Genomic DNA, 121,896 nt, shown 5'->3' with positions numbered 1-121,896 from the left:
TTAAAAGAGGATGTAGTGTTAGTCAAAGCAGGGCAGTGTGTGTTTGCTTATTTCACTTACTCAGCAAGTAGAGGTCCAGAGGTTGGGCAGTCATTATTATGCCCAAACCCAGACATTTTATTTGAGGTAAAATGAGATAAAAAAAACTGAAGACACTATTTTTAATCATTGAATACTTTGTTGTATCTTATATACTTTGTGGAAAATGCTGAAGGGAAAATGTATGATTAAATTTAATTCTGAGATGCAGAACAGGATTGTGCAAACTCATCTGGTCACTGTGATTTTTCTGCGTGCAGTGGCCTCTCATTTTCCTGTGATAGATTTGCTTCTCGAAAAACCAAAGTAACAGCACACTTTTTATTTCTAGCATGCCCACGCAGACTGTCAGAACGGAGGCAGACACACGCAGCAGTAAAGGCAAAGGTTAAGTGGAAAACCTGGTGAAAATGAGAGGACAAACTCCTGTCTAATATCTCCTCTAAGTGCTTTATAATCTAAATGACCTTCAATAAGGCTGCTACTGTGAAAGTACCTCTATTCTAGTTGAATAGTTGAAGTTTTTGGTACAGCAGCAGAGGAGGTGGTTGTTTCCTCTCTCACATAATTTGAACAAGAGTCTGCAGCCCTTCCAGCAGCTCTGAGATGCTGGACTAAGGCACAGCAGTGCTTTCAGCTGAATGTTAACATCAGCAAGACAACACGCACAAAATGCAATACTTACATTCCCATGTTAACCACAAGCTGCAACCTCCGGGGCTGGAAAATGAACCCAAAGTGGAAGTGCCAATACTTGGCTGCAGTTCCTCAAATGGCCACTTGAGGCTGGCTCCAAATGCAAGCCAATCCCCATGGTCCCTGAGGAACGCCACAGAATGGCAGCAAAAAATCCCCTGCAGCTCATAAAGCATTTTCCCCTTAAAACCAGTGTAAAAGACACATCTGTAAAACTGTTGACAAGACACCTCCAACTGCAAACAAGGTCAGTTATGTCTTTCTGTTCTGGGGTTTTTAATCAGTTCATAGAAATCTGCTCTTTTTTTTTTTTTTTTTTTTACATCTTTTCTTTAAAAAAACAACTATTAAATCAATCAAGTCTTTCACCTCTTTGCGCGGCGAGCTCTGTGATTGGCTGTTAATGACTATGATGTCACCGCTAAAATAAAAAACTTCTCTCGCTGTCATAGCTACACATGAATTAAACTGACACAGTAAAAGTGGACTAGAACGTTCTCTAGAAATCTGATTGTTGCAGTCGAGCCCTTAAGCTGACAAAAGGGATTTAAAAATCTGTGACGTCTTAGCAATTTAAAGTCTATGAGCCGAGCATGGGCGGGGCCAGTGGGAGAAACACTACTGCACATTTTTAGTGGGCCACATGTTGCAGAAGTAATCCCAGAGGCTAAAAGGCCAGGCAAGCGGTCCTAACTGGACTGAATAGGTGCCATCTCTGGGTTTGGTGTCTAGTTATTATTATACAGCAATGGTCTTTCAGTATCAAAACTAACTCACTGCTCAGTGAACAAAAATCACAAATTTAATTGTGTTTGATGACGGATTACAGCAGTTAACAATTGTACTGAAAATAGGAATATTTACCCTTACATAAAATGCAGTTTATCACAGTTATGTTATATAATGGAGTGCCCACTGGCCAATTTGACCTCTCCCGACTTTGGCCATCTTGTTTCTGCCAAGCCCCTGACTTAGAGGTTGTAGCGCACTTCTTTGGCAAGTACGGCATCCTTACCAGCTTTGAGCATGGTTTGAATATTTGGTGTCCCCATATGGATGGATTTCCTTGGCATCAGAAGGTGTGTCAGCTTCCCAGCTCCCTTACAGGTTTGGCTGTGAAGAGTCATAATCCCCATCGCTGGGGCACCTTCTTGAACCAGAATTGTGAATTGGTTTTCATTTGTCAACGTTTTCATAACTCACTCTTTTTTTACAGGGTGGGGTAGTTGTGGCCCCACGCCCAACCCCCAACCTGGGGGACCAGGGACTGCATTTGTGTGCCTCCTCCCCCTCGACCTATCCAGTTTGGTTGAACCTGCCAGGGGTATAGAGCCCCCTCTGGCAGAGCTCTCAGGGTCACTGGAGTACACAAGCCTCTCCAGCACGGCAAGGTTGCAGTCCAAGAGAGGTAAGTCACATTGTGCTCTTCTGCAAATGTAATGATATGTTAACAGCTGAGTAATAATATATAATAAATTTACAAAAAACTCAACTCAAATCTAAATAATAAAATTTGTGACTTGTGTCTGACTCTAGTCCAAGTCACGTGATTCGAGTCCACACCTCTGCCCCTTGGGTTACTTGTACACATTCAAGAAACACTGCTCAAGGAAACATTGTTTTATAAGTGCCTCAAACATTTTTGAAATATTTAATAGATATTCAATTAGTGCAAAGTCATGTTTCGGTTCTTTTGTTTACATCACACACAGCATTTGTTGGTTTCTGCTTCCCCCACATAATGATATTAACTCAGGAACTACTTCAATAAGGAAATATTTTTTATTGCAGCGGTGTGGAGATTAAAGGCAAACACGTTGATATTATCAAAATAGATTTTATTCTAGACCTTGAAATCTGAATGATATTACAACAGTCAGATCAGGAGGCTGCGGACTGCAACCATGTGAGTGAGAGAGAAAGAGAGTACGATGTAGGTGAGGGCAAAGACAACACAACAAAAAGAAATCTGCAAATTGGTATTTACATGTTCTGTGTTATAATACGACAATTAAATCCAGATTTTTTCTTATTTTTGTTCATTTTGTGTATGTAGCTACAAATAAATCAGAATTACAAAAGTTTTGACAAGTACAAAACCTTCGAGGGCTCTCCGACATAGCAAAGATAGAATTAACGTTAGTACTTTCGGTAGGAACAAAAGATAGCAAACACACTTAAATGCAGTGTAAAAAGCTTATCATCTAAAAACAAAACATTATAAAATACCATTCCACTGTCATAGACATCATTTGAAATAGTGTCTTTGTGGTACAGTCCAATCGCTGTATTAAAAGCAAACTTTAAAATAGTCTTTAGCTTCAGTACAAAATTTTTCAAAACAAGTAACATTCTGAGCAAAACCTCTGAAATGTCCTGATTATGTATGTGCGTGTGTGTGTGTGTGTGTGTGTGTCTATCAAGCCGTTAGCTGTTAGTTATGGCTGCGAGATGAGACCTGGAATGCCATGAAGTTGGCTTGGTTCGACTTTGACGTACCCCAAGGAGTCGTATAGGACACTGTTAACCCTTATTCACCCACTGCACACTTTCCATAACGATTCATCTTTAAGAGCATTCTGATTAGATGTGTTTACAACGGCTTCAATAAACACACCTCCCTGTTTCTCCATTTTTAGTCTAAAGTGCAGGAAAAAAAAACCCTTCAAAGGGCCGCTTTTTTTTTTCTTTCTATGACTGTTTAATGGTATTTTATAAAAAACCATTCCTCATGGTTACGACCCCTTGTGATGTGCAACATCACATACTGTATTTCAAGCGTTTTCAAAGAGTAACTTTAAAATCCACTCTTAGCATACGAGTGGCATACAAAAGAGTTCCCTGTGATAGCACAGATATATATTTATATATATATATATTATATGCAGATACCATGTTACATCAAGTCATGTTACAAGCACAGACTTGCCTCAAAATGCCAACTCTGAACACTACAAACAAAAGCGCTGTCTATCCATGCATAGGCCTGAACGCAGCCCGTCTCCATAGTGTGTGTGTGTGTGTGTGTGTGTGTGTGTGTGTGTTAACACTGGGTAATGACAAACCAAAGCAGAGGGACTGTAGTGTGTACTTTCTGAACATGAAAGCTGCACACATTACAGAATAAGAGTCAGGACGTTTTGTGTATAAGATTTAGGGGGATTTAGTGACATCTAGTGGGGAGGACTACAGATTGCAACCAGATGAAACTTTTCCCGGTCTGAATTATTTCAGTGTTCATTTTTCAGGTTTTTACCGGGAGCAAAATTATTCCCAGAGGTCTCTTCCTCTCCAAAACAAACAGATCGGGTTATTTATTAGGGTAAAAAAAAACAAACACACTGAATAAAGCAGTTTCTCGTAACAAACCAGGGTTTCTCTGAGGCTGTTTGGCTCATCAGAGCCAGGTCGCTGGTCTTGCGCCTGCTGTATGCACATTTTTTATCTCTCATAATGTAAGATTCAGATGTTCTGGAGGTTTCCTCTCCAAAACAAACTGATCCAGTTTTATATTTTTGTTAAAAAAAAAAACAAACCACACTGAATAAAGCAGTTTCGTGTAGAAAAAAAAATCTTCCTTTTCCGACACCCTGGTCGCAGAGGGGCTGCTAACAAAAAATGCAATTGGCTCTATCTAGAGCCACTGTTATGTTTGTTACTGTAGAAACATGGAGGTGCAACATGGGCGTCTCCGTGGATGAGGACCCACTCCCCATGTAGATCTAAACGGCTCATTTTAAAAGAACAAAAATACAACACTTCTTATTTCCAGGTTATAAAACAATTGAGAAAACATACTTATTATATTTAATTTCTGCCAATATTGCCCCCTAAATCCTACACAGTTAGCCTTAAAGACGCTTCTAACGACTGCTCGACATGACAAACTGTGATATGAATTCCAGCCAGGAAATGATACTCAAGATGATGTCCTGATTTTTAATGACCCGAGCAGGGGAAACAGGACATAATTAGAACGACTTAGTCTGATTATCATTCAGCATTAGTAAGCAACAAACCATTTATTGAGGAAACAGAACAATTACGACTATTTATCATCAGATGGATGCAAGCAGCTATAGGCCTGTTTTTCTGTATCTCTCTTTCTCCCACAGAAGCTTTAACAGCACCAGAAAGCGAGCTATCCCCTCGCCGCGTAACCTCACTGAGGACACAAAAGCACAGCTGCAGTCTGAGCTGAAGACATAAATCGGGGATGAGATCAGCGATGGAAAACCTGAAGCCGACTGCACATCAGCACTGATGTCTTTAGAACATGGGATCGACATAACGTTAAACAGATACGAAGATTATCTCTCAGCCTGGAGGTTTTGAATTCTTTAGAGCTCTATATGTTAACCTGATGAATTGTGAACACCTGAAAACCATTTCTGAGGATAAAAGTTGCAAAAACAAAGGACAGTTCGGTCTTTGATAACTGCTTTATACTTTGTTAAAAAACAAAATGGATCAAACCTATTGGATAAAAATAGAGTAAACAACATTATAAACCATTTTTATCTTCTAAGCTAGTATACATCTGCATTTCTGAACCTTAAAGACTGCCAAGAGGTGGATGACTGGATCTCCCAATAAACACCCATTGTAAAAGACCCCCCCCTCCCCTTCTCTCCCAGCCCACATGGAATATAAAACCCGCGGATATCAGTAAAATCCAAAGTCAAAACAACAATGTCCACAGGACACCAAATGCTGACATATGCAATATGCACACACCAACAGAAGACAAAAAAATCTTTCTGGTACAAAGGATAAAAAGAGGAAAGCGAGAAGAATCCTGGTGTTTTGGTTTACATGTGACGGGTCCGGCAAGTTTGTACTGCGTGATGACAGAGAAATGTTTCTACCTGCAGATCTGTGAGAGCACCGCAGGCGTCCATACAGACCTGATATACGACTTAAGAACTGCCTGTGGCAAAGGTGTGGTCCTTGTGTGTACATATATGACGGGGTGGGGGGGGGCTCCGTTTGGCTGTAATGGCGGGCCATGGCATCTGATGGGACTACAGCAGTGTGGCGGACAGGCAGGGACAGTCAGTCATTTTGGCTATGTACACATTCGTAGTCGGTCCATGGCTCCCCCAGACGAGTGTCATTTTCTCAGGTCTAATACGCAAACCTGGAAAAAGAGGAAGGAAGACAGTCAGGCACAATGCTACTTCCTCCGCTGCGAGTTTCAGTCTCGGCCACATCAGGACTCTTACTGGCACCAGAAGGAAAGATGCGTCATTTCTCATCAGTAACGTCAGGTTTTTGTCCCTTTCACACAAAAAGCTTCATATTTTGCAAATGAGAGTGTGAGTCACGTGTTTTAACTGTCATTAAAAGTCGATCTTGTGATTTCCCTCCTCTAGACCAGGTGAAATTCTTATGATAGCTCTGTGTAACATTATAGACTAATTCACAGTGTTTATTTACAAAACCCTCCAGATACAACCCCCCCCGTGTCACATCCAGAAAATGGGATGGCGCTGAGCTAACACACAGAAAAAGAAAAAGTTAAATTATTGTGTTTAGTCCGACTTTAACTGGACTTTCAAAATACAGGTTAACATGTTAGTCCAACTGAAACAGTACCAAGTCCAATATCTTGAACTAACACACCTGGATAATGCGGCTGGCTGTCTTAACTGGACTTTAACTGGCCTTCAGGCATTCAGCTGGACAGTATAAATTTGTATAAGAAAGCCAGGAAAAACAAAAGAAGAAGGAAAGAAAGAGAGCTTGAGACAGAGCCCAGAAGCATGAGACTCATGCCAGATGAGTGAGAGTTGATAACTTCGGTGGGTAAAGGATTAACAGAATTTAAAAAAAAAACAAAAAAACAAAAACAGAAATAACCGACACGGGCAAGATTACGTCGGTTAGAGGTTCTGAATGTCGGTTTTGATTAAATTTCGATTAATTGCCCAGCCCTACTTCAATGTTACATTTAAGCCTGAAAATGACTACAGAAATAAATTTTAAAAACTTCAAAACTTCAAATCAATTGCCAGTTGCTGTTAGTGCAACGCTACAGTGATTCAGACTGTTGAGAACAAAAGCCAGAGGACTGCTGCGTCAAACTTAAACACTACAGCCTTCTTATGGAACATGTTTTGTAGCAGAGCAGACAAAACAAAAATAAAGGATAGTCAGGATTCCCATACCTCCTTAAACATTAAATTCAAGCACTTTTCAAGGACACCCCACGCCCATTTCCTTCAAACTGCACAACAAAGTTTGAGACAAGAAGATGATTAATTATGTTTCCAACACTTGGGTGGACACACAATTATTCAGACGCCACCAATAATTAGATCCAAGTAGCACCCGAACATTGTTCTAAATTACTCTGCATCGGGCTTAACTAGAATTTTTAAAATGAGATCTAGCAGGCTTTACAGGAGCTCAAAGAAAACAATTCAAAAGACATCAAAGACTGAATGAGTGAATACTTCTCAACTGTGCTGTGTTGCAGTGATGAGTTAAGAAATATAACCTCTTTACCACTTCCCAAAAAACCTTGCTAAAATCTGTCTGTTGTGCTCAGTGGTAAAGATAACAATCTGCGTTCTGGGTATTATTATGCCCCAGCTCGGATCGGCAATGATGGAATATCCATAGGACACCTGAGTGGATGCAGTTGTTTTTGCCACTTTTCCAGCGAGATGCATTGAGACACTGCCACAAGTTTCTTTCAACAGTGAGTAAACAGTGTTCCAGATGAGTTAGCACTGAGTTATAGGGAGAGGCTGGATAAGTAATACATATAAAAACATGACGTCGAGCATCATACACATAAATGGAAAAAAAAATGGCAGAGGCTTCTGCATCCTTTCGCTTAGCTTTACTGGCAATGGGAAGGAAGTCCATCACCTATTTTTGCTGCGTGTGCAAACATAGAGTTATAGGCATGAAAACACCCTGAGAAGCACCAGTATTCTCAAAGGAATTAGATTAACCACTGATGAGTAATGCTTGGTTGTCTTTGAGAAAAGGACATTTTTAGGCACATCAGATAAAAATAAGTCAAACCCCCATGTCTGCTTCGTGTGTAACTTGTCAAAAATCCAGATGGGCTGTTACAGCCTTTTTGCTCTGCAGTGGCTTCCGTCTGGTTAATCAACCATAAACGGCTGACTGGTGGAGCATTGCAGTCGCCTCCCTGATCTCATATCTTCTTGTCTGCTTGCTGCGTTTGGCCAAACAGTCCTCAGGTTAACGCTACAAACTTTTACATCTCAAAGGTTTTATGGAGCATTCTTGGGTGTTTGGCACCAGCTTGGAAACCTTTCTAAGAGTTTAATCTTTTATAATTATGTCGCATGAAAACCTTGTATTAAAGGAATACTTCACCGACAAACTGACTATTTGTTTTTCAACAAGTCATGCTGTTACGTCAAATTGTTAAAGAAAACTGCTTTTCTCATATGACTCCACAAAACACTGTGAACTTAGTGATTTATTGGAGACCACACTTTACAACAGCAAAATTACATCAAAACATCTGTTACAAACTCACCGTTATAATGCAAGTGTCATTTATCCTGTGGTATGGCCACTACTTCCCAAAGGTGTACATTTTTACAACAAACCCTTGGTATTTAAATCTGAACTGGGAGGGGAAACTCATCTGTGTTCTCCAGAATCAAAAAGTAAGGGGTTTGATTTTCAGTAAAAAATGCATTTGTTCGAGAAGCACTGAGCAAATGACTGGATAAATGAGACTTGGATTATATTGAACAAGTGGTGGGGAATCTGTAAACAGATGCTTTTAAACAGAATTGCGTTAGTGGCCCCCCACTGATAAATACAGTAAATCAAGATGTTTGCCGTTTTCTGTGGAGGTATGTGAGAATAACAGTTTTGTTCACAAATTCCAGGTATCATGAGATTGCTTATTGATACATAAATTGTCATTTTGAAGGTGAAGTATTCCTTAAACATGTAAAAAGATAACCCAAAAAATATGAGTACATTTGATTATCAGTATAAATGTCATAAAAGTCATATCTTATTTTTAGAATATGACTTGACTTAAAAAATGTGAAAAAATATTTTCCAGAGCAACTGTTAGTGGTGTTAATCACAAGCTTGTAGTTATTAACAACCTATAGATGGCTCGTTTTGTGAACAGTGACACATTTTTCAGATACTAATGGCTCTATCTAGTGTTTACTAATGGCACTACAACCAACCGTTATATTTTCATTTAGTTTTTGAGGCTGCGTTTGAAACTGTCTAATGTTAAAGTTCCCACTGTTACCTAGGGTTATTATAGTTCACTAATGCTGAACACAAACTAGCAGTAGGTGTGAAAGAACATTTTAGTTATCTGAAATGAAGATTAAAAACTAGACATGAGAAAAAAAGAAAACTAATGAATGATATTGTGGACTTATTGTGGACTTACAAAACTGAAAATTATACAAATACACATCTTTAGCTTCAATCTTTGACAATTTGGTCAAATTTGCCAACAAAAGAAGCATGAGGAGCCTTTGGCGTTTATTGAGACTGGGATGTTTGCATCGGTAATTCCCGACCTTTTTTTTAAAGGGAACCCTTTTCTATCATTGAGTAAACTGATGACCCCTAACAAAGTGACATATTTAATGGATTATTATATTCAATGTATGACAATCACAGTACAGAACAACCAGCAGACTGTACAATTAGAATATCACATAATATTATATCTTATAATAGAATAGAATATATCTATATTTATATATATATTTATATATATATATATATAAATATATATATATCTATATTTATATATATATTTATATATATATATATATATATATATATATATATATATATATATATATATATATATATATATATCTTTATTGTTCACCAGGGTGGAAATTTGTCAGTTAACACAATATCTGCAGGAAACTTGTGTAAAACAAGTGATTTGGATTCATTTTAAGCAGATTATTTCCTGAGAATATTGCATCAGAATGAGTTTGAACAAGCTTTTTATACAACTATCTGTCTGTATTATGTATTTTTATACCTTAAATTTAAAAAAACAACAAAAAACTTTTAAAATAACAATTTCATTTTGTTTTCTTCACATAAATGAATGAAATGCTACGCTATAGGCCAATAGTGTATGGATATATATTCTGAGAATGTTGTATGCCACTTAAAATTAAGCAGGCCTTGTGGCCACCTTTGAAACTTTGGCGAGCCATAGTGGGGGTCTGGACCCTCAGTTAGGGAAACAGTGGTCTACATTACTGTGAGTCATTGCTTTCACCAAGGGGTGTCCCCATACTACAGCAGAAAAACTAAAAGTGAACTGAAACTAATAAAAGATAAACGAAATCTAAAAAATGTAAACAAAAAAACTAAACTGAAAAGAGATAATCCACTCTGGAAACTAACTGAAACTAAAATTTACCAAAAATAAGAATTAAAAATAAAAACTGATGAAAAAAACAAAAAACAATCTATAATAAGTCTGCTCACTCCACAGCTGTGTTGAAATGCTAGAAATGTTAGAATTTCTGTACAACCTTGTTTCCCACCCTAAAACACACCACTGCCTGCATTAGTCAACAATATTATGTGACACACACGTCATAAGCCAAGCACTTAACTTTTATCCACCAGCATTTTATGGTGTCAGCTCACAAAGGTCAAACCTTAAATACACGCAGCTGACCCACAAACTCACTGGGTCAGTGGACTGGTTGTACATAAAGGCTGAAGTGTGTGCGAGTGGCTGCTAATATCAGCAGTGATTATGATGTGTGTGACAGCGCGCTTGCTCTGATCAACTCACCGATCCATCTGACGCACTGGCTCCTACTTTGTCCCCTGTTGCGTTCCAGCACACCTCAAAGATCCCTCCTGTCCCTCTGTAACTGTGGACTAAAGCACCCGTCTGAGGAAACACACACAAACACACACACACATAAGAAACTGTTGGCAACATTATGTGTTTATGCTACTTTTGTGTACGTATGATGTAGATCAGTGTGTCTGTGGTTAGAGTTTGAGAGTAATATTCCAGACCTGAGTGTTCCAGATGTGGACACACTTGTCGAAGGAGCCGCTGGCAAGGTGCCTGCCGTCCGGACTGAAGGCCACGCTGTACACGGGCTCCTGGTGGCGGGTCAGTGTGTGGATACACACCCCACGCTCCACATCCCACAGACGCACCGTGGAGTCAAATGATGCGCTGGAGAGAGAGAATGAAAAAAGGAGCTGGCTCAGTGTCCAAGAATCATGTTGCAATAAAATGACCTGCCATGTACGACACCCGTGAAATAGAGCATGTCAACTGGACATGGCGGCTTTAATTAAAGAAAACAACAAGGAAAGCCACAGAGAGGATGTTTTTTTCTACTGGTTAATAAACTTGTGAAAACACAGGTGTTACCCAGTACAAGACATTACATGAAATTACTGCTAATGCAACAATTTCTACCACTGCAGTTTCACATTAAAAGCATTTAACTGGCAAAAAACGAATTGATTTGACATTGAATCCTCCCCCATTATCTTATTGATCTACTTTTCTCTTACAAGAGTGTGAGTGAAATCTGGGTTTTTTTATTACTCAAAGCTTCAAATGTTAAATGACGTTTATTACAGTCCTTAAGTGTTGTTCAGGTGGTAAGCCTGCTCTGATCTGCTTGACCCACTGTTTTTTGTTCGGGGTCAGTTGAGTGACTGCGGCATCCTTTACGGGTGTCACAGTCAGCCAACAGCTATAAAACAAATATGACTAACTGAGGCACCAGCATTGATTTTGTAGATATTTTTATCAGAGTCCAAGTCAAACTTAAATATTATATGAGCTGAAGCAGTGGAGTCAGAGTCAAATATTTTATTAATGAGGTTCTATCAAGGAATGAGAGTGCCACCAAAATTTGATCAGAGCAGCAGACTTGTTCAAGTTATTAAAACTTCAGCAATACCGATTTATCGGGATAGTCTTACTATCCTTATTTATCTGTACATAATGAAAAGATTTTTCATCAATTAAAAAGAAACTGCTTTTTTAGGAATGCAAGCTTCCATGCCCACCGTCTTACCTATAAATACAAAACTACACTGAAGCATATAATGTTCAGGTGCTGCTCTGTGGTCTCACCTGGCCAGCATGAGGTTGGCGCTGGGGTTGTTGGTCCCGGGGCCTGTTGGGCTCCACTTGATGGTGTAGATTTCTTTACTGTGGGCCTGGAGGTCATGGACACACGAGTCCTGCTTCATACTCCAGATCTATGCCAGAGAAGAAGAAATCAGCTGTTAGTGTGGCTTTTATCACAATGTTTATCGACAACTGCAATCAGGAATCTGTCTGATGATAAAAGTTCATTTTTTGTGCTTATTTGTGCTATAATGACATGTGCTACATCTGCGTGTTGTGTGGACTGACCTTCAGTGTCATGTCATCTGAACAGGAAGCCAGTAAGCTGCCAGTGGGATCCCACTTGATTGCATTCACCTCATTCTACAGTGAGTAAGATGAGATAGAAAACAAGACAAACACACAACATGTTTGCCTGATATACTTATATTTACATAAGGATATACATATTGATACTTTTATGACAGTTTATCTCAAGCATCACAATGACTGATGTTCTAGTTTCTCACATTTGTGAGGAAGATTTTCTACTGAACATCTAAATTGTTTAAATTGTGAACGAATGCACCTTGAAGCTAGGGGAGGGAGTTTAATTTTGATATCATTGGGCAAAAATTCTAAAATGACCTTTGAGCATAATGTAATTAAGCAGTCTGAGAGAAAAGTATTCTTCTGCACCCCGTCTTGGCTCTGACTTAAGAAAATCTAGCCCGTGAGGGGAGACTTTGGCTAATCCCAGCTTATTTCAGAGAGGGCGTTTCTATTGGCTAATGCAGCTGCATGTCCCTTTAGCGAAAGCCTGATTCAATGGCGGAGAATCCTGCAGAGAAAGTTGCTATTCCAACATTGGCAACAACTAAAAAAAAAGGAAGATGGACTTAACAAAAAGAGAGTCTGAAAATTAATGAGAATAAAATGTGTCAATATTGGGGAATTGTGTTACTAATTTCTTGCTATTTTCTGGGTCATTTCTTCATATACGTTACTAATTTCCTTCTCCCCATTTTTGAAAGAAATCAAGCCAATTTGCTTAGGTTTAGGAGGGCTAATAATTCAATTACTTTTCCAAAATGTTCAATTATTTTCCAGGACAGGAAAATGTGGAAAATGACTTTTCCAGGTTTTCCATGACCATGGGAGTCCTGAGAAACTGAGAGGAAATGCTGCTAAAAGTTTAGCCTTCTGCTAACCAAAGGCTCAGGGCTGCAGCTTCAAGTTGTTGAAGCTGTTGTAAGCTACAGCCTTGACTCACAGTGTGTCGTCCGCCTCACTCCCTGCTGCCACAGATTAGCCGGGAGGAGAACGGGCGGCAGCTCCAGAGACAGAGCCTGAGTCACTGATAACATTGAGCTGAATCCAGCCAGCCCAAACCCCAGTCTAGGGGGACCAGACAACCCCGACTACCTGCCAGATCAAAACTTTCTGTTGCTTCAATTACTCAAGTAACACCTGACCTGATGCAGAGGGTTTGCACTGACCAAATTCAAGCCTCTATGACCGCCTAGAAAAGGTATATCCAGTGCTGCTGCCTGCTCTTATATCAGTAAAGCAGTGAACAGCGACAGGGAGCAAGACAGACAGAGCGTAGGATGGTTAGCTAGCTAATTCTTGTCTCATTTGTGGTTTGATAAATAGAGAGGGAGAGGCTCAGGACAGAGAGCTGCAGGAAGAAGGTGACTTTTGGCTGTCTTTTCTATATTCCTGCGTACTCCAGCTTTAATGTCAGGAAATAACTTTTTTCAAAAGCTACAGTGTCAGAATTCATATTAACCATCCTACTATGCTTTAAGAACAGGAGTAAGTTTGGTCAGTGGAGTGTGTCCATTTCCCTTCCTGTGAGAAAGTATAACATACACACAGGAGTCCTGTCTCACCGTGTGTCCCTGGAAGGTTTTGACAGGTCTGTCCTGACCCAGCTTACACACATGGATGCACATGTCTGTGCTGCAGGAGGCAAACGTGTTGTTGCTCTGCCAGTCTACGTCCAGAGCAGGTGCTGTTGGGAGGCAGAGATAGAGCTTAGAGCTGCTGCAGCAGTGAGGCGTGTAGAGAGAGCATGAGGAGAAAAGGTGACGCAAATACAGTAGATTTCTTATTGCAACACTGGATCTGATGACTCACCACAATAAAGAGTGCAGATAGTTGTTTCAGAACATTAATTTAAGGGTCGATGTTATTCTCAAACAATCCAAACTGCTTTTGAGCAGAATGTGTAAAGACAAGTTGTGTTGAACTGGGCAGTCAAACATATCTGTTACAATGTGTGAAAGGACTTTATTAGGATGAATTTTTTTATCACAATGGTCTCACTATAGTTCACCAAAAGGTAACATCCCTCTAAAAACAGAAAGACTCTTGTGCATGCAAAGCCATGTGGGACAATGCAGCTGACCCCTGTCACTCACCGGAGTGGAAAGGAAATTGTTGTTTTGCCTCTCCTGTATGAGCGTCCCAAATAATCGTGGTCTGTGTGAAGGAGGACATTTTCATTATTTATACTAAACTAGTTTCATCTAAGTGAGGCAATCAAAAGAACATCACATAAAATATCAAAATGTGTTGTTATTGTAAAAATGTTGCAAGTCATACTCAGTTGACCTGAATAATGTGGAGGAGGATATACAGAGAAATTCATATCTCTCTCTCTCTCACACACACACACACACACACGCCTTTATATGACTCCTATACAGCGGTAGGGCATTAAAATGTAAACTGAAGGTGACACTGTGTGTCATTATACTTCTGCACACTAGGTGGTAATGTTGAACAATACCCAACAGGACCTGAGCCTGTCTGTTTGACTTTTGGTGGAGATGCATCTCTCACCTGCCAATACTTAACATTTAACAGTTGTAAGTGGACTCTGATATGCAGGAACATACGGTGGAAAGCACACAATACCTGCACAGACCTGTCTGTGGTCTGCATGCATGCCATTCAATTTATTTTCCCTTCTTTAGAAAAGCTAACAAATGAGGACTGATTTCATCCTTCATACATACTATCTTTTTTCTCTTTTTTTTTTGATTATTTGTCAATTTTTGCCCTTTTAAAGGCAAAATGCTTTGAAATAGGGTTGTCCGAATCGAGTGTTTTTGCCCCTGATCCTGATCTGATATTGAGTATCTGCTAATACTGAGTCCCAATCCGATACTGTTTTTTCTTTGAATATTACAGCTGCATAATGCACACTTCAAGTAGATTAAATGTATTAAAATCTATACAGTGTCTATGTTTGACAGTTTAAATAACAAAATAACAATGTAGGCAGTTAAATGTTTTTAGAAATAGCTCTCAATTTCACGAAGTCCAGCATTTAGGGTTTTTTTCCCCACCAAAATAAAAAGGTAATCAAATTTAAATGTCTTCAGAATCTGCCCTCAAATCTACTTAGTGAAGCATTGCAATAAAAGAACAGAACACTATAAATAAGTATGATCAAAATTCCACTTCGAAGTAGTGTAACAGCTTAACTTCAATATTCCCAGTCACAGCGAATAAGTAAGTCACACTTTAGCTTATTACAGCGTTATAGTAAAGAAAGCGCACTAAAATTAAATTAAAACAATGAGCTGAAAGATGCTACAATACCCCATGTTGATAACCCTCTGGGCTTGTGATCAATCTCTAGTGTCCTCCAACAAATGAAACCCTCACAGATTCCTGAACAATAATACCTGGCCATGTGCTCCAAAGAAATAGGGGGGCAACATTTCACCAGTCTAAATTTACAGTCCAAAAAAACCAACTAACTAACAACAGGGCAAGAATACGCAAAAATTTGACCAAACTGCTGTAACTCAAAGCTGGTAAAATAGTACTGCTATCTTGTAATCTTAACATAAGGTTTTGCAAGGTTACCCAAAAAGCATTTATCAGACTTAATCAATTCTAAATTCCAAAGCTCAGCTCAATGTGCCTTACCTTGTCGACACCAGCACTAAGGATGAAGTTTCCTTTCTTGTTCCATTTAAGTGCAAATATAGGACCTTTATGCTGACCCAAAGTACTCGCCAGGTTACCTTTAAATATTAAAAAAACAATTCATTTTAGAACGAGGGCAGAAATGTTTCATCATCCATTTATCCTCACAGAGCTTTGAACTTACCATCTTTTGTCCATATTCTAGCGAAGCCGTCATATGAGCCTGTAGCTAACAATGTTCCCTCGCTCTGAAAGAAAAAAGAGCAATGAGTCTCATTAGAGTGTTGTCAGGTGCATTCAATCTTTCCCACTTTCATTTGAATATCATTGCTGTAAAATACGTGTTTTTAAAATAATTGAACACTATGCTGTCAAAGTTGGTACTGTGTCTTTATATATGCTCATATAACTGGTGTGTCAAGATAAAGCTCAAAATGAGTAACAGGAAATTTCACCAGCAAATATCAAGATGTGAGTTTTTTTGTAACTGATTAGATCAGATGAAATCACCTAGTCACTCTTCACCTTCAGCTCTAAAGGCTGCTCCATTACAGCACTCTGATAAATATATGCAGGATGTAGCTATAAAGTTTTGTAGACAGTTTGAGGACCAAATGCAGTTACGAGAGTTTGAGATCTAATGTCGGCAAAAATGCTGTTGCACATTTCTAATCCATTGTTAGTGTAGTTAGCATGCATCAGGTCAGAAGGCTAACTTGACTTGCTTACTATACTGCGTCAACGCCACTGTTGCTCTGAACGGCCCGCTGAACCCCATTTAACTGACCCTCGACTGTCAAACTCTATGTGGTAAAAACAGGGCTGCTTCTTGAATTCAAAGATTACAATCATCAGTTGGAGATCCCTCAACTGAGACTGCCTCAAATTGAGCAGTTGTTTTCTTTAATTTCTTTTCCTGTGCAGTGTACCTCTGGGGACGTTTTGGTTCCCAGAGTTTGCTGCAGAGCGAGTGTTCTTGACTTTAACATTACTCTTGGGTATAGGGAGCTGCACAGAGGAGAGAAGAGAGACCTTCTGCTTCAAAGTGGTGATGTTACAGCTCACATCAACTTAATATGACAGAATCTCTGGCTATTATTTGATATTTTAAATGTTTTTGCACATTTACAATCCATGGTTAGTGGAGTTAGCTTGTTTACTACATTACATGAATGCCACTGTCATACCGAACATCCTGCTGAATTCAATCTTTAAAACTTTGTATGGAAAACAAAACGTATTGTCAAATATTCATATTGAACAAGCAAATCCCATTCAGCTGACATAATTTTGAGTTGGGTACATCTCTTGTCACAAGCTATTTAGAATTTGTTTTTTAAAAAAAAAGACAAACTATGGAGATAAAAGGTTTTTGTCCAACAGCAACTATATTTTCCACTTTGTCTATTAACAAGACTCATTAAGAAGTGAGCAGAAATATATTGAAGATAAATATTGAAGCTGATTTGCCGTTATGCATTTGTGTGCTGTACTACTCAAGGAAAAATAGTTTGCAGCTGAGCAGCATGAAAAGGATTTTCCCCCTCGGGAGCGACTCGCCCCCGTATATATGGTTGGAAGGAATGCCTTCAGCAGATGCAGTGGTCATACACACGCACACCACTAGATTAGATTACTCCAAACTGCACACGCACAACCTTACTATTGAACTACACACTCACATTCCAGTCTAGTGAGGTGACGTCTTTGTTGCTGGGTACATCCTGGCCCCCTTCTCGTATGCAGTGCCTCAGAACCAGCTGTGTGGACCCGCCTGTGCTGTTTTCACTCAGGTTCCAGATCCGTGCTGTTGAGTCCCCAGACCTGCCCGAGTCAACGCACACAGAGAGACACACACACACACACAAAATCTAACATTAGGTAACATGTCTTTGACTCTTAACATCAGTTATAAAAAATGGCATAAAACTGACCATTGTTGCTCTTGAGTGGGGTTGGGGTTTGAAAGCATTTTATCAAACCTGAACCCAGTGTAATTTCCAAAATATTTTTAACTGCCTACCAAACTTTTTCACATAATATATTGAGGAAAAAGCAGAGACATTTTACAAGCACAAAACTTGTTAACTTTTAAGTGGCCCCTGACGCAGCAGCTCTTCATTAAGCGCACAGTGCCGTTGCATTTTTCTTTCATAATCATTTCATTTTGAGATGTGTGCCTTTGCTCAGGAGCAGCACTGTTGAATATACAGTGTGTGAACCCAGGTGAATACTCGCCTCTGTTGGGTCGGACACTTATAAATGAGCACTTAATATTTGCCTTAGGCAGAAGAAAGTTCAATTAAATTTTATGAAGATGATGAATTACTTTGAACCTTGATTATGGTTTGTTTGGCAAAGTTAGATCAATCCTTCCTAATGACAAAGGCTTTGATCCATGTGCTGTGAAGGAAAATAAAGTTATGGATTAACACTTTAACAGATTAACAGATAATTAGGGTTTAGGGTAATGCTCATTTTACCGTCAGACAAAGCATGCCCTGGGATGGATGAGAAGGTAATAAACTTATCACACAAAATAACATCTATTTTTCAGACACTGGTAACTCACTGAGTTATGTCAACATTAACCAGTTATCAGTTAACTGCAGAGATTTTTTTGGACCGGTTACTGATGTCGGATTATAGGTGAATTTTGCTTCTCTTCAGTTTACTGCAAAACACTGGGATCTGGTAGGAACTAGCTAGCAGCACTGATCATTTGGCGATTACCACTAGTAATGCTGTCCAGACCCAACAGCGTTTCTGTGGAAATATTGTTGCCACCCTCTGCTCTCCCTCCAGGTTGTCCTGGTGAATGAGTGGCTCAGTTTTGAGCCACAAACCCTCTTTACCATTTTTCAACTACTGTTAGATCTGTTAGTGCCATTAGTTGTGTCAGTACTGTAGATGGCAGTAACATACTTAATGCTACGAGGGATTTACAGCTAAAAATGAAGCCGCCTACTCAACCGGGTTACCTGGGGTGAGATGAGAGGGTGGCCACCATGTTTCCACAGCATGTCCTGCCACTGCGACTATGTTACTAGTGGTAATCACCGAATTAGCAGCACGTTTAGCCGATGCCGCCCGACCTGGATAGTGCGCAGTGCCAGGAGCTAATATTAGCTAGACAGTGGAGACAGTAGGGTGGGCAGACATCAGGCCTCGAGGGAATCCCTTTGTCCCTTTAAGCGTTGCTGTTAAGGTGCAGCATGTGTCTCAGTAACTTTAATAATCTGTATTTTGTAGAGTGTTTAATTTCCTCGTCTTTACATCTTTTGGGGCAGATTAAACCATGTTTGCTTTTTGCTCATGGGGCTTTTGTTTCACTTCACCGTGGCAAGTGTGGCTGTAGTAGGCTGTGCACCTGTCTTTATTGCTCTCTCTGAGTGGGGCGGAAAAGCGCCATGTGTTATAGCTGAAAGCAAAACACAAGACTCTTACACTGAGCTGAAGTAAAATGAGTGTTCATAACTCCAGTTAAGTATATAAACAGTTGTTTATAAAGTGTGGTGTTTTGCAGTAAGTGGAATTTCAGTGGAGAGGAGACAACTTAGTGGAGCAGAGGTGACAAAAGCTGCGCTTTGTATTGCTCTGCATCAAAGTAAAAAGGCCTGTGTGACAGCTGAAATTCGGGATCGGATGTTCCACAAGCTAAATTTTCCCGATGAGTCAAAAAATGCCTTTATTGGCCACCAATCCAATGTTTGATATCGGATCACTTCTCCCCTAGTCCTTTTTCTTTTTTTTTTTTTTTTTTGTTTTTTTTTAAATCAACTGGTTATTTACCGGTAAATTGGTGTTAGGCTGTGGAAAGCAAAATTTCAATTCCCAGACCATCTACTGGGTGCATCTTGTCAAATTATATGCATTTTACTTGTTTTCCATCTCTCAGATATCTAAGGGTCTTTCCTGAGCCAGCTGTAAACATTAAATATAATCAAAGGAGATTTTGTTTCATAGAGAAGATTTGTTTGAATTGGAGACTAACAAAGCTCTGTGTTATGCTTACTTTGACCCTCAAAATTAAATGAGAATACAGTAAAAATGCAGCATTTGCTGTTTGGCCCATATGGCTAATAGGCGCATAGTGTTAAAAGAACCCAACCCCATTCTTGAGGCTGGTTTTTCAGTCAAAAGTCAAAAAACAAACAGTGCTCATTGCTTAAGATAGTGAAACTGCAACAAACAAATCATTAACCCACTGAATTGGTGTACAAGAATAAAAGACCCTACTCGACAACCAACAGCCATTCAAGGGCTATAACCCCTCTCAACTGACTGATCTATCAGTGGAGTCATGGCTGACTAACACTGCTTGGTCATTTGTGGTACTCTATGGACAAAAAGCCTTTAGTCATCAGTTGTTACTGGAAAAATCTGTGTGATTACCAGTGTCACAGTAATAATGTGAAACATTCTTTGCTAATTGTAAGACATTCTTCTGCGTGAGTTCATTCATCTGGCGAGGAAAAATAGTGACACTGGAAAATCAGCAATTACAGTCAACAAAGCTTTGTTTACTAGCAGTAAATGAGAAAATCGAGCTTCCTCTCTTCACACGCTCAAGTTTCCCCTGAATAAGATAAATTGACTATATTCAGAAATGTTTTGTAAATTAGTTATCTGGCTGATAGGAGATAAAGATTTTGCCTTTACTCACGGAGGTCTTTTTAAGTTAAATAGGAAGACCTAGTCTTGGCCACAAACAAAGACCAGAGGGACTAATCAGAGCATATGCTGCTGTGTTTTTTCAAAAACATAATGGTTGAAAGCTGTCATTAAAAAGGCAGCTGTATTAAATTTGAAACTACATTTAGCACCACGGTTATTGCCTCTGCCAACCAGTAAAATGACAGTTAACATCCATGTCTGTTCAGACTCATAGATTAGTGTCACCAATTCAGCTTCTAATCTGTTCCTCAGTTATGGCGATAGACAATATTATGATGTCATAGAAAAGTGACCTTTGACTTTTTGGAAATTGCTTCCTCATTTCATCCTATTAGATATTTGTGTGATATTCTGTCATCATTAATGTATATATTTCCTGAGTTGTGGCCAAAAACATGTTTTGTGAGGTCATAGTAACCTTTGACCGTTAATTTTAATCAGCTCATCCTTCAGTCCAGGTGGAAGTTTGTGCCAAATTTGAGGAAAGTCCCTTACAGTGTTCCTGAGAACAAGACAGACAGATGAACAGAAGGACAATATGCTGCATAATTAATGGAAATGTTATCAAAATCACAATGTGGCCAAGGGCAAAATCCAAATCGCAGGAGCTGCAATTTTTTTGCGAATTTTTTTTTTGCGTTACTGTAAATGAAGCATCGCAGTGCTACAGCAAGTCCCAGGCCAAGACATCATATTTCAGATTTAAGGAAACATTCTTGTTTGGTACAGACCCCAGCAAAAATAATCATCATTTTCAGACTTTTATCAGTGAAAAATGAAATGCAAAAAATACTATCTCCATCTAAATGTTGACTCATATCAGAATATCTGTCAACATAATCGCAATATAACAGTTTTTTTGCTTACTGCAGAGCCAGGATAACCAATAACTATGCCTCTGGCCTCACCTTTTGCCAACATGGAGGCCTAAAAATGTAATAGTAACATGACCAATGTATATTCAGACACAATGCATCACTCAACTTTACTGTTCCAGTAAGAATGACACTTTTCCATAATATTTTACACACTGCAGGACCAGTGACTACTGTGGGGATGCGAGGGATGAGATGGAGATACTGACCCGGATGCGAGGAGGTCATTCACTGGGTTCCAGGCACAGATAAAAACTTCGGATTCGTGGCCCCTCAAGACCATGGCTTTACTCTGAGGGATCTCCACGTCCCTGTCCACCTCCATCATCTCTGAGTGGTGATCTACAGGAAGGAGTGAGAAACAAACCTTTAACTCAAAGTTTACATAATGAGATTGGTTAGCTGCTGTCCTACTACTGCTGAAGGTAAGGAGGAGGTAATGCAATTTAAAGCAGGGTTCCCAGATATTTTCATGGACAAAATTCGCCAGTATGTTACATTATGTGGAGGGTTATCCCCGAAAGATTACTGTTACAATTAGTTTTATTACACACAACAAAATTCCATGACTTTTCCAGAACTTTTAAAGATTTTCACTAATTCCATGACTTTTCCAGGCCTGGAAAATGACACTGTGAAATTCCATGACTGTTTTAGGTTTTCGCTGACTGTAGGAACCCTGTTAATGGTAATAGACTATAAACAAATCTGATGAATCTCTGCTCCTGGTAAAAAAGCTATTAATTTTGTGATGAATAGCCAAAGTCTCCCGACTACAGTGTCTCTATTTAAGGATTCCTGCAAGGTATAATAACAAACATCCATTTTCACAATGGCAGAGTCTCATAAGGACGGTCTGACATCATCTAATTCCTTCAAACCAGTCCAGCACCACAGCAGCGCTCATGGACGTCACTGTCTGATCTTGTTAATTCAAACAGAATGGCGACGCCACTGTTTCTTGACAGGCCTCAAATAAACGGCGCTCTACTGAGTGAACAGCAGCCTGAGCAGCTGACAGCAGTGAAATTAAAGAGCAGGCTGTGCTTGTTGTTGAATGACCAAAAGTGTTAGTGCCAAACCACAGCTCATCCAAAAGATGGTGGTGTGCAAAATACAAGTTATCAAGCAAAGTGCCCTTATGTTTCACTCCTCTTTAGCCTGTGAAAACCTGAATTCAACCGTCAGTAACACTATAATTTCATTCTGAGGCCCAGTGTGTTGTTGTCATTAAAACTTGTTGGGGGAAAAGAGGGGAGGGTTTGAGGAAACACAACCAGACCACATTTTTCCTTTTTACGCTAAAACAAACAATTGTGTGCAAGAAAAAAGGTGAGTAAAGATGTGGAGACAGTGCTACACAGGAAGGACAAAACCATGAGGAAACATGCGCCGCTGGAAGAAAAACACCAGACTAGCTTTATGTAATACCAAACAAGCCACAGACATTTAGCACAAAATTAAATCCAAATGTTGTTCTGCAGCTGTCATGAGAAAAGCAAATAGAAAATGCACACAAACAGCGGTGGTAAGCTTAAAGAATACTCTGACAGTGTTACACTGAAATCACCTTCTGTGGAAATTGTGAAGGAAAAGAAATCAATGCAGTGATATATTTTACTGCACATTATTCTATCAATACGCTCTACTTCATATAATTCAAATCTTTTGACCATAATTTATATCAAGAACCAGATGATGGGGGGAATGCCAAACTGCTTATACAGCATCTTATAAACATGAATCTGATTATGTCAAAGCGTTTAACGTAGGAATAACATCCTGCATAAGAACATAAAACATCTCTGGAATTTAGTCAGCCATCTGTTTGGTAAGGAGCTGATTCACAGAGTGTTTACAACTGTGAGCGCTCTTACTGGCTAAGGCGTGGGATCCGTTTTCCTCCCCGTTGGCAGCGCCCTCGCCATTCTTGGTACTTCCCTGGGGCCCTGTGCTGCTGCCACTGCTCGCCGCCTGCTGCTGCTGCTGGGCCAGCTTGTCCCTGTAGGCCTGCTGCCTGGTTTGGACGACGTCTGGCATCACAGCATCAATCAGAGATAGCGACTCAATGGGCCGCCCGTCAAATAAGGTCCCGTCCTACAGAGACAACATGCAAATTGTTAGTTGTTATTCATTCAGATTTAATACAGACTTTAACAAAATGAACAGCAAAGACATAGGTTTTTCAAGAACTGCTACTTTATTTTCAAAGCTAATTGTTTATTGAACATAAATAAATAATGTGATCCAAAGATCAGCGATGTCGATTTATGAGATCACCACATAGCCTGAAATACTGAGCCTGAGCCCGACAGACAAAAATAACATATCTTTCTCAACTCCACTTCACTCAAAATAACTTCAATCTCAGTGTCTAAAAAGTTTTCCTTTTTCTCTTTCTTTTTCTCTACTTGAGGCATTTGCGCAGGCAACAGGATGCATCACCCAGAGTCATTTTCTCCTCCTCATATGGCTGTTCATGGACGGGGATGTAAACTAACTGCTGTGTAGCAGGAGCGTGCCGTCAATTTATGACTGATTGCATTCATGAACTACATACATACCTGCGCTCAAATCCGAGTTTTCTGCTGTGTTCATGAATCTGGTGTAGGTCATGGTACCGAGGTGATTTATGTGCAAATCTGCTCTCAGATTTACTCATGTTTCATGGATGAGACCCAGTGTCAGCTGGCTAGAGGGAGATCGCCAGAAGGCTGAAAGTATCTGCTGAGGTGAATGTGCATCGCTAATAACAAGCTCACTTATCTTTAACATGGTTATGCATCCGGTCTGATCTCCATAGCACAGATGACAGCTAAATAGCTTGTTTACATGAAGTAACATTAACAGGCATATTTTAATGAACTCAGTGTGGACAGAGAGCTCTGGTGTTTCACAATGCTATGTGAAATCGGACATTTGTTTTTTTGTTGGGACACGGTGTCCCAGTAAGGAGCAGCTGCTGAGTCAAGTGGAACACCTGGTAAAATTTGGTAAATCGGTCTGGTACAGCGTTTGGCTTGATATCAAATCGGTTTTGAAATTTTCACACCGGCCCAACCCTAGTATCAACAACTAAATTTCTGGTATTGTGACATGCCTAATTCGCATTATCCTTCAGATTGTCCACTAAATTTCCTACAATGTAGAAACCAACAGACAAATGTGAGTCAAAACACTGACAGTGCTGCTCTTCTTGCCAGCATGTTGTAAGGTTACACTAATCAGTAGCTGAGGGTTTAAAGATGGAGCCTGACCTCATTGATGCTGACTTCAGCCTCCACATACTGCAGACCCTTCTGGATGATGGAGATGAGGGCAGCAGGGGGCACCAGGGCTCCATTGATGTTGGACTGGCTGATGTGACTCTCTATGCCAAAGGTGAATGCTGAGTGGGAGAAGCCTGGGGGAGGCATGGATGATTTGAGAAATAGGATTTAGTCAAGAGTGAAGAGCAGCAGAGTATAATATGAAATTTGAAATATTTTTTAAATAGGTAAACAAAGAGTGCAATAGACAACAACTGCATTCAGAGAGGTAGCGTCTTAAATATATATATATATATATATATATATATATATATATATATATGTGACTTACCTGACTCTTGTAGGTATCTGTAAACCAGGAAATTGACTTCATCACTGCTTATGCTCATTTTTACTCCTGGTGATTAAACCATTGGGTCAGCACAGGATAGGAGCCTGTGAAAGCAACCACAGAGCAGCTTTATTGAGTTGGTGGTATTACACATTATTGAACTGAGCTAAAAGGAAGCTTTAGCAGCATCTTCTTCACTGAAGTTCTGGGTTGTGATAGGAAACAGTCGCTGGCCGATTAATCGGATTTTAAATTCGATTATGATTTTGGCGCACCCTTTCCTCATGCTCCAAAGTCCAAACAGAAGTTTTAGCACAGTCTGGAAACAGAGAGCCACAGCACACTGCCTCTCTGGTTGTTTTGAAACTTCTCATTTTAGATCCAGACAGAGTGTGCAGCGAGAGAGGGAGCACGAGCGACAACAAGCATGAGCAGGGAGAGCAAACGTGTATATGCCGGTGCTGCAGTGAGGCTGCAGTGAGAGGAGCAGACAGTATGACGTGAAACACTGCTGTGTGATGTGTGAACAGTTGAGGCTGTTTGTCAGAGAATAAAAGCTACAACTCCTCAAGACCCGAGACATGTTCTCATGTCTAGCTCGCCAGCTGCTTATTAAAGTGACAGAAGTTAGCCCCGAATTTAGCAAGCTAAGTTAGATTCCCACCAGAAACTGACCAGGCTCCCTCAAGGTGGACTGTTAAGGCGAACCAGCTTTTCTCATTGTAGTGACACAACAATGGCTGCACCACAGAGCTTTCATTGTTTTTCAGTTAACTTGCCTTTAAAGTTAAAGGATATCCAGTGTTAAAAATAAACACCAGATTTAATGTTCAATAACTGCACGATGTTCAAAAGGCCAGTGAATAATCATGTTAAATAATTGTGATTTCAATATCAATCAAAATATGTGTGATTATTATTTCTGCCATAATTGAGCAGCCCTAGTAAACAGTATGATGACATGCAGGAGCACTGAGCCAATGGTAAAGGATAGTCCTCACACACACACACACACACACACACACACACACACACACACACACACACACACACACACACACACACACACACACACAGAGCTAGGATGGCATTACACTACTAGCTAATTACATAGTCCACAACCAAACTGGCACACACCGTGAAAACTGAGAAGAGGAAGAGGTTAAAAACAACATCACCTTGCCTGACCTAGATCTTGCAACTTCCAAACAGAGAAGCAGGCAGACGCAAGCTGTGATCTGCCATTTGATACATTATGATGTTTCGTTCCTCTCTAGTTTTGTTGGCTGCAGAAGCCTCCTGGCTCTAGGCAGGGCACCAGTTTCCATTCATTAACCTACAACTGGAAATAATTACCAGCCGCCTTCATGAGGCAGGGTGGGTATTTTGGAGTAAAACGTCTGGAATAGATGGGCTTCAAACCTCGGAAATAAGAGATCCTACAGTGCTTGCGTCCCGGCTCCGTATTTATTCATGCACAACCCGCACTGTTTAAATGGGACTGTGGAAATAAACAAGGGGATCTGGACGGGGGACAGAACCTCTACTGTTTCCATCATGCCAGCCCACTGAAAAAGTCAACACATCTCCTGCTGCATCCTAGAGGCTGAGGTCCAAGACCAACTGAACCAAGAGGCCTGGAATCTAGTAGAAGCCCTTCAGCTATCCATAACAAGGTGGTCAGAAAGTCCTGGTGGTGAGTGTGTCTCACACTGAAGCACTAAACGCCGTGAAATGGCTGTTAAGAATGACATCAACAATAAATGCCAACAATCGTCGTACATAAAACACAGTGCTTTTTCCACTGCACCCGCACTGTACTCATGCTCTTATAGCGCGTTGTTTTTCCACTACACTCTTTTTAAGGGTCAGTGTAGTTATGGTGCACTACAAGCATGTTGATATAGCACTCTTGCACATCTGACACTAGTCTGTTTTGAAAGGCTGCCGGCAAATGTCATCACTATGCAAGTGACGCAGGAGCGGTGAATGGGGTCAGCGCTCACTTGTGTTTACCATACGCCATAAGACTTTGAAAACACTTTTAAAGGACTACACAAGAGTTCCTTTAGCTTACGTCAAGTGGTAATTATGACTTTTTAAGGCTCTTAATACTACTTGGAATGAAAATTCAGACCAGTTTTACTCAAAACAATATTGAAGAAATTAAAACATAGACCCACATCAATTCCAACGATTTTACCAAAAATATTTATACAAACAAAAAACATGACTTTTTGGGTGATGTGATGACCTTATGTGGGAGGCATTCAGTTTTTTTTTTTGTTCATTTTATTTGTTGTTGTTTTTTAGGTACCAGTTTTTTCAAGATTTTACAATGCAATGTAAGAAAGAAAGCAATTCATAATATCCACCTTCCCATGTCTTCACATTTTTAAGACTTTTGAAAGATCGATTTAAGAGATTTTAATACCAAATGCCTTATTTTTTTGATTAATTATTTTAATGTCTTTACAGACTTTTTAAGGATCTGCAAATACCTTGCTATACCCTCTCAGGTCTGAAAACAATACTATTTTTTGGTCTAACACTTGAAGATTGGGGACTGGGGATCTTACGGGGTCATTGTTTGCAACATCAAAACTAGATTCCTTTAGAGAGTATTTTCTATCCTGCTTCTGCTGGAAAATACTATGCTGCACTCCCTTTAACAAATATGACATATTAGCAATTCCGTACATGTCCACAAAACACATAACTTTAGAAACACAAGAAAAAAGGTGTCATATGTCAACACTATTCTTGTCAATTTGGTATAATATATTCCACAGCATTCCAGCAGTTTTTTTTGCCAGTGAATTTTCAAAACTTTTTATGACTTTTTCACAATATTTTACCATATACAAATATTTAAGTAGCTTAAAATAGAATGGACGATAATATCAGTATGTCATCTGCATGACTAATACGACAAATAGATTTTTGTATTGACAAAGTGGACATGTACAAAACATCATGTTGAAGTATTTTTCTTATTTTGTACAATGAATGGATATTAAATACAGTGAAAAGCATTGTATCTTATGTCTCTGCTGGTGGGCCATCACGATAAAGTATGCATCATATGATGTTACTTCCAATACAAAAGAGACTTGATGATCACCAAAATAATATGTAAAGAGGGGGATATATTAATGTCGGTATCAGTTATAGGCCAAATGTGTTGTTGCATATCGGCATATCAGATATCAGCAAAAAATCCAATAACACACATCCCTACTAGACACTTTGCTGACAACAAGTGAAGTAGGTGCAATTCCAAGGCACATTTGGCCACTATTTCACCTGGGTATGCCTCTCTTTTGAGCTGTGTGTTATACTTGTCATTCAGAAGCCACCACACAATTCCCTATTGTTTCAGGTTAAGCAAACTTCTAATACCTGCTAACTTTACATACCAACCACCAACTGGCTACATATACTGATATGTAGGTCTCGTGAGATTATTGACGTCTTAACAGTCATGCAGTGCAGCGCTAGATTTTGAATTAGTGACATAAGGAATGTATTTTGGACATGTTTTTGAATTTTGTGGACTCTTTGTTTTCTCCACAACTGCTCCAGTTTCTCCTCTTTTTTCCACAGTACAAGAAATGTGAGACTTGCTCACATTCTTGCACCTCTGAGATGTCCCCTCCATGTTTATATTCTGCTCAGTTTGCTACTTTCTTGTATTAGCCAAAACAAAATATTTACCATGTTTGATTTTGTCGGAAAGTCAGGAGGAAAAGACAGCTGACTCAAGACAGCTTTGATTGGCTTTGATGACTACCTTACACAAAACGATCACACAAGCATGCACCAACTGAGGTAAAACTCCTGATTTTATTCCGACATTGGAAATTGGTCTGCAACAGTGAAATGACTTGAAAAGACATTCGGGGTAATGCTGGCATTACAAGAATAGTTTGCCAAATTTCTCTGGCCGACATAATGTTCAATATATGACTGTTTTATGAACTTCAGCACAGATCGACAGCATAGACACATCACTGCCGACATAATTTTGCTTTCTAAGGAGATTAACAGCTGCAAACTAGACACAGGAGTTACATGACGTGCAAATGACATAACCTCACCTGCCTGAATCATGTTATCAGGTTATGTCACAATATTTTCAGTTGTAGATGTGATGGTAGAGCAGAGGGCATCCTGATAAGCAGCTATTGAAGTGGAACTAAACAACAAACAAGTTGTTATCCAAAGTGCTGAGTTGACTTTCAGATTCATGCTATAAAATTTTCAAGCATAAATCGACCAAATAGTTTAGAATTATAACTCCCCAAGACTCAGAGCTATGAAGTGACTGTTGGTCAAACTAAGACTGGCCCAAGCAGCTAGAATGGAGAGCTTTAAACTCATTGACATTAGTCTCACATTACAAGACGCCCAGACTACATCTGAACTGTGCCAACGTCGGCCTCGCACTGAGGGAGTCTGCATCTCTATACAGATCACTGACTTTGAGGTCAGTGATTACTTGGTACAATCTTGTTTTACGTGGCAAAGCTCAATACAGTTACCAAATTTTATTTTGGATTGGTTACAAAATGTTTTTAACTCAAGTTCACTTTTCCTGCAGCAAGATTCTCTTGTGTGCACTTCAATTTGTGGCCTAGCATGCAACTGATAAAAAGAATTTTGGGGTTAAAAATTCTACTTGGCTACAATATGAGTCTCTTCAGGATTATGTGATGTTACATCACAACAGACATGCAGCAAGGGGCTGAGGCCGGAATCGAACTGGTGGCCACTGTGGCGAGTATACACCCTCTGCACATGGGGGCACCTGCTCCATCCACCGAGCCACTGGGCACCCCTACCAAACGGTTATTAACAGATTTAATGACTGAGTCAAGTTGTTTCGGCGTTGATTTGAGATTAACATCTTGGTGTTGGATTTTAACTGCTGCTGTGGGGCTTCAGCCCAAGGCGCAAAGTATAAAGAGTCGGGATGAGATCAAGCTGTGTAAAGCATTCATCTGTTGCTGCACTCCCCCACCACCACCATCATAAATAGATTCTAATTCTGTGAGGAAAACTAAATAATAATAACAATAATAATAATATTAATATACTTCAAATTTGTAGCAGCATCACATTTTTTTTTTGCTTTTTTCATTTGCCCATGCAGTTCCATTTAAAAGAACGTCTTTAAACATTGCAACTTGCAGCGAATAAATAATAATACTAATAAAGCTGCCTTGAAATGTGGCATTTCAGGCTGCAACCATCTGAAAAAAAAGCCTGCAAAATCCTGGTGGGACTGACTAGTAGAGCTGCCCCTTGAAAGTTGGGGATTCGAAACATCAGTCAGTCAGTCAGACCCTCAGTCAACTGAGATTGCTTCAAGTCAAGCAGTCTTTTTTTCTGTACAGTGTAATTCCGGGGACGTTTTGGTCCCCAGATTTTTCTGTGGAGTGAGTGTTCTTGACTTTCATGCTTGTCTTTACAGCTGCGCACATGCAGGCAGCATAAACTGTGGCAGGCAGCCAAATGGAGGGAGAGAGAGACAGCACCACAAGGTGAAGAAGTGGTGAATTTACATTGCACTGCAAGTTAATCAGATACAGTCTCTGGGTTTTGTGTGATATATAGTGTCAGCAAAACACCTACACACTGTGGAACAATCACAACAGTTACATAAAACATATGTTCTTCATGTGAGATTCATAAACATGTTCTTAAAAACCATTACTGCACACTCGTAATCAATGTACAGTTGTTTCAAAGCCATTGTTTCATAATTGTGTTTTCCATAGTTGCACATCTATGTTTTGAACAGGGTCCCATATGACACAAAGTTCAACAGAAAGCCAAAAAAAACTGAAGCGTTGCCACCCTCTGCCAAACTTTGAGTACCATGAATGAATTTAGCAGTGGAACCACCATACTAATGAAATAACTCAGACCACCCTCACAATCTCAGAAAAACAAAGAAATACCACCAGTGGTATGCGGCCTTTATCAATCAGTTGGTCTGCCTTAATTCCCCTTGTAGTGGGATATATTCTTACCAAGAGCTTGCTCCTTCTCATAACCAAAGCCACAACAACCACTTCTACTGCACTTAGCCTCAGAATAGAAAGGAATTACATTTGCAAGTAAGGGAACAGCTCTAGTTTTAACCTATAAGAGCTCTCTATAAAGGCAACATCTACGTAAACAACTGTATTATTAGAGGCATTTTAAGGTGAAGATTTGACAAAGCAAATTTGTTTAACAGACATGTTAAACAATTCATGTTTGTTCCAACCCTTTTGAGGGGAAACATATAACACTAACTTGCTGGTCTTGACTGAGGCCACATCCACACTAATAACTCTGAAAACAAACAAACTTCAGAGTTAATCTGGATCCTTGTTAACACACCTGAAAACACATGTCATGGGAACATTCACGTACAACTGGCATGTGTGTACTAGGGCTGGACCAAAATATTTGGCTATTGGAGTTTTCAATAAAGGCATTCGGATATACTTTTTTTGGTCAGAGGATTAATGCCATTTCAGTACTTGTGATATTGCTGCGGCGCCTGTCACACACACAGGAACAAATATGACCATTTTACCCAACGGTTATTAATGGTTTTATTGACTGACTCAAGCCATTTCGGTGTCGGTGTGAGCAGCACCGGAACGCAAACACCCCACAGCTCAGCCTGGGTGGAGCTCTTTATTGCTGAACAGAGCAGGTGAATTTTAATATCTTCCATAATGAGGACATGTATCATTTCAGACGCACGGTGAAATTTAACAGACTTTTAGAACACTGGACTAAGACTGTTGTACTGATAACTGTCAGAGTTTTTTTTTTTTTTTTAACAAACTATAAAGTTTCACAACCACCGTCAAGCAGTCAGAGGTACACCAGACTCTCTCTCACCTAACAATGAAGCTCTGTGGCACACAGTGTCCCTCTCAACTGACACGCTGAAACTGTCAGGGGTCAGGATCCCATCTCTCCCTCACCTCCCTCATTTGTGATCCCCTCTCTCCGCCTGACGATGAAGCTCTGGGGCATATGGTGTCGGCGCAGTATTGAAAAGTCTTCAGTCAAACGATACCTGCGTTGTATTCTTTTTGCGCCAGTGGTTTGATCCTGAACCATCCTGTCTCTCCACCAGACCAGCTGACTTTCTGTTTCAGCCATCTCCAGAGCTGCTATCCTCCTAACAAACGCTAAGTTCAACGTCTTTCTGGTAAGCATGAGCTGCACAGCTGCTCAGCAGCAGCAGCAGCTGCAGCTTCATCTTCTCTGGTCACCAGACGTAAGAATTTAAATTAAAAAAATATCACTGTCTAACTACGTTGGTGGCCAGCTGGGTTGTTTAAAGCGGATAGAGAGAGGTGTTGTGTCGGTATACTGGGTGCCATAATCCTCAGGCGCGGTCAAACAAGTGTTGTAACGCTCTCTCTCTCTCTATCTAGCTATCCATCTATCCCGTGATTGATGTAAATTAAGCCCCAATTACTTGAAGTTTTAGGGTATACACACCACTCCATTCATACACCGGGTATTGAATGAAGTACTCTTTGGGCACCGGTTTAAAGGTACTCGTATCAGTGGGGTTATCATAATTTTTAAAACAATACTTAGCCCTACTGTGGATGTAGCCTGAGTCATTTCTGCACCACTTATCCCACTGGATGGATTTAATTTAAAAAACTATAAATTACAGCCATCCTCTGCTCTATGTGACTCCTGACACTTTAGCAATGTGATATTCCAGACAGCAATATAGTGTGCAGCCATAGACACAGACAAAACAAACATGTGGGGAAAAAAAGCTGCAACAATAAAGAATGAGATACACTACCCATGTGATCAGGATGTCTTCAGAGGCGCATCATGGCTCTGTTGTCCTCAGCAAGAACTCTCAGCCCCTGAGACGAAGAGATAGAAACTGAATTATACTTTTGCATCACAGCTGGATCATTGATTGCACTATTTCTCCATTGTGGAATGTGTTGCAGTAAAAAATGTTAACATTTTTCAATACTGTGTGCAGCAACATCTACTTGTTGTACTATTACTATCAATTATTTATCACAAAAAAACATTACTTCCATTCAATAGTCCCCTTGGCATGCTTCACATACTTCAGACAACCTCCCGCCATGTATTGCAGTTTAGTAATCTGTCCTATCTTTCCTGAGTATTGCACTTTTAGCACATTTCATTTGTGTTTAAATCTTGGTTAAGCTGCACAACCATATTCAAAAATTCACAGAAGATTCCCCATCAGTGCTGTGACAAACAACCTTCATTAAAGATAGACATTTTAGCAGCAGCTTGTCAGAGAGTGGGTGAAAAGGCAGCAAAGGAAAGTGTTATGAACAAAGGGGCGTGTCACCAAACAATGAAAGAAACTGGGACAGCTATGTAATAAGCCAAAACAGCCTGGAGATATTCATGCTATGCAAGGCGTAACTGTACCTGAAGCATCATAATTAAAGGGGAAGTATGCTTATATGTTTGGTTTGAGTAAAATAAACAGACTTGTCATCGGGTATGTTTAAATGATGTTAGAAAAAGTAACATTATTGTATTACTTCTACTAAAACTGGACTTTTCCACTGGAATCAAGTCAAACTAACACACCTAGGTAACACGTTTGGGAGTCAATTTACTCTTTCATGTGTGAGCCTCAATCAGACCTGAACTGGCCTGGGCATTCTGCACATGCTCCAAAGTAGCCATGCCAGGCTTTGACCCAGAAATAGAGCAGCATAAATTTATAGGAGAAAGCAAGGCAAAACAACAGAAGAAGACGCAGAAGAAGGGAGTAAAACAAAACAAGACAAAGGTACCAAGTAAAGCGTAGAGTATGCACGAAATTTACAACCCCGAAAACTTATCCAAGTTTTCACCATTCAATGTGCAACCCTTTTGCTGCTTGCTAACTTGCGTAGCATGTGATACAAAGGATCATCCAGAGGAACGTCCAAACCAACTAGCTGAAAGGGGACACATCGCCACCTACTATGGTGGAGTCGGACATACTTCAGTCAATAAATCAATTCTCCCCCCGGTGCTTGTATACTGGGACAAGGACAGTAGTCCAGTTAAATGGCCTGCTCAAGGTGTAACAGTAGCTCAACTTAACTGTACGTGTACACGTATTGTTTGGTAATGTAATTTTACACATTTTAAAATTATTTCCACCTACAATAGTAACCAGCATCTCATTCCTGGTACTGTGTCACCAACTGGGGCCAAGACTATGATTTTTTAGTTTTGTTTGCATGTACATACATTCAATTCATGTTGTTTTGTGGCCATAACAGAAGAAAGGTTGTTTATGAACTATTAGACCTGCTTCAGCTGTCCCTTCTCAAGGCAAACTGATTTCGTGCAAGTTAAAAACATGCAACATACTAATCTGCCGGTTGTGAAATCTGCAAAATTGCGTGGCAAGATACTGGCAGAAATACATTACCCATCCCCCCACGCAAGGTGGCGACTGAATGGGCTTAACAAACTACAGTGAGTACGTTAACCGACACGCTGTATGAGGCACCAAGTCGCCGGCCCAGGCTTATGATTGTGATAAATGCATTTTATAACTGTAAGAAACACCGGAATCAAATGTCGCCTCTGCAATCTGTAGAAAGCTAAAATGTGCTGCAGCCTTTTATCTGTGGAGTGTTACAGTCATTTATCTTATTATACACTTGTACAGGGTGACAATTGTCCACATGTCATGGGTCACTGAGTGAATGGGGGGATGTTAACGGGCTTTATCGGCGCTATTATTACTTGCAATTGTCAACTGAACACGCACTTCGCGCGTCTTCCTGTTAACTTCGTCAACTACTATAATTACCAGTTTATTTACAAACCATTTCAACGCAGTGCCCCTCTGTACTGCCTTGAGCCACTAGCACGCTAGCTAACATGCGAGTTAACATTAGTTTTGCATTGGCGGCGGCTGTAACCGTCACCACACATGCCAGTCCGGCAAGGCGGTCTAACGTTTATGTTTTACAGGTCGCCAACGGCTATTAGCTACCAAACTAATGCAGTTAACGCTATGTGAAATCGCGTTGTGCTAAGTTGTTTTATATAGCAACTGAGTACAACAAAACAACATTTCTGACGGGCATAGTGAGTCCGTCAGCTCGTTACCACTCTCGACCTGCTAACTCGCTAGCTAGGTGGCTAACACTTAGCATGCTAGGCTAATGACAGTGTTGCTATAATCTCGCACCTACTTGGATAAAACCTTTCAATTGACGATATCTTCCTCAGCTCTTGTGTCTCAAGTCAAGACCATGTTATCTCTTTGATCGATAGCAAGACGGGCCGTTTACGCACTTGTATTAACTATCGATAGGTTATAATATTTAAACTAAGCCAGGCGGTAAGAACCAGGCAAAGGCTTCAGACAGTCGACACAGTGGAGTGACCCGGCAGGCGAAAATGAGCTGCCTGTAACTACTGTTATTTCAAAGCGCCACTCGCTAAAGACAGCGATTAATCGTGACGACGGCAGTGTGCGAAATACAGTAACGTAGTCTGGATAACTTATGTAAGAAAACTAGATATGTAACAACATTATTGATTTAAACGTACACCAAGCCAGTGGCGGAGAAAGTATTTAGATCCTTTACTTAAATAAAAGTATTAATGCCACACTATGAAAATACTCCGATAAGATAAAAGTATAATCTGGAAAATAAAGTTCAAGTATGAAAAGCAAAAGTGCCCGATTCAGAAAAATAAAAATAAATAATAATAATAATTCAAAACTATTAACACAAGGGGGGTGTCACTTAAAGTTAAAAATAGTTGCTTTTAAAAAGCAATAAATATGTTATTATTTATTATTGTTTACCATTTATTAAAATAGCTGCCAAAATATCCCATTCGGAAAAAATACGAAAAAAGCTTAAAACTATTCAAAAACTAGAAGGAAAGAAAAAATATATAAAATTACTAAAATGTTAATGCTTCTATGAATGTTTGACTAAATAAATTGATTAATCGACTAATCATTTCAGCTGTCCTTGTATAAAATATTGAGAGTTAGTTTTTGTAACAAGACATACATATTGCTCTCATGTTTTTTTTTTTTTAATGCAAAATAATTTGTAAAGTGACTATTAACTAAAGATTTCAGATAAATCTAGCAAAGTAATGGAGTTGTGGAGTAATAGTATAAGTGGGATGAAAAGACTCAAGTTAAGTACCTGCAATTTGTACTAAAATACAGGCCACTTCAGCACTTGTACTTAGTTGCATCCCATCACTGCACCAAGCAGAACTAGGATGTAACGCTATATCGGTGACTAACCTATATTTTCCAAAAGCACCAAACAACACCTCGTGTTTTGCTAAAAGCCGCCCTCAAGCTTTGATTAAATATTACCTCCTGGTCCGTTTGACAGGTTCACAGCAAAATGGAGCCACATTTCCTCGTTGAAACCGACCAGTGAGGTGGAAAAGGGGAAAAAAAACAGGCCTCTGGAAGTTTGTCCCGCAGCCAAGCACCAGTCATAACAACAGCGTCCTCGCCCATCCCCCACTACACCCCATTTCTGCCTGCCTGGTCATCACTAGCCATGGATTAATGACACCCCACCCCCTATCCTCTGCTCAGTCATTCAGACTGGGAAAGTCAACAACAAGCTTACATCATCATTGCAATCTGTGTTTTACACAGATTTTTTTTTACTGTATATATAATCCATAATCATATTAATTTCTGCAATATTCCAAACGAAGAATATAGCCTGAGCATATGCACGGCGTGATAATTTCGAAGTGAGATTTAGATTCTCGACTGTTGCACCCTTTATTTCTATTCATGTGTGTATGCACCAAACGCCAAAGCAAATTCCTTTTGAGTGAAAACTTGGCAAAACACCTTCTGGTTATGAAATATAGAATGCTCATTTTGAAAAATATGGGCTGACCTTCAAATTTCAGTGTATCTTGTATCACAGTGTACCATGTTTGGCTGTGATTAGTGAATGTCCCCATTTGAGTGGCTGCACTGCCTCAATCTTTTCCTATGTGAGATGATGACATAGCATGAAATGTGGTATTTGGGGCCATTAACCCCTTCGGAAGCTTAGGAAATTTGCTTGAGTTCTTTCAAAAACATACAAAGAGGGCAATGAGAAACAAAAGAAGAAATGCCCAAAATTATGCAATAAATTAATTAAGTAAAAAGTACAAGGAAATAACCTGAAAATGTGTCAAATAAATAAATAATGTTTTTTTTAAACAGCAAGGCAAACAAGATTTGGAGAAAGTGCTTACAATTATAATGATTATGCTAAACATATTTTAATCTCTTTTCCCTTCACTCTCTCTCTTTCTCTCTCTCTCTCTCTACACACACACACACACACACACACACACACACACATATATATACATATTCCCTATTGAAATAATCATTACAATTTTATTAAAAAAATAATGTTGTATCACTACTAATTTCTCGCAGTTTGTGGAACATTAATTACCAAGTTGCACATTGGCTTTCCCCCAATTTTTTGAAAGAAATCACAACAATTTGCTCAGGTTTCAAAGGATTAAATACTTGTCGAAGACATATGAAAGCAGCACAAGACAAATGATGCTGCCCCAGGTTTTAAAGGGTTAAATCACAACAGCCGGCAAGTGTGCAGCATATTCAGTACATAGTTTGTGGAAATGTTACCACAAATGTAATAATCCCTGCTAGGAATCGTAGCTGCCATAACAACATTCTGTCTTCATTTCTCATACTCTGTGCATCCTGACAAACAAAGAACAACCACAATGTTGTGAGGCAAATGATGTAGCACTGCAGAAATTGCTTGGCATCGGTTGAGTAAGTATTGCATTTGCATACAATCAGATGTGTAGCCTATCTGATTAACTGTGTTGTTGAGTGATAGGTTTGGCTGTGGCAGACACTGTACGCTGCTGCAGTCCACTGATATTTTTCTTTGCTACCTCTCAGCCTCTGAGCTGTTTGATCCTCCCACTCAATTATATCAGTGCTCATCTGGCCCTTTGTCAACATCCTTGCAACTTGTCTACCAGAGGCCTCCCTGTCTAATATCTTGTGCCACACAGTCACCAATATGGTCAAGCCAAGGCGAAGATTTCGAGGGGAATGCAGGGGAAATTTCACTCTCAATACTTAAATCATGTGCATTTTCCCCTCCCCCCACAGTAAAACATGAAACAAGCAAAGGACTTTTATTTTTGACAAAATACATGTTTACACAATAAATTGATGCAGGAACTACACAAATTAGTGCATAAAAAATCACCAGAAGGCAGGAAATTAAGTGTCTGATGCTCAAAATGTGCTGGCAGAGGACCCCCCTTTCATATTTAATATGGTTGGGGGATCTGGATCTTACATGGCATTATCATTTCTTTACACAGAGGAACACTAAGAGGACACTACTACTCATATCAAAAACCCAGTGATAGGGGATACTTGCACAAAATCCTGCAGAACAGGTTTCAGTTTCAGTGCTGCTTGCGTCTATTACTTCATTTACGGGTGATTTCCCACACTCTGCCTATGGCCTCTTTCTCTACAAGCCAGGAGAAACAGAAATATGTGCTCCATCACTCCCACTGTGCGAGGGTGTTTTGGCTGCCAGTGAAGAAATGTGAAGCAAATTCCTCCTCTCCGATGCCAAGCTTTACGCAATATATGATTCACTCGACGGGTGAATATTGTGAATTGACTGACCTCTTCTCTGACTGTAAATCCTACTCATCCTTTTTTTTACATACAATACAAGCACACACAGTAAAATGATGTAAAAAAATACATATAATTGTAAAAAAATCTCATTACTACATTCTAAATTCTGTTTGTGCCAACATAGTGCAGTAGTTCTCCATACGGTGAGATTAGCAGTTTCCCTCCATAAATGTGAGACTGGAAGGAATACAGCAGTATGGTATCTGTGTGGGGGCGGGGAACTAATCTGCAGGACAATAACACGAGGTTGCTATGTGAGCACAGCGGCAACACTGAAAAATATGTGCTGGACCTGTTGGCATTGTGTAATTGCTTGGATACTGCCACACACGTGGCAGAAAGCTTTAACAACTGCCTTAGCAACAACAGTATTGCTTTTTCATTTTTGTATAAAGAAGAAACAAAATGAACAGCAGATTAGTAGCTACATCTAAGAAAAGGATAAATCGGGTAAGCTGTTCATCTTTTTAAAAATAAGACAGAAAAGATATCAAGCTATGATATGAGCAGGTTTTTTTTAAACTTGAAAACTCTTTAAAATCCCTTGTTACAAGTACAATAAGATATGATACAATACCATATGTATGATACCATACCATACCATAAGATGTGATATGATATGATGTGATATGATGAGATGCGATACAATCTGATACAATGCTATATGATATATGATATGATACCATGATACGATACAATATGATAAGATGTGAAATGATACAATACGATGCTATATGATATATAGATATATATATATATATATATATATATATATATATATATATATATATATAGATATAGATATATATAGATATAGATATAGATATAGATATATAGATACGATACGATACGATACGATACGATATATGATATATGATATGATATGATATGATATGATATGATATGATATGATACCATATGTTATGATATGATACGACAATACAATATCATGTGATATGACACGATGTGATAACAGACTTTAAAGATGCTTCATTGTTAAGATTGTGAGTTTTCATGGAATGTTTTTGCTGTGGCAGTGTAGCGAATTTTGATGTTTCTACATGACACAACCCAGCTGGCTGCCAATATTGTTGATATTTGGTTGAGTTTAGATTGTGATGTTTAAAAATAAAAAATAAAAAATGTTAAAAAATAATGTTAGGACAACATGTGATGTGAAAGTTGATTTGATGTAAAATACTAATGAGATGCTGTTGATATTTTGTTGGTTTTTTGTCCTCAAGTCACCAAAAACCAAATTCTTCCAAACGTCTTGTGCCAACACCATCTTGATAGATAGATAGATAGATACTATCCTGAGAGAAATTCAAGCAGTCAGCTGTTCACATTCATAAAAACAATAAAAACACAATAACGTAAAACCAAACTCAAAATCTGCATAACGTTATAATGTTATATCTACACAACATGAAATTCTAACATCATTAGACATTTTAAATATTGTGAACTCAGTTTTCATTCCAACAGAAATCTACTGTCTGCCGGACATTTGAACGCATCGTCTTTCTGATGTCATATTGCCATCCGATGCCAACTGGCAAGAAGCTGTTGTAACTTGACTTTCATCATCCAGTCTGGATAAGTGAACATGCAGAGGATAGGAAATCTGACAAGCTGATGATTTGTGTTTTCTTTATTTGCAGTTACAAATGTTGGTAATTTCTTAAAATAAACGCCCCCATCACGAGATACATTGATGATATTGATGAGTTTTTAATCCACTGATGATGAAAAATATGCACATTGAAGAGTCCCAACCTTAAGACTGGGGTTTACTGTATTACTTATTACAACAGAGGGATGAACAGCAGCACAGGTGACACTCCACTCAATCACCTCACAAACAAATAACACTCCTTGTGTCTAAGCCACATGCTGTTTGTTAAATAATAGCACTCAAATATAGGGCCAGAACAACATGACCTAATAGCTGTTACACAACAGAGCCCACCGCACATGCATCATTAACAAGATGAATTATGTCTGTGAGAGAGTGAGAGACAGAAAATGAGGAAAAGGGAGCAGGAGAAGGGACTGCAGCTCAGCTCCACTGCCTGCTCAGCAAGAGCTATTTTTAGATCCGAGGAAACAAAGAAGCAGAATCGCCTTTCATCCCCCGTAACTGTGTTGTTTCACCTCCAAATTTAGTACTCAAAGACAGTCTGCACCTCTTTGTAGCTATGTTTAGGCCCAACCTCAAATAAATTTGAAGGCCTCTCTGTCTGCAACTGAGTCTTTTTTTCTTATCCTGCTATATTTCTGCACGTGTTTTCCTGTTGTCTCACCGGATGTTAAAAAGGGGCTGTTATTTTTTCAAGGCTAAATGTAAGACTGGGGTATAATTAGAGGGGAAAGCATCTGAGCAAAGAGGCAGGTGAGAGCTCTGGAGTTCTTCAGGGAGATTGTCTTGTATTGTACTGTCCTCTCTGGCCAGCATTAGATGAGGCTCGGAGGAGGCAGTGCGTGTAAAGAGGTAAACAGTGCACACTTCAAGCTGAATCTCATGCTGCTGCTATAAGGGACTCTCATAATCACATGCACCAACAGGGATGAGTAAAGACTGCAGATAAGAGGGTAAAGACTGCAGATAAGAGGGCTCATCCATCTACAGAGACTGCGCACCTATTGTTTTCAGTCAAGAGCATGCAACAGCTAGTATGTCTGTGACACTCAATTTAAAGCCTGGACGAGCCCAGTATGGCATGATAGGGTGCAGGGTGGCCAGCAGATCATTTTATAATTCACAATAAAAACAAATTAATTCATACTTGGAATTTCTTTTTGTACTTTGAATGCCAACAAGGTACCAGATGGCATACATTTTTTTTACATTTATAACCAGCATAATAACCAAACTGGCCTTGATTAAGGTATTTGTTCACAATTATAAATCATATTTCACACATTTGCACCTGTCATTTTGCCAAAATAAAAGCATCATCATTCCATGTTATCTGCTTGGTAATGAATCAAAGAGGGACACCCCCTACTTTATCTTTCTCCAGTTTCTGAGGCTGCAGAGACACCTTGTGGTAAGACATGACTATATTTCCGTGTCAGTCCCTGAAGCTGTGGCCTCAGAGTTGCCTATACATACAGAACATTTGTAACATGGACAGGCAGAGATGTTTGAAATAACCGCTCCTGAATTCCTCTGTGGATGTACAGCAGTGCCTGCAACAAACATAGGGACAGGCCCACAGTCCAGCCTGCATTGTGCTGGACAGACTCATTTTAAGCATGACGACATTGTGCGGGGAACTCATGTTACTCACACAGGTATGGCAGGCATTCTGTTCACTTGGGGAAAGAGTTTAAATAAGAGGTAGCCAGCTGCTGTCCCTGGGAGAGACCACGTTGGAGAGCCACTGCTGACAGTTGTAGCCCAAAGTCTGGATTATCATAACAACACTGCGACAAGAGGTAGGATCTTACAGATTATACATAATTACCACTGCTGTTTCAGCTCAGCGCACACTAGACACACACAAAAGCTGGGGCTTACTGTAATTTAGATGTGCAAAGACAAGAGATTATTACAGGCACCACAGAGAAACACTGAGACTGAATGTGCTCAAAAAAGATCCAGCCCACAACAGAAGGTCAACACACAGCACGGAGCTAAGAGCACAAAAGAGTTTTAGTCTGAGACATGTGAAATGGATCCATGAGGACTCAGACTGAGCTGCAGTGTGGGCTTTTTAAATTGATCTGCAGTGTGAGATCTTTTTTATCGAGAGCATTGATGAATTTTAATCGGGTGATAATGATGGCTGTTTTTCACCTCAGTGTTCAAGAAGCAACAAGACAATAAAATACTGCAAAATACGCATAAATCAATCAGAAATGGATGACTGGATTTTCACATTGTGTAAAATAATATGAATTGTGTCGACAATATGCTTGAGATATGCAGTGTATAAAGCCAAGCACTACTCACACTGTCTAGTTGGCTTGCCAGTGAGTGCACGCAAGGGTGTAGGTTTTGTTTCAACACTGGGGAGGACACATATGGAATGGGAGGTTTGGGGCCCTCTGCCAGAAAATTCAGAGCGTCAAACACGTAATTTCTTGCATTCGAGGGAATTTTTCCACACCAGTTTGTGTCTTTTCTGCATCAGTTTGTGGTGTCTTTAATTTTCATCTGCAAAGAGACTAAGAGACAAAAGAGACTGTAATGACTATAAAAAGACTAAAAACAACCACAAGGTGACACATTAAGACCACAAAAAGATGCAGAGGGACTGCAGAGAGACATAAAATAACTACACAAAATTACAAAGAGAAAAAAATGTCTACCCCCCCCCACCCCCATAGACACTAAATTATCTAAAGAATCGCATTTGATTACAAAAGACACACACAAGAAAAAAACACAAGGAGAAACAATGTGTTGACAAAGCGAAACAAAATAGCCAAAAATCTCCAAACAAATAAACTCAAAGAGACACAAAATTCCCTCAACTACAAAAAGACACATAACAACCAGAAGGAGACACAAATGACTTAGAGACACAAAATCCCCCAAAACATAACAGCTATAAAGTCTCCGTGTCTTGTTCCTATGTAGAAGAGGAGGTGGGGCCGTTTCTATATCTGTGCCCCAGGGGCCAATGTCTTATAATCCGCCCCTGCCTATGTGTGGACCTCAGGTAAGTGTTTATTGATTTGCCATACCTCTGTGGGGTGCTGTGTAGTGGAGCATGTGACTTTTTAAAGACCCCAAACACTATAGGACAACTGACAGGGAGGCAATAATCACTGGAAGGACAAGGCAAAAAATACATCCTGAGACATTCTTCGTCAAAGAGCGCGTTGATAGCAGGCCGAGCTTCGAATTCCACAGGGCTGTTAATGAAAGTAAACAACTGCTGTACTAAAGCAATATTTGCAGGATCACATCCAAGCCCTCAGGCATTTAGTCTCTATAGGTTACATACACTTTTTTTTCACTTTTATGATGTACATGTAATATGAGCTCAGTAAAATCTAAAGGATGGATCTTTGTGGTCATTTTGTGTGTTTGTAGTCAGATTGTGTCTCTGGCTGTTTTGCTTTGCAGTTAGGGATTGTTTTGTGTCACTGAGATGATGTTCCATTTCTTTTTTTGATTGCTTTTGTGTCATTTCACATTTCTTTGTGGTTATTTTGTGTCTGTCATCAGTTTTTGTCTCTGTGGATGTTCTGCTTCACTTTCTGGCTTTTTTTTTCCTTCTCTGTAATCATATTGTGTCTCTTTATGGCTGTTTTGCATCAAGTGGTGGCTATTTTGTTTCTTTGTACTCAGTTTAAATCTCTATGGTAGTTTTAAATCACTTTTTTTGTCTTTTTGCATCTCTTAAAAGTCGTTTTGCATCTCTTTGTAGTCAGTCTGTGAGGGTGTTTTCCATCTCTTTGTGTTTTTTTTGCATGTGTTGATGGTCATTAGTGTGGTTTCACATTTCTTTGTAATTGTTTTGTGTATTTGTAGCCTGTTTTTGTCTCTTTGTGTTTATTTTGAATCTGTTTGTGGCTGTTTGTATTGTTGTAGTCATCTTGTGTCTCTTTATGGTTCTTTTGCATTACTTTGTGGTTGCTTTGTATCTCTTTGTAGCCAGTTTATCTTTGTTTATGGTTGTTTTGCATAACTTTGTAGTCATTTTTTGTCTCTTCGTGTTTGTTTTGCATAACTTGGTGCTAATTTTGCGTGTCCCTGCAGTTGTGTTGTTTCACATTTTTTAGTATTTGTTTTGTGTCTATGTGGTAGTTTGTGTCTCTCTGTAGTTTTGAGTGTTTGTCGACGTTTTACGCCTTTCTGTATTTGTTTTGCATGTCTTTCAGTTACATTCTGCAGGTAAAGCAGAATTCTCATTTGCTGCCGTTGGTTGAAACACTTCAGTTGGACTTCAATAATTAGTTCACACTGAAGATAAACAGATGTTGTCTGCCCAAGGGCCCTCCGGCCCTGGTAGGCCCATTCAATAATCCATGTATAAGATAACACCTGCTCTACAGTTATGTGATCTACCACATGGCATTTTGGTTTATCACTCATTCAGTCACGTTTTCAGTCTACCAATATGGGAGAGAGGCAGCTGGAAGAAATATGAACCAAGGACACAGCCATAAAGAATATGCAGTGAGGTCGGCTGATTCTATCAGCCTCTGGCTCGGGATATGTAGTTCATTAAACTGATAATAGGAAAATGTGAACAATAAGCTGCTGCTGGAGTAAGCAGTTTCACACTGGTGCTCTCCTCTCCTCAGACACACAAAGACTGTCTCCCTCCAGTGCTTCATGTGGTGACACTGCAGACTCAGTAGCTTTTTGAATAAGCGAGATATGAAGAAGGATGCAAATTCATATAAACAACGTTTTTCAAGCTGGTGACTGTCTATCAGAACCAATTTTCAACATATGACAAGTTTTAAGTTAAATGTTTTTCATTTCAACAATTTCAGACCTCCAGGGGTCTCATGAGCTCCCATGACTCAGGACGAGCTTCTACCCCTCAGGCCACAAGGATACTAATAATGACTCCGCCTTATCCTAAACATTAGCATTTATTTATTATTTTTATTAGATTGAGGACACTGACAACTTCTACATTTCACGAAAAACATTTTTGTTATGAATTCATGTGACCAAAAAAATGAATAGAATCAAATTAAATTTTAAAGCTTTTTTATTGCCTCAAATGGATGAAATTTCTGCCTCTGTCAATTCTGATAATTAGGAAAAATGATAAATGATCTTTGATAAGACCAATCTGAAATGTGGAAAAATATATGCTTTACATTTTGAACTTTTTGTATTTGTTTAAAGGTGTCTTGAAAAGCCCTGCAAGTGCAGGCTAAAAGCCACGAGACTCCCTGTCCAATATATCATCCAGGACAGCGTCACTGTCCATCTTTTGTGAAAGGATTTCTCAGATGGGGCTATGCAGAGGTGTAGTGGTAGATGAAGAGTTTTGATGTGCCATTAGGGAGATGAGTAGGTTACAGATTGGATATACTCTCCTTTATATTCCAACGGCTTTTTGTCTGATAGGTGGGTAAACTGTTAATGGTCAGAAAACGAGGTGGCTATAACTCATATACCTGCATGTACCCACCATTACACCATTGGGGGTAAGAGTACACCAAGGAGAACTTTAGAGTACTGCAAGTGGTACGTGGGATTTTTTTATGTAAAAATATCTCCTTAAATACTTAAACTATAATAAGTTGAATAAAATAAGTTAATGTAAGTTTGATAAACCGCAAAAAAAATGCAATCAAGTCGAAATCTTTCTCTGTATGTTCCTAACAAATATGTTTTGCGCCAGTCAGGGGGTATTGGTTGAAAAATATTAAGAGGGTACACTACTGAAAAGATTTTGAGAACCATTGCCTTATAAGTAATTAGGTAGGAAGTCACTTGCAGCTGTAAGACCAGCCTGTATGAGGCACAGCTACAAATTCACTGCACTCAAAAGCTTTTAAAAGTTGGCACAAGAAGTAAGGCAGTCCCTCTGTGTGTGTCCATGTTTAGCTGAAATCAATACTGTTATGTGTGGAACTTGAGGCACTCAAGTGGCCATATTCAGTGTGTGTTTACAGAGGAGAAAAATTGGAAAGTTGTAAGACAGGCCATAAAACTCATGTAAGTGTGACCCTTTGTTGTGGCTATGCATGTAAAACCACAGGGGACATTTAGAGGAAACCATAAAAGTAAATAACATTTATTTAAATAACATTACGGTTTACTTCAGATTTCCACTCGAGGGTTGTCTCTCAGCAACGTTTCCCTGAAGGAGCTGGGAATGTAGTACAATGAGGAAATTACTCATCTAAGAGGAACTTGTTGGCTGGTTTTCTAACTATTCTGCTTCTTGTTCTGTGGAAAGGTTGAGCCTGCTCACTGTATTGTTAGATAACTGGGAAATGGCTGCAAAATGTCTAAAATATAAAATCTGATCTGTTCTGCATCTGACAGGGAGTCAACAAACAATATCATCTGACTGTTGGTTTCCGCTTTATTGATAAGTACTGCTTTTTCAGTCATAACTTGTGATGGAGCACACTTTTTAAAGGGCAACTACGCCCATTTTCAAAATTCATTCAGTTATTCCTGTGGTGTAAGACAGCCCAAATATTTAAGTAAACATGAACATCTCTCTCGCAAATCTAAAACCAAAAAAATTACTTTATAGAGTGATAAAATATAAAAGAAATCTATGTTTATTTTATTATACTTTTTCTGTGACATAATTTTAAATATATAATTCAAATTACTATGAATATAATTTTCTGGATTTTTTCCCCCTATTTTTTGTATATTTTTCTCATCTACCTCCACTGTTTTTTTAAAACAAGTTTTAAGGTAATTTCCCTTTTTTCTTTTAGTTATTTCTTACAATGTGTGGAACATTTTTTTCAAATTTGGCCTTTGCCTTTTTTCTCCATGTTTTTGAATGACATCAAACCAATTTGCTTAGATTTCGAAGGTTTAAATACTTGTGCAGGCGTCTGAATGCAGCAAATGAAAACTGATGTCTATCCAGGTTTCAAAGGATTAATATATAAGCATGTGACCACACAGGACTAATAGTGTGGCCTTGTAAATAAATTTGTTCTAAATTGTGTTTTGGAATAAATGCTTGGCAATCTCAAGAGTGGGTTTGCATTGACCCTCACCTTACTGTAAACCCTTTGGAGACAAACAACAAATAACTCATAATGTCTCACTTGCCCATTAATTTTCATCTGAAAATAAATGTCATTTATGGATCCAAAGCTGCATGTGTAGCATTGAATTCTTTGTTTTCTGACCAGCACAGAGCGAGAGGAGGCACATGCAAGGCGTTGTTGTTGTTGCACCGAGAGACGACCCAATGACTTTGTGTTGACAGCAGAAGTGTGCAGGATACAGCAGGTAGGTTTTTCACAAGCGCTTCATCAGCATTAACACCTTTCATCTGTGGCTATCTGTCACCTTGTTTACCCTTTGTAGCGTTTCTTTGTGTTTGAAATGAGATGTTTACCTGGTGGAGACCACTATAACAGGCCTGCTTCCTGTCTCAACGCTGCATAATACTCTCATAATCAGGGACTGCTGTTTGCAGGGCGATCAGAACACGTTTATATACAATAATTATTTTGTGCAAAGCTGGATATATTTACAAAAGTGGTTAGTCTGACAGCAGCTATGCACCAAAGGTAAAGTGTGATTTCTTACATATTTGCTTTGTAACAGTGACTTGGGATTTCTGCTTTACTGATCCTGGCTGTGAAAGTGTCTGTTAGTGCTTCGGGACGGCTAAACATGGCAACAAACTGGTTATAATTCACAGGTCTTTTCAGCAATCCTTCCGTTCCACCTCAGCAAGCAAAGGAGGACGTGGATCATCAGGAAAGATGTTTTTTGTGGCGGGGGCCAAAAATGCATCAGGAGCAAGCAGAGGAAATGAAAGGAGGTAACAGATTCACACCAACTCAGGCTTAAAAATTGACTTAAATTGCAAAGTGGAAAAAGGGGGCATCTATGGCTCAGGGAGAAACATTTAACTTTAATGCTCTTGGATTTTTTTGTGCCAAAATATTTGCACAGTAGCTTTAAAAATAGCTACAATAATCTCTTCTCATTTTCCTCATCATTAGGTCAATCTACCAGAAATTTCGTGAGGTAGATATATTGGACAAGAAGAAGACAGTGACAGCTCTAAAGGCCGGTGAAGATCGTGCCATCCTCCTGGGACTGGGAATGATCCTGTCCTCAGTCATGATGTACTTTGTCCTGGGGATCACTTTATTACGCTCCTATGCAGACAGGTACAGGCCTGTTGTTGAATTGTCTTTTTTACACATCCTACAACGGTGTAAGCTAATATTTCTTTCAGAAACATGTTTTATTCATCTGATGTCCTTGTTGACAGACTGCTCTCAGTGCTCTCTCAACCTGAAAATTGCAAAAATGAATACTTTATGAAACCCGATTTTCAGGAACAAATTATACCTTTCATACCATGAGATCCCCCGCAATGTTTTTTGCTTCTTTTTTTTTTTGCATTAAATTGGATCTTCATTTAAATGTCAACACAGTGTGTGGACAGAGGAGGGTGTGTGTGTTGTGCTCAACTCCACGGTCACAGCAGACATGAACTGTTCCTACAACTGTGGGTCAGACTGCTGGAGAGTCTCCAAATACCCCTGTCTGCAGGTCTACGTGAGCATCAATAACACGGGCCGTGTCAGCCGCTTATCTCACAATGAGGAGACCCAGGACACCAGCTCTGAAGTGAGTACAGTGCCAGGGGGAAAATACTGAGAATTACTGAACCGTTTCAAATGTTGACAACTGCGGTTGGCCTGACTGTAGACTCACTCTGCTCAGAATTCAGAAAATGTTAAGTCAATAACAGTATTTTTCCCTGGTCAATTTGAATGATGATACATGAAGAGCAATTTCTTTAATATCACGAAAATACAGGAGAACTTCATACAGGAGAATTTCACCCCACAAATGACCATTTGTATATCAAGTAACCACACTGCGTTACACTGAATTTGTGAAGAAAACAGTTTTTCTCACATTCCTCACCAGCGAATGAGGAATCCAAAAACAAAGAAGATAAATGATGAATTGAAGTCATAGCGGTCCGCATTTAACAACAACAAAACTACATAAAAACACGTGTTTACAAACTCTCACACAGCTTCTGCAGTATAAAGCCTAATCCACAGGGATGGGGTTTTTCCGTTTTTTGTGTTCCAAAAAATCCTGTCCATGTTATTATAAAAAATAAATGTCCAAATGAAAATGCAAAACTCAATAAAGGAGAGCATGCCAAACCATCAGGCTGCAATATAACCCTAAAGCCATGCAAAGAAAAAACATTCGCCTAAACAGAAGCCTGAAAAAAGATACAACCAGAAGATTACCTGTAGCAGTGACCTCTGCAGCTTATTCTGATGCCTTAGTTCTTCACTCTAGTGGGAGAGTTACTGTGCATTTATATGTAAACATGCTAAAAGATGATAAAAGTATTTTGCAGACTGTTTTTCTAGGTTAAAAAAAATCATATTTTAAACAATAGACAAAATAATATATAAAGCTTTTCTAAAACTTTCTGTTAATTTCAAACCATTTCCAGGCCTGGAAAACAGTTTTTATAATTTCAGAACATTTCAAGGAATTTCATGACCGTGAGAACCCTGTTGATGGTAAAAACTATGATGAAATATATGTTTTGTTTTTGCTAACATATTAACACAGCTAGACAGCTGTCTGTCAGCAAAGCCAATAGAAAACAAAATAAAAGGCAAGACATTTGCATCACAAAACATTTAAATTTAACTAGGGATGCAAGATATTGGATATTTTGCCGATATCTGATATGCCGATACATAACATCTCATTTGGTCGATAACCGATATCGATATATTTATTTCCTATCTAATTTTAGTGATCATCAAGTTTCTTCTTTAGTGGAATTAACATCATATTATGCATGCTCTTATAATGATGGCCCACCAACAGATGGAAATATAAAGCTTTTCAGTGTATGAAATATTTATCAATTGTGTAAATAATAAAAATGCCTTAGCATAGGGTTGACTTTTTGTGTATGTTCACGTTATCAATTAAAAAAAGAAAAATATACCGGTTTGTGATATCAACAGAAATCACCATGTTGGCTGATTCCAATATGTCATTTTAAAGCCAATATCTGCCGATACTGATGACATGCCGATATCATCGTTCATCCCTAAATGTATATTTATTATTGATAGATCTTTGTAATATGGTGCTAATGCTCAAACTGAGTCAATGAAGCATTGGACCAAAATGAAAGGCCTTTTGTACTTTCATCATTTTATGTTTTTTTTCCTTTCACTCTCTCTTAAAATTAAGTAAGTTAGCAGTTAATGGGTGTCGGGCTGTCACAAGAAAAATCAACCAAAATCCCTGATTGTTATTAAAATGGTCATTTGGGAGTTGAAGTATTAGCATCAAAAGTATGACCAACTGATCGCCCTTTAATCCTGTCCTTACAGTGTTTCTACGTGCCCAGGTGCCAAAAGGACAGCGTGGCCATGCATGTCATGATTATGAACATCTCTGAGCGCCTGAAAGTGAACCAGCAAGTGCCCTGTTACTACGACCCCCACGAGCAGCAGGAGAGCGTTCTCCTGACGCGGCTGTACGACCACAGCGTCGTCTTCCACTCGCTGCTGTGGCCCTCCTGCATGCTCACTGGAGGGGCCCTAATTATCGTCATGGTGAAGCTCACACAGTACCTCTCTAGACTGTGCGAACAGATAGGGAAGATCAAGAGGTGAAATGCGTGCAGCAGCTGTCAGAGCCAAGCATATGGTGGTTCGGTGATGGGTATCTGACATGAAAGAGACTGTTTCAACCAAGTGACCTTGCTGTGACCTCATGCAAACTTTCCTCTTCGGTTAAGACATTTGAAACAGCTGACTTTCTCTCGGGATCGAGGATGTGACTGTTTAAAAAAGTGAACTCAATGTCCCAAGGCAGAAACGGTCTGACATGTAAATAGGGAAAGCTATGACTGATTTTTGCATGGTGTTAAAACACTGAAAAATGTTCAATGGTTACGAGTTTGTTTCACTAACAGTAAAAAAAATAATAGACATGACAATACCAACGTTTATTTAAACTGACGGGAGAAAACGCCGCTGTCTGTTCAAAAATGTCCTCTGTATATGGCTGTTAATGTTGAGGAATGGTGAGAGCTTTCTCAAACTTTGCTCTGTTTTGATGATCATGTATGTTTGTTTCCTGAAACAATTATATGTTCTCATTTGATATCCACACTCTTGGTGACCAAATAATAAACGGAGGTCTCTCACAAAGAAATGCCTTTCATTAATGAAAATAAGGTGTACATGGGTGTGACGTGCTGTTTTAATGTCCAAAGCCCTTTCTGAAGTGAAAATAAGGCAAATGTTCATTAAAAACCCATTTATTGAATGTATTAATCACTGCTCATCAATTTATATAAAAATCTTTAAAGGTGATTACAACGTTCAAGATTTATTAGACATTATAGTTACAAAAAAGTCATGCCAGATAACTGTGTGGACCTCAAGGTTAAATTACATAAAGCTACATTAAGTGTTAAAATCAAATAAAGCCAAACATTTCTGCCACGGCATTATTTTATGAGAAGTGCCAACCATAAATTTAATTTATTACAAAAAAATGATATCCAGTTGGTTGTTTTTAATATCACAAAGAAATATTACATCCAGTTTATTGTTATGCATTAAAGCATTCTGTCAAAAAACTGGCAGTCAACCAATGTCATTCAGTACAGTAAGCAATTTTATGGAGCAATTTATTTTGAAATGTTATCAGGCAGGATATTATACAATCAGGACGACCTTGAAAGATCCCCAAACATTGGTGAAATGTAATTAAGGCTCACAATTCATACTTTAGGCTAACTGGTACACTATAGAGTTAAATCCTATGTCATTTGAGATAACGCCAAAAAAATGTATAGAATGCTGATTTTCTGCAAATACATTTATTTAATACGAACTTGTGTACTTGGAAGTTAAAGTTAAAGATTGCAGATTTCTACAGGTAGCCAAAGCAACTGCCTAATTTAGGTTGAAACTGAGTTTTGTCATACTTGAAAACAATTTTGTCATACCGGATATATAACCTGCTTTTTGATTGTGATGATGTTGGAAAAACTATTTTTAAAATTTAGCTTGCCAAACCACAATTAACATATAAAGGTGAAGCTTTTACAACGCTTTTCACAATCTTTAAAAATCAAAGTCATTGAGATGTTATAACACAATGTATACTTGCTTATATTTTTCTAGGAAAAACTTGCCTCAGCATACCATGCAGAGTTTACCTCCAGGATATTTCACATATAAAAACAGCAGATGAATGTGTTTTAATGTAGTGATACAAACCAAATTATATGGTGGTTTTGCTGTATGACTCTTTGTGGTCACACACTGAGGCCCTAGAACAGACATAAAAGATCATCTCCTCAGGATATTTGTGCACTAGAAAGCATAGAAGACACATACAAACTTCTAGCAAGACTACAGAATGTCCTTACATTGTTTATTTTGAAGATTAAGATTTTGAAGAAGAAGAGTTTTAAATGTTTTCATCTGCATCAAAACACACATACAGTAGGACCTAATTTTTGTAGAATATAACTGTTCTATGCCTACATGACTGTGTTTGTGCACTTCAACTTAGGACCATGACCACTAAGCACTGGGCCAATGGCATATGTTTTGTGTCAATACTGAGGCGGGGGCATATGTCACCTAGGATATGGGGGTCCTCTGCTAGAAAATTTTGAGCATCATCAGTTAATTTCTTGCTTTTTTGCGTATCTTTATACACCAGTATGTAAATATATGGTGTACATATATTTAATTGAGTTTAAAAACGCCAGTGCCCCCTGAACTCTAGACCTATGTAATGGAAATTAAAGGGAAACTACACCCAATTTTAATTTTGGTTTAAGACAGACCAAAAACCACAAGTTAGCATAAGTAACTCTCTCCCAAAATTTCAAGACTATAGAGTGCTTAAATTCACATTTGTAATATCCTGGTGTATAAAGTCTGGAGCTGCTCCACAGACAATGAATTCAGAAAGATGTTACAGATGACACTGAGAGCACCCAGAGGACTGTTCTGAGTATGTGGGTCCATTTTCTGCTCCAGGAGAACACTCCAATAAAATAAAGCTCATTTTAGGATAAAAAAAGAAAACAAATATCCTGCGGGTCTACAAAATCAGTCTCACATTTACTGTCTGTGAAGCAGCTCCAGACTTTATACCTTATGACATCCCAAGTTCAAGACTTACTTCCTTTTTTTTGTTGTTGTTTTTGCCTTTAGAGAGAAGCTCATGTTCACAAATGTTGATTGAACTTTCCTAGATCATGGAAGTAATATACTGAAGTTCTCGATTTAGGCCAGGCATGTCCAGAGTCCAGCCTGGAGGCCAAATGTGGCCCTTGGGCCAAATTTAAATGGGCTTCAGCTTGTTGTTCAGAATACTATATGTGGCCCCACACATTATTGGTTTGCATTTTTTCCTTTTACCCCTTTTACCGATGGTAGGACTGTCACAGAGTTTATGCACCGAGTAGGAACTGCACAGGCAGAGCTAATGTGTTTTTATAAACAGACAACAAACAAGAGAAAAAAAAGTAACCTAATAGCAGACATTTCCTGCTAGAGAGAAGACATGGCCACAGCAAAGTAGGGGTGTAAGAAAATATTGATAAACTTAAGTATCACTATTGTATGTTTAGTGACACAGTGTGTTTGAGGATCAATACAGGATCTATTTATTAATGAATAAGTTACACACGTTGTGTTTAAACCCCTGACTGCTAGACAGTAGTGCTGTCACATGACTCTGCAAATGCATCCTAAAAATATACTCCTAATGTGGTACGGGGCTATGATAAATACAGATCCTACTGTTGTGATTGCAATAATAAAGTAAACACTTTCTACTCAAGTGTTATGCATGTGATGGAGTGGTCTTTGTATGACTATGAATTTTCAGGCCACATTGAGGAAAAAAATTTTTCAGACTTTGACAGTTGTTGCAGTTTTATGAGGAATAAAATCTGCAATTTTGTGACAATAAAGTTGTAATATTACAAGAATAAATTCCTAATTTTATGAGAATAAAGTCGTAATTTTACGAGAAAAAAAGTTGTAATTTTATGACAATAAAGTTGTAATTTATTAGGGGAAATTATATTACGGAAAACACAGTTTCCCTACTAACATTTAGAAATAGAAGGCTGCGTGTGCTCTCGCCCGTTTTTTTTAGTTTGCTGGCAAAATGTTTATATTCGTAAGATAATGTCCCCTTTCTTGTAAAATAATGACTTTATTATTGCAAAATGACAAATTTAAACTCGTATTATACAACTTAACTCTCATAAAATTCTGATTTTTTTTTTTAAAATCTTGACTTCATTCTTATAATATTACAAGTTTATTATCGACATTATGGCTTTATTCTCGTTATATTATGACTTTATTCCAAAAATCTAACTTTTTTTTTCTTTCACATGGCCCTGATCCTCTGTCGAACCTTTATGATAGTTTTCCTTAAAATTTTATTTATACAATACCACAGTATACTATCCTGCCTTCACTATTACAATATATCCTGAAATAATAATTAGTAACCTGTGTTGTGGTATGTATTGTATCACCAGATTCTTGCCAATACACAGCCTCACAGCGAAGAAGTGTAAAGTCGACAGCCAATGCTTTTCGCTGAACGATGAAATTGTTGTGTTTATCTCATTTGTATGGTATTTTCCATCATAATCCAGCCCACATTCAAAAAAGTTTCAACACCCCTGCCTTGGCCTATAACTTCCAACTAAATTCCATGGAAATATTACGTGGGTTTTGAAGTTACTCAATAACAAGTAGGGAAAACACAATGTCCTACGTGGCAGCAATAAAACACAGCATGCAATAAATACAATGAATCATGATCTATCAGTAGTTCTCCTCATTCCATCTTTTCTCTGAGGGTTTCCTCCTCGCACATGCTGGTTACATTGATTTGCTCTGGGCTCTGCACATGACTTTTTGTAGCATTATAACAACTTCAGCATTGTTTTTACATGGGCTCTTCAGTGGCATTTGATATATGCTTTTCATGTCCGATTGAAGAAAAGAGTGAAAAAGCGGTTTCCTTCCCATCTCATGACAAACTGAACTCACTGTGAGTGGGAGGGCGGTCCATGATGATGATGAGCCTGCTAGCAGCCTTCGAGCAGGCTGTTAGCCGTGTGGAGCTAGCGTGCTACCGAACTGTGCAGTTTATTTTCGGGAGAGCACGATGAAGATCATCATGGAGTATTACAGACTTATTCCACTACAGCGTATTGACAACATCACTGGGAGCTAGGGGTGTCTTTCATCCACCACAGCGGGTCTGTCCCGACCCCTTAGTGTCATTGTTTGGATGGACTAACGCAAGAGCTAGCACCGCCGCTTCAGACTTCCCGAGCGGGCACGAATGGGATTTACCCAGCTAGCCGCTGCTAATGGTTGTGCTGGCTGACTAGCTTCGCGGCTAACCGGTTAGCCTTAGCTAGCTGACACAGGTAGCTCTACATTTGTTTTTGTCGTGTTTTCTTGTGTGATCGCTTTTACTCCGATACAAAACCGCTTTCCAGTAACTTAGGCGACAAACTGCCGGGTCGCACCCATTTGTCGCAGTAACGTTATACTAACATTAGGTTGTTATGTATCGATGTTTTCATATTGTAGATGACATTGATCTGCCTAGTGAACTTGGCTAGCATGGTTAGCTATGTAAGAAACAACATCTAACCCACCGACACAACACAAACTAGTCGATGTGACTGTCAAGTCAAAGCTAAAAGCTATAACTTAGCTGTGTTAGCCACACTGAACTAACATGCTTGTTAGCTAACATGTTTGTTTACATAGTTTTGGAGGTCCTTTCATTCGACATCACTGGACATTTGTCGGTTCATCGCTGCCCTCCTTGAGTTAGCATGAGTTATTTTAACACCAGGTCACTAAAAGTCTTGTTCATTGGGGTTTCTGTCTCTGATGTGATGACCACTTATTCTATCATTGGTTACTTGCTAATTGTATAATACTTTAGAAAACACAATGACATCTTTAATAATTGCTAGTTACATCTCGCCAGTTAAATTGTTATACATGTGTTGCTACCACCTCTCCTTCAAACTGAACTGCATTAACTATACAGAATGGCTATATGCAATATGGTCAGCTCAAAAACACTACAGCAATATACAGTGCTTTGACATGCATATCCCTATAGAGCAATTACTACATTTCTCTCATTTTCGGTAACCCATGTTATATTGAGATACCCCCAGGTGTATTTAGCATTTTTATATGCTGTCACAATGCAACTCGAGCATCTCTTACAGTGATGCACAATATCGGATTTTATTGGATATTGGCCGATAATGAATACCAATATATCCACTTTTAGTGTTCATCAAGTATCTTTTGTAATGGAATTTAGGTCATATTATTATTACCACTTTTACCTTGATGGCCCACCAGTAGGTTGAGACAAAAACTGCAATGCCTTTCAGTGTATGAAATATACATTTTTAAACAATGAAGAGGAGACATCGCTAAAAGTAAATCTTTGACGGTAAAAACTGTAACAAAATTTATGTTTTGTTCTTGTCAACAGGCATGTTAACACATCTAGCCAGCTATTTGTCAGCAAAGCCAACAGAAAATTCAACAAAAGGCAAAACATGTTTATCACGAAACATTTACATGTAACATTTAAATGTAATATGTTCACTATGTCAGTGATAAAAAAATAGTTTGGTCTGGTTTGGTTTGTGACATCATCAGAAATCAGCATGCTGGCGGACTCCGATATTTAATTTAAAAGCCAATATCTGCTGATACTAATGATGTGCTGATGTTATCGTGAATCCCTAATCTCTTAAGTATTTACCACAAGCTTTTTGCATTACTGTGCACGGGTCAGTGGTTCTTATATAATTCTGTTTCCCTCTTTCTTACAGTTGGTTGACATCACTCATCTGATAATTACCGGCCTCTGAAAATAGCGATTTGTTGGCACGACCATGCCTCCCAGGCCCTCCTCAGGAGAACTATGGGGGATGCACTTGATGCCCCCCAGCATCCATGTGGACTGCCTTCTGCCAAATGGCATGATTCTCACGTTGGAGTGCCTCCGGGAGGCTACGCTGATCACAGTCAAGCATGAGCTTTTCAAAGAGGCCAGGAAGTACCCTCTTTACCATCTGCTGCAGGAGGAGAGCTCCTACATCTTTGTCAGTGTCACCCAGGAAGCAGAGCGGGAGGAGTTTTACGATGAGACCAGGAGGTTGTGTGATCTCAGGCTCTTTCAGGCCTTCCTTAAAGTCATTGAGCCAGTAGGCAACAGAGAAGAGAAAATTCTCAACAGAGAGATAGGTATGGTTCATGAATAATGCAGTTGCAAAATAACTTAATGTACTATACAGTAATGAATAGTAACAACCGTTGGCCTCGGGGACATCATTACCCACAGTGAGGCGGATTAACATAATACTGTTGGCTTTAAATAACCAGTGTGTAGGATTTAGGGTCATCTGTTGGCAGAAATGGAATATAATATTCATAACTATGTTTTTATTATGTTATAATCACCTAAAACTAAGGATTGTTGTATTTTCCTGACCTTAGAATTAGCTGTATATCTATGTACGGGGCAGGTCCTCTGTCATGGAGTACATGATGTTGTTTCTACATTAGCCCAGAACAGACAAGCCAAACACTGGCTCTAGATAGGGCCAATAGCGTTTTTACATTGGCCACAGTAGTTGTACTATATGCTTGACAAGGGGAATTTCATGGTCAGACAACCATCTCAGAAAATGTCAGTTTAATGGTGCACTGTATTTGTCCATAGTACACTATTATTATTATTAGTATTAGTTACAGTGATCCTTAAGGAATGAAAGTTGTGAATGAAAGTGACAGTTTTATTTGGTTGAACAAACACTTAATTACTATAATTGAAACTTGAGATCATTTTCTTGGCAGTATCTATGGGGGTCTCCCTTTTGAAAATAAGCAACATTCTTATTGTGGTTACATTTTTTCAGCACCTTAGATTAGCAAATGTATACTGATTGATCACCATGAATTTTCATATTATGGTATGCCTTGAAATCACTATACCACTGCAACCCTATGCTTGACTCATGGGCAGAGTTTTAGTTCTGTTGCTTCACTGCTAGATACCACTAAATCCTGCACGCTGGACCTTTAACTGGGTTTAATCACTTGTTTTTCCTTTCAGGTTTTGCCATTGGGATGCCTATATGTGAGTTTGATTTGGTGAAAGACTCAGAAGTGCAGGACTTCAGAAGGAACATTTTAAATGTTTGCAAAGAGGCTGTGGACCTCAGAGACAGTAACGGACCGCACAGTAGAGCTTTGTACGTGTATCCTCCTAATGTAGAATCCTCTGCAGAACTTCCCAGGCACATCTATAACAAGCTAGATAAAGGTATGACAAAGTATATAATGCAAACATTCACATTTTTGCTGTTTGCACTTTCTATGTGTAAAAAAAAAAAGCATATTTCTTCAATTTTTTTCTTTTATTCTCTTTCCCTCAGGTCAAATCATTGTGGTCATATGGGTTATTGTGTCACCCAGCAATGACAAGCAGAAGTATACCCTGAAGATCAACCACGACTACGTGCCCGAGCAGGTGATTGCCGAAGCCATCCGTAAGAAGACGCGTAGTATGCTGCTCTCCCAGGAGCAGTTGAAGATGTGCGTGCAGGAGTATCAGGGAAAGTACATCCTTAAAGTGTGCGGCTGTGACGAGTACTTACTGGAGAAATACCCTCTGAGTCAGTACAAGGTAATCTAATTTAATCTTACGCATGCATCATCTGATGCTGTTGTACTTAGAGGGGGAGAGATTCACTTCACATCAAATTATCCTCCAACACAAATGTGCTTGGCATTCATGACATGAAATGAAATTATGAGAAAATGCGCTTCCTGCGAAATGTGCTGATTCAAGAACAAACTGTATACATCACAGTATATAAGTGCAAAACACTGAGTACTGCTGAGCTGTGCTTGTAAAATTCAATCATTTACATGTTGATAAAGCCTAGAAATTGTATGAATGGCTTCAAAATGTCAAACAGCATGAATGGCTTCAAAATGTCACAATCATGGCTGCTTCAAAATGTCACTTTGTGTGTCCTTGACAGTATGTGCGCAGCTGTATCATGCTGGGACGGATGCCCAACTTGATGCTAATGGCAAAAGACAGCCTGTATTCCCAGCTGCCCATGGACAACTTCACCATGCCGTCATATGCAAGGCGAATATCTACAGCGACGCCCTACATGAATGGGGAAACAGCCACAAAGTCTCTCTGGACTATCAACGGAACGCTGAGGATCAGGATACTGTGCGCCACTTACGTCAATGTCAACATCAGAGACATTGACAAGGTACACCGGCGTAGTGCTATGACTATTACATCTTCTTTTATTTATAGCTTCTATGCTTTGTTCTGATTTGACAAAGATAAACTCTGACTGTTATCTAACATCTCTTGGAAGTTATTAGAAGATGCTGCACAGTTCACTTCATTTAGTCAGAAATGCAGTGAGAGGTTTCTTTGCCATTCATGAATTTATATATCAAACTGCTGTTCTTGTGGCTGCTGTAGATCTACGTCAGGACTGGGATATACCACGGTGGAGAGCAGCTGTGTGACAACGTCAACACACAGCGCGTGCCCTGCTCGAACCCCAGGTAGACACACAGTGAAGAATGTTGTTCCATACTCATGGATTTCACTCAGCTTTGCAACGGCGAATGTGATTGATTATGTTAATGGAACCTTACCTGTTTTCTCCAGGTGGAACGAGTGGCTGAACTACGACATGTACATTCCAGACATCCCCCGCGCTGCCCGACTCTGCCTTTCCATCTGCTCTGTGAAAGGAAGGAAGGGAGCGAAAGAGGTTAGTGGTGAAATGCCAAAATGCTACACTAAAGTTCTCATGTTTAAAGGAGATGACCAGGCTGCTCAAAATAATCCACAGACCTTGTTGTGAGCAATTTCATGTAGGAATTATTTTCTTTCTACCAAACTACACCTGTCAGCTGAATCAACACGCAGAAGGAAGTGTGCATCTACTATTGGCTGAACTACCTAATGTTGCAACTGAGCCAAAGAGGATGCCATTAATGTTTATATCTTGTGCTTTCACAATAAAACCCTTTCATTTACGAGTAGATGTATGCTTCCTTCTGCAGAGTGATACAGTTGGAGAGTGTAGAAAGAAAATAGTTCCTAATTGTAACCTGCTCACAACAAGGTCTGTGGATTATCTTGAGTAATTGGGTCATGATTTCTGGAGAAAGACATTGCGGTTACATTTTTCATATGTATTTTTTTGGCACTTTGAGCTCCACAAGCCAAATGCCATCTAATTCCAATTCACTGGACAGAAGGCAGACATCTCTATGGCCGATATCTCCAAAACAAATTATGCATTTTTGATTTGGGTGTGAACTGCCCCTTTAAGATTTAAGCTTGGGTTGATTTGAAAACATCTTGATTACTGGTGGTGACAATAAATATGTCTTAATACTACAGCATGAGCAGCCACTTGTAAGAAAAATGTCAAATGAGCAACCTGTGTGTCTGCTTGCAGTGCAGCCAGAACACTAGCATTGTTTTAATTAACATGTCAATCAGTAATTGGCCTTTTTCCATCATGCCATGAGCAATTGCAATCTGATTTCATTATGAGCACAGCGCAGGTAGTTTTCCACAACAGCAGGGCATCGTCAAAGGAGTTGGTTACTTTAATTAGGAGGTGAAGAAAGTATGGAGCCTATCATCTGCAGCTTTTTAACCAACAGTTCTTGTTTCATTACTTTCTGCAATAGATAAAACTTATCAGCTGTCTGAAAGTACCAAAAATGACCATGTCATGTTTTGTTAGATGCATGTTTCATAAACATGTTGAGCCATTGAACACCTTTATGTGCAGCGTCAGAAGGAGGAAATGTTGGGTGTCAAACACGAGGCTCATTTCTGTGAAATAGAACACGAACGCTGGATTATATACATGCATCTTTTTCCTCTAAATCCCTTGTGCATAAGTAGCAATTTGAATCTAGCGCTGCAGTGGCAGACTCCGCCACTAACAATGTAAACAACTATATAGAGAGGTAATTCATTCTTGTCAACCCTCTGGGTTTCCTGGGAGATTCTCGTCTTTAATTGCTCTCTCACAGTTTTCTCACGGGGTCACAATTCTCTCATATTTCTCCCGATATTTGACAAATTTCCACACCTTCTCTCCTTCTTATCACACCCGTTTCTGGCACTGTACAATGTTTAGAAGGCCTGTGGCTCTAAAAGTCTGCTGTTTCCATTTGGACAACAATACATTAACGCAAGAGAGAGCTGCTTGCACCATGTCCTCCTCAGCGAAGAGGGAAATGGCGAGTGCTAAAAGAAAGAAATACTCAAGCAAATGTCAGACGTCCTAGAAGCAGGGAATTCTTGTTTCTTACAGAAAGAAAGGGGCATGTATTTTCTAAAAACTGCTGCATCAATTTTTCCATTGAGCACAGCGGTCGCATGGTGCAATGAATAAATGAAAACTGATCAAAATTAGTTTATGCCAGAGATTCAAGCAGGTTCACGCAAGAGGGGTGAACTATTCTGTATTCTGTCGTGAGAATTGAAAGTAAAATTATCAGTATTTAACAGAAAAATGCTCCTGCATTGTACTTGTGTTATTTTGTTGTTTTCATTCTTTAAAAGTCAGCACAATGTAGGAAACAGCGTTTTTTAAAACTCCCAACTTTTTGAGGGGAGGATCCCCAGATCCCCCCAACTGGTGTCAGAACTGTCCCTGTATTTTTTTTTTAAAATTGTTATACAATGCAGCTATATTAATTGCCGATTGCTAAAAGAAATGCCAACCATAAATAAAATCCAAAACAGGGGAATTTCTTAAAGACTTTAGGGATTATAATTCTGAATGTTATATTCCAGTGCTTATTCAGGTCGATTTATGGTTTATTCTTATTCAAATCAAAGCAGTAAAGAAAGTCGGTTGATGTAGGCATGGGAAATAAACAACTTCCCCATGTTCTGTGCTGCACCTGTCTGTTCCATAGCCCCGAGCTGTTTGCCTTGCTAATCATTTTCTTATGCATCATCTTAATGGTATTTTCCTGTAGGAGCACTGTCCTCTTGCCTGGGGCAACATCAACCTGTTTGACTACACCCACACACTAGTATCAGGGAAGATGGCTCTCAACCTCTGGCCTGTCCCACATGGCCTGGAGGACCTGCTCAACCCTATCGGCGTCACAGGCTCCAATCCAAACAAGGTGAACAGAAACTGTCAACAATATGAACATAATGCTTACTCCATGTTTGTGCTACCAGGGGTGCCTCGTCTTTTCTTACAAAGCAAGTAGTGCTTTGATGGAGAGACTTCAGATCTAAACAGACATTTCTTTTTTTGTGGTCATTCATGGAAGTTTTTTTTGTCAATTAACTAAAAAATATGTCTTTGCTAACAACAAACAAAATTGTATAAGCCAAAGATATTATAATTATAATAGAATTTAAAGTGCGTAGGTTGTCAAAGCAGATTTCTTTACATCTTGAAGCACTCATGCTTGTGTGTGACCTTTAAGCCTCATGACCCAGTTTTAATCGAGCTGGTGACCACGACCTGTAGAGTTTCATAGCCAGATTTAAGCCGCCTTAATTCAATCAACCAAGCCTCTTATCCCACTTAATTAAACAGTCATTGACACAGGTGCCTTTCTTTGATTACAGTAAACACATTTTCCCTCCCCCCGCTTTTTAAACTTGTAGGAAACACCTTGTCTCGAGCTGGAGTTTGACCATTTCAGTTGCCCTGTCAAGTACCCTGATATGGCCATCATCGAGGACCACGCAAACTGGAATATATCCAGAGAGCTTGGCTTTAATTACTGCCACACCGGTTTGGTAAGATAATGAGCTGTTGTTCTTTATTGTGTGTTTTGTTTGACTCTTGAGGTACCTCACGAAATCTGATCTTATTCTGAACTGCAGCCACTTTGTAGTTAAGTCACACCACAGACAGTAACTTCATATCATCTTTTCATTCAGGTGGGACCCAGTGCCATACGGGTGGGAATCTCTAGGGACCTTACAATTCGATACAATAATAAAAAAAATATATATGCACACTGGTGCATTAATATGTCTAGAATTGGGTTTTAAATGTTCAATTACTGGCGTCTCTGTTAGCCATCACTCTAAATTAGTCTGCATTGAGTTTGAAAGAGAGACTAAATAAGTAAGATAAATATATATATTTTTTAAAAGTAGCCACAGTAAAGTTTTCACAGGCCTCCATCCATGTTTATTTCTACTGTTTTCCTGTTCTCTGGTCTGTCTGTGACGTCACATGGAAACGCCAAAACAAAACCACGCGCACATGCAAAAGGTATACTCGTCTGATGCAGGGCTGTGCACACATCTCTGGTCTCCTGGCAATGGGAAAGCAGTCTATAGTGTATTTTTAGTGGGATTAGCTGTGTTTGAAAAACCTGCATGTGTGTGCAAAATTGGTGGGAAAGGGGTATTACAGCCAGTTTTTCCCCCTCCCCTGCAACACTGTGCTGTTCAAGTTGTTGTTCAAGTTTTGTTTTGTTTTTTTTTAATTAAACTATGTGTTATATGGCCTTACAGAGTAACAGACTGGCGCGTGACAACCCCCTGACTGACAACGACAATGACCAGCTTCGACAGGTGTGTAACAGAGACCCGCTGTCTGAAATCACTGAGCAGGAGAAAGACTTTCTATGGAGGCACAGGTAAGGTGTTCATGCTTATATACCATGATATGGAGTCTTTTTTACATTTTACCCAAAAGTCTTTGTGTGCTGTCATGTGATCTAGATGTCATTAAAGATATAACTCATTTATTTATATCCCGAACTATTCCAGACAAGACTGCGTCAACATGCCAGAGATCCTCCCCAAGATCCTCCTGGCTGTGAAATGGAACTCCAGAGATGAAATTGCACAGGTAAGCTCAGGTTTCTACTGCTGACACCTTCATTTTGGAGGACATCCCACAGGGAAATAGATGTGTGCTTTGCCTACTGTTGTACTAATGCAACTCAGCTGATATTTACACAGATTATGCACACAGTCACACAGTCTTTGGTATAGTGGGGTTGTTAAAAAATGCAAGAATACAAAAACATGTATTTGTGAAGTCATGTTTTTTTTCTTATTTTAGATGTATTGCCTCCTGAAGGACTGGCCTGCTATCAAACCAGAGCAAGCCATGGAGTTGCTGGATTGCAACTTCCCTGATCCTATGATCAGAGAGTTTGCTGTAAAGTGCCTTGAGAAATATTTAACTGATGACAAACTCTCACAGTACCTCATTCAACTGGTTCAGGTGTGATGCATCCTCATCATGTTATTCTGAATTCTGATTAATGGTTAATGTTTCAGTTTCATATTCTGTAGTGGTGTTTTCTAGGGAAATAGTCATGTTTTTATGGTATTTTTCTCTGTTTTCTTTGCCCAGGTTCTAAAGTACGAGCAGTACCTTGACAACCCGCTTGCACGCTTCCTTCTGAAAAAGGCATTAACCAATCAGAGAATAGGACATTTTTTCTTCTGGCATTTGAAGTGAGTTAATTTACAAAGGTCTTCTTTTAAGAATTTAGTGCTGTTTATATTTGTTTATATTTGACAAGTTGGTAATTTCATAAGTTAATCAGATGTTTGCATCTCACTTCAAGGAATATTTAAACTCAAAAATGACCATTTGCATATCAGTTACTCACCCATGTGACATTGAATTTGTGAAGAAATCCTTCTTTTTCTTACATGCCTCCACAGTGAAAGAAGAATCTAAAAACAGAAAAATGTTGATGAATTCAAGTCATAGTTATCATTTAACAACAGCAAAAAAAAAATCTAGTCCATTAATCCAGTCATATGTTCAGTGCTTCCCAGACAGACAGCCCTTTCTGACAGAGCACTGAACTATGGTGAAACATATCTGTGCTCACTTCAAAGCCAGACTCAACTGACAAAAACAGTCATTTTACCTCCTTGAATACAGAGCTGCTGGACTACCACTGCCTCGATCAGTTAGTTTGCTTGTGTTTTTGTGTGACTTTGGTGTTTCAAAAGATTAGTACTGAATCAGATAAATCACACAACAACAGCGGTAGACCAGCAGCTCCTGTGTGGTAAAATAACTGTTTTTAACAATGGAGTCTGGCTTTGAAGATAGTATAAATAAGTTTCACTTTCTGTTCCTGTCAGAAAGGACTGTCTGTTTTGGAAGTATTGAGCATGAGATTGGATGAATGAGACTTTGATTATACTGAACGAGTTATCCTACACATGATCATTAGGAGACTGAAGCGCTCCTTTAAATGTCTGGTCTCCAAACACGTTGAATCCAAGAAAGTTGAAGGCTGGACACACTTTCCAGCAGGACAAAAACAACCTCTAAATCTTTTTTTTTCTTGCCTATATGTGTGTAGGTCAGAGATGCACAACAAGACAGTGAGCCAGCGGTTCGGCCTGCTGCTAGAGTCGTACTGCCGGGCCTGTGGCATGTATCTGAAGCACCTAAGCAGACAGGTGGAGGCCATGGAGAAACTCATCAATCTCACTGACCTCCTCAAACAGGAGAAGAAAGATGAGGCGCAGAAGGTAATCTGGCAGCCGGCAGCTGTTAACTGTGATCCACTGAATCGTTGAGTTTAATCTTGACAACATCTGGAGTAATCAGGCCACAGAGATTCCCCAATACAGCAGAGAGACAGTGGAGATTGGACTGTTGCTTCTTTCAGTTTGCTTGTTGCTAAATATATTTCAGCCACATTTCTATTACAAAACAAAGTTATCCTTGCAGTAATAGCCATAGATTAATACAGGATATTTTTTAAATAAATAGTAGTTCCTAAATACAGGTTCAGGGCTGTATCCAACTCAGAATTATGCCAGTCGAATCAGATTTGGCTGTCCAATATCAATATTCAACGATTCAGGGTTTGTTTGTTTTTTGATATAAAGTTTAAAAGGGCTCACGGGATGTTCAGAGTAACAGAGGCATTCATGTAATATAGTAAACAAGCTAACTGGCAGACAACATTTTCTTTTATGACACTACATATCAAACAAAAGATAGAGCCTGTGTCGTATTCAGTTGCTTTCAGCTGTAAATTCACCACTTCTAAGCAGAAGAGAGAAGATAATATTGTCTCAGAATCTTATGGTGCAGAGTCTCTTTCCTCCTGTGTCGTTGACTGTGTCTACTACTCAGCAGCTTGTACCAAAGAGTAGTGCGAAAGTCAAGAGCACTCAAACCGCTCGAAATCTGTGGACTAAAATGTCCCCAGAAGTAGCTTACAGTGCACAGCACACAGACTAGCAAAAAACAAAACAAAAGGACTGCTCGACTTGAAGCAATCTCAGCTGACTTAGGGTTCTCTGCCTGATAATTTGAATCTCTGACTTTCAGGGGGCAGCACTATACAAGATGGTTTCGAAAAAGGCCAGTAGGACCTGTGATAATGGTCGCATGGCACATTTAGTGTAATCTATATTTCTGCATTATTTCATCAGTATCAGTCGCTCTGAGTTTAAAAAAAAAACTGATTTCTGACTGATTATTTTTGACTGTACATTGCTGATATACAGGTGCTGTCAATGAATGTCAACACTTGTAGATATTTCACAATAAACACATTTGAGGAGTAAAAAGATCTGAGCACAAGCAGATCTTAATGTGATTACCTATAAAACAGGGTACATTAGACAAAAACAAGGCCTATCTCTTATGATTGCACTCAAATGAAGCAAATTAAGGCATTTGTTTTTAAGTGAATTCATTTGAATAGGCCACTATCTAAGCACTAACCATATTCAAATAATTTGTAGTAATGCAACATAGTGGACTGATATATATGTAATAATCCAAAAACGGTGTTCAAAAAGTCACAAATAGTGTTAGAGGGACATTTTACCAATTTTCATTGGCAATTTGAAGCTGCATTACCTCATTGTGAAATTTTGACATTTTGCTGAGGAAAAGCAGCAGCATCTGAGTGACTCGCCAGCTGTCTAAAACTAATGCTTAAATAAAGCTGTAGTTGGTGATTTTTTTTTTTTAAACAGCCTTTTGTCTTGCTGAAAACGTCACTACATTCACACAGTGCTAAATCATATTCCTCTGCCTTCTTCATTGCCTTTTAGTGCCTCTAATGGCCTGACTGCACGTGACGAAAATCAAAGGAGTCTCTAACGCAGCCGAAAATCATGTCAGTCAGTGCTAGTGAACTGCGGTCAAACTTCAAATGTTTTCAGAAACATATTTTAGTGTACTGTTTAGCTGTGATCCTGCTGCCAAGTTGGAAACAGCAAAACAAAGCACCATCAACCAGCTAGCAAACTTTCTCCTTTAACAATTGAACAGTACACAAAAATATGTTTCTGAAAACATTTGAGGAGACAAAGACACAATGCAGTACCAGAATCTTGATTTTTAGTTGATCAGTGCTGCCTAGTCTGACAGTTTGACCTTAGCTCACAAGCAGTTATTGACTTGTTTGACGGCTGCAGTAGAGACTCCTCAGCTCTGATGGTTTGTTTTTGGTGCTGTTCACAGATTATCTGTCTTATTTACTTCTGTGAGAATACAGTGACAGTTTCAGCAAATATGACAGAAAGCTATTTTCTTAAAAGTGAGCAACTGTAGCTTTAACTCACACGTTGACACGTTTCTCTCCTTTAAGGTTCAAATGAAGTTTCTGGTGGAGCAGATGAGGAGGCCTGATTACATGGACGCCCTGCAGAGCTTCACATCTCCACTGAATCCAGCACATCAGCTGGGAAACCTCCGGTACATCAGCAATCTCTCATCTAACTGTCTCCTCTGATTGAGTGGCTGGCATTTAATATTTATTTCCCCTGCAGGTTTTGCTTTTGCCTTTTCTCCTTCAAGGCCTAAAATACTATTACTTAATAAAATGTCAGTGTTTCGTGTGTGGATGAAGTACGTTGGGACATAATGAACTCATTTACATTAAACCCAGTCCACATGACTCAGAGGCCGTGAATTAATGTGTACATTTTTTGAGTCACATTTCCTCCTGAAACACTTCCCTGTGTCTGTTTCAGCCTGGAGGAATGCAGGATGATGTCATCAGCCAAGCGGCCTCTATGGCTTAATTGGGAAAACCCAGATATGATGTCGGAGCTGCTTTTCCAGAACAATGAAATCATCTTCAAAAATGGAGATGGTGAGTATCTTTTCAATAGAAATAGAGTGAGTAGAAAGATCATTGAACTCATCACGTCAGTGGGGCCGTAAAGTCTGTCACACTCACTAGTTGTAGTGAGTGTGTTGTCCATTTTGGCCTTTTTTTTTTTACAGCTATTTTTCTTATTAAACAAGACACAAATGCACACCAAGTGTCCCTCTGTCAGTTAACAAAGAGTAATGTTTTCTTAATTGCCTTGTTAATTCATCGTAAAATGCACTCCATTCAAACTCAACAGAAACAAACTATTACTCACCATAACCACCTCAGTTAGTCTTGTTGGTCGTCTGGGTAGTTCTTTCAACTGTTTTATCAATCATCAGCTTCAGTTGGGTTGAAATAAACCCTTTGGGCCCTGAAACAACAAGGAGGCAGTTACAGTGTCAGTTTACATGTTTCAACATACATGCAATAAATAACAGTTAGAAATATTTTTAAAGTAAATGCTTTGCTTCATAGAAAATGTACTCATTACAGCAAAATCTCACCTCGTAACTTGCTGCAAGTTAGTTTGTTACAAGAAAGTTAGCTTTTTACAGTGATTGCAATGGCCAAAAAAAGGCCACTGCTCCGAAAATCCTGCTACAGGAAAATTTGAATAGGAATGTCCGTTCTACTCTGTTTCTATGGTTCTGTCTCTGTGTTTTTGCCTTGCATTTCTCTTGCTGCCTCTATCTGTATTTGTGTATCTTTCAGCACACACACACTCTCTCTGACTTGAAAAAGCTAGTGCTTAGCATGCAGCATAATTCAGTCTGAGCCTTTAGGGCACATCATGGCACACAAACACAACCTCATCCATGTTCTTTACACAGAATTCAGCGAGAACAAGTCACGTTATTTGAATCCCACTTGAGCGCAGCTGCTTGAGCATTTTGCTGCACCATCTGTGACAAAACTGACTTTGACAGCTCTGCACCATAAGGCATCACAGAGTTGATCAAAGAGCAGCTAAGCAGCTAATATGCACCTTACTGTCATCCACCTCCTTGTCTCTCTCTCTGCCTCCGCAGATCTGAGGCAGGACATGCTGACGCTGCAGATCATTAGGATAATGGAGAACATCTGGCAGAACCAAGGCCTTGATCTCAGGTAGGCTCCTCACTGCCCCATGACAGCGAGGATGCAGGTGCACATTAACAGGCTCTGGATACTTTCATGTTCTGCTCTCCATACCAGAATGCAGATTAGTGGCAGCCCCTGCAAGCCACCTCGAGTCATTCAATATGAGTCTGTTACCGCTGTCCTAATTATTTCTGCCTCTCTTTGTGTTTCTCGTACTTCCTCTCTCCCAGGATGCTGCCATATGGCTGTCTGTCGATCGGCGACTGTGTGGGTTTGATTGAGGTGGTGAGGAACTCTCACACCATCATGCAGATCCAGTGTAAAGGAGGCCTAAAGGGGGCACTGCAGTTCAACAGCCACACGCTGCACCAGTGGCTCAAGGATAAGAACAAGGGAGAGATGTGAGTGATTTAAACAGCTTCTGCTGCACATGAAGGGGGTGTTAGTGATAATATTAGGTCTAATATGAGGACATAGTGTTTGAAAAGAGACTAAAATATTATTTGTTTGATTTCTTAGGTACGACCAGGCCATAGATTTGTTCACACGGTCATGTGCAGGCTACTGTGTAGCCACGTTTATCCTGGGCATAGGCGACAGACACAATAGCAACATAATGGTCAAAGATGATGGACAGGTAAAGATAACATTTTATGGTGTATTTGCAAACATTCTGTTTCTCTCTAAATGATGATTTAATTTCTTTCTTTTCTTATGTATTGCCAGCTGTTCCACATAGACTTCGGCCATTTTCTCGACCACAAAAAGAAGAAGTTTGGGTACAAGAGAGAACGTGTGCCCTTTGTGCTCACACAGGACTTCTTGATTGTTATTAGCAAAGGAACTCAAGAGTGCACCAAAACAAGGGAGTTTGAAAGGTAACACCAGCCATACACATGATTTTGTTATTGTGGGATAAAAGAAAACAGATACTGAATCCGAATGTGAGATTGAGATTGAGCTTTGAGCGGTCTGTGTGGCAGATTTGTAGAATGCCCTGCACTTGTCTGTAGCCCCTTTTACACAGAGATTCAGTAATGCTGCTGCAATGAGGACCTTGACTTGTAACAGCCCTGGTACACTAAGCTGACAGTTTGATGTCGGTCAATTTTAGGAAGTCAGTGAGTGTCTGTTGCCCTAGTGTTTTTTTAGATGTCCTGCATCATTGGCCCTTGTCGGCCCCTATTGGTCCTTGTTGGCCCTTGTTCGGCTGTTTTTCAGGCGATTCAGCATGTTGAATCGGCAGCATTGGAGCAGTTCAGCTCAGTGCACAAGATAAAAAACAGAAGCGAGGAAATTAATAAATAGGTAAAGTCAAGAGGGCGTGAGATTGAAAAATGTATCATATTAGGTAAGATTGTTTTTAGCCATTGTTTGTGTTATTGTTTGCCAGTGCACAGTAAATAAGCTTTTTTCTTTTGACATTGGGTTGTATTGTTAATGTGCTAACTGGTTAACGAGTGTCTTAAATCCGTCCATCCCAACACAGACTACTGCTGCCTGCTATTGAGAGTTATTTCCTCTCACACAGGCACAGAACAGAAGTGCTAGTTGGCTGCTGGCTGCAGTCTTTGTGGTGTGTGTTAAGTGAAACTTTGGCTGTGACACAGGTGACGTAATGTGCAGGCGGTCTGTGTAGCAATGCGTTTTTTTGGTATGTCTGTGCCTTCAGACAACAGCAACGGCATTTCGTGTTACATATAACATACACATGCCGTTGGTTAAAGTTTTCTAAACAATTACAGTGGAAATACATGGTAATATAATCATTTATTGTCCCTGTTACATGGTGTTCTGCTCAGAGCTCCCTGACCTCATTATCCTCCCAATTTGCATACATTTTTGGTTGCTGCTCTTCTTCTTTTAGTAAGCTGCTAACTGCCACTAGTTGCTTTTTAAAGGGGGGCTGTCACAAAAAAGGTCATCAAAGCATAACACTCACACCAACCCTCTAGCACATAGTTTTTACATGGACCTCAATCGTGCTCCACTATTTACCTTCACGACTGGCTTTAAGGTGAGACAACCTTGTCTCTTTCTATGCTTATATCTCCTTTTTTAAAAAAAACAAACAAACATTTTTTCCTTCTCTCTGCTCAGGTTCCAGGAGATGTGTTACAAGGCGTACCTGGCAATCCGGCAGCACGCCAACCTCTTCATCAACCTCTTCTCTATGATGCTGGGCTCAGGGATGCCCGAGCTGCAGTCATTCGACGACATCGCTTACATCAGAAAGACGCTGGCCTTGGACAAGACGGAGCAGGAGGCCCTGGACTACTTCATGAAGCAGATGAACGATGCTCACCATGGCGGCTGGACTACCAAGATGGACTGGATCTTCCACACAATCCGCCAGCACGCCATGAACTGAAACGACACCAGAGAGGAGTAACAGCAACAACAGCACATTAAGAACCAAAAGAATAGTAAGAAGCGAGCGAGGTATTTTCCCCAAACTCACTAAGGTCTGGTTATTACTTCTGCCAGCATGTGACTCTGAAACATTACCTGCCAGAGCCCCACAAAATAAGGGTGCTGAGAAGGGCCTATTTCAGGGACACAAAGCGAAAATGCTCCTGTCTCTGCAGGTTTCTGAATCTCTTCTCCCTGCCCTTTGAACCAAGGCAGGGTGGAGATATATTTCATCGGTCTTCTTCATAGGAACTAAACACATCTAATGGACCTCAAAAAAGTTATTTTTATTTTTATTTTTTTTTTTTTTATTCCTTTCAGTACATCTTCATCCATCAGCATTAAGAAAGGAACATCATGAAGTGGTGTACCATGAGCACAGCCCACTTTTCTATCGACAAACTGACATGAGTGTAACTGCTTTATTTCCACTACCTATTTTGAACTGATGAAGAAGGCGGGGAGATATCGGCGTGCACAGCCAGGCCAGCAGAGACAGAATGAAAGGGACAATGAGGAGCCTGGCATGTGCCCACAGAATCATAAATACCCCCTTACAATCATAAAAACAATCACCAACACTCTTACTACAGGACTGACAGAGAACGTGTTGTCAAACACTTAGCTAGCATTTAACGCTTTAGGAGCAAACTATTTGTAGCCTACGACGTGTTCTCAGTTTAGAAATCACGCCACTTAACAGACTTTTGTACAGCAGTATATCCATAGACTTGTATGCATTCGGTGCACATATTCCTTTTTGAGTCTATTTTCTACTGAGCCAAAGTACTAGATGTGTAACCCCACTACTCAGCAGTCTTATTGTAAAAAAAAAATAGTCACTACTATTCCAAGTCTCTCATGTGTACTCATAGCACTGATCTCTGCAGTATTTGTTTTGTTTCGTCTATCAGTATTATTCTGTGTCTGACGTCGAGGCACAAATGTCCATCGTCCACCCCACGCAGTCGGACTAGAGAAAACTATTTCTGACGATCAGCCGTTAAGATGTTATGAATTGTTATAGGGTTGGGTACCGTTAACATTTGAATCAATACCGGTGCTGGTACCTTGAAGTCAGCACCGGTACCCAATATTACCTTTTTTCAGTACTTTACTCTTACTGTAATAACAAAAATGTTATTTTTTAACAAGCTGCAGTCAACATGCTATGGTGATCCTCTGCTTTTTTCTAATCACACATAGAGCGTCTCTATTTATGAGCTTGCTTGTTTGTGTGTCTGCTCGTCTCTCTTGACACACAGCTGACAAACGTGGAATAAGTACAAAGATACAATCACAAACAGCTGATATATCAGTAGGGCTGACCCGATCATTGCCATGGTACTCAATGTCAAAATCAGTATTTGAATACTCCATTTATGTACACACATGTAAGTAAATATATATATATATATATATATATATATATGTATATATGCATATGAACACCCCCAAAAATCCCAAATAGCCCATGAATTAAGAAACAGCTATTGAACATTATTTATTCTGCATCAACATTTAAACTTATAGTTTTGTGACTGACTCTCCTGTCATCACTCACCGGCAGTCCAACACTACTGAAACTGAGACAGTTTGACCACAAGTGACAGTCTCACAGATAAGCTAGCAAGATGTCGAAAACGTCAAGCATCTGAAACAATTTTAGAATTTGCGAAGATGACCTCTAAAAGTGCCAGATGCTTAAAAGGAAACTGGTATGTCACTAATCTACAATGAACTCGGCAAAACTGTCATTTAAAACTTTGCTGTCTGGCAAAGTAATCTTTGTTTTTGATCTGTAATGGCTAAGGTGCGACCGGCGTGCTAACAAAGTGGCTAAATGTCACGGTATTTGAGGTGCATCGACTTATGTTCTGGCCTGACTCCTCAAAGTTTTGATTAATCACCAATATTTTGCACCAAAGCTTCAATGCCTAAAAACTGGTATTCAGGACAGCCCTGGACATAATGCAATTTTTAAAACATAACAGAAAAGAAAATGGACCAGATAGACTGAAACTATTGACGCCACAACTTGCTGGAAAGTTGACTGAGCTCCTCGGCTGGCTTTTTGGCAATTTACAGTACTTCCACCTCCTCCCTGTACCTGCCGTTCTCATCGAGGTGCACTTTTAGGTACCCATAGACTTCAGGTGAATCGGTACTCTATAGTACTAACGTAATTTGGTCAGTACCCTCAAAAGTAAAAGTGTTCAGTACCCAACCCTATTATTTAGCTGTTAAAGGCAAGAAACACAGGAGGAAAGGATGTGCAGTGTTCCTTTTGTGTGCTGTGCTGTTACACTATGCAAGTTGTGATCCTAATATGTACTGTATCCTGAAAAAAAAAAAAAAAAAAAAGATGTCAGAGTAAGGCAGAGAGAAAAATGCATCTCCCCCGACACGCTCACACAGACAAGCGTGTCAGTGAACTTTGTACAGACAGTACATGGAAGAAAAAAAATGCTGCACTGTAACAGACTCGTATACTTCTTCCCAACAAAAAGAACTGTGAGAAACGCCTTTGGACCCTCCCTGCCTTTCGCTTCTCCTTACCAGGTTTATATTTGGAGCTTCAATCTAAGCCATCTGTAAAATGTTTGATCTGTTGAGTTTCGCTCCTGTCCTCTTGTTCTCAGTTAATTGTCGACAGACTCACGTTTGCCATATGGTCCCAGATTGTGACATCCAGGTAAAGAAAAGCAACCGAAGTGAATTTTATCTTTTCAATCTTCCAAGTGTCTTTCTTCCCTCCTCTTTCCTACGATTGTCGCCCTTATGTGTGGAAGAATAGTCTTTGCAGGTTTGCTCACTGCACATAAGAGGTCAGTAAATGTTCCAGCTTTACCAAATGATACGCAGCAGGGCGGTTTCCTGGATACTCAAGTCCAATTTTTTTGTTTTCTGTACATGGGTAAAGGACATTCTCAGGAAACCGATCCTACTGAGATGCATGAGCTTCTGTACGGGCTACAGAGCAGTGGGCCGGACCCAAACTGAGAAAACTAGAACCCGTATTCTTATGGAAGAACTCTCGAAATGATTTCCCTTTGTACTTGTTTTCTGTTTCTCACACTGCATTATGCATGAGGTCCTTGAATATCTACTTTTATTTTTTTTTTGTTTGACCTGATGTTGTTTACTTGAATTTCATGTATAGAAATGACCTTGTTACTTGTGTGAGGTACAACAAAGTCACAATGAAGGTAACAGATACTGATAACTGCTACTACATGTGCAAATGCTTTCCTTGAATAACTACAGAGGTAATATATTTTTGTATTTTTAAATGTACGCAAACTCATATGTGTAAACTGCTAACCAAAAAAAACACACAAAAAAAACAAAGGAGGAATCATGCATAATGTGCGCCATCCTCATACAAAACCCAGTAGACAGCTTGTAGTTGTTGAAACGATATGAATGACAAAGCAGAGCTGGACTGTTGAATGAAGGACAAGGACTTGATGCTGTTGTCAGAGTACGGTCTTCACGTCAAGTGAAGGTCTCTTGCTCTAAGTGGAAGTCTGTAAGCACAATAAGGAGGAAGAAGCTTCCCTGCATGTTTTTAAAAGAACCAGACTCATATGTTAGTTATATATCCATCTGTATATATATATATATATATATATAAATATATATATATATACATATATATCATAAAACCTCTTCAAATACTTGTTTTAGTCATCCTCATTATGACCATGTCTGATAAAAAACTGTATGCATTCATTTATTGTACTGTTGAATAAAAACACTTCTCCCGATATAAATACACCGGTGGGCATTTTTATTACATTTCCTACTAACAAAATGACCATTTGCATATCAATAACTCACCCTTTATTCTGCTGAATTTGTTTTTCTCGCGTGCCTCCACGGTCAGCGAATAATCTGAAAACAAAGTTTTTGATTTAGTAAAAGGTGACTACATTTTTGATTGTATGACTTAAGTGTTTTAAAGGGTTTGTTCAGTTTCACCAAAATCACACAATAACACAAACTAACTGAGGCAGTGACAGACCAGCAGCCTCCATGTCAGGGAGGTAAAATGTTTTTGTCAATGAAGTCTGGTTTTGAAGAGACCATAAATTAAGTTTTGCTCTCCAGGAAATGATAATTGATACTTGGATTATATTTGACGAGTTGTGTGAGAGTTTGTAAATAGATGTTTTGATACAGTTTTGCTGTTGGTAAACACATTCATCTATTACTTCAATTTATCACAATTTTTTTCAGTTTACTGTGAAGGCATGAGAGGAAAACAAAGTTTTCTTCACAAATTTAACCCAACACTGAATCAATAACTAATATACATATGTTGATTTGGAAGGGGGCGTACAAAACAGACTTTTTTTCTTACATTAATATCCGCATTGAAAACTACGCATAGACTCTTTACTGACTGACGACTGGCAAGTCAGTCACAAACTAACTAAGATTAATAATGTTGATGCAGAGTAAATAATGTTGGATAACTATTTCTTAATTTATGGGTTATTTGGGATTTTGCGATATATGTATATCTCTCTCTCTCTCTCTCTCTATATATATATATATATATATATAGATAGATAGATAGATAGATAGATAGATATAAGCTACTCTACATGTGTGTGTGTGTGTGTTTGATGTGATGTAGTATTATACTGACCTTCCCTGTAGTTTATAAAGTATTTAAAATTGGCTTCGCATTACAAATTGCAACATCAATGCGTAAACAAAATCATTTCATATTCTATGATATGATAGGAGCTCATGTTATGATCACAGAAATAACAATGGTACAGTTGTGACATTTTGAAAGGAGTCATTCTTCACAATGAAGGAATCACTTTTAAGTACATTTAGCCAATAATGCTTACGATCTTAAGTAACATTCTGAATCCTGGACTTTCTCTTGTAATGGAGTATTTTTAGACTGTGGTATTTCTACTTTCACTTAAATGAAAAAAATCAGAGTACTTCTTCCACTAGGGATGCATGATAATATCAGCACATCTTTGTACTGGCAGATATTGGCTTTAAAATTGAAATATTGGAACAAGTCAGCATGCTGATTTCTGCAATTTGACAAACCGATTTCTTTTCCTTTTTTTTTGTAAAAGTGCACATGTTTAAACATCAACCCAAATTTGGTGCATATTTCTGATTTTGCACATTGGATTAATATTACACACATTAAAAAGAACTGTATTTTTTGTCTCCATCTGCTGGTGGGCCATCACGAAAAGCCTATACATAATATGTTAATTCTAATACAGAAGAGACTTGATGATCACTAAAATTAACTGGGGGAAAAAAACAGACGTATATTTTCTATATATTTCCTTGCATGTTCTGTATCATATATATATATATATATATACACACACATATTTAAATATATATCAGGAATGAGTTATTATATATTGGCATATCGGCAAAAAAAACTATCGTGCATTCCTGTCTTCCACCACTGTAAACGACATCATAACTAAAATTTCAGACACTATCAGTTAACATGTGATGTGACAGACTGCTGCTCACCTCCTGCTTCAGTCGGCAGTAGACCTGGTTCATTGGTGGGGGTGTTTTTTGGGCTGCTGGGGATGAAGCTCCATCTGTACTTTGGCCTGGCACCAGGCAGGGAGAGGGACAACTGATTTACCATGAATAACTTACTAAACGTTTGGCTTTAGTGATTAAATTACGGTTAAAAGAGGAGCAAAACGTAAACAGTTTTCTGTTAAGATGTTAGCTAATGTTAGGGGAGCTAATGTAGCTTATTTCACTATGACTTTAACAGGTTAATTTCACTACTCACAGTGACCCACCGTGTTTGTGAAGAATTGGGTGACATACTGTCACCTTGTGTTTTCTCTCTCCTGTCTTTCTTTTGGGTTTTTGGTAGCCGGACTTTTGTTTTGGGGGCTAACACATGTGGCTCACCTCCACCGGCACTCCTCACTCCACTCTGGGAGCAAATTACCGTTTGTGCCAGGTGTGGGGACAGGGCTGAACCATTTCATGGAAATACAGGGGGGTGAAGGCAAAACAGAGGCTCTCTGAATGTGAACTCTTTCTTTTTTTTCTTTCCAAAAGCAAGAATGGAAAAAGAAACCGCGAGTGTTAGTTAGCACATTGAGGATAAAATCGTCTTTTAGCGATGATAGGTTAATCATTTTTCATTGGGGGAAAAAAAAACTCTGAATGTAATTTTTTTAGTGCCCCCGTCAGTCATGGGCACTTAGATTAGTTCTAATTTTTGTCCCCCATACAGCTTGCATGTATTATATTTATTTTTTACAATACAGTTTTGAAACCATTAAATTCAGTGGTCAATCAAAAAATTTAAAAATCACAATGTCACAGGTAAGTATAAACCAGACAGACAAAAATAAAATAAAATATACACAAGTTTGAACACACAAGCAGGGGTTTACCTAATTGGTTATACAATAAAGGTTTACAATTTGCATACATTATCAGTTTTGGTTAGTTTATTATTATTGTTACACCCTGGACAGATCGCCATAGTATCGCAGGGCTTTAAAGTACGTGGGCAAAATCTTTAAAAAATGTAGCGTGCTTGCATGTTTGTTTGAAGTCTCTATATTTGGAAAAAAAATCTTTTTTTTTCTTTTTTTAGAGATGTGCTTGCTACATTATAGAGACTCATTTTAACATGTCAGCATTTTATTGTTCATCCCAAATCTTTTCAAAGTTTACTTCTGTTTAATGTAATATGGGTTTTGGGACAGACTTTGTATCTTTTTTTTTTTTTTTTTTGTTTAATCAACTAGTTTTTTTACTTTCACACTGATAGTTTTTCATAGTTGAAAGGTTTGTGCAGTGTGTGTCCTGTGCCTCTGTGCATGTACCACAGCCATCTGCTGGTCACCCCTAACTGGGTTCAGAAACCTCCGGAGTTCTCTTAAATAATTTATGAGCTGAGACCGATTCTCTACACTTAGGGAGGTTTCTGCATGGCATTTATTCTTATGAATAAGTCTGAAATGATGTCTTTCTGGGATTTTTGACACGCTCAAGACCAGAATTTTACTCTGCTATATATATACCAGCACAGGTTCATGTTATATACCAGTTACATGTTTACAGATGGTATTTTTGGAACGTTGCAGCACAAGTTGCTGAATATGTCATGAAGCAGACTGCATGCTGGACCTGCGGAGGAGTCTGTAAAGTTTTCCCTGAGTGTATCTTGATGTCAGCCTGCCCGCTGCAGTCTCACTGCACATTTCAGAGGAGAGATGGGCTAAGCATTGTGTCAGCTTCACGAGGCCCACCAGCAGAGCTCCACCACCCAGCATCAAACAGGGCCACAGCAATGCAAACAGGGCCTTCTTAAAGGTGTACTTCCTGCTCAGGATGACGTCCCTGGGGTGCCTTGTGCGGTCAGTGAAGCACGACGAGGCGCTCCGCAGCTGGGTGTCCAAGCTGTTTTTCACTTTCAGGACTTCATCCTGAAGCTCGGTTCTGTCCATGCGACATTTGGGTATGTAGAAACACTGGGAGGGAAAAGATATGATTCAAGTGTAATTTTTATCAAGTGACAGGCTTGTTACAGTCGGAAATGCTGATTGCAATCAGTTTGACGAGCTGCAAGGCTCTTTTTTGATTCAGTATTTTGTCTGTTATAAAAAGAGAAGCCCTCTCTAACCTCCGTGTGCCGCACTGGTGCTGAAAAATGTTTCACACATTTCCCCATAATGGAGCAGAAGTGCAGCATGAGAGCATCTCCTAATAATATCTGCTGGCTTATTCACAGGGGTGCAGGAATCAGAGTAGTTTTCCATTCTGTCAGCTAGTTCAGTACAGCTTTTTGCCTTCACTTCTTTCTCAGGTGCTTTTACAAGTCCCCGCTCAGATGTCTAATATGAAAACATTGATGACTGCGAGTCGTGAGCGAGATCTACAACACTGAGTGGTTCTTCATGTCAGTTATATTAAAGTCCGAATGCTCAAATCCACTCCTCTAGGGCCCTCAGGAACCTGCAGGTGTTCCTCCCTTACAGTCGACCAGTCACACCTGCTGTGAAGCAAACCTGAGGCTCCAAAGCCATAAGACTTAAAACCTGGAATTTACTGCCATAAATCCCTACCTCAGGAGCGAGGACGACCGACTCCTCGTCAAAGTGGAGAAAGGCCCTCTGATTGGAGTCCGTGAGGTTAACCGTCACCCTGAGGCAAGGTACCATGCTCACACCTCTGCAGTCCACCCACTCGTCCAGGATGTCAGCCTGCAGCAGCACACAGCTGGCCTCATCCTCCCACTTACTGCAAAACAAGAAGACAGTTTGGGTGTACCCAAGATAAGGCTTTCAACCCTAAACCATGTGTGAACACACTCACGCCGGAAAGGCAAGAATTGTTTCTTCCTAGATCTGTGGTATGAGTGGTATTCGTGTTTTATTTTTTTAAGGTGAAGCATGTACAATTTAGGTGGATTTGGTGGCGTGTAGCAGTGAGGACTGCAGACTGCAGCCAGCTGAAACTTCTCCTGGTTAGAATTACTTCAAGGTTCATTCTTCATGATTTTACCGGGAGTCAACTTATGTGCAGAGGTCTCTTCCTCTCCAAAACAAACACACCAAGTGATTATAAAGCCGTTCATGTCAGAGTACCCGTTACCCGTTGCAGATGGGCCTCTAAATGAAAATTCCTAATAGAAAGAGTCATAATTGACGTGTGCAGTTCAGACATCTTCTTCTACAATGGTAGTCTTTGGGGATTTTTTTTTTTAAATGCAGGAGATTTTTCCACTGCCATACTCATGTGGCCACTGGATAAAATTGAAAGCAAGGCTGAGCAATGTTTCCGGGGTCCTCGGAGCATGGCTGTAGATTTTGAGTCCTTTTTAGAAATGTATTCAGTTATATTAATGGTACTAGTGTGCTTCAATAAAATGCAATTTGCAAATAGGACCAATGATACATTTTAATTCTCACTGATGTAGTGATTTGCTTTTTTTCTTAGTTTCATATTAGTTTAAAATAAATGTATTTGGACTGTATGTCAGACATTTTTAACTAAAGAATTTTTCAAATGAATCAAAAAACAGCCCTATTTCTATTGTTAAAGGTTTAGGATATAGGGGAATGTATTGTCAGACGAGGAATAAAATATTGATAACTATTTTTCAATAGTTTACAATGAAAATAAGACCGCACAGCAAGAGAGTCTCAGGTTTTGAACCAAGGGTGGCATAGAGTTTGGCCCTTTGGCCCAGAGTTCGCATGATCTCAGAGCCTGCCATGTTGTTTCTACAGCAGCCCAGAACAGACAAAACACACACGGGTGATTCATGTTTTCATGTCAGCCACCTTACTCTTCAAGATGCTTATAACAGGGGAGAAATTTCAGTGTGTAGCATTCTGTAACCTCACAACTAGATGCCACTAAATCCCACACACTAGACCTTTAAACATCACATATAATTCATACTGTCTGTCATAACATCCCTTATAGCATCAGCAGAAAAATTACAATGTACCTATTCACATAAGGTTTGACCATAGTGATGCCGACCACAAAGAACATGAGCACAGAGAAAGCCATCATGGCGAAGCCCAGCAGGATGGCTCTGTCCTCCCCCACACTTGACACCGGCATCTGGGTCCGAGCTCGCTGCTGCCCTCCACGCCCATCCACCTCTCTGCTCCAGTCCTGCTCCTGCGCTGTCGATGTGTGGAGGAGCTCTCTGTGTCTCTCTCACGCACATACATACACACATGAATACACACAGAGACACTAACAATCTAATGATTTTATCCAACAGTGATACAACATAGATTTTTGATTTAATGCATCAACAGATTTCATGTTCGACTCATAAATTGACTTGGTTCATTTGATTAATTTTCTATTATTTCAACAAGATTTCCCTTCAGGGCATAAAGTAACTGAATAGATTTGGTTTACATTTCGATTTTTGAGAAAAACCACTAGTCTGCACTAGTTCAAAGATTGGGATTTATTTTCAAGTTCAAACTGTGGCCTCAAAAGAAAACAGCTCATGGAGTATTTTTACAATCTTCCTCCAGGATTTTCTCTTTTCATTTATTTAACGTTGCACAAAAAAGCGCTCATATAGATTTAACCAGTCAAAACTAGTGCTTTTACTACATTTCTTAGTTTAGATTTATTAACAAGAAGCAGCAATGTTCTTTAAAAGGTCACATTTAAGGTCCCGTTTCTATGTTTGTGAGATAAAAATTTAAACAGCCATGCTAAAAGTGCTCTGAGGCTGTACCTATGCACAGCAGCGCTTTGAGTGAAATGCTAACATTAACATGCTAACATGCTGATGTCTGACAGGAAAATGTTTACCATGTTCACCATCTTAGTTTAGCATGTAAGCATGCAAACATTTGACGAAAAAACAGAGTCTGCACACTTGACTATGCTCCCATAAATATTTAATTAAATTAGCATTGACGTGACATTTTGAGCTTTACGCTCTACATTGGTCCAATGATGTGCGTGAAGCTTTTTCATTTTTTCGTCTCTTGCATGGTCTCTTGTTAAGCACCTAGTAGTTTCTGCTGCATGTGCGTGCTTTCGCTAACTCTTAGTATGCTAACATTTGCTTATTAGCACTTAAAAAGTTTAGCTGAGGCTGATGGGAATGTTATTTGCAGGTATTTGAGGTGGGGACTTAAAGAGAAAGGCGCTAAAACAGAGCGTTTCACACAGAGGGTTAATACAAGTATATTCAGGCTGATAGTGTGAGAAAAATAAAGTGTTTCTTGAACACTAAAGTTTGTTTATTCTAGTAGAAACTCAAAATATGAGTTATGAACCTGAAAATGAACGTAATAGGTCCCCTTTAAGTTTTCAAGACCAAAGCAAGAACCCCAATGACTTCATTAAATGTTATTTTTTCAGGTATCTCCCTCTCGAAGTCATTATACAACTGGTTGTACTGCTTGCAGCATGGAAACTGATATGCAAAATCTGTAGAGTGCCCCTCTAATGCAATATTTACAGATTTAGTCTATTCAGACTTTCAGCAACATATAGTGTGTTGAATCATACATACTCATACGTGCCCAAGAGTTCGAAATCTGAATGTGAAGCTTTGTTTAAACTTCACTTAATGAACTCCCAACAGTGTTTATAAAGCTGCCCGGCCCAGTCGATCGTCCTCTCTTACCGTGTCTGCCGCCTGCGAGCACCCTGCAGGTTGATGTTAATGGGAATGGTGAACGATCTCCGGGGAGAAGCAGTGTTCAAGAACATGCCCACTCTTATCTGTCTCAGACACCACCCAGTATGTACAGAATGTCCACCTAACAAGCCTCTATGTGAAAGTCAAATGTCCCTCTGTCACCAGCTGATCATCTTGTGTCCCCAACAGGCTCCAACAGCGCACAGTGACTGACTGAGTGTACCAGATTGCCGTTTATTCACCGGGGGACTTCCTGTTGTTTACCAAGGCTCAAAGGTAAGTGCAACAACACCTTCCTCTCTCATGTGCGTTTCTATAGAAACCACCACAGATGGGAAAAGGCTTCCCAGTCAGTGCGTTAATTGGGGACCCATCACTACACAAACAACTTATCGATCAAGATAATCCATGGATCACTAATTCATTAAAGCTTCTGAGTGATGTATCAAAACAGTTCAATTTAAAAAAGACGCTCGAAGGCCTGAAATGGTTTGCTTATGACCCACAATTCACACCTAATCAACACGACCATAGATTCAAAGAATGGACCTCCTTAGGGCTTACAACATACTATTCATTAATAAATAAAGGTACGGTTAGAAGTTTCCAAGATCTCAAGGACAAATTTGGTTTACAAAACCAGGACCTATTCAGGTATATACAAATAAGAGATTATATCAGGAAAAAAATTATAAAAAATTATGAACCTGAAAATGATATCCTACAGGTATTTGTAAAAGCTTATAAAGATGAACCTAATAAGAAGATAATTTCAAAACTATACATAAGTCTTCAATCTCTTAACAAAGAAAATACATCTAATGTAAAATCAAGATGGGAAACTGAAGGCAACACCATAATTGCCCAGGAGAACTGGAAGGAAATTTTTAAACAACAATGGAAAACAACAAATTCTCCGCTCTGGAGAGAATATGCATGGAAAAATGTCATTCGCTATTTCTATACTCCATATCAAAAGAGAACTTTTTCCAATCAGACAGAATGTTGGAGATGTTGTGGAAGCGAAGAGGCGAATCACTATCATATATTCTGGTGTTGCCCTGCTGTGACCCCATTTTGGTTACGGGTACATCAAACTCTAGAGACTGTGTTTTCAACAAAAATAACTTTCTGTTTCAGTTTGTTGTACTTGGTGGATCTACAGGATCTGGATTGGAGGAACAAAGATAAATATCTATTGAGAATATTACTGGTGGCTTGTAAGAAATCAATAACGAAGAAATGGCTGAAGAGGGAGGCACCTAGTGTAGATGAATGGATTGATACAGTGTACAGCATCTTTGTAATGGAAAGAATCACTTTTAATTTAAGAACACAAAAAGAGGCATTTATTGATAATTGGCAAAAATGGTGTGCATTTGTCTCTACCATAAGACCAGATTTCAAGTAATTTCAATCTGTACTATCAGAATACTTATAAGTACTCATTACTTTATTTTTATTTCTTTTTTCTTGATTTCTCAACTGGAGGTATTTACCAGTCCCCCTATGTACGCTTATACTTTTTCCCTGATACTTCTATACTCATTTATAGGTCTTCATGTTGATTGTTTGACTGTTTGTCTGTTTACATGTAAAATTAAAAACCAATAAAAAGTAAATGACAAAAAAAAAAAAGAAACCACCACAGGTAAGGCAGGTAGGATGCTAATGGCCTCGCAGTGGGCCGTGAGGCCCAGCTTCATGTACTGATTTGTCATGGAAAAGCTGCACGAATCCCTCCTTGGCTATGAACTTTTTTTTTTTTTTACACAGAAGTAAACAGCTCAATGACAGCACATGTACATCAGAAGAAGTTACGACTATGAGAAACCAACCATATTTACACACAGTTACATGGTGTCGCAGTATACCAGCACTGACAATCAGGGTAATATTTAAATAATGAAATATTGATATTATAAGGATACATAGATAATACCATGTCTTATTTAGCTGCATTTGCTGGACAGGTTGCAGAACTGAAACTTCTCTAGTGAGCCATTTCTGTAGGAAATCTACAGCGACCAACAAGAAAACATGAAAATGCGAAAAAGTGAATGGACATCTAGAGCCAGTGTTTGGTTTGTCTGCTCTGGGCTATTGTAGAACAACATGGTGGACTGTGTGGAACTGGATCATGGATTTATCAGAAGAGCTAGGCCCCGTTCTCTCCTGTGGAAGTTGAATTTATGAAAAAATGAATATGATATACCTGTAATGGGGTGTGGTACGACCCAATTTTAGCACAACAGAGAAAGCGAGTAGTTGGTAATGACCTCTATTTAATCTTTTGGCAGGTTATATGGAGCAAAGGTGAGTATAGTCAGGTTGCAGGTAAATAGGGACAGTTATCAGTTCTGGGGTCGAGCAGAGTTTGTAGAGAGACTGGGGTGAGTTCACGTTCAGAGGCCATAGTTCAGAGTTCGAGTAGGAAATTTGTGAGCGTGGAGCGGACTGGCAGGTGAATGTATCAGGTAAGTTGCAGAAACATTTGCAGCAGGGAGCTTGTGGGAAAAGCGGGGACTCCAGGGAGAGGCAGGCAGGGCTCGTGGTCAAGGAGAGGCAGAGTTGGCGTCAGGCAGGCAGGAAGCTGAGCAGACGAATCCAGTAGGAGCAGGAAGCGGGATCAATGAGGACAGGCGGGGAATCGATGTACCATCAGAACAATAAACACCAGCGGCACTCAAACCGAGGAGATGTTTCACTCGGCTGGAGGCTCTGAAGACGGACGGAGGAATGGCAATCTCTCTTTCCGGAGCTGAAGCAGTAGAACACCGCACAGCCACAGGCAGATGAGAACTAGGAAGTGCACAGGCAAAACTTGTGGTCGGAGCAAAAGGGTGTTAAGTTTACTGGGCCAGGGACGAAAAGAGGTGGTCAGAGGCGAGCCAAGTCGTAACCAGGAAAACAGCCTTAGTGTAAGTGCTGAAGGGTCAGACATAAGACAATCTGGAAAAGAGCACGTGGACTGAGGCTGCTGCTTAACTACTGGCTTGATTGGCGATGAAGAGCAGCTGGGCACACCAGGTGGAGGTGATGAGGCTGATGAGGGGCGGGTGGACAGAGAGGTGGGGGTGGAGTAAGTGGAAAAAATCCCACAGCAGCAGGAGAGAGGCAGAGCAGACTGTGACAATACCATTTTTGCCAATAGATGGCCCTAAATCCTACACACATTTAAATCATGCAATCAATGCACTAGCTACTACCACAGTGCATGGCTGCTGCTGCTGTGGAAATCATGTCGGAGATGACAGGCGAGAGTGAGACACTCTATCCTAACCCGAAAAAAAAATTTGCTCATCTGTGTGGGAGGTTTTTGGAGTCTGTAAAAAGACAGGGGGTTGGTATGCATCACCCTGGTGGCACCCCTTCCCAGACACCATCCCTTTATTTCTAGTGCTGTCTGTGGTATCCCTCCAACATGTGCATATGTCATATCCCCTTGGTTCCCTGGGGTTAAAGGCTTCTCTGAATAGCCTTGGTAAATAAACCATTTTGCGCCTTAAATGAGAGAGGGGACTCAGAGAGCTATCAATATTTTTAGTCTTTCAACTGATTTATCCAACTAATTCTAATTTTGTTATGGCATTAAATAATTAGAAAGAAATTACTGCAAACAAAACCAAACTTTTCAGAGACAACACCCCTGCAGCCCTGACACATGCATACACAAATAAAAGAGATACTGACCCAAACAAATGTGTCCTGCGACATTTCATTATCCTGTCAGCCCGCTGAGCTCCACACCTCTCAGACTGTCATGAGTTCAGGATGCTGAGTGAGTTTATATGTGTTATTCAAACAATCGAAACTCCTTGTATTATTCATGGGTCTCAGGAAAAACATATGGAGGTATTAACTCGGTGACAGTTCTGTTTAATATAACAAGCCCAAGGCTAGGAACACCATAGCAGCTTGAGAACGGAGCCAACCGTTCAATAAAACAGACAGCGATGTCATACCTAATTCATTCAGCATTAAATACAATAGAGTTATTTCACTTTGGAATATTTTCTTTCACATTTCATCACACTTTCCGCTGCAAGGCTTCATATTCTAGGAAATGTAATCACTGTTTATCTGATGTGTTTTATCACCTGTATGTTTTTATGACTGTGTGTGATGTATTTGTGGAGTCTCTTCTTGTAAAAGTTATTTGTATCTGAAGCCTACAAGAGGGCGGATGGGCCTGGCACATTTTTTTTTCCACAGGGCCGTGGGAGAATCAAGTGCTTTTGATGAAACTGAAGAAAACAAGATTAAAAATGTATAAAGCTGAGTGTACTTTACCTCACCTGGTAACCCGAGACATTGCCTTGACCGTGAGGCTCACAGCATGGTGCTGCGCTGCGGACGTGACTCAAACAGAATTTCATCTTTAACATAAATGCCTAATGGGAATGGACTGCTGCAATCGTTTCAAACTGGACGGTGTTTGTTTTCATTGCGATTTGATATATTCTGCCCTGCGTTTCAGCTCTCACCCCTGCTGAGCCTCTTCTGTAGGAGAAGCCTTGTATGATCTCACTTTTCTGCCTCTAAGAAGTTTTGAAATGACCAACAAATTCCTCTGATTATGCGGGCCAGCAGTTCTAATTGTACACACAGTGTTTCTTGTTATCTAATTATGCAGCTGAACAACACTCCTGTACAACATGCACAGCCAGAGGTCAGTGTATAAAAGGCAGCAAGTCACAGAGTACAATGGATAATCACCAAAAGAGGAATCTAACTTTTCTCACCATCGGACTGATATTTATGCTGAGCGGCATCGAGTACGGTAAGTTCATTATGACAGCTTTATGGACTTAAAGACATGAGATAATGGTCTCATTAGAGCAGAATCTGCTTGGCATTTCTGCTGTAAGCACACATCACAGAGAGCATATTTAATTGAAATATATTTCACTGCGGGTAAACAAGGCTTGTCATTTACACATCTCCCCTCCTTTTCCCTCCACACTCATCCTCCATATTCTCTGGCGGACTCAGCCGTCATTCTGCCCACAATATGGAGGTATCTCCAGATTCTGGAGGCTCCCCCTTACTTCCTGGGTCTGGGTCTGTCAGCCTTCAGTCTGAGCGCGCTAATCACTGGCCCGCTTTTTGGGCTCTGGTCGGACCGGAGCAAAACTACAAAGTCCATCATCCTATTTTCCAATCTTTTTGAGATTATCGGTGAGTGATCAAACCACAAGACAAATCACATGACATAGAGGGTTAGAGTTTAGAAGCCATGGGTGTGACTGTGTAAAAGTCAAACTGTAGCTGTTCAAATGTTATTACACCACTGTGTTATCAGCCTCATAGATATGGGTACGACAGGGCCTGCTGCCTTTACTAGAAGGTTTAGAGCCCGGTTAACAGCCCTGTCACAGTTGAGGAATAGCAGGTTTGGACCAGAATGCAGAATGAATAGATGAGAAGGCAGCAGGATGATTTATTAGATTTATTTATTTATTATTATTAGAAAAATACACCTGAAAGAGGCACTTCCTCTTTCCTATGCTGTATATAATGCTGCTGTTGAAATAAAAGTCTGAAAGACTGACTGAAAAGAAATGTGCATTGTTTTTGGAAATGCGCCTCATAATATACAGTCTTTAGTGTAGTGTATGATTCAACTTTTCCCCATCGTCTAGTGTTTAAAAAGTAAACAAAAAGTGCAATAAATCGTTATATTAAATCACAATACTTGTGGAATCGCAATATTTCAAAATCGCCATACATGTCAAATTGGAAACCAAGTATTATGATTGTATCAAATCTGAAGATAAGTATATCTTCCCAGCCCTAGCTGACAGTGGCCGTCTGAACCAAAGATTTTACATAAAGATGGAGACGTGTCTCCACTTACTCATTCTGCAAAAAAATTAAGCCAAAATATCTCAGATGGTGATGTTATTTGGGGCCAGAGTCAACGCATTTGCATTCTCAACAGTATCGAGATTCAACCCATAACACCCATTAGACCAAACACAAGCAGTGCCATTGAACGCATGCACACTGATTGGCAAACACAGCTGTCAATCATAGCGAAAAAAATCCCCTTTTTTCAGCATCAAAAAAATTATTCAAACCAAACTTCACTTGAGCAAAAATCAAGCTAAATTGACAGAAACCATCTTTGGGAAAGTTATATTCGGCATGTTGTGTGAGGTTTTAGTTGGGTCCACTAAAATGGAGGGGGTGGGGTTTATGATCTATACTGCAGCCAGACACCAGGGGGCGATTGAAATGTTTTGGCTTCACTTTTGGCAGGCCCCTTCTAAACCATATCTATGGGTCTGATAACCACTGGTAACTGTCATTCACTCAAAAGATAACATAAGAAGTGGTTGCAGTAGCTCAAATTTGGGCTTTGTGAGAAATACATCATTCATTATTCACTACAGGCTTCATAGGTAATTCTGTGAAAAGACATATAAATAGTCCCTGAAATATTTATGTTTCATTTGATGCCTTTATTGTATATTAGCCTCTTTATCCCATGTATGTGCAATGCATGATGGTAGCTCCACAAGTTCCAGTTAGTGACCATGAATAGTACACTCCTTTTTACAACAAATGGTCCAGGGATCACAAAAGTCATTAGAATTCATCACAGTGAATGCCTGTCCAAAATTCCCCTGCAATCCATATATCCAATCCAGATATTTCATCTTTTAGCCTCTCTGCTATACTTTTAAACACAGCCATCAAGTGAGGCACGTGTCAGCATAATTTTCTTTTTTTTGTCCTCAGGTAACTTCATGTATTTCATTGGATATTCAAAGTGGCTGTTGTTATGTAGTCGGCTTGTTGCAGGTGACACACACACACACACGCTCACATGCACTGTATCAACATGCTGTGAAGGTGTAACAGAAGGACGGTGTTTTCCTCTCAGGTATCGGTGCAGGAGCGGGCTCTTCCATCTTCGGTTTCCTGACTCGGTGCACTCGGCCAGAAGAGCGCGCCGGCATCTTTGCAGCCATCATGGCCTGTCGACAAGCTGGCCTCCTTGTGGGTCAGTTTCTCTCCCTTCATCTCACAGAGAGAGGTGTCATTTCACCTCCCTCTGCCTCCTCTGTCTTCTGAGAAATATCAGACACCAGGAGGATGTGATGTGGAAGGATGTGATGTCTTCTTTGATGTTCAGTTTCAGTTGTGAGAGGGAGACATTCAATGAAATCACAGATGTGGAGGCTACAGTCTCCACACACCACTCTGTTTTTACTCCATCTCTAAAGCTCTTCCTCCTGTCTCTCCAGGGCCAGCGTTCAACCTGTTCCTGCGGCTGTGTGATTTCAAACTGGGGCCCTTTGTTGTGAACAAATACACGTCTCCTGGGGTAACAGCATCCAGATAATCAGTAATCTAAGGTTCTCCAAAAGCCTCATGAATACAGAAACAACCTTCAGAAATAGTCGCTCTACATTCTGCTCTCCTCCTGGAGTTTTCTTCTTTGTTCTCTGAGTAAGAAGAATACAAAACGCCCGCAGCAATACTCAGGCCCGTAACAACCCAAATCGATCTATTTCCATCTCATGAGTCTTGGAATACCTGTAGAACGGATGTAGCTTAAATGAGATATAACAAAGCTCCAACGCCTACTTCCATTTTTCCACATAATTTGACACTGCAAGTCCTTTTATCGCACTGTGCCAGGTTACTTTATGTCTTGAGCACTCTCCTCCATAAATCAAACACTTTATCTCTCCTGATAGTTTCTTGGATTTTGATGCTGTAAACAGAAATGAATTTTCTGTTTTCACTCTCAGATCTTCATGTGCCTGTTGTGGGTGCTGCTCCAGTTTGTCGTGCTGGCTACGCACTGGGATGTACCACCCATCAGCTCAGAGGGGGGCGCAGTGATGGTGGAGATGAAACGAGACGAGGATGACGAAGAGGAGATGCCGCTGATGGGGTCCGACGACGAGCAGGTGAACACCTACAGAGCTGTCAGCACCGACCAATTGGAGACCTCCGCCTCATCTGAGATGCAGCCCGTCCGCGGTGCCCTGTCGGTCTCGAACCCCTTCAAAAACTTCAGCGCCAGCAGAGGTGAGCGAGCTGGTTTTGACTGCTTGTCCCGTGCAATGATTGTGAGCTGTCCTCGGACTTATTTGTAAGGTTCAGGTAGGAAGAGGTGTCACTGCCAATGCACTTGTCTCCTATCAACTGTTGGTTTGGTTGCATGCACACACACACGTACTTACACACAGGTCTCTCTGAGGAATCCTGTGTGGCATGTCGGATCAGAGTCTCTGTATATTGATTGGACCTGTGTGTGTGTGTCTGGTTTATGTCAGAGTGTGCATGTATATGTATGATGTCAGGTGTCCTATTGAATTTGTGTCATAGTAAGTTTACATGGGATGCAGGCAGTGATTGTGTGCCGTTATTGATTAACTTTTTCTGTACTTTGTTAGTCTGTGTGTATGTGTGTACGTGTGTGTCAAACCTTCAAATCGATTCTCTCACTCTTTGAAGATGTGGCAAATGGATGGATGGCAGACTTCCTTTTTTTATTGACTTGCTTGCTGCGGTTGACTCGTGGATGAAATGGAGACAGAATTGGAAATGTGGCCAACATCCTTCTTATTGATCCCCTTTTTGATTTGAAGAAAATCTACAACACCAGAAACTCACGCAGGAGCAAAACTGGAGGATGTCTGCAGCTCTTGCACACACACTGTAGGAGTGTCTGTTAGCTGTTACAATGCGTCTGGTATTCGCTCTCTTGAATTATTGATTCTTCCAGACTTTTTGTGCATGAGTGAAGAATCTTTGAAACTCAGGCAGCTCTTTCACTCTCTGTGTCTTTCATCAAGTCTTTTTTATTTCTGGTTGGGATTGTGCATCACGAACAAGAGTTTTTTGGAACAAGGAAAATATTTATAAACAACTGATAAAGGATTAAAGGAAAGAGTTAAACATTTTGGGAGATACGCTTATTCACTAATATTAAGTGTTAGATGGAAAGGTTAACGCCACTCTACTGTCTGGAACATAAATGTGGGGGTGGGGGGGACTAGAGCTGCTTAAAAAACTCCACAATTCAAGACAACACCTTAGAAGGCCTCTAAAGTCTGGTATACACTGTGTGATTTTGGGCTGTCCCGACTGAAAGATGACCAACTTGAAAGAAACATCACTATGTTTTTGGTCAAGGCTCTTGAATGGTGGTCCTACAGTCAGAAGTTTGGGATGAACATCACACTGTGTGACTGCTGTTACAACCTCCGTCTGCTGACCAACCAACAGATATGCAGACTGAAATGATCAGCTCGACACTGCTAAATGCTAGTAAATGCTAATAAATACTTTGAGCACTTGTTGCAAAATTGGCATGCCAAGTTGGCATGACTGCGGCCACATTCTCCTCCTTCTCCACTTCTTCAGACTTTTTTCGGCACGCATAAATGCCTCCACAGCAAGGGCTTGATTCATGCTTGTTGTTTTAATTTTGCTCTTACTGCTACAGCGGCGTAGCTGGATGACGCACGCCAATGACGTTTTGTTCTTACGTATTGACCTCGTTGAACGTACGTTGTAGCCTGCCATTCAGAGGGCAACGTACAGTATGCATACATCAAACTTGATGTTGTACCCAAGGTTATTCATTTTGCACAATGTAGCTTACACTAAACTTCTTAGTTTGCTAAAATCTCACAGGATGCAACTCTTCGGAAACAATTTTTTTTTAACATTTCTCTTGTTCACTTTATAGACTAAACAATGATGCTTGATGTCATTAAAGTGGTGACTGCAGCCTCTAAACAAGTTTGTAAATGGTAAATATGATGAACTCGCTGTATGTTGTTGTACTCACCCTTTTGTTTGATGATCCAGGGTGCTCCGGGTGCCAGTTGATTTGCAGGATGTGTGGAGAGTTGCTGGACGAGGCTTAAAAAAAATAAATAAATAAATAAAAATCATTTCCCCAACATAAACAGGCCTTTGCAGAAAATACATTTAAATGAATGGGGCAGTAAACAAATGTATCAAACAATAAAACTAAAATTTAACCAAACACACAGCAGCTGTAGATTGTACCCTCTTGGCTTTTTCCTTGCTCAACAAATTCGGTACACCTGCCTTTAATGAGAAGACCCTGAGACACTAGATCAGGTGATGCATTAAAGTGACTCACAAAAAATTGGAAATTATAAAGGCTTGCTGGAAATGGCTCTCACAGGATCTTGGCTCTTGGATCTTGAAGACTTATAATTGGGGTGACGGAGTAAAAGATGTGGGTGTTTACCTGGTTGGAAAGCTTTACTGAAAGACAAGTTGCATCATGGAAGTTGTAGGATCCAGAAAATTTGGATATCTCTGTCTTTGCTATATAGAGCAGTGGATAAACTCCAAATATTGTGAAAATGGCGCACTTCTTGAAAAAAAACATGACATTTCTAATATAGTTAGGGCATACTACAATTGTTTATTTCCAGATGTGGAGGGAAGTCAGATTTGACTTCTGGGAACCGTGAAAGGTTTAAAGTTATCATCTTACATGTCATTTCAACTAAATTGGGGATGCTGGTTCATTTGGTGACACCTCTGAGGTCACCAGAATTCAAGAAAAAGCATTTAGGTCAAGGGCAGGTTCAGAATATTTTTTTATTTTTTTTTAAAAAAAAAACACATTTTGGACTTTCTTTTCCTAATATTTTTATTTTAGTTTGGATACTGAATTGGACAAATGTAATATTGTAAAACTTTGCTCCCATTTTGACACTGTAGGGATAATAATATCAGATAATTAACAGAACAGACCTCTGGTGCTAGTCTATTTTAATACTATATTAATAATGATGATAATGATTAATGGACTTTCTAGCCATATGTCCACTTAAAGAGCCTTTACATTACATGCCATATTTACCCATTCACACACATATTCATATACAGGTGGCTGACTTTTTAAAGGCTCTCTCTTCCAAGTCCCCAAACTGCATGGAGATTCAACAGTGAATCTCCTGATAGCCCATTTAAAGCCTTAAGATAATGTTTAAATCCATCAACTTAAATATAGCTACATAAACTTGTGAACTCACACTCACACAAAAACATTAAAATACATGCAAACTATGAATACGTATACTACACGTACAGTTCATTCTGTATATGCAGCAGTTTATAGAAATAAAGTCATATAAATGATAGTAAAAACCCTGAACACAGAGAACTGAACCACAGTAGATCACACGCTGTAATATCAAGCCCTTCCTGCAGCCATCTGGCACAGACTTCCAAATTTAGCAGCAAGCCCAGCTCATTTTACCTCCTCTCCAAGTCCATAAGGGAGTTTTGGTTCCAGGAAAAGCTGGTATCAGAATTTTGGAATTTATTAAAATCTTTTTTTTCTTTTCTTGTGTTTCATGTTTTGGACATAAGAACTCTCACTGAGGCTATCTCTAGAAAAAAGACAGTTTATTGGACTGAAGAAGCAACTCGCCAGATTCATCAGCCTCTTTCAGGCTTAAAGGGATAATTTGGATGTTTTAAAGGAGGGCTGTATGAGATGGTTATGCATAGTCAGTGTAGTACCTACAGCAGATGGTGGTCAGTGCAACACCTCTTTGGAGAAGCAGAAAGGAGCGCGGACACTGAAGCTAAGCAATGCACTTCTGTGGATGAAGGTGGCAGCAAAAAGTATTTTAGACACCTAAAAACAAACAACAACAACAACAACAACATCAGTTTATTTGTATGCTGTACTGAGAATGGAAGAGCACCTTATACAACCCCACTGAAAAATCCAAACTACCCCTTTAAGATTACTCTCAAATTAATAAGTTTTCTTTTCTCTTTAAACTTCTTTATCTCAACTTGCCAGCTGAAACCTTCAAATCAATGATACCACTTGAGCTTGTTTTATGATTTTCTCTTTGGCTTTTTATTTCGATCTCTCTCTCTCTCTGTCTGTCTTCCACTGCAGAGTTCCTGAGAGAGGAGGTGGTTGTTCTCCTCACGGCTCAGTTCATCACTCTCTTCAATCAGACAGCGCTGGAGGTAAGAGCAGCTACCGTTGAGATCCATCAGCCAGGGTTTCCAAGCATTTCACACAGTGTCACACTATTTTACTCCGAGTTTCATAGAAACGGCATCAATCTGAGCCTTACCTGGAAAGACCTGCGCTGTTACTTTGAGAAAATAATCAAGAATCGCTTAACACTCGGAGTAAAACTGATGTAACAAGTGCACATAATCAGTCTCTATGTCCCACACATAAACATGAAGAGGCCCTTTTCCTCCTCTCATTAAACTGTTGCGACTGAATAGTCGCACAGTGCCGACCTGGATTATACAATCATTTCAATATCAAAACAGAACAGTTCTTTTGATCTGGACTGAAAGCCAGTCTTTGAAGGACTTAAAAGGTGCTCGTTTCAGCTCTAATAAGAATCTCCTCCTCTAAATCCGACTGAATCTCTTTGTCTGACCTTGTGAACATCTTTCTTAAAATCCCCCAGACCATGGTGACTCCTCTGACGCAGCGCCTCTTCAGCTTTGGCGAGCTGGGCAACAGCCTGATGTACAGCCTGTGCGGGGTGGAGGTCATCCTGGGCTTCTTGTTCGTGCGCTGGCTGAGCAGGAAGGTGGCGGACCGCGCCGTGCTGGCCGTGGGCCTGGTCATCTGCTGCACCGCTTGTATCTGGTGCCTCATCTTCCTCTGCAACCCCCGAGGTGCTAACCTGTCCGGGAAAACATACAAACACGAATGCAAAGGCGCACAAAAATGCCTTGCGTTCTGTGCCAAATCATCTCTGAGCGACTGTTGTTGGTGTGGTGTGCATATTGGGTTACACTCTGGCTGAATTGAATGTGCCCCGTAAATGATATCATTCAGACTCTGGCAGGCCAGCAGGAGATCACACAGGCAAGCTGGATCCTGTATGTTCATGTTGGCCCGCGTCTGTTGCAGCTCGTCACATTTATCGCTCTGATTACAAGTGACAGGTGCTGGAGCTGGGGAGTGCCTGAGTACATATAAAAGGATTACAGTAATCTAATTAGACAAAAATGCTTTTTGTTAAAGCATATCCTACTTTTGTTTGCTATTCGTTACAGTTACGCTTAAAAGACCCAAAGAAAGAAACACAACCTTAAAGGCAGATACCTGAAGGAAAATACATCCTTTTCTCTTGGACCACTACGAGACATGTTTGATTGGGTGAAATTGCGTTTTGATTGTAAGATTACAGACTTTCAGCTTATGCAGGGACATCCAACAGTTTGAGTGGGCACACACTCACACAAACATGTGCATGGTGCAAAGCAGCAGAGAACAAATATCTAGTGGCTGCCAGCTTGGCAGTGGTTTAGTTTTCAGATAGAGCTATCTCTGGTGGTGGTGCCAACCCATTTGTGGAAGGGACTTAAAAATGGAGAGAAGAAGGGATGGATAACTGAAGTACGATCTGACACACACTTTGAATCCTTACCACCACAGAAATAATCAGAAATAAAAAGCAACAAAAATTACAATAGCTACAAGAACTACTTATATATTAATTTATGTACATGAAAGTTGGTGTTAAATGACAGTGTTTAAATATATGCTTCGTATACATAATATAGGGGCAAACTACTATAATTCAGAAATACCAGGGTATTATCTGTCCACCCCTGCCAGGTGGATATGGATGGGAGCTGTCGGCCTTCATCGTCGGAGTGTTTCTGCAGCTGCTGGGGCTTCCCTTCGTGGCCGTGTCTCAGGTGTCTCTCTTCTCTAAAGTCACTGCAGAGAAAACACAAGGTTGGCTTGTTTTACAGTCACTGTTTGCACGATTGAACAGATTAAAGCAACAGATTGCTGCACAGCATATGTGATGCAAAGAAACAGTCATACTTGTACGTGCTGTAGCCATATTTTTGTGTTTGCACTTGAAATAAATAACCTTTTTATTCTTTTGCAATTCCTCACCAAAAGGATTCAGCCAGGGTGTCAGACGCTCAGTTGGGGGCCTGGCCACCATCTTGGGTCCTTTGTGGGCTGGAGGACTGACCACTAACTTGTACATAATGCTGGGCATGATGCTAGCTCTCCTCGTAATGATCACTGTAAGTACAGCACAGCTCATCTGAGTATAATGACATCAGAAAACTGGTAACATGATAAATTAAAGAGTTCACTTTCTCGCCAAGAGTGACATGTGGAAATTGATACAATGTTTCTATGGCAACTATGAGCCAGCAGCTGGTTAGCTTAGCATGAAGACTGGAAACACGGGTATAAAGCAAGCCTGGCTCTATCCAAAGGACGTTTTTTAGGATTACAAACAAAATAAAATATGTTAATTAGTTAGCTTTAGAGGTGCTGGTGTGAGAATTTTTAGCCAGGCTGTTTTTTTCTCTGTTTCCAGTCTTTGCGCTAGGTTAAGCAACTTCTTATTGTAGCTTCTTATTTAAAATCTTATTACCAGTACCTAAAGCTCACTCTTTAACATGTTATAGTTAAACCCAAGCGCTAAAGAAACAAGTTGGCATTGTAGATTCTGCAAATCACACATACATTACAAGTTGAAACTCTGTTTTAACTATGCCGTAGTTAGTCTGGACCCAAAAAATGCTTAGGGATGGTTGGGGAAAGAACATGTTTTAGCTTAACATACTCGCTTTTTTGTGGTACAATCCTGAGTAGAAATGCAGCAATGTCTCTGTAAAAAAAAGAACAGCTTTATGTGGCACTTTCCATGGTGGAAACACAGCAATGGGTTGCTAAACACAGCTTAAAAGCTGCTGGAAATGCAGTGATGACTTGCTAAATTACAACTGGTTGCCAAGACTTGTTCACAGAGGTGCAGGACTCAAGTGCATGACTTGAGAGACAGTTCAGTCGGATAATCAAAAGTCTTACTTCACAAAAGGGTTTGGTACGCAGGCAGGCGGACACAATTGTAGACAATACAAAAACACCTACGCAAATGACAGGGTCAAAAACATGAGCACGGATCTAGAAAATCAGGGACACTAACACCAGTAACTGCTGAAACACTTGACATGAGGTACATAGACAAACTGGCTCAGGGAGCATGGAGCACACTGACTAAAGGAGGCAGCGATAATTGGACACAGGTGAAACACATCGGGGCGAGTCAGACAATCACAGAAATGGGAAACACACAAGGGCAAGAAGTGGGAATCTGAAACAAGAGGAGGGGTGACAGGGTAACAGAGTAAAACAGGAAATAAATCTTAAGAATGAAAACAGGGAAAAACACAACATAGGGTGCTTGACAAGACATTGCATCTGCAGCTTGGCAGATATCTTGTCTGCGCATCACTAGCGTCTCCTTCACCTCCCGATTAAGTCATGCTCGTAGCCTGTCCACCTTATTCCTCGCCCCAATGATACCATGAGTTCATTATGGACGCAACTTCCATTACCGACCCAGAGCTGGTGTTTTCCTGTGGAAACGGTTTAACAGTACACTCATCCTCTTTCCCAAAACTACTGAGAAATGGCACACATCACCTGATGCTCCTCAGACTGGATAATGTGAGATAATGTGATCATACCTCTGACAGCCATCTCAAAGCATCGGTTGTTTACCTTTTTAACCAGGTGTGTTGGTAAATTTCACAGAGCCCGAGCTGGCTTACTGTAAACATCTACTCCTTCTAAAAGATTTTATGATTTCTTACAACTCATAAACAGACACTAACACGTTCGTCCAACATTTAACATAATTCAGCACCAATTTTAGCTCCATGTAAATGAAGTTAACACGATGTTCCCCAGCTAAAGCTGCCCTGTCTGCCTTAACGATGCAGTTTAGACATTTTATAATTGCTTATTTATCAAACTGAAGTTCAACTGAGTGAAACATACTTCTGAATTTTGCAGCATACCTCAGTAATATCAGTAATGTAAAGTAGCAGTATATTAAATAAGTTTGGGCAGTCATTTTTATATGATATGAAAGAGGTACGGCAAATCAGTTACACATACTCTACCTCTAAGATGAATTAAAAGGTTTGCTGCTGAGTTTATTTTATAACGGGCAATTTTCTCCTGTAGGTTGAGAATGCAGTCAGACAGGGATAGACGGGGATACCTTATACTGACGCTGAGTGACAGACCTGTCATTCTAGGTGTCATTCTGATTTAATAATTCTCTGGACTCAAAATTCTTCTGCTTTTCATTATTTTATCATGTCATTCCAAACGTGTGAAAACGTGCAAGTGTGTAAGCATTAGAATAAGCTCTGCACAAAAATACAGGACAAACCACTTCCCACTTCAATACAGAACGATCTGGTGTTAAATGGGAGATGTAGGAACAATGCTCTCTGCAGGTAGGCTATGAAAACAGTAGCTACCACTGCTTACAGGAACAATCCCTTTGGGTTATGGCTGTGTGTGTATCCTAGCTTCATATTTAAAATCCATCCACCTGCACCACTAAAGTTCACTCACATATTTTATTTTGTTTAATCTAGTGATGCACAGTATTGTATTTTTGCCGATATCCAATATGCCATTATGTTCTTACACTTTTTGGCTGATTGACAATAATGGTAGCTTAGGTTAATCCATACAAATTCAAAAAATAACATTTGTTGTTCTAACTGGCTGTAGCTTTATGTTTACTGTACACAAATTTGCAAATTCTAGGATAGCAAAGAAATGAACTACCCTACTCTCTGTGGCTGGCCAGTACTTGTTTCAGTTAGGCAAGAAAGGGACTGATTAGGGAAAGAATATCAGGGTAAGAGGCAGAGGCAGAGTAAGGCAGGCCGTACAGACAAGAGTGACGCCAATCTTCATATCTAACTTACATATTCTAAGAAAGTGAAAGTGAATTGCCCCAAATGCTTAGCTATTCTTCTTGTTTGCCGTGCTTTCACCTCGTGATTCTTCGTTTCTTCCCCACCCTGTATGTCCCTTTTCTATTTTAATCTATTCATATACCCAAACTGAAAAAAAGCAGCCACTTGTGAGTAAAACCCTTAACTCAGCACATATATGGCTGCAATAGCCTCCACTTATTGCTCTCCTCTCTCTAAAGGCTGATCTCACTATACATTTTTGCAGGTTATGACAGTGCTGTCCTACGACCGCCTTGCTGAGCCGAGGGCGGTGCAGTGCGCCCAGAGCTCTGACAGCGGAGGATAGAGCTGCAGCCTGTCTGAAGAGCCCGAGAGGCTAAAGATGGACAGAGGAGTGCCCTTCACTTCTGAGAGAATCAATACAAGTTTACTGCAGAGGAAACTGTATGAGCGTGGAATAAAAAATGTTGAAAACACCTACTGTACCTCAGAGCCTGCCATAGAGGTGATCACACAGGTAAAAAAACTAAATGTTTGAAAGCGTTGCACAGTCCCTGTTATCAGATTTTATTTGAATCTACCTTATGATGCATATCACTATCAAACTATTAATTATACTTTACACAAGGGGGCACCATTGCTCTCATATTGAATATTCAGAGGTGTAATTGAAGATGAAAGCCATTATTTTTAAACTGAACTATTTATATTCCCAGGTGTTGATGAAAAGATAAAGAGAGTAGGGTTTTTTTCCATGTGACCCATGTACCAAATTTTTCATTTCTTATCCTGAGTCTTTCTTCCTCACAAAAAAGCTAGCTGAAAATGAAAACAGTTGACACAATGGGTGCACAAGTGGAGTTGTCAACATCTTAGCAGCTCCATGTCAGTGCAGCTCATAGAAGAAGAGGGTCAAATAAAGTGGAGCTTTAGAGATTTCTGGATATTTGCAGTGTTGAGTAAAACTGTGTTTTTTTTAGTGTTAATACAAAGCCTTGGATGTGACTGAAGAAGGGAGATGTTATCTGAAAGCGTTCCTCTATATCTAATGTGCAAATGAGAAGCTCCTGCATTAAAAACCAAATTTAAAAAGCACTTGTTAATTAGCCATCTCTATCGTTTTACTATGGGGGGGATTTAAAGTTTAATTGCCTGTATTCATAATTTAAAACATGACAAGGTGTGACTTGTGTATAGTCAGCTGTTCTTGCCTATATTCTCCTCTAGGATGTGCTGTATGCTACACACAGCTCTGTGAGCAACATCAAGGCATTGTGGATTCTCTTTGTACCAATGAACATGGGTTTGGCCAATCTCTGTGTTTTTGCATAATTGCAGATAAGGCTCAGTAACCTTTTCCAGTTTTCTCCACTCAGCATGTGATGTTTGGCTTTCCAGAGGCTTTTCGCCTGAAATGGAAATTTTAATCTTTGGGACTCAAGGACATAATATATATAAGTACTTTCATGCCCTGATCTGCGTACTCAGGTACTTGACATTTTGAGGGAGATAACAGGGTGCAAAAAAAAAAACAGGTCAAGCCTGAATTTACGCTCTTTGAACAAGCTCGCTTTTCCAGCATGATTCCTGTGGTCTTGTGTTCTTAAAGAAACTCCTATACAACAGCTAAAGAGCTGCAACCATTTCAGAGGCATTAAAACCTTCAGTTACCTGATCTTCTATAACATTACATATTCACACAACTAAGCACAGGTGTAGATTTCAGGGAGGACACAGGGGACACGTACCCCTTACTATTAAGAACATGTGCATTTGTCCCCACCAATAAAAACACTGAAGCCACAAAGGACTTTTGTCCAATCTTTTTTTTTTTCCACAAATTGATGCAGAAAAGGCATAAATTGGTACATGAAAACTGACTGGAATTTAGGTTTTTGATGTCTCAAATTTCCCCAAACCCCTGTTTAATAGATAGAATGTTAATGTGCAGAGGAGAGAAGCCATTTTTACACAGAGATTGTTGCTCTCTGTGCAGTCCCTTCTCTACGCCTCCTTTGCATTTTTACACAGAACTAAACAACAGCAGCTTCATTCGGATCTAGTGTGTGATTTTAGACGGCATGTCGGCATTACGGAAGCAAAAGAGATGTGGCATGCAACACAACAGTGCCTGCATCTAGTGTGACAAACATGTGGGCAGCACTTTGTAAACAATAACAATGACATAACATGGCAATAACAAGCATTTACTATTTCTGTTATATGGGATTTTGTCTGCTCGGAGGGTGAGGAACTCCTCGAACACAATGTCTTCCCAATTTGCAGACATTTTTGTTTGCTGTTCTTCATTTTTGAGTTAGCTGATAACTGCTGCTAGCTGCTCATCCCATCCTGCCAGCTGTCCCTTTTACACAGATGTTGATTCAGTGCTATTACTATCTCTGCTACTGGCTTAAAGTAGAGACGACTCTACCCCCCCACTCCACAATCATACCTTTTATAGCAAACCACAAGGTGGAAAAATGGTTCAACATTTCTGCCTTGAACAGGTTGTTTAAAAGGGGCATCACTTTTTTATAACCAATCACTGCCTGCTTCAAACTAGTGATGAGAGCACAGAAAAACAAAGAAAAAAAAATCTCTGATTTGAAATAAACAAAACAAGATAATACTAGTGCATTCATGTAGGACCCTTTCGTTCACAGTAAAAAGCTAGATGAAAAAAATATGCTTTAGGGCCTTTGGAGGGATTGTATGCTATTATATAATTAGTAAAAAGGTTTTTCTGCGTGATACCAGAAAAACCACTACTTCTCTACATCATGATGATCCTGCTTTTATACGAAGATTGTGTTGGTGCACTAAATTATGTTACGGATATGTAACAGCCTATAGAGGCGGCACACAACCCCCCAAGGCCATAAATAGAAAAGTCAGAGACCTTGGGCTTTTATGTTAAATATACCAAAGGTAGGCATAGACGCACAAGTTATGAAATTTTAAAGATACACAGAACTACCATTTGATGCGGCAGGCAACAATTACTTCTGTGGGCACGGACAAGAGTTTGTCGCTATGGAGATGGTGTTTTGTGGAGTAAAAAGCCAAAGATAATACAATAATATTATGTAATTGGAAAGTGGAAACCCTGGTTACTATGGCGGGGCTGGCAGATGAAGGTGTAGTAGAGCCTTAGTGTGAGCATCTGCATATTGTACTACCACGTTACTATAAATGGCTGAGGCTGCTTTCTAACTGTTTTCATGCCATGTCAAGGAAGAGCAGCAACATGCCGTTATTTCAGCCATTCAGTAAAGTGTAAAAATATCTTAGTAGCTTTAACTGTTTTTCAGTGTTACGTGCTTTTTTTGGAGTGTTTGCTGCTGTAGAATGAACTGAACTGTGAACGCTGGACTACATTATATCCAAGTCTTTTCCTCGACTGTTGTGAGGTGCAGATTACACCAAGCCTGAGTGGTTTGTCTCTCTGCATATTGTTGTCCTGAGGCAGCACAGAGTATTTTTGTCCCCAACACTCTCCCATTTATATATATCCATTGACTTGTACACATGGACGACGTGTTTCTGATGAATTAAACAAGGAGCTGGAGTCGTAATAATGTTGCACTTTTGAGTGAGAACTCCTCTACAGGAAAGAGAGCCAACCGAGCGCTCCAGGAATGAGTCCTTAGCGCCCCAAGCTCCCTCATCTCAAAGCCAATGGGTTTATTGAATGGGTTCTTGGTTTGATGAAATAAGAAATAAAGTATGTGGTTAACACAAGCTTAGGAAAAACTGCACATTTTAGACTGGGCTTTTACAGTGAGCATCTCAAGACACACCTGTGTAGTAAATATGCTGTTAAAATCAGCACGTTGATACGCCACACCTGTCAGGTGGATGGATTCTTTTTGAGATGGATTTTCTTTAGGAGAACTTTTAAGTAACACAGATTTTTCTAAAAAATGTGACCAAATTTTAGTAGAAATATATCTATGCATGAAAAAAGTGTTAGCTATTTAACTTAAACCTGTGAAAAAATAGAAAAAAAATCAGAGCAAAAACAAAAGTGTTATAAGTGTGTAAATTTCAGTTCAGTGCATATTCCTCAAACCACAAACATTTGCCATTATAATAGTGCAAACAGCATAAGGGATGTGTAGGGTAGAGTGGGAGGAAAAAAAGGAGAGAAAAACATGTAACTCAACAAATATACTGTATTTCTTATGCAGAGGCAGAATATGTGATTTCAGTCTGTTTCATGTGTGTTACATTAATGCACATCCTTACTACCTGCTTTCTCTGACATGTTTTTGTACTTGTATACTTTAAAAACAGACACTTTACAAGCAGACATATTATTCGTATTCTTATATTTCTTCATATTTTATTGCAAATTTTCTTATTTTATATCATATCTTTATACTTTTTCACTGTGTTTATTCTTACGCACCAAATAACCAAGTTAAATTACTTGAATTATTTACTTAAAATTATTTCACATGACCAAAAGGAACTGCTTTGATGGAAATAGGCTCAATTGTAAAAAAAAAAAAAAAAAAGAAAAAAAAAAGAAAAAGTATGAAAATGTTTTATTATCAAGTTTCTCATAGAAAACTGAATTTTCTTGTTTCATCGCCTCATGTGACACATTGCTGACCTGAGGAGGAATAAGGGGGGGCTGGGTATGGAAGCAATCAATTTTTTGATTGATGCATTATCACATGGCCTGAATCTTGGGGGAAAAAAAATCGATTTATAGGGTGTGTTTTTTTTCTGCCTTTAACCTCAATTCATGCAGTTGATGATTATTAAAACATATCCACTTTCCTACAAAGGGAAATTCATCTGGGTCTGTTTTCCCTTTTTTGCATTGACCAGCTATGAGAGCAAATTGACGCTGTCATCTAACAAAGATAAAGGTAATTGGTCACAATGAGGAAAACAGCATTTGACTGGAGCCAGCGTGTAACAATTATGTTAGCGGCGGGAGAGGGGCAGAGAGTGGCTCTTCTCTTCCTGATGGCATTACTGTAACCGGACTGAGGACGCTTGTTAATGGGTCGTAGATGATAGATGAGTTATCGTCTGGTGAAAAATATGAAGGGGAGGGTGAAATCAGGCCAGCAATATTACATGATTCACTTTTTTTCCCTCCCCTGTGCCATCCACACTTTGTGCGGGAAGATTTATCCCCACAAATCATGTATTAAGATATTTAATTTCACAGGAATATATTTATTCAGGGTGTAATTTTGTTTCTACAGCGGAGGCAATTCATTAAAAATTCCTTTAAATAGACGTCAGCGGTTGGTTTCTTGCCAGCTTGGTCAGAGATTTACTGTTTCACTGTTACTGTAGCTTACTTAAAGAGGTATTTTACTGCTGGAAAGATGGTCTTTTCATGGGGCTGTGTATGCAGGAGAAAGATGCAAATACTTTCGAAATTGGTGCAACATGAACAGAGGAAACAGAGGAAAAGGGGCTTTAGCATTTGCTTTTCAGAGATACAAAATCTACCACAATGCACTGCGCCACAACGGACCAATAAACGTTCCCGTGGAAGCTTGATGCAAGCTTGAGCGTTTTTCCACGAAACAATATGGCTGCTGGCTGCTAACAAACATCCTAAATTATAGTGAAAGGATAAACCCAGTTTCTGAAAACACTTAATGCAAGAACTAGGAAATGCAGTTACATTATCTTTATTAATATCTGCTCAGGGCTGCAGAGTTTTACCATTTTCAGCTTCCGATTTTACAATACAAAAATCATTATGGCGCACACTCACAAATTCTCGTATTACAACCAAATAGTGCACTAAAATGTTCCGGCAATAGTGTAGACAAACCTTAAACAGCAGTGCCTAGTTCATTTCTATGAAAATTTCTCAGTAGCACATGAAGCCAAAAAAGCTTTTTTTCCACAGTAGGGCATTTAACTGCCCTATAGGATCTTCAGAATTGCAAATTAGCAAACTAGAAGCTTAGGGCTGCTGAGTGCGGCCAAATGGCTAACTTCTCGGTTAGCACTCAGATAACTTGAACAGGGACAAAATTACTTAACCTTTCAGCTCTTCTAGACTTTTGAAATGTTATGGGACCAAATGGATCAAATCTAGATAGTGAAAAGAGCAATTTCTCAGGTTCTGATGTTCAAAATAATGTACCCCCTGATTTACAGACATCTCTTTCACCGCATAAGTCCACGGGAAAAGTCTTTTTGGGCCCCATGGCAACATGTGACGGACCAAGATGATGTAATTCCACTTTTGGCCACTATTCAAAATTGGCTTTAAATCCCGGCGCTGTTCCTGGGGGCTTGGCAGGAATACAAAAATGCAGAAGTACAATCTGTAGTTCAAGCAACAGCTCTACAGCCAGCGAAAAACAGCAGCGGATTTGAGCCGAGAGACGAGCAGAAGAGACGGGAGGAAACTACCCTTACTGTTACGACACAAAGCTGGTTGAAAATCAGCAAAGTGTCCCTTTAAGAACCCGACTTCTGAATGTCATTGCCAGGGTTTGGCTCAAGTCCAATATTGTGTGTGTGTGTGTGTGTGTGTGTGTGTGTGTGTGTGTGTGTGTGTGTGTGTGTGTGTGTGTGTGTGTGTGTGTGTGTGTGTTTGACAAGAGGCCTGTCTCTCAGACATAGAGAGAGGGAAATTTGCCACCAATTATGCAATTATTAAGTTTTTGTTCATTTAATTCACAGCATTCTGTGTGTGAGCTGGCATAATACTGTGAATCCACACCTTATAGCAATACAGAGACGGGCGACTAATGAGCTGACAGGGGAGCGGGAAAAGAGAGAGGGGACAGCTCGCTTGTGGCTCGGTATCGATGAATCACAATTTTTCATGTCCCCTTTCTCGTAAGCAGCTTGAGATTCAAAAACAGGACTGGCTGGCTGGAAGGCAAATGATTTGATTTATCACATGTGACGGCCTCGGGGGTTTGCATATGTGTACAGTCTCACAGGTAGCCCCCCCACCCCCCTTCTGCATTTCTTATAGCTCCCATGGCTGTGTGTTTGTATTCGTCTGGCATTGCCTCTGATACATTGAATCAATTGCCTCCACCCACACCAACCATCCTCCCCCATACTCATATGCCTCAGTGAAATTAATGCCTTTGGGACATACACGAGTTTAAGGCAGCCTCGCTCATTGATTGCAGCCCATTGTAATAGCAATGGAAATATATTCAGATAATTATCAGCCTCATTTAGGTATGTGGCTTGCTTATGAACCTGGTGTTGCTGTGCAAAGGGAGAAAGGTTTTTTTTTCCTGCAGCAGCAGCAGCAGAGAGCCTCAGAGCAGACAGTAAATTTGCTCATCAACCGGTTTCGTTCCAGTGTGAGGTAAAATTATCCAATATTTCACGGTCTGGCCCTTTGAAGGTGGCGTTACTCAGCAAAGCTCAATGTGCTATGGAACCAAAATGTAATAGTGTTCAAACTTATTTTCATGGGTGGATGCAGGCCCGTCCAACCTGCTGCATGAAGAAATACTCTCTCCGTAAACATATCAAGTAAACAACTAATCCTCACGTTTCATTTCACCCTCCTTTGAAGGCGCGGTCACGCTTGTTGTCTGACAGCGATAAGGTCAGGGTTTATCTGCACACGGACATGTGGGAGCCCATTGATCCCATTAACAGTGTGTGTGAAGAATATTACAAAAATGATGAGAACTTCATAGGAGGTCAGATGGGGATCAATATTAAATCCTATCTCATTTATAATCCTGCTGAGTGGAGAGGCTCGACGGGGCTTAGCTGCTTAAAGAAGACAGCATTTGACAATTTACTTTAATGCTCATATGAATAAATGTAATGACACACAAGTGCTTTGAGATGAAATGTTTTTATTGTCTGTTTTCAGGCACTTTGGGCGCTATTTCGTTGTCAACAGACGTACTAAAAATACTCTGACGGATGATGGAGAGGCTTGACCGAAAAAAGGCACTTGCGAACATGATCAAGGAGAGTATTGACATGTGAAATTAAAATTCATCAAATGTTTGTTGCATCTCCCGGCAGATTGATGTTGGCTATTTTTAAGGAGATTTGGCTGCTCTTATCTGCAATCTCCACCCTCTTAGACACACGGCGTCTTCAGATCAAGGATTAAGTTTCTCATTATGCATATCACTTACAGGATTAACCCATTCGTGCACTTTCATCTCCCCAAGTTATGAATCTGACCGCTGGTGGATGTAAAACTCAATGAGATTGATTTTGAAACCAGCTGCGAAGAAACTCTGAAACTTTTTCTCCCGCTCTCCAAAAATCTAGGAATGTAACCTCTGATTTTTCCTGAGCCAATTAAGCTGTAAGATTTGTTTGAAGTTGTAGATTGAAAGGAGAGCTTTGCCGGTTTTCGGGGGCCAAACAGTGAAGGGAGACCACAGGGGTCCAGGTTCCCAGAGCCTGCATGTGTAATCCAGTCTAACATGCATGCAAATCTCATCTGTGCCCGCACACAATGGCCTGTCTGTGTGGAGGAGGGAGGAAGGAGAAGCAGAGAGAGAGGAAAAAGCTGTGTCCACTGTGCCAGAGCATATGCCATGATAGGTCTTAGGAGACAGAGCATAGACGAGCTAAAGTTCACAGACTAGTAAGAGTCTTTTATCTGGGTTGATAGTCAAACATCTGCATAATTAATCCAATATCTGTGGTGCTCTCCGAGGAGGGGAAAAAAAACACAGCATTGCCCGTGGAAAAGAGAACATTGTAAATTCCTGGCACTGCTCTGAGTGCACTTCTTCTTCTCTGCGGTGTAAAAACAAAAGTTGGCAACCCAGATCTCAAGGGAAATTAAAAATCGTTGTCTTATCCAGCCAATTAAATGATATACACCTTTTTGTACATGGCTGGAGCTGGCCCCTGGATTCTATTTAGAGCCTGTTGTGGTTCTTCACTTTCACTTCACCCCGCAAAAACGAAAATCGGGGGTACAAGGTGCGGGTGATTTTTTTTTTTCCCAGAGACACAGAGAACTTACTTTCCATCTGTCTCTATCATATAGATTTATAGGATTAAGCCAAATGCTGTTTTAGTCCCCGGCAGAGGCTCAACTCTTTCATGTGAGACATTGGATTAGATAATCAGGGAGCCTTTGTGTGTGTGTCGTCTCCCACTCTCCCAAAGCCTCCTTTCTCTGGCGTCTCCTCATTGTGTGTGTATGCACACCACGCCTCCAACTTTATTACATTTCGATAACTTTATACACTTTCTTCTCCCGAGCTAGCACCTCTGTTCCACTGGGACCCCAACTGGGCAGACCATAGCTCAGCGGGGGGCCTTCACTCCAATTTGCCATCGTTTGTCACCATTTGTTCGTCCTGACAAACAAAATGTTGGCCCTCTGTCCCCTCCCGTTTGGCCGCAGTCACACATGGCATCAGCTGCTCTCCCTCTTCTCACGGCTCTATTTTTCTTCTTTCTTTTGACTGAATATCTCGTTGCGAGCCGGGGCGGACATGTGCTTAAAATAGTTCCCCTCGTCTAATTACCTCATTTCATCTGACATTAATATTGTAGCATGTTACTGTTGCATTATTGATGCCGTGTTTGTCTTGGTGTATGAGATGTTAATTAAAAGATAAACTGGAGCTGTGGCTGCATGACAGTCTCTTTATTCAGGAGTCAGCGGGCTTCTGGAGACTTCTTTTCTTTGACCCTGTGTATTGTTGACGCAGTCAGATGTCTCCAGCAGCCCCCAGCTTCATTGTGTACTTAAATATCTCTATTACACTGTAAAATCTGACGAGCTGATCTTACTTCGAAAATTCTTGCAAACCAAATGCTTTGAATAAGATACGTAAATATAACTATTCATTTTTAATTGTATGTTTACTTTATATCTCAGTGTTAAGTTTACTTAAAAATTAGCTGTATTTACGTCAGTTTTGTAAAAGTTGTTCAAAATGACAAGTGAAATCACCTCGTTCTTTATCAGTGTTATCAACCTCAGTAAATCAAGTTAGTCTGACTTAACTTGAACATGACGAAGAGGATTTTTGTCGAAGATGAAGTCAGAGGATCAGCCATCCAACAGAATACAGATATATAGCACAGTAAACTTACTCTTACACTTAGAATGACTAATTTAATTAAACTTGTCATTTTTAAGTTGAAACAATTTTGCAAAGCACGGATAAAAAAAACTTAACAAGTAGATATAAAGTAAAGATGAATAAAGATGAATAATTATATTTACCTACATTTATCATGGCAATCAGTTTCCTAGACTTTTTTTCCCCTACAAGTAAAATCATCTTGTCCTATTTTACAGTGCACAGGCCTCTTAGATTTCAACGTAATTGCATAATGCATTTTAAACCCAGTTTATGATAAACTTCAGCTGGACAGACTTCCATGAGGCCGGCTGGGCTGCTGACGAATAAGGGTCGAGATGTTTCGGGCAGATATGCGTAGCAGGCATGGCGACCTTCTCCGTGGTCAGATAGCTGATGCTGATTTCCTGCCTCATATCACTTTCTTGCATCTTAGCTTGGTGAAGCAGAGAAACTAAAACATGTTAAATTGCTCCCCGGCTCCATAAAAACACAGGAAGGTCAGGCAGTTAAAGAGCTTTCTGAGGCTTCCTGGGAGAGTAAAGCCTCTCTTTGGATTGCTTGCAAATGGACAGGCAATAAACTTTGGGCGACTTTACGGTGTTAACAGCAAGGAGTGAATCCAGTTGGGGGGTTCGGTTTCACTCCCCTCCGTCTCCCTCCTGCACTCCTCTCTGATGTTCTGTGTCATAAGGTTTTAGCTGCGAGTTGTGAGATGAACCGACAGATGACCGTGCCATTAGGCTGAGTGGCTGGCTGTTTCTCTAGTCAATGAGGCCGCGGTGACAAATAAGTTGGCAAAGATTTAGACAAGAGGCTCCTTGGCACCGAGGCCCGGGCTGCTTCCTTTCAGCCCCCAATGAGGGACGAAGAACAGATGTCTGGTTTGAAGCCACAGAGTTTCTCTTGAGCTGTAATTTTTTGTCTTGTTTGAAGTGAGCCCCGAGGCATATCTCATTTTCAGCCCTTGTACCAAATCATATGCATACCTTTATTCACATCTTGAAGACTCTCATTAGGTGAAATGAAGAGTGTCAGATATGAGGGAAGCTATTAAGGAAGAGCAGCCAGCCCAGTGGTCTCTCGTAATTGGAGACACTAGTGCTGAGATGAGCTTTATATTACCAACGCCAGAGTAAATACTGACCTTGCTGTTTTCACGCTCGCGGCCCTGAGGGCGTTTTTAGTCTCCAGTTGAGATTCAGGAAAAGTAATGGTGAGACATAAATTCAGAAAGGAGCGCAAATATGTTGGCTTTTGCCAGCAAAGAACAAAAAGATATATTGATCATTAAAAGGATTTATGCATAACAAACTCAACGGGCTTTAAGGATAAGTCGGGTGATATTCAATAGTTTTATCCCACGGAAAAACCAAAACACAGGAAATTTATAGCACTAACACATATAGCCTGTGTAGCTGTAGCCTGATACGGTGCATCTTATTCCTCTGTGCTATAGATCTCCCCTGTTCAAAAACTATTAAAAACAAATCAATGAGTCACATAGTTGCACCGGATGTCCCTTAATGAACACTGTAGTTTATTTTGAGTCAATCCAACATGATGTCCTGCTGCTGTAAATGTTCACTGGAGCACCAAACGTGAGTTAATCCACTGCTGAAGATAATCCTTTAAAAAGGCATTATTTACTTCTGCTTAAGTTACATTTGCTAAGAACTACTGTTAATGGAAACTTCTGATCCTTTCTGATGTTTAATAGCTTGCTGCCATAGACATCGCTAGTGTTTCAGTTTATCAAGGGAGCGTGTTAACTGATGACTTTGAGATGAATGTGTCATTGCTGCTTGTGGTAACTCACGGTTAGCTTCTCTGTGAGGCTGGAAAATTTGAGTTTGCTACGACAGAGAAGGAATGGCCCACTCTGCTGTGCTCCTGATTGTGGAGCGAGACTGGTTAGAGTTAGGGTTAAAATGTCAGGGTATAGCCAATCAACATATTCTAATACAACAGTTTGTATGATATCATACAAATTAGCGCCTCACAGATGACTAGGGGTGGATACCGAAATCCAGTTTTAAACGGGCACCAGGGCCAAATTATTAAAGATTGGAGTATTGATGAGCTGTGACGTTAAAGGTACTGCTATTGATTAATTATTTTGGTTACATAAACATTATCTTTTACAGTTTTTATCTCACCCACTCTGTTTCTAATCTACAAAAGGAGTAAGACATTTGTCTATGATGCATTTTTGCTCTTTAGTCTGAAGGAGAGTTCTGTGTGTCAGAGCCTGGCAGCCTGCTGCATGTGCGAGGGGCGGGGTCAGCTGTGCCACTCTGTCACACTCACATGCACACACACACACACACACACACACACACAAGCCCTGCTTACACTTCTCAGACGTGCCACAAGTGCAACAACTCTTGCACGTAAGGCCGAAAACACGAGCAATCTTTCAAAACATCTGACTTAAATGCACCGTTTTTGACCATCGAGGTAAAACTTCACCTCCCGTTACCCCATCCACCTCAGGTATGTTAGAGTCTATAGTAGTGATTTGTACAAAACAATGCTATTGCTGAATGTTAATTTATATACTCTTGTTGCATAAATAGAAACTAAAGCAATGTCAATTCTGAATTTTTCTTCATTTTTCCCCTTAAAAACACCAAAAAGAACCAATAAGAGTACTGTTATACTACTGGATTGATGAGCAGTATCGGTAAGACTAGTAGTACCGTTAAAATCTAAACGATACCCATCCCTTCGGATGACACTGCGTCCTTAACATACAGTCATGTAATCAACGTACCGTTACGAAAGTCTGGTTTAGGCAATAAACGTTACTATTGTAGCCAGTATGTATTACCACCGAGCACAGAAAAGGGATGTTACAGGTTCATGTAAAGACTGGAGCACACTCAAAAAACTACATCGAGAGCCAAGAGGACAGAAAACCATAGGGGACAGAAACACAGGACTCAAATATAGAAATTGTTTGCATATACTGAATGCTTAGAAAAAGTGATAAATGAGTTGAATTCCCAAGGTAAGTTCAACAGGTAAGTTCAAATTGCAATGAAAATGTATTCACAGATTCACTTATAAAATAAGAAACTTAAAAAAATAAACTGTGCACCTCAAAATATAAACATATTTAAGACCCAGGTCTATGGAACTGCTGTGTGATTGGACGTGAGTGCTTTTTTAAATGTTGTTTGAGCCGCTAACTAAAGGCAATTTTCTGTCACCATATGATAGACAAAGTTTTTTGAATCTTTAATCCTGAATTCTCCCTCAGAGCTGTATGCGTGTGTGTACAGTTCAGTCCTACCGTGCTTGACATACTGTAGGTGTTCAGTTCACAGCGTCCTCACTGCAGTAACAGGTTCAGACTCACTCGGGCTGGGCTCGCCATCCAGTACCGGATAATGGTTCTCTCTGACATAGTTTCCAAATCTCTGGGATCTCCTCCAATGGCTATGTTTATTCTATCAACTAGAAAATACAGATAATAAAATGAACTCAGTGCTTCAAATCACAACTTGATATCACTCATATCAAAAAACAAACACACAAAGAAAAATAGCTTAAGGAGCTATAATTGTAATACTCAACTGCAGTTAACCCTATGAAACCTGGATTGACATTAGTTATATTGTGCTGCATTAAAATACCTTACACAAGCATTTAAAAATGTTAAAACCTGAACAAACTGGTTTGATTTTTTATTTACAAAAAAGGTAATCAGCAATTTTGCATGAATGTTCTGCAAATTGAAGGAATTATTAAAATGTGTAAAAAGCCCAAAAATAGAGAATTATATATTTAAAATTATGTCACAGTAGGAATATATATTATTTTATCTAGCTTTTTTTTCCTTTTACTTTAATTCTTTTTTCTCTGGTAATATTCTTGTAAGTTTTTACTAATTCCTTGCAAATTTTAAGGTCATCTCTTGTAGTGTTGCTAATGGCCTTTTTCCTGTGCTTTTGAAAGAAATCAAGCCAATTTACTTTAGAGGGTTTAGGTGCACAAACAGCAAACATTTAGTAAATTCAACACACCTTTAAAATATTCATAAATTGCCTATTGGCAATAAACAAAAATACCCATGCTTCTGGTAAAACTTCACTTGTAAAGTACTCTTAACCAGCCGCCTGGCTGCAGCAATTAGCTCAAAGAAATATGCATGAAAACGAAATAAGTGACAGTATTCTTACTTCACCAACACAACAGAACATTTTTAAAACCTATTAAATGTCATGCTTCCGGTCGCCAACAGCTGGGATTGTACATGTCCCTAATTTAGCACTGAGGCAAACGCTCACTAGACGCTAATGTTTTTAGCACATGTAAACGGAGTTTAACACAGCGAAAATTAGCATGACAGCTAGCGGCTGATTCGACTCACCAAAGGACAAACGTGCGTTAGAAAAGGCGTCAGGGCTCGTGCGTGCGATGCCACAGGCGGACTACGTCCTTTTTTATCCGCACTGTGGTTTATATTGTCAACATAAAACATTGAGTGACACACGGAGACACAACAGTATCTTTAACGGAGTTTTCTATTGATTTTAGCTGCTTTTCTTGCCACTTTGATTCACATTCAACCAAGCCCGACTCTCTGCCCTTTCACCTCGGTACAACGCAACCTAACCTGATACACGTTGGGCGGGATAAACAATCTCATTGGACAGCGACGACGATACCAGAGCTATTGGCTGCACATCAAAATCAACAATGCACATATTATTATATATAATAATATTGAAACATTTCACTAATTCACTTTATTGTTTTTTTATCTATTATATATTAGGTATATAATCAAATATTTACTTATTTATATTTACTTATCATTACTATAGTTAAATTGTTAAGGATGAATTTATGCATCTATTAACTTTTTAATCCCTTTTTCAACTGTGGGTTACACTATGGTTAGGTTTAGGAAAAGAAACATGGTAAGGACGTACTTAAAAATGTCTCAAAGTTCACACAATATCAAACATGTGTCTCCATGGGGAAGTCTTTGAGGTAAAGTCCACTTTTTTGTGATCCATCAACCACTCCAACCTGTTTTCCAGACCATAGACTATAATAGAGTGCCTCAGGCATGACGTTTTTCTAGGCCAACCCAGAAGCTAACATCGCACTGCTTCCCTTGTCAAAAAGCCTATGGGATTATTCCACTGGATTTTTAATCAGCCCAACATTCATGCTGGGGGTAACCTGCATGTCTGAATCAAATTTTATGGAAATCAGAAAATAGATGTTGAGATATTTCAAGAAAAATTAGATATGTAAACATCAGAAATGGTTAGGATAACTGCAATATACTAAGACCACATGACTAATGCAATATTGGTTTTGGTCTTTAAATTGAATTTGAACAATAGAAAATAGTACCAGGTTTATCCTTTATAATACTGTGAGACATTCATAGTCATCAAAAAGCCTGTGGATAAAACTGAAGACAGTCTTGGTAAATCTTTAATACGTTCACAACCAGGATCCTCTAGACGATCATTTATCTCTGTGTGAGCAATCGCTTGATATACGAGTCCTCCACTTTGATAACTAAATTATTGATTTAAATGGCTGCTATAAAACCTCATCAGCAAATTCATTTTAATTGACAGGAGCAAGCTGATAGTGTCGTCACTCCTTAGTTGATTTATGTGTAAGGTTGATTTTATTGGCACTGAGGCTCACCCGGGGCTTTTAATGTGAAACGATCTCCATTTGTAAATTCACTTCTCTCTGCTCCACAGGGAGGTCAGAGTGTGGATTTCAAACAGAGGATTAAATGTGACTCCCTGAGATGAAGGTCTGTCTTTTTACACCAGAATGTGGCCACAATGTCCAATTTCACTAATCTAATGGGAGTCCAAGATTTTTGAAAATCAGACTTTTGCATTTTTAGGTTTGTAGAATATCTAGTGATTAAATAAAAGTTGTTGGTGTCAGTATTAAAGGTGTTTTTAGGAGAAGTGCAATCAGCGACTGTCATATGAAAACACTTCTAAGTTGAATTAACAGAGGTATTCTCGCCTTCATTTCATAACCATCCTCCTCTTTCTAATCAAATAGCTTTCATCAACAGCTCTAGTTGTTGCAAACTATGTTAATGTGTTAAAATGAGCAGAGGATCCACCAGTGTGGTTGCAATCAGCACAGACTTTCATTACTGTATGTAAGAAAATAATGGGAAGCCACAGCAGAGGAAAAACAAGGCGATTATGAGTCAGCACCGAGAAAAAAAAAGAGAAAAGAAATCTCTCTCCTAATTAATTCAAGTGTGCCCTTCACTTCACTAAACTTCCATATCTTGTTTTGATCTTGCAGCGGCTGCTGGTAACCTGCACGGGATGTTTTCAAAAATAAAGTCCAGAATTTAAGCTGCCAGAATAAGATTAAACTCTGGTCCTTACTGGATTCATCAGCATCCTTAAATGGAAATCACTCGAGGAAAAGGTGTGTTTCATGCAGACGGGAGGTCGACTCATCGTGGACCTTTTACCAGCAACCGCAGCTATAAGACAGACTTCAAATAGAAGCTTAACCACCACATTTCAAAAAATGGCTTAAAAACAAGTTCATTAATTTTGTTTTGTATTCGGGGAGGGAAATAGTGTGTGTTCTGTTTGGTTTACAATGCATCACATTATAAAAGATTATTAAAGGGAAGTGTTAAAATATTATCAAAGGAAATGTAATGAAAGTTTTGTCCTCCAGCATGCTGCATGTCTGGCTATGAGAAGTGTTTCTATAATGAAGGAGGAAAAGGAAATCAAAGCAGGTTTCTGATGCTTCTAGATCACTTATAAGCTATTAATAAGAACAGTTGGGTGGCCAGGTTGTGAAGAATCCCACTGACAGGTGTTCAGCCTTTTTATTTTTGGGGTAACACAGATGCACTCTTCACCTTTACACTATTGTCCGACTGTATACATACTTCATTGTGTTTTTGTTTACGTATATCTGTGCATGTTAGTTCAAGTGCATAGGTGTTTGTTGTCCTTGTTTTAGCTGTGTGTCTATATAAAGCTCCTTCAGAGCCACAGAAGACATTACACACTATTAAACAAAGCTCAGTCATACTCCCCATGGTAAGTACATTGACTTTGATATCTAAAACACTGGATTGCCCCTTTAAGCCCAGGATCAATATAACACCTCATTATTATTAGATATACACCATGTGACTAGAGGTTTCAATTATTTACTGTATGGGAAAAACAACTTTATGTTATATGTTCTCCCCTTTTAACCCACTTATTGTTGCTCCACTCTCAGCTGCTGTTTCTCAGCCTGACTGTTTACAGCCACATCAGCAGAAGAGTCTCTTTTTCTTCGGTCCTCCTAAAATCAGATTACAGGGAGTCTGAATTCCTGCCAGCCCTTTGATGACCGGGACACGACGAAGACATAAAAACTCACAAGAGAACATTCTTTTCTCAGAAACTTATAGAAACAGAAGAGCTTTTTAACTAACCTAGCAGAAAAATGTCTGTGTTCGTGCCAAGAGAAGCTTGAAGGCTAACAACGATCAACATTGAGAGAACTGACCATCGCTCTTGCATTTAGTGAGCAGGAAGGATGAACAACAAGCTTATCAAAAAGAGGTGTATGTCAGCGTAACATTAAAACATATTATTGATTTAAAAAAAACATTTTAAACAAGCTTTCTCACATACTGCTAATATAAAATTCCAGTTCCATCATTAATTTATTGGTAAATAGATACTTAATAAAACTGTACTTTATAGTTATTTTACTGCTGACAAACAATAAAAATATAATCAATTGTTAATAATTTGTTTGTAAAACACTTTGAACATTATTTTGGATTGCTATATGTTGTGTTTATAGATTCACAAACAGTTTCTTAAAGGTTTACAGATCATTTGATGGTCATTTACAAATACTTAACATAATATATAAAATGTATTAATTTATGGAACAATAAAATGTGAAAGTAACATAGATTATAGCATTATTAATCATAGGCAAACATTACATTTATTTGTTAACAGTAAAAAAAAAAGTTTTAGTAACTGTCAATCCACCATTTATTGATGATTATTTTTAAAAGGTGTTGCCAAAATTCTCTTTATAGCAGAAAAACGTATTAATCGCAAACATGGCATGCATTATAATGTTTTCTTAAGTATTATGTAGACTGGGAGCTGATTGGATCAGCCATATGACCTCGCTTGAGATGTGAGCAGCTGTGTGATGGGTGTGTGTGCAAAATGAAGATGAATACTGAAAAGATCATTCTTTTGATTTTTTTTTTTTTTTTTTTTTTTTGCTTTTATAAATACATGAGGTAACATTATAACTAAATCACTGTATGCCATAATGAATTTATTGTTCAATCAATATATTGTGTTAATTTGGCCCAAAGGGACACATGATGCATTGTGCTGCCAGACAGTCTGAAAAACAACAACTGCGGCTCAGATGCAGCGATTGTAATTATCATGATCATTCTGTGTGACATGCAGCAGCATCAACATGCGTAAACAACATGAAAATATCTGTCAGTGTCACATCTATAACACAAAAAACGGCCTGAAAATATCAACTGAGTGAAAGCTTCACATGTAACGAAACCTGGTTAAAAATGTTCACAAAGATTTGTGTTCAGTATAAAAACATGCCGCCCTCTCTGTGCACCTAACAAGACAAATCGTCGTATTTAACAGTTTCTACTTTGCCTTCTGGCTGTATTATGGTTTATATTTTTGTGCAAATTCACATTTTCATTTGCATAGGGAAAGGCCCATTTACATGTTTTAGTAAAGTCAGCTTTCAAGTTTGTTGTGTTCGTTCATTTAGCGGCGGCCGCTGAGTCAGTGCAGCTGAGATCCTGAAATCACATTTACAGCTCGACACTCCTTCCCTGATCAAAATGTGCAAATGACTCCGCAAAACAAACTCTGTGTGCTATGAAATGCAAAGTACAACACTGTATCTTGATTACCATTTGTAAATCATACATTGCTGGTCCTGAAAATTGGAGATTTTTTTAGTTCTGCTCCTACAACACTTGCACGACATGTTGTTGAGCTAAGACCTGAAGTCCCTCTTCCTCATGCTGAATCTCCCATCTTCTCCCGACTTTTCATTATCCTTACAAATCTCCCAGTGTGCTAACAAGCCGCTACGCTCAGTGAGTGAACAGACGGAGCTCAGGGGGGAGAAGAGGATCAGAGAGACTTGGAGCTCTTGGGTTGGTGTGTGCTTAGAGATTCATTTTTTTCTCTTCCACATACAGCTGGGGCTCAATTAGTGTCCATTTTTACTAATTAAGTACACTCTGCCTGAATCAGTGGTGCAAAAACTAACGTTGTTTGTGAAATCATACGCTGTATCCGGCGTGCTGCCCCTGAGGCAGGCTGGAGGCCCTTCTACTGTACATTGCTCTTCCTCTTCCTCTTTCTCTCCGTGTGCTCAGAGAGGAAATGAAGCGTTCCCAGTGGTTTTCCTCTCCTAGTCTTGTTTACACAAAACCTTACATGCAAGAAGAGCAGTTTTTAACAAATTAGGGAAGAGCAAGTGTCGATATTTAATTTGACACCTCAGGTGAGCCTGTCTTTTTCAAACTGGAGCCCTTGATGTTGAACGTCTATTTCTGCATGACATCCGTTACTCTAGCACCGTGCTAAAGCCCAGCTACAGGCATGGTAGTGGAGTTTTGTGCATATTTCCCTAACAATGTGGAGCAGAGTAAGCTTGCCACAGCAGATAAATCCTAAAGGACTTGAAGAAGAGACCCAGTCACAGACATTTACAGTGTGAAAATACCCTCACTAGTGTCTGAAGTTAACACTTTGTAGTATGATATGTGTTAAATTGCTACCACAGAGAGAAGTGGGTCCGAGACTGTCAATCTCTACACACCATCTGCGTATGGTATTAATTTCTCAGACAAGACGACGGTCCTTCTGCAGAAGGGTCAGACTTCTCCAAAATGATCTGTCAACCCCTTCATCCCCTGTCGCACTCTTATCAATGCTGCACACTTTCCTTTCCACTGTTGCCATGGCTACGGTTTGGCAGGGATGAGCGGTATCAAAAGCGCTCTGGAGTTTAGCGAAGACTCCTCTCCACACTTACCTCTGTTATGTTGCTCTAATCCCTTCCTTTTGATCTTCTTTTGATGGAGACATTAAACCTGGAGGAATTCAGGATGTACCTTACAAAACCTTATGCTACTGTTTGACTGGATGAGACGCCGATTCTCTGCGGACTGTGCTCTGGTCTGGCTGGGCTGCTCTCTTCCAGCTAACAGATAGCAGCTCATTATCTAGCAGTCGGCAGCACAGCTTTCTTCTGCTCCACTTTTTGAAGCTAAAGAAAAAACAGTGGACTGCAATATTTCAGTTTGACGAACACTTTAAAAAGCAGCACTCTTTGTGGCAAATTATGACTTTTAAAATACTTTGAGGGCATTGGACAAAAAAGCCTGACATCTAGATTTAAACAGGACAAAGAGTTTGAAGTCTGCTGGCAGCTCTGTGAGGCTGAAATGAGGCTCAGTGGTGCTTTGAGTGTCTCCATGGCATGTATACTTCTTTCTGCTAACAATCCCACAATGCAAAGCTTTGCCTTTTATAGATGCTAAATAAACACCCAACTGACACTACACAAAATAATAACGATATGGTTCTGACATCTCACGTTATTGCTCACTTTATAGTGACTATGTATGTTACGTAGGGAGTTATTTTGGGCACAACCTCTTTAGCCATTTAGCTCGTAAACATTTCCAAAAGGCCTCATCAAAAAGTATTAATGAGGCTGACAGGTTTGTCTTCACTTTCCATGTATTTAGTCATATACCAAGCTCAGTGGTCAACCACGTATATGGATCAAATAGCTTGGGACAAAATTATTCCTCTTGAAATTAGGTTCAAATAATTAATCAGTAATGAAATAGTCAATTTACAGTGTTAATTTGGGGTCTTTTCATACTTTATTCCCATAAAATCTTGTCTTGTGGTAACTCATCTGCCTCCAGCTGGAATTCTCATCTCAAGTTGTCACATATTTGCAGAGGACTTCTGCGTCTACATATTACATATTAGTTATCCTTCTGCATCTGATGCTCCAGGATGCTGCTACCGTGATGTCAACAAAAGCACATGGTGGGATGATGTGGCACGTGGTTATATTTAGGCAACAAAAGCACATGGCAACCAATGTCGGGACATCAACAAAAGCACATGCTGGCGAGGATGGTTAGGATTAGGCAAAAGAAGCACATGGTAAGGTGTAAAAAAAACCCATCACATTCAGATGGGAAGCAAATACCAGGCTCCTTCATGAAAATCCAGGGTTAACTGCCTACAGGGACCTTTATGCTCCATGTATTATACCATTGCAGGAAGCGTTTCAACCTAAAGCCGCCCAGTGATGCAACAGATTTTGTCTGTCCGCGCTCTCAAGTAACACCCGCAGTCACGTATCATGCTGCCGCAGCAGGTGCCATCCAGTCACACTGTGAATGGTTCTGTCAGGCTGCGTTCTCAGCTGACGACATACGGTATCATGCGGATATAAAAGGTGGCTTGTGGCATCAGGATCTTAAGCCAAAATCACTGCGAAATCAGCGGTACTTTACGTCTTGGGAATGAGAACAGGCTGTGTGTGTGTGTGTGTCTGTGTGTGTCTGTGTGTGTGTGTGTGTGTGTGTGTGTGAAATCTTGGCAATTGATGATTAGTTTGACCTGGACAGATCTGATCCCAATGAGCTGTCTCCACTGTATTGCACAAATTTAAAAATTTGACCTGATAGTGGCACTAAATGAAAAGTAAATTTTCAAATA

At 39.7% G+C, this 121,896-nt stretch overlaps 5 protein-coding genes and 1 long non-coding RNA gene across 10 annotated transcripts; 3 read left to right on the top strand and 3 right to left on the bottom strand.

Annotated features, from left to right (window-relative positions):
• Positions 1 to 2,556: 2,556 nt before the first annotated feature.
• Positions 2,557 to 36,404, bottom strand: LOC121951441 (TBL1X/Y related 1b). 3 transcript variants are annotated; one of them, XM_088085205.1, is made up of 16 exons: positions 36,329 to 36,404; positions 32,774 to 32,840; positions 24,934 to 25,037; positions 24,591 to 24,736; positions 23,211 to 23,430; positions 21,543 to 21,675; positions 17,464 to 17,605; positions 15,966 to 16,029; positions 15,782 to 15,879; positions 14,260 to 14,320; positions 13,729 to 13,850; positions 12,143 to 12,217; positions 11,858 to 11,985; positions 10,774 to 10,939; positions 10,541 to 10,642; positions 2,557 to 5,875 (listed from the first exon to the last, which is right to left on the bottom strand). In XM_088085205.1, the coding sequence occupies exons 3-16, from the start codon at positions 24,989 to 24,991 to the stop codon at positions 5,849 to 5,851; spliced, it is 1,542 nt and encodes a 513-aa protein (XP_087941331.1). In that variant the 5' UTR covers positions 24,992 to 25,037; positions 32,774 to 32,840; positions 36,329 to 36,404; the 3' UTR covers positions 2,557 to 5,848. The 3 variants fall into 3 exon arrangements, with proteins under 3 accessions (XP_087941331.1, XP_042353699.1, XP_042353698.1); XM_042497765.2 differs by lacking the exon at positions 36,329 to 36,404 and adding an exon at positions 35,168 to 35,378; XM_042497764.2 differs by lacking the exon at positions 36,329 to 36,404 and adding an exon at positions 35,172 to 35,378.
• Positions 36,405 to 47,411: 11,007 nt separating this feature from the next.
• Positions 47,412 to 51,513, top strand: kcnmb2a (potassium large conductance calcium-activated channel, subfamily M, beta member 2a). Its single transcript, XM_042496967.2, has 5 exons — positions 47,412 to 47,597; positions 48,016 to 48,138; positions 48,323 to 48,493; positions 48,764 to 48,959; positions 50,720 to 51,513. The coding sequence occupies exons 2-5, from the start codon at positions 48,080 to 48,082 to the stop codon at positions 51,002 to 51,004; spliced, it is 711 nt and encodes a 236-aa protein (XP_042352901.1). The 5' UTR covers positions 47,412 to 47,597; positions 48,016 to 48,079; the 3' UTR covers positions 51,005 to 51,513.
• A 3,765-nt stretch (positions 51,514 to 55,278) lies between these two features.
• On the top strand, positions 55,279 to 75,876 carry LOC121951130 (phosphatidylinositol 4,5-bisphosphate 3-kinase catalytic subunit alpha isoform). Its single transcript, XM_042497358.2, has 21 exons — positions 55,279 to 55,827; positions 57,274 to 57,688; positions 58,560 to 58,769; positions 58,882 to 59,132; positions 59,494 to 59,739; positions 59,961 to 60,046; positions 60,153 to 60,258; positions 62,501 to 62,653; positions 63,150 to 63,284; positions 64,014 to 64,138; positions 64,272 to 64,353; positions 64,570 to 64,734; positions 64,867 to 64,970; positions 65,840 to 66,011; positions 68,096 to 68,202; positions 68,481 to 68,602; positions 69,637 to 69,715; positions 69,919 to 70,089; positions 70,208 to 70,325; positions 70,415 to 70,566; positions 71,789 to 75,876. Exons 2-21 carry the CDS (start codon positions 57,337 to 57,339, stop codon positions 72,057 to 72,059), a joined length of 3,207 nt encoding a protein of 1,068 aa, XP_042353292.1. The 5' UTR covers positions 55,279 to 55,827; positions 57,274 to 57,336; the 3' UTR covers positions 72,060 to 75,876.
• Positions 75,877 to 76,659: 783 nt separating this feature from the next.
• kcnmb3 (potassium calcium-activated channel subfamily M regulatory beta subunit 3) lies at positions 76,660 to 96,018 on the bottom strand. Its single transcript, XM_088085204.1, has 4 exons — positions 95,714 to 96,018; positions 93,097 to 93,170; positions 80,209 to 80,383; positions 76,660 to 79,614 (listed from the first exon to the last, which is right to left on the bottom strand). The coding sequence occupies exons 3-4, from the start codon at positions 80,302 to 80,304 to the stop codon at positions 79,246 to 79,248; spliced, it is 465 nt and encodes a 154-aa protein (XP_087941330.1). The 5' UTR covers positions 80,305 to 80,383; positions 93,097 to 93,170; positions 95,714 to 96,018; the 3' UTR covers positions 76,660 to 79,245.
• Positions 86,586 to 101,141, top strand: mfsd8l2 (major facilitator superfamily domain containing 8-like 2). The gene is made up of 11 exons (XM_042498378.2): positions 86,586 to 88,059; positions 88,272 to 88,457; positions 90,024 to 90,086; positions 90,169 to 90,288; positions 90,533 to 90,612; positions 91,043 to 91,325; positions 95,209 to 95,282; positions 95,744 to 95,957; positions 96,907 to 97,029; positions 97,204 to 97,334; positions 100,312 to 101,141. The coding sequence occupies exons 1-11, from the start codon at positions 87,984 to 87,986 to the stop codon at positions 100,390 to 100,392; spliced, it is 1,431 nt and encodes a 476-aa protein (XP_042354312.2). The 5' UTR covers positions 86,586 to 87,983; the 3' UTR covers positions 100,393 to 101,141.
• On the bottom strand, positions 96,377 to 114,725 carry LOC121951891 (uncharacterized). Of its 3 annotated transcripts, none has more exons than XR_015778116.1 (4): positions 98,131 to 98,286; positions 97,886 to 97,930; positions 97,198 to 97,332; positions 96,377 to 97,011 (listed from the first exon to the last, which is right to left on the bottom strand). It is a non-coding gene; the product is annotated as an uncharacterized LOC121951891 (long non-coding RNA). The 3 variants fall into 3 exon arrangements; XR_015778117.1 differs by lacking the exons at positions 97,886 to 97,930; positions 98,131 to 98,286 and adding exons at positions 113,388 to 113,551; positions 114,468 to 114,725 and having other exon boundaries at positions 96,379 to 97,011; XR_006106407.2 differs by lacking the exon at positions 97,886 to 97,930 and having other exon boundaries at positions 96,382 to 97,011.
• Positions 114,726 to 121,896: the final 7,171 nt, after the last annotated feature.

The sequence above is a fragment of the Plectropomus leopardus genome, chromosome 12 (assembly GCF_026936395.1).
Source record: "Plectropomus leopardus strain MGB_pleo_1.0 chromosome 12, ASM2693639v1, whole genome shotgun sequence".
Lineage (NCBI taxonomy): Eukaryota > Metazoa > Chordata > Actinopteri > Perciformes > Serranidae > Plectropomus > Plectropomus leopardus.
Note: the sequence above shows the minus strand (reverse complement) of the source record. Positions and strands in the feature narration are given on the sequence as shown.

Bases quoted from the DNA above. Each gene is read 5' to 3' on its own strand.
- LOC121951130 (XM_042497358.2), top strand. From the start codon at position 57,337: ATGCCTCCCAGGCCCTCCTCAGGAGAACTATGGGGGATGCACTTGATG. The intron at 57,689-58,559 runs GTATGGTTCATG...TTTTCCTTTCAG, and splicing joins AATTCTCAACAGAGAGATAG to GTTTTGCCATTGGGATGCCT. The intron at 58,770-58,881 runs GTATGACAAAGT...TCTTTCCCTCAG, and splicing joins CTATAACAAGCTAGATAAAG to GTCAAATCATTGTGGTCATA.
- kcnmb3 (XM_088085204.1), bottom strand. From the start codon at position 80,304: ATGGTACCTTGCCTCAGGGTGACGGTTAACCTCACGGACTCCAATCAG. The intron at 79,615-80,208 runs GTAGGGATTTAT...TTTCCCTCCCAG, and splicing joins CGGTCGTCCTCGCTCCTGAG to TGTTTCTACATACCCAAATG.
- LOC121951441 (XM_088085205.1), bottom strand. From the start codon at position 24,991: ATGAGCATAAGCAGTGATGAAGTCAATTTCCTGGTTTACAGATACCTA. The intron at 17,606-21,542 runs GTCAGTATCTCC...TGACTCGGGCAG, and splicing joins AATGACCTCCTCGCATCCGG to GTCTGGGGACTCAACAGCAC. The intron at 5,876-10,540 runs GTGAGTTGATCA...CTCTTTTTCCAG, and splicing joins CCAGTGCGTCAGATGGATCG to GTTTGCGTATTAGACCTGAG.
- mfsd8l2 (XM_042498378.2), top strand. From the start codon at position 87,984: ATGGATAATCACCAAAAGAGGAATCTAACTTTTCTCACCATCGGACTG. The intron at 88,458-90,023 runs GTGAGTGATCAA...TTTTGTCCTCAG, and splicing joins CAATCTTTTTGAGATTATCG to GTAACTTCATGTATTTCATT. The intron at 95,283-95,743 runs GTAAGAGCAGCT...AAAATCCCCCAG, and splicing joins TCAATCAGACAGCGCTGGAG to ACCATGGTGACTCCTCTGAC.
- kcnmb2a (XM_042496967.2), top strand. From the start codon at position 48,080: ATGTTTTTTGTGGCGGGGGCCAAAAATGCATCAGGAGCAAGCAGAGGA. The intron at 48,139-48,322 runs GTAACAGATTCA...CCTCATCATTAG, and splicing joins AGCAGAGGAAATGAAAGGAG to GTCAATCTACCAGAAATTTC. The intron at 48,960-50,719 runs GTGAGTACAGTG...CTGTCCTTACAG, and splicing joins CCCAGGACACCAGCTCTGAA to TGTTTCTACGTGCCCAGGTG.